The sequence below is a fragment of the Pseudophryne corroboree genome, chromosome 11 (assembly GCF_028390025.1).
Source record: "Pseudophryne corroboree isolate aPseCor3 chromosome 11, aPseCor3.hap2, whole genome shotgun sequence".
Taxonomy (NCBI): Eukaryota; Metazoa; Chordata; class Amphibia; order Anura; family Myobatrachidae; genus Pseudophryne; species Pseudophryne corroboree.
Window position 1 is genome coordinate 182,807,426 of NC_086454.1, and position 144,179 is coordinate 182,951,604.

The following is a 144,179-nucleotide window of genomic DNA, read 5'->3' on the forward strand; positions in this document are numbered from 1 at the left end:
TACTCGCCGATTGGCCGTTATCCGCCTGGGGGTGGGTCGAATTCGTTTTATATTGCATATGGTGAATTCAGGGTCCCGGCGACAGGGCTGCGGCTGGCGAGTGCGGGCGAATTTTACAGGGGCGGATTAAATTACGCGATTCGCCCGCTATTGCATATACCCAGCATACGTTCCTACAAGGTGTCCTTACAGTTCAACCTCCGTTTATGCCACCTATAGTACCATGGGTCTTCAATCTAGTTTAGATTTTTTGTAGTCCTCGCTTTTGAACCTTTACAACCAGTCGATGTTACGTTTCTCACTTACAAAGCAATTTTTCCCCTAGCCTTATCTTCGGCAAGGTGTGTTTTACAGGTGCGTTGTCAGGTAATCACCGTCTCTGGTGTTTCATGATAACACAGCGGAACTTCGGACGAATTCCGTTTTTCTACCAAAGGTGGTATTCTCTTATCTACCAAAGGTAGTATCCTCTTTTCACATAACTTAATCGTAGTTCCTGGTTTCTTGCTACATTCAGTAACTCCAGATACTTTAAATGTGGTTTGTGCGCTTCGTAGTTATGTAGCACGAACATCAACAGTTCGTAAAACAGATACATTGTTCTCTATAATGCGGTCAAAGCAGATTGGCCAATTTTCAGACCGAGGTTGGCAACAGGAATTAAGCTGACCATTCGTCAGGCTGACTTTCATACTAGTTTATATACACCTGCATCTATTTCAGCAGTTCCACGCATTCTGTGGGAACGTCATGGACAGCAGGTCGTGGGGCGACCACGCCATAACTTTGCAGTGCGGTTACATGGTTGTCAGTGCACACATTGGTGCGTTTTTACAAGTTTGATACGTTTTCGGCATCAGCATCTAGCTTTGGCCGTCAAGTGTTACAGGTGCCAAACAGCTCTCCCCGCCCAAGGGGAAACTTTGGTACGTCCCAGGAGTACTCCAGTGACCCCTAGTGGATGAAAAAGAAAATAGGATTTTGGTACTTACCAGATAAATCCTTTTCTTTGAATCCATAGGGGGCACTGGACGCCCACCCAGAGCAGTTTCACCTGTCTTGTGCAGGTTTGGTTTATACTTATAGTACACATTATCATCTGCTTGTTAGAAGGTTAAGGTGATTGTTATCTGTTGTCGATTCAACTTTCTAGTTGTTCTTATATGTAATTCTTCATTGTTCATCCTCTCTTTCGCTCATGTTCGGCTCAGTAAAAAACACTGAGGCACTTGGGAGTATGTAGGGGGGAGTAGAGTTACACATAATGTGCCTATCCCTGCTAACGCACCGTCCATATCCCAAGAGTACTCCAGTGCCCCCTATGGATTCAAAGAAAAAGATTTATCTGGTAAGTACCAAAATCCTATTATTCCAGAATATCGGAATTCTCTTATTGCATATATAAGGCACGTTTATTTAAAGCAATATAGCATTAAGACATACTGTATGCCCATGATGGTGGGAAAGTGCACAACAAACGTAAGTTTACTCACACCGAGAAGCTGAGTGCAGAAGGAAACCTTTTGCTCTGTGTGTGACTGCAACTATTTGCATACAAAATGCTCTACAGTGCTTTCCTGGAAAACACGAACGTGGCATTTCGGATACAGATACATCCGCAATTACACACAATATAGGAATGCTGCATATCATTTTAATCAGCAGAAGCTGCTTGTTTGTCCTTTGCGACTGATGCATTTTTGTGGAAAAAGAGGCTCGTCAATACCGAGTCCCGCAACGGCATGGCACGACTTGAAGGGCTGTTATGCGTGACTGCAGCAAGGATGTAAGAGGACACATCTGTAGGGGACGAATCAGGCCAGCAAGGCTGCACAAAGAACCATCCGCCCAAAAATGGCATCCCCCATGCCAAAGGTATGGAAACTAGAATTTTGTGAAGGACCAGGCCGCTGGTCTGCACAATTTCTCCACAGGGACCCCATGCCACACTGCCCAATAGGCCCCAGCTGTATGCATCGAATGATCCCGGAAGATGTTCACATCCAAAGATACATTAGCCTGCCAAATAGTAGCAGTGACCCACTGAGAAATAGAGCCCTTAGTGACAGGCCAACCCCACTTCAGTGCAGCAGCCAACACAAAGAGTGAATCAGTACGACAGATAGCAGACATACGATACCAAATAGATCTGGAGAGCCTGAACTACATCCAATAAGTTTAGAGAGGAAAATACGGTCAAAGATGAATCCTGAGTAAAAGTCAGAAGAACTATATCCTGATTGAGATGGAACTTCGATACCACCTTAGGAAGAAAGGAGGGCTTTGTGCACAAATCCACCCCATCCAAATGGAAGGTGACCAAAGGAGGCTTGCAAGATAGAGCAGCCAATTCAGAAAGACATCTGGCTGCCAGATCACTAGAAGAAACACCACCTACTGTAAGTGAGGTAACGAAGTTCCACAGATTCAAGGGGCTTGAAAGAAGCCTTTTGATAAAAAAAAAAAACCTCTAACACCAATTCAAAAAACCAGGGAGGAACAGAAGGCACATACACTATATGGGCAAAACCATTTGGCCACACCTATCAATTATTGAAATCAGCTGTTTCAATCAGACCCGTTGTCATAGGTGTATAAAATCAAGCACCTAGCCATGCAGACTCCCTTTGCAAACACTTGTGATACAAAATGGGTCATTCTGAAGAGCTCAGTGACTTCAAGCGTGGTACTGTGATAGGATGCCACCTTTGCAATTAAACGGATTGTGAAATTTCATCCCTGCTTTATACTCCATGGTCAACTGCAAGTGATATTATTAGAAAGTAGATGCATTTAGGAACAACAGCGGAAGACCACGTAAAATTACAGAGCGGGGTAAACTACTGCTAAGGCGCATGGTACGTAAAGTCACCAACACTCTGCTGATTCCAAAGTTGAAGGGTTCCGAACTTCCAGTGGCATTACTGTAGGCACAAAAACTATGCAGCGGGAGCTTAATGGAATGGCAGCTGCATGCAAGCCTCACATCACCAAGCCAATGCCAAGCATCGGATGAAGTGGTGTAAAGCACACTGACGCTGGACTATTGAGCAGTGGAAATGTGTACGTTATGGTAAGAACTTACCGTTGATAACTGTATTTCTCCTAAGTCCACAGGATAACAATGGGATATGATAAAGCGACAGCGGATTTGCACCAATCGGTCAAAGCTTTTCCGGCCTCCCAGCATGCAATGGGCCCGTCCATATATCCCCGCCTCCTTGCTCAGGCAAATCAGTTTTTTGTTTGGTGCGGCAGGAGCCAGACCATGGTTAGAGGGCTGCTGGTTCTTAGCAGCCCTAAGCTTTCTTATTTTATTTTTGTAGTCTTACTATTTTTTGAGTAATCTTTCTAAACAGCGTCTTATGCGTACTTTAGAAAGAGTCGCTCCAATAATTCTCCGCCGGGTCGCGACAATGCTTCCCCACAAGTACAGTGCTGTTTCGGTGGGCATCGGATACACCAGCAGGTCCAGCAGACGTTACCAGGCTGTGGCCGGAGCACGGGGAGAAGGTAAGGCATCGATTCCACTTAGAAGGGGAATACGGACACAGCCACACTGTTTTGGGCAGGAGACCACCAGTCGATGACGTGGCTGCCACCTCGGGTGCACCAGCACTATGCCTTCGGGATCAGAGGCTCCAGGATTAGAATGAGGACGCGTTCCCTAGGGTTGATGTCAGCAGTGGGGAGTCGGACCCTCTCCTGGTCGCCCCTCCCACCGGTTCATGACCAGTTTCCTCCAAGTCTCCCGCCATGAACTGTTTCCCGCTTCCGTCTCAGGCGCTGTATACGTAGGGGACCCAGTCGCAGCATAGGCAGCTGTGTGACTGGTGCGTCTGTGTTCACTATAGGTTCATGGAGCGGCAGTGTACACTAGTAGCGTCTGGATCCACCCAGCGTTCGCTAACGTATTGATCGGTGGTGAGTCTCCCTGTATCCCACTCTACTGAGTATGGGTTATACAGCACTAAGTCTCTATCTACCTTTTGAGTACGAATAGTTAGATAAGTGCCTATTGCATATGAGTCTGTATACATTTACTCTTGTTTCTTTCGCATTTGCATCTGAATACGTTAGATCTGTTTAAACATGATTCAGTAATAAATTCTCCTACATACTTAAAATGTAGTTGTAGTTGATGATGTGCTCATATTGCTTAATATACTAATGCATAATATGTGACTGACTGCTAGTGTGATTGCTGACTTTACTATATTTCTGTCATTTGTTTATTCCAATCCTCATTGCCGATGCATGAGTAGGGTCGGATTGTATATCACTTTAAGAAATTTAAAGCGATTACAGGCCCAAATTGTGTAGTACACTGTGGAAGTGTTGATTATTTATCATGTCTAAGAGCAGCAAAGGTGAGGAAGGTACACTCACAGCAACACCAACATTCATATCATGTTTGTCTTGCAAAAATGTGTTATCCTCTCAGGATCTGGTTCAGGATGGTTTGTGTGTAAATTGTTTTAGCTTTCATCAGGGGTTAATGAAAAATACAAGACAGATTCAGGTACAGGTGGATCCACCTTGGGCTATGTTTGCACAGACTTTATCCAGTATAGCTGCTGTGGACCCTACCGGAGAAATCACCCTTTTCTGACTGGCAGTTAGGTTGAAGAATTTGGGTTTTGTATATGCCTGGAAAACGTTGGCTGACTGCATTATTCCAACTGTGAAGTTTGGTGGAGAATGGATAATGGCATGGGGCTGTTTATCACGGTTTGGGCTAGACCCCTTATCTCCAGTAAAGGGCAACCTTAATGATTCGGCATCGGCTGGAAACACAATAGGCAAGAGTATATGTCATACATGTGTGGGAGTTGATAATCATACAGTACTCTCTACTTCCTAGCATACGATAAAGATGTAACCTGTATATGACATGGGGTAGAAAGGGAGTCTTTCAAGTTGCCAGCTGCCTGGATCCAGACACCCGGTGAAATACCAGTGGTCGCAATCCCGACCGGAATCCCCACTCGGGTGGTAGTCCACACCACCACCCAAAGGGGGAATATCGCCACCGGGGCCGAAGTGTGGCATGCCTGCAAGGGGACATGCTGCACTTGTTGCCAGTATCCGGCTGTCAGGATCCCAGCGTCAGTCTCCAGACCGCCGGTATATCATACTGAATCTGGTAGAAGGTATGAATCGGTCATCTGACAAGATGTGCCTTCTACTAAGTACTATGGGGGCGATGTATGAAGCAGTGAAAAGAGTGGAGAAGTTGCCCATGGCAACCAACCTGCTTTGAAGTAACAATGACCAAGTGCATTCTATAAAACTATAGGTAGTAGCTGATTGGTTGCCATCGGCAACTACTTCACTGGCATACTTTTTCACTCTTTTCACCTCTTCATGATTATTATTATTATTATTATGATAAATGTTTATATGGCACCACAAGGGTTTTGCAGTGCCTAACAAAGTACAAGAAAACAATGACTTAAAGTACAAGACAATGTAGTACAAGTATATGGTACAGTAGTTGCAGACAATGTCTAATCACTTTGGTCTACATATAGTGTATATAAACATTGCTGCATCAGGGGACAAAAAGTTAAATTTGCTAAAAGGAATTTAAAATATCCAACTACTGCAAAAGTAAAACCAAAAGGCTAAGCTCTCTTTGTATGGTTGTACTGGTGAGGCCGCCAGAAGTGCTCTTTTGAACTGTAATCTATCAAAGCATTAATCTCTCCCTTTTTTCTTCTTTAAACAGTTAAGTACCAATGAACCATGCTTCATTTAATAGGCATCTTCCTACAAATCATTATCTCCCCATAGCAGCTGGATTCAGACACTGGCTCAGAGAACTCTCAGCATGTCATTTGATGGCAAGGATTAATAAAGAGGGTGAGAATGTCACAGTACAGACAGATGGGCATTGCAAAGCCTGTCTGCACACTACTGTACATCATGTACCATGTGACTTAACTGCAATTGCCTTTGATATTGCGCCAATGTTACACATCTTTTGCATCATGTTCACAGAAGATACATTTCTCTACAGCACTGGCGTGCGCAGCACATTTTATTAGGGTGTGCACCGTCGGAGGGGTGTGTCTAGCCCGCCTTTTGGGCGTGTCTAGCACCATCTATTGATGATCAACGCATATAAAATATCCACCTTTGTACCAATCCTAATAAAGCAGATACATTGTCAGATGTTGTGGTGTGCACCAAAAAAACACCCCTGATGGCACTCATGCAATTACACTGCTCCTCCTCAGCCTGGTCTGGCTCCCCCTCTCTTTCCCCTGCAAGCTGCAGCAGCTTACTTACAAGTCAGTAACTAAACTGACACTGACAGTCACAGACCAGTTACTGCTGCTGCTGGAAAAACGAGTGACCTTTCAGTGCTGCTGCCGGCCGTCTGCCAGTATTGAATTTGTCTTCCTAAGAGGAACGCCGGCTGCATGCTGCTCCTCATCAGTGGCTGACGTTGGCATAGCACAGAAGGAGCGAGGTGTGTATGTGGCGGGTGGGCATGTGAGCAGCATGACGTAATCACGTCACATCACACTGTTTTTGTACATGGAGGTGGAGCTGGGAATTTGAAAGCCGGTGGCAGTGGCACCCTTGATTAACCCAGGCGTCCGGTCAGTAATGCAGTCCTGCAGGGTGCAGCCTGCTCGGCGATCCCTGCATCAGGCATGTGAGATCGGGGTGCCAGACATTAGGGGGTGCCTGTGCGCACCAGGCACCTCCCCTGCGCACACCTATGCTCTACAGTGAATACACCAGAGGTTCTCAAACGCAGCCCTCAATGCATCCCGACGGTCCAAGTTTTAAGTATATCCATGGCTCAGCACAGATTATTAAATCAAATTGACTGAGGTACTAATTAAGTCACCTGTGATCAAGCATGGATAAACTTAAAAGCTGGACAGTTGGGGTGGTTTGAGAACCTCTGGAATACAATGAGAAAAGGACATGAAAAATGACCCTAGAGAAAGAAAATGTAACCTTGAGTATAGGTCATAACCCTTTTTTCCAAATGACCATATCACAATTTAAAAAAAAACACCAGCAAAACATTAGGCCACTATTTATGTGTGTGTGTGGAGGAGAACACAAGTAGCATTAAGGCTGTTCATCAATAAACAAGTGAATACAGATACAATCTGTTCTCACTAAAGGTCCATTTAGACCCATGCTCTTGAAGTGGACGTTTGGTCTGCACGGTTTTTCAGCCCCATGATAGAGCCCACCATGAGATCTGTATGGCATTCTCTGCTCTTGTAACCTTCAAATCACATGAATGCAAGTAGACACAGTAGAAGGACTGTATGGATAGATTTCACATTATTAGAATTAAATACCGCAGGTCTTCCCAAAAAAAAAAAAAAAAATTCTAATAAACATATAAAAAAAATGTTGTGTTGTTTTTTTAATTATGCCTCTCTCAAGTGCCAATACTTTGTTATCTTAAGGTGTGTACAAAAGGTGAGATCCTTGCTATGCCCGATTTTCACTTGCGATTTCCCTTGAACTCCCCGGAGCCCAGATAGTACAGATTTTGACTAACTTTTCTTGAGATATGGACTATGTGTGCATACGATTTTGGCTTATGTGAGATTTTGGCTTATGTGAGATGTCATTGACATGTGAGATGAACTAGATAGTACACCGATCTAGCAAGGATTGACTTGCCTGCACAGTCTATCTTTTCTTGCGATGCCAACCTGGCGGGACCGCGCATCGGGATCGAAACGGGATCGCAAGGTGACTTTCACCTTACGATCTGCACTAACTTTTCTTGAGATTTTGACTATATAGTCAAAATCGAAAGAAAATATCTCACCGTGTGTACACACCTTTAGTCTCCAGATGTAGCTCAAATGAACTACCTGCACTCAATCGAAAGTACAAGCATTAAGTTCTTCAACAGTTTGGGAATGCATAAAGACAATGTCCAAGACTTCAGGATGGAAACGCATCATAATTAAATCAACACTGGCCTCGTCGAAAGTCAATTAAAGGTCTGCTGGAACCATAGAAGATATTCCACCCTAGATATTGATTCAGCACAAAACAACTCAGTCTTGTCCTGTTTTAGGCATCAATATGTCAGATGCTGATTTCTAAAAATGTTCCTCTATATTTATTATAACATCACTCTTTCTCTTCTTCCTCGCTTTCTTCTTCACTGTCTGATTCCTCTTCACTGTCCTCACAGTAAACACGATTGGTGTTGACAAATAGGTCACTATCATCTTCTGAGTCCGTGTCATTATTATCCTCCTGAGACTTCTCGCCAGTTGAGCTTTTTGCATCTGCCCCTTTGATGCTGTAGTAAATTGAAAATAAATAGAATTGACAAACATGACTACAAATTATACTTGTCCGCTCACTATACTAGAACTACGACATAAATCATAATAGTTTTGACCAACCTAACAGTAAAAAAAACAAAAAAAAAAAACAATGTAGACTGCTGCTATTTGCAAATAGGCAGCCATTGTTATTTTAGCTATACATGACATTAGATACTTTGCTTATTTTTTCAAACACTTAAGGTTTACTGTGAAAACGGTTTGTTTAATAAATGCAATATACTACAGATGTAAATGAGTAAATCATAAATGATAGCTTAATAAAAGTCAATGTTATTTCTCCTATGTAGTAAATAACATTTTATATTTATTTTTCTTCCATGGAAGGGGTGGCGGGGACACTGGAACCACAGGTATAGGTGGCACTAAAGAAACCTGGGCACCAAAGTGTTAATGTCTGAAACAGCACAGGCTCCTCCTCCCCAATAACCCACCCCTTCCTATACAGCTAGTTTAATTTTGGTGCCCAGTGGAGCTGGGTAGTTTTTAGAGCTGTACTGCAGCTAGTTAAAGTTTTTACTTTTATATATTTTACTTTCTGTTCCAGGACCCGGGTCTCGCTGGCAGTCACTTGTCCAGCTCGGTCTGGTTGGCTTTTGAATCACTCCTCATAATACTTAGGGGTTTGACGGATATAATGTGTGCACCTAATTCGTAACCAGGAAGCCAGTGTCCCCATGCTTTTAATATGGGATTTGGTGTACATACGTTGATTGGTGCTCGGTATGTTATTTCAGACAGGATCCTCTAGCTCCACCTATACATATGGTTCCAGTGTCGCCTGCATCCGAGATGTTAATACATTTCTGTGTTGCCTCGGTAAAGAGGCGAAGCAGGAAGCGGTATACCCGCACAATAAGTGCAGCTGTAATACATTCACCCCTCAATTTCAAACTTGCATTTCTGTTTTATAGTAAACTAGCTGAATACCCGTGCTTTGCTATGGAATTTAAAAGAATAATGCCAATCTTTGTCAGGTGGCATCTCTGGACTTCCCCGGATTGATGCTGTCAAAAAGAGAATTTTAATTACCTACCAGTATATCCTCTTCTCTTAGTCCATAAGGGATACTGGGAACACTGAATTACGATGCGATATAGATGGGGTCTAAAGGAGCCAGTGCACTTGAAGAAATTTAAACAGGGTGTGCTGGCTCCTCCCCTCTATGCCTTTCCTCACAGCTCAGTCTAGGAAAACTGTGCCCGAAGGAGAAGACATACTTGAGAGGAGGAAACATAACAAGACATGAGTGGTGAGAGTAACGAAACAGCACACAGAAACAACAAAACTAGCAACCGCTAGTGAAACCAGAAAATAGCAACAGCTGTAAAATAACTTCACACAAGAACAATAACTTGCAGGAAGGTGAAGCACAGAGGCAGATGCCCAGTATCCCTTATGGACTACAAGAAAAGGATTTACCGGTAGGTAATTAAAATCCTTTTTTCGCTATCATCCATAAGGGATACTGGGAACAATGAATGACGATGGGGGCGTCCCAAAGCTGCCAGAATTAGGTGGGAATGTGCTGAGACGCCTGCAACACCGTATGTCCAAACTGGACATCCTCAGTGGCCAGTGTATCAAACCTGTAGAACCTGACAAAACGGCCCGGCATAGTTACAAAGCCGAGACACCATGGGCAGCCGCCCAGGAAGAACCCACAGACCTGGTAGAGTGGGCCTTGACAGACCTAGGAGCAGGTAAGGCCGCCGAAGCATAAGCCTGTTGAATATTGAACCTAATCCAACGGGCGATGGATTGCTTGGAAGCAAGAAGACCTTTCTTGCGAGCATCATAGAGGACAAACAAGGAATCCGATTTTCGGACTTTCACAGTCCTCTTGATGTAAATCCTCAGGGCTCGCACCACATCCAAGGACTCAGGAAGAGAGGAAGTGGCCAAAGACGCCAGAACCACAATAGGCTGATTCAGGTGGAATGCAGAGACCACCTTCGGCAGAAACTGTTGACGAGTCCGGAGCTCTGCCCTGTCCGCATGAAAGGCCAGGTAGGGACTCCTACAGGATAAAGCACACAGCTCAAGGCTAAGAGCATCACCATCTTCCACGTAAAGAATTTGTCTTCCACTGACAGAGGCTCAAACCAAGACGACTGTAGGAATGTCAGAACCACGTTGAGATCCCAAGGAGCCGTTGGCGGCACAAAGGAAGGTTGAATATGCAGGACACTTTGCAGGAATGTCTGTAACCTAGGCAGAGCAGCCAATATCTTCTGGAAGAAGATGGACAAGGCCGAGATATGAACCTTGATGGAGACTAAGCGTAGGCCCGTATCTACGCCAGCTTGCAGGAAGCGCAAACAATGCCCCAGATTGAATTCCGCCACTGGACATACTTGGCCCTCACGACAAGAGATGTATTGTTTCCAGATATGGTGTTAAATGCTTCAACGTGACAGGCTTCCTGGCCTGAACCATGGTGGTAATCACCTTATCCGCAATACCCTTCTTAGCTAGAATGTTCCGCCATGCCGCTAAATGAAGCAGTCGTAAGTCCGGGTAGATGAACGGCCCTTGCTGAAGATCTTCCCGCAGTGGGAAGGCCCAGGGTTTTTCTACTGCCATGGCCAGAAGATCCATGTACCAGACTCTTCGAGGCCAGTCGGGGGAAATGAGAATTGCCTGTACCCACTCTCTTCAGATTCTTTTTAGGAACCGGGGAAGTAAGGGAATCAGAGGAAACAGGGACACTAGCTGGTAATCCCATGGTGCTGTCAGCGTGTCCACGGCTGCTGCTAGTGGGTCCCTCGTCCTGGAACAATAGCACGGACGCGTGTTGCTGAGACGGGAAGCCATCAGATCGATCTGTGGACGTCCCCACAGATCTGTTATCATCCAGAACACCTGCGGATGCAGGCCCCACTCTCCTGGGTGGAGGTCGTGGCGGCTTAGGAAGTCCGCCTCCCAGTTGTCCCCTCCTGGAATTAAAATGGCTGACACCGCCCTTGCATTCCTTTTGACTCAAAAAGAGAATCTTGAATACTTCCCTCATGCAGGCCCTGCTCCTTGTTCCTCCCTGTCGACTGACGTATGCCACCGCCGTGGCATTGTCCGAATGAACTTGAATGGTTTGACCTCGGAGCAGATGAGCTCCGTGCAGCAGAGCATCGTATATCGCTCTGAGTTCCAGTATGTTTATCGGAAGGCAAGCCTTGAGTTCTGACCTCCTGTCCTGGAACTGTGCCCCTTGGGTAACAGCACCCCAGCCCTGAAGGCTGGTGTCCGTGGTCACGAGAATCCAATCCTGGATCCCAAAGCTCCTCCCCGCCAAGAGGCTGGCTGTAACCACCACAGAAGAGAGATCCTGGCCTGTGGTGACAGACAAATGACTTGGCGCATCGGCAGATGCAAACCCAACCACTTCTTCAGGAGGTCCAGTTGGAAGGTCCTTGCATGAAATTGAAACCTGCCAAACGCAATGGCCTCAAAGGAGGCCACCATCTTGACCAGCAGCCGGGTGCAAAGATGTACCAAGACCTTGCATGGTTGTAGAACCGCTCGAACCAACTCCTGAAGAGCCTCCGCCTTGTCTGGAGGGAGGAAAACCTTTTGAGCCACCGTGTCCAGGATCTTTCTGAGGAACTGGAGGCATTGGGTTGGCTTCAGGTGGGATTTCTGAAAGTTTAGAATCCAACTGTGGCGTGACAACAGGGATGTTGTGCGGCAGATGCTGTCCAGCAGGATTTCCTTTGACCTTGCTTTTATCAGCAGATCGTCCAAGTAGGGGACAATGTTCACTCCCTGAATCCTGAGTTGTAACATCATCTCCGCCATTACCTTGGTGAAAACACTTGGGGCTGTGGATAGGCCGAAGGGTGGCGTCTGTAACTGGTAATGTTCCTCCTTCAGAGCAAACCTGAGAGTTGGGGTACGCTCCTCACCCACAAACCTACCTTTCTCCTTTCCGTCTGGTTTATAGAGAAGGGGTTATTTGAATTTAAAGAAATATTCCATGAAACAATATTACACATTGTATTCTTCACTTGTTCTCCTTTCCACATAATTTCCGAGATTGCACCATCCAGATTGAAGTTGTGGACAAAGAGAAATTGAAGGAAAGACATTCCCACAAGGAACGTAACGTGACTGTCGCGCTCATACCAATAGAGATTACCTTTTTCTTGTATTTTTTGGTTATTTACGTGGGGTGTGGTGACATCCCTACAGGTATTCTAATTGGTTAGAGCTGCATTGCGCAAATTTTAAGTACCTGATTTTTTCCTATTTTCAAAACGGAGGTACGTCTGATGAGGCAGCCATATTGGGACATGGAGGTAGGCATCCTTTATGTCCAGAGAGACCAAGAATTCCCCTGAATCACCGCTCTCAGAGACTCCATTTTTGAACCGGAAAACACTCAAAAATGGGTTTAACGATTTTAGGTTCAAAATGGGTTTCACTGAACCATCTGGCTGTGGTACCACAAAAAGGCTGGAATAGTATCCTTCGCCCCGTTGCTGAAGTGGTACAGAGATAATGACCTGGGTCTGGACTAACTTTTGAATGGCCTCCCCGTAGGGTGAAGCACATGGTTTCTGAAGCCGGTAAACCCGACTTGAAAAACCTTTGCGGTGGAGGACTGTTGAACTCCAGTTTGTAGCCCTGGGAGATCAGGTCTTTTACCCAGGAGTCCTGGAAGGAGCTGGTCGAAATGGGGCTAAAGAATCTCAGACGAGCTCCCCCTCTGAGATCCCCCTGGAGCAGAGGGACACAGTCATGCTGAGAGTTTTGAGGAGCCAGAGCTGACACTCTGGTACTGAGATCCTGTGGTAGACGGTTTGCGAGACTTACCTGTTGAACCTTGTGCCACATCTAAGGCACCCCTGGCTTTACCCTTAAAGTGCGCTTTCTGAAAGGACTGCAGAGAAGGTCCAGTGTAAGAGCACCTAGGTGGCAGAGCAGCAGAGGGGAGGAACGTGGAATTTCCAGCGGTCACCTTCGAAAATAGGATTTTAATTGCCTAATGGTAAATCCTTTTCTCGTAGTCCGTAGAGGATGCTGGGGTCCACATTAGTACCATGGGGTATAGACGGGTCCACCAGGAGCCATTGGCACTTTAAGAGTTTGAGTGTGTGGGCTGGCTCCTCCCTCTATGCCCCCCCCTACCAGACTCGGTCTAGAAACTGTGCCCGAGGAGACGACATACTTCGAGAGAAGGATTATACACAGATAGTGGTGAGATTCATACCAGCTCACACAGACAAGGCACGTCAAGACAACTAGCTTGAACTACTCAGCAACAGCTGAAACATTACTTACCAAGTAACAATGCAGTACTCAACTAAAACGAAGTTGTACTGAACCAAATAACAATTGCAGGAAAACGAAGCGCTGGACGGGCGCCCAGCATCCTCTACGGACTACGAGAAAAGGATTTACCAGTAGGTACCAAAATCCTATTTTCTCTTACGTCCTAGAGGATGCTGGGGTCCACATTAGTACCATGGGGATGTACCAAAGCTCCCAGAACGGGAGGGTGAGCGCGGAGGCTCCTGCAGAACTGATTGACTGAACTTCAGATCATCAAAGTATCGAACTTGTAAAACTTTGCAAACGTGTTCGACCTAGACCAAGTTGCAGCTCGGCAAAATTGCACTGTCGAGACACCCCAGGCAGCCGCCCAGGAAGACCCCACCTTACGAGTAGAGTGGACCTTAACAGATTTTGGACACAGCAGTCCTACCGTAGAATAAGCGTGCTGGATAGTGAACCTGATCCAGCGAGAGATCGTCCGCTTAGAAGCAGGGCACCCAATTTTCTTGGGATCATATAGGACAGAGAGTTCGACTTTCTGTGACGAGAAGTTCTCTTCACATATATCTTCAGAGCCCTTACGACATCCAAGGACTTTGATGTGATTGAGGAGTCAGTAGCCACTGGCACCACAATAGGTTGGTTGATATGAAATGCCGACACAACCTTCGGAAGAAACTGCTGACGTGTCCGGAGCTCAGCTCTATCTTCGTGGAGATCAAGTAAGGGCTTTTACAGGATAAAGCCCCCAGCTCGGACACACGTCTTTGCAGAAGCTAAGGCCAACAACGTGACCGCCTTCCATGTAAGAAATTCGACCTCTACCTCCTGTAGAGGTTCAAACCAATCCGACTGGAGGAACTGCAACACCACGTTAAGGTCCCAAGGCGCCATAGGCGGTACAAAGGGAGGTTGGATATGCAGAACTCCCTTCAAAAAGGTCTGAACCTCAGGGAGGGCAGCCAATTGTTTCTGAAAGAAAATGAATCGGGCCGCAATCTGGACCTTCACAGATCCCAACCTCAGGCCCATATCCACACCTGCTTGAAACTCCACCGTAGGAAACTTCTTGGACTCACACCAAGAGACATATTTCTTGCAAATACGATGGTAATGTGTAGACGTTACCCCTTTCCTAGCCTGTATGAGGGTAGGAATAACCTTCTTCGGAATGCCTTTCCGCGCAAGAATCAGGCACTCAACTTCCATGCCGTCCAACGTAGCCACGGTAATTCTCGATTGGTGAACGGCCCCTGCTGCAACGGGTCCTCCCGAAGAGGCCTCGGCTCTTCTTGCAGTAGATTCAGAAGGTTCGTGTACCAGTCTGGAGCAATGAGGATCGCTTGAACCCTTGTTCTCCTTATGAGCTTTAGGATTCTTGGGATGAGTGGGAGTGGTGGAAACACGTACACTGACTGGAACACCCACGGAGACACCAGGGCATCCACTGCCACTGCCTGTGGGTCCCTCGACCAGGAATAATAACGCTGAAGCTTCTTGTTGAGACGAGAGGCCATCATATCTATTTGGGGTAACCCCCAAAGATCTGTTATTTCCTTGAACGCCTCCGGATGGAGATCCCACTCCCCTGAATGGAGATCGTGTCTGCTGAGGAAGTCTGCTTCCCAGTTGTCTACTCCCCGAATGAAGATAGCTGACAGCGCCAACGCGTGCTTTTCTGTCCAGAGGAGTATTCTTGTCACCTGCTCTTCATTCCGCCTTGTCGGTTTATGTAAGCCACTGTTACATTGTCCGACTGCACTTGAATGGCCCGATTTCTCAGAAGAGGGGCCGCCTGAAGAAGACCGTTGTAGACGGCTCTTAGTTCCAGGATGTTGATGGGCAGGCCCGCTTCCAGGCTTGACCACCGTCCTTGGAAGGTTACTCCTTGAGTGACTGCTCCCCAGCCCCGAAGGCTCGCATCCGTGGTTAGAAGGACCCAGTCCTGAATCCCGAACCTGCGGCCCTCCAGGAGGTGAGGCAATTGGAGCCACCAGAGGAGTGAAATCCTGGCCTTTGGCGACAGACGAATTCTCTGGTGGATGTGGAGGTGAGATCCTGACCACTTGTCCAGGAGATCCAGTTGGAAGGTCCGAGCGTGGAACCTCCCGTACTGGAGAGCCTCGTAAGAGGCCACTATCTCTCCCAATAGGCGAATGCATTGATGAACAGACACCCGGGGTGGCTTCAGGACATCCCGGACCATAGCTTGCATCACCAACGCCTTTTCCTGCGGAAGAAACACCCTCTGCACTTCCGTATCTAGGATCATTCCCAGAAATGACAACCTCTGGGTTGGTTCCAAATGTGACTTTGGTAGGATCACAATCCAACCGTGACTATGGAGCAGTCGAATTGTGAGAACAATGGATTGCAGCAACTTCTCCTTGGACGATGCCTTTATCAGCAGATCGTCCAGAAATGGAATGATGTTCACACCCTGCTTGCGGAGAATCATCATTTCCGCCATCACCTTGGTAAACACCCTCGGTGCTGTGGAGAGGCCAAATGGCAGGGCCTGGAACTGGAAATGACAGTCCAGCAATGCGAAACGGAGATAAGCCTGATGCGGCAGCCAGATCGGAATGTGGAGGTAAACATCCTTGACATCCAGGGATACCAGGAATTCCCCCTCTTCCAGACCTGATATCACTGCCCTCAGACTCCATCTTGAACTCCTTTAGAAAGGGGTTCAATGATTTTAGGTTCAGAATGGGCCTGACCGCACCATCCGGTTTCGGTACCACGAAAAGGTTTGAATAGTAACCATTGTTCAGCATGTGAGGTGGTACTGGCACAATGACCTGTGCCTCCACCAGCTTTTGGACAGCGTCTTGTAGTACAGTGCTGTCCTCCAACAGAGTTGGTAAGCCTGACTTGAAAAAGCGATGAGGAGGGAGACTTTGAAATTCCAGCCTGTATCCCTGTGACACAATATCTACCACCCATTGTTCCAGGCCGGACGATACCCAGACATGACTGAAGTGTCTGAGTCACGCTCCCACTGGCCCCACCTCCGGGGGGCGTGCAGCCCACCGTCATGCGGAGGACTTTGGCGTACCCAAAGCAGGCTTTTGTTCCTGGGAACCTGCAGCGCAAGGTTTCTTGGACTTAACCCGACCTCCCCTAAAGAAGGTATTGGATGTTCTGGCCTCTCTTTCAAACATGTTTTTATTGCAAATCGTACAAGTACTATCAACAATAAGAAATACAATGAACCATTGTACACATTTTCTAACATTTTCTTCCTTCTGATATTACATCGCAGATGTACATAGCGAGTTTTATATTATATAAGGATATTATTAACACTGGGTATCAATAAAATGACAAATCGTGTCGTAGAACATACAGTCTCTTGATTGTTTTTGTTACGATCAGTTGGTGTACAATAAATAATAGCAAGTTAGAGTTGCAATAAGCTAAGAGTTGGAAAAAGCAAAGAGAGAAAGAAAGAGAGAGGGGGAAAAGGTAAAGGGAATATAGGAGAAAGAAAAGGAGGAGGGGGGGGGGGGGGGAATTAGAGCCATGCGCATCCGAGTCATACCTCATGTCTCAACCCAAGGCAACCGGTGGGTCCTGTATGAATATTCTAGTTTCATACCAAAGAGTCATACGAAATCATTTATGTATTTGCTGTCTAGTTTCAATAGGTAAGGTGTCTATGTAACTTTCCCACACTGAAAAGAAGTTTTCAATTTGAGAGTCTTTGTGAAGTGTAGTTTCAGTCCATTCAAGTTTAAAGATTTGAAATAATTTTTCTTTAAACATAGTCAGTGATGGGGGTGTGGCAGAAATCCATTGTTGTAATATGCATTTTCTGGCTACTGAAGAGACAAACAGCAATAATTTTTTACATCCAACTGAAATTTTTGCATTGCCCACTCTGGGGTCAGTGATAGAAAGTTTACTAGATGATCACCTGTAAATTGTCTTATCGTCAGCCAGAAACGCTGAATCCTGGGACATTCCCATAAACAATGATATAATGTTGCGTCAGGGCACGCACATTTGTGGCATAAGGATGTGTCTGTCATACCAATTATATTACAACGGTGAGGAGATAGGTATCCTCTATAGAATATTTTAAAAAACATGTCTTTGTAAGATGTGGCAGCAATTGTTTTATTAGAATATAAGAAAGTTTTCAAAAGACCCTCTTCCTGTAAATTGGGGAAATATGTTAGCCATTTAGCGATACCCGTTTGAAACTGACCAATATGATAGGGAATTCTTAATATTTTGTAAAAATAAGTTATGGCTTTCGTGGAATAGCTCACATTTAGAAGGGCGTCGTTGAGAGGATTACTCCAGTCCTCCTTGCTTAAAAAGGTTGTTACTTTATTAGTGTAATGCTGAGCTTGCAGAAAGGCCAGATTGCACACTGGTAAAAAATCATAGTGAGATTTTGCTTGTACATAAGTAAGAGGCTTTTTTGTCTCCAAATTTATTCCCTGTTCGTGCCACGATCTAAATGGTTGTGTTGCTAAGACGTGTTGGAAGCTGTTATTGCCCAAAAAGGGAAGGTGCAAGGAAAATAGAGTGTGAAGTTAGCTTTATTGCGTATTGTGTGCCATGTTGACCATGTTGACATTAGATGGGGATTTTCCAATAAATGTGTAGGAATCTCATGTTTGGGTAGATGTAAAAAAGCAGGTCAAATCTAGATTAGAGAGAAATTGCTTTTCAAGTGTATAATTTGCATATTAATCTCTCCTATGGAGCCAGTCTTTAATATATCTACACGTGGCTGCTTGGTTATATAATTTAATATTAGGGAAGTTAATTCCACCTTCCTCTCTAGTCTTTTGTAATATTTTTAGGCTAATTCTTAGTCTTTTCTTTGACCAGATAAATTTTCGGAATAGGCCCATGATTTTTTTTTCTCATCAGATAGAGTAAGTACAATTGGGAGAACTTGCAGTAAGTATAATAACTTTGGAAAAGTAATGAGTTTAATTAGGTTGGCTCTTCCCAGATACAACAATTGTAGGTGTTGCCACCCCTCTAGCTCTGCTTCAATTTTTGCAATAAGTGGGGTTATGTTAGCATAGTATAAGTCATGGATATTTTTGGTTAGGTATATCCCCAAGTATTGTATCTGGGAAGAAGTCCACTGCAATCCTCCCAAGGAGTTAGGTGGTGTATAGGGACGACTGCCTAAAGCCATTGCCTTAGATAGGTTAATTCGAAATCCTGAAATTGAGCCAAAAAAATTAAGTTTCTGAAACAAAAGGTCCAAGCTCGCCTCAGGGTTAGAGATAAAAAATATTAAATCATCGGCAAAGGCTTGCAGTTTTAATTCCTGAACCCTAATTTTCGCCCCATTAAGGGTCGACCAATTTTGCAAATGGCGTAACAGAGGGTCCAGTGCCAGGTTGAACAGCAGAGGTGATAGTGGACAGCCCTGCCGTGTCCCACGCTGCATCGGGAAGGGCTTGCCCAGAAGGCCATTGATCAATAATCTAGTGTTGGGATCGAAGTAAAAATATTTAATCATCTCCACAAAGATATTTCCAAAGCCTCTGTACTCCAGCACTTTGAACAGGTATTCCCATAAGACATTGTCAAAGGCCTTCTCAGCATCTAAACTCAACATTATAGTGGATGAGGCCTTGTTTGCTGGCGAAGCAGCCAACACCGCTATAGCCGAGCGAATTCCCAAGACAGGATGACGACCCGTTGTGAAACCCAGTTGATGTGGAGTTAGAAGAGATGGCATTAAATCTTGTAGTCTAGTAGATAATATTCTAGCTAGAATCTTATAGTCCTGGTTCAACAGTGCGACTGGTCTGTAAGATTCCATGAGAGTGGCATCTTTACCTGGTTTAGGTAATAATAAAGTAATGGCCTCGTTAAATGACGGGTAGGGAACCTTATTATCGAAAATCTGTTGGAATAAAGTGGTAAGTGTTGGGACTATATCAGTTTTTAACATTTTATAATAATTTGCATTTAATCCATCTGGGCCCGGTGCTTTATTTAATTTGAGAGAATCGATGGCTGCAAGAATTTCCTGTTCCGTAACTTATTAAGGCCTTCCCTCTGTTCTGTCGTTCGTTTAGGTAGCCCTACGTTCTCTAGAAAATCAGCTATGTACTTTTGATTGGGCTCACTAGATTTGTATAAGTTAGTAAAATACGACTCTAGAAGTTTTAGTATGTTGGGGTGAGAAGTCAGGGTCGCCCCAGAGCCCCGGTCAAATAATTTAGTTATATAACATTTTTTCTTTTGTTGTTTAGCCATATAGGCCAGGAGCCGACCAGACTTACCACCCCACCGATGATATTGATTTTTCATGTATTCAGTCTTAAGCTTTGCCTCCTGTAAAATAAAGGCTTCTAGTAAACCCTTCTCCCGTAGGTATATGGATTTATTTTCCTCAGTGGTGGAAAGTAAGTATTGCTGATGTGAATGACGTAACCTGTTAGATAAGGAGTTTAGTTGTTCTTTCTTGTCTTTGTTGCGTTTAGCTACATAGGATATGATATGTCCTCGCATTACTGCTTTTGAAGCTTCGCAGAATAGGACTATATTGTCCCAATGTTGTATGTTGTCATCTACATATGCCTGCCAATTAGCTTTAAGATATTTTTGGAAATCCTCGTTTTGTGACAGGTACATCGGAAAGCGCCATAGGTTAGAGGTATATAAGGGATTTCTCCTCTCTATATCACACATTATCGGGGCATGGTCTGAAATTATGTTATCTATGAAAGTGTGGGTAACGCGTGTAAACAAGGATTCTTCCAATAGAATATAATCCAGCCTTGTAAAAGTGTCATGCACTCGCGAGTGGTATGTGTATTCTCTACTAGAGCCATTTTGAAGTCTCCAAACATCCAACATAGCATGTTGAGAGCATAAAAGGGAAATACCTTCTATATTGTGGGGAGACGGATATATTGGAGATTTAGAATGAGCTAGGTAAGCGTCATGTAATGTGTTCATGTCACCACCAATAATTAAGTTAGGTGTGGTATGTTGCATTAGCAAATTAGAAATTGTTTGAAAGAAAGTGAAATTAGGTGAATTTGGTGCATAGATGTTAAGTAACGTAAATTGTTCACCGTGTATTATTACATTTAGCACGAGGTATCTGCCTTCTGGGTCAGCGATAGTTTTGGTCACCTCATAATTGAGATTCCTTGCAAATAAGATTGCCACTCCTCTTTTTTTCCTACGGTAAGAAGCTGAAATACAATCCCCCAACCAAGGACTCTTTAAAGTGGGATTTGAGTTTTTCAGCCAGTGAGTTTCCTGTAGGAATATTATATCTGGGTGAGCGCGTTTTAAGTGCGTAAAAATTTTACGCCTTTTTATAGCTGAATTCAAGCCTGCTACATTCCATGATAACAGACGGAAGGAGTTTGAGGTGACTTGCGGAATTTGTAGATTAGGTGTCTGTGTTTGTGTCATCCTATACCAATTCTAACGAAAATTGTTTGAAAGTTGACTTGAAAGTACCTAACATCCGCTCCGTCCCAGCTAGCAGAGCGCATAAGAGTCATCACACTGGATTGAAACAGAGACTCGGACACGCATGGCCTATCAGAACGAAACAAAGACTCGGGAACGCATGGCCCAATGAGAAAGGGTAAAGCAGGGAAGAAAGAGAAGAATGAGTGAAAAAGCGAACAAAACAGTAAAATTATTACATTAAAATTAGGTATCACACCCATTACAGTGGGGTGGAGCAATTGGAACTACACCAATACTACTATTGCGGCATCACTAACCTTATCAACCTATAGCTTTATAAGCTATCAACCATTTGGGGGCGGAATGTTGGTTGGAATGGGTGAGGCAATTTTAAGGCATTTTCTGGCCTGTGTGGGGTCATCAAACATATGTGTTTTACCATCAGTTGTCACTCTAAGTTTAGCAGGATACAAGAGAGCAAATTTGATGTTGTTATCAAAAAGATGTTAACATATAGGTGTGGATTCTCTACGTTTCTGAGTAACTGCATTAGAAAAATCTTGAAAAATCAGAATTTGGAAATCGCGTACTAAGAGTGCGTCGCTTGCGATAAGCCATTAGGACATTTTATTTATCCCTGTAATTTAAAAATTTTGCTATGACCGGCCTTGGCCTTGCATCTCTACTCTCTCTCTCTGGCCCTATACGGTGTGCTCTTTCAATCATGACTGTGCCTGATGAGGTGGGAACATTCAATATAGATATGATGTCAGTGCCAAGGAGATCCATTAGGTCTGTTCTCTTTATGGATTCGGGAATACCCAAGAATCTCAGATTGCTTCGCATAGATCTATATTCTAAATCTTCTAATTTAGATTCTAGTTTAATGTTAAGTTGAACTTGTGCCTCAGCAAATTGTTTGAGTTCAGAAATGGCATCCTCATTGGTGCTTGTGCGTTGTTCCACCTCAACCAGACGCTTGGTGTTTGTCTCCAGATGCGTTAAGATAGTGTTAATAGAGGCCTGAATGGCGTCTAGCTTCTGTTCAATTTGTGATGTTTGTGCTGGATTCAGCAAGCTAGAGACATCACCTGTGCCTCCCAAAGAGGGGCTTTCTGGGGGCGTAATAGAGGGAGAAGAGTTAACCGAGCAGCGAGTGGTGGAACTGAGGTGTTGGGTGTTCTTGACCTTATTCTTGTTTCTCATGGTTGGTGTTTGAGACCTGTCTAGAAATTTGTCCATACTATTAGCCTGTAGACTAGGCCAGAAATTGAATGTGCCCCCAAAGAAGGGTCAGAAAGTGTCACATTATACGATAACTAGATTAGTGATCCTAGGAGCTTTGAAATCACATTATTATGTGAATTGAGTAACACCCTCTTTCAAAGTATACCGTGTTGAGAAGAGAAAAAAATATATATAAAAAATAAATAAAAAAAAACAATAAATAAAATATTGTTTAAACTATGCGAAGTTCCAGAAATGCAGTGCCCAAATAGGAGCTTTAGGTGGCACTATTGTAGAGGAAAAGAGAGGGAAAAAAAAAAAAAAAAAAAGGGGTTACGTCTGGGTATTTAATACTCAGTTTGAGCACCAACTGTACAAGTATCAAATGTTTAAGCTATATGAATTTCTAGAAACGTATTATCTAGTTAGGAGCAGTAGTTGGTACCGCCGTGTGAGAAAAATGTGTCAAGATTTACAATTCCAGAAAGGCAGTACCTAGATAGAGACTTTAGATAGCATTACATTACTTAACTTGAACAGCATCAATGTAGGTAACAAATGTTTAGTCTATAGGATTTCCTAGAAGATAGCACTCAGGTAGGAACTCTAGATGGCACCATTACATATAACAAAAAAAAAAAAAAAAAAAACAGGTTTGTGGATAACAAGTATTTAGACGATAGGATTGGGTATACAATACTCACCGGTAAATCTATTTCTCGTAGTCCGTAGTGGATGCTGGGAACTCCGTAAGGACCATGGGGAATAGCGGGCTCCGAAGGAGGCTGGGCACTCTAGAAAGATTTATGACTACCTGGTGTGCACTGGCTCCTCCCACTATGACCCTCCTCCAAGCCTCAGTTAGGACACTGTGCCCGGACGAGCTGACATAATAAGGAAGGATTTTGAATCCCGGGTAAGACTCATACCAGCCACACCAATCACACCGTACAACTCGTGATACTATATCCAGTTTGACAGTATGAAAACAACTGAGCCTCTCAACAGATGGCTCAACAATAACCCTTTAGATAGCAATAACTATTTACAAGTATTGCAGACAATCCGCACTTGGGATGGGCGCCCAGCATCCACTACGGACTACGAGAAATAGATTTACCGGTGAGTAAAATCTTATTTTCTCTGACGTCCTAGTGGATGCTGGGAACTCCGTAAGGACCATGGGGATTATACCAAAGCTCCCAAACGGGCGGGAGAGTGCGGATGACTCTGCAGCACCGAATGAGAGAACTCAAGGTCCTCCTCAGCCAGGGTATCAATTTTGTAGAATTTTGCAAACGTGTTTGCCCCTGACCAAGTAACAGCTCGGCAAAGTTGTAAAGCCGAGACCCCTCGGGCAGCCGCCCAAGATGAGCCCCCCTTCCCTGTGGAATGGGCTTTCACTGATTTAGGATGCGGCAGTCCAGCCGCAGAATGCTCCTGCTGAATCGTGTCACAGATCCAGCGAGCGATAGTCTGCTTAGAAGCAGGAGCACCCAGCCTGTTGGGTGCATACAGGATAAATAGCGAGTCAATTTTCCTGACTCTAGCCGTCCTGGAAACATAATTTTTCAAGGCCCTGACTACGTCCAGTAACTTGGAATCCTCCAAGTCCCTAGCAGCCGCAGGCACCACAATAGGTTGGTTCAAGTGAAAAACTGATACCACCTTATGGAGAAACTGGGGACGAGTCCCCAATTCTGCCCTATCCATATGGAAAATCAGATAAGGACTTTTATATGACAAAGCCGCCAATTCTGATACACGCCTGGCCGAAACCAAGGCCAATAACATGACCACTTTCAACGTGAGATATTTTAGATCCACGGTTTTCAGTGGTTCAAACCAATGTGATTTTAAGAAAACTCAACACCACGTTGAGATCCCAAGGTGCCACTGGAGGCACAACTGGGGGCTGAATATGCAGCACTCCTTTTACAATGTCTGAACTTCAGGTACTGAAGCTAATTTTTTCTGGAAGAAAATCGACAGAGCCGAGATCTGTATCTTAATGGAGCCTAATTTTAGGCCCATAGACACTCCTGCTTGTAGGAAATGCAGAAATCGACCTAGTTGAAATTCCTCTGTTGGGGCCTTTTTGGCCTCACACCAAGCAACATATTTCCGCCATATGCGGTGATAATGTTTTGCAGTAACATCTTTCCTGGCTTGAATCAGCGTAGGAATGACTTCCTCCGGAATGCCCTTTTCCTTTAGGATCCGGCGTTCAACCGCCATGCCATCAAAACGTAGCCGCGGTAAGTCTTGGAACAGACAGGGCCCCTGCTGCAGCAGGTCCTGTCTGAGCGGCAGAGGCCATGGGTCCTCTGATATATAGTTTCTTGAAGTTCTGGGTACCAGGCTCTTCTTGGCCAATCCGGACCCACGAGTATCGTTCTTACTCCTCGCCTTCTTATTATTCCCAGTACCTTTGGTATGAGAGGCAGAGGGGGGAACACATAAACCGACTGGTACACCCACGGTGTTACCAGAGCGTCCACAGCTATCGCCTGAAGGTCCCTTGACCTGGCGCAATATCTTTTATAGCTTTTTGTTGAGGCGGGACACCTTCATGTCCACCTGTGGCCTTTCCCAATGGTGTACAATCCTTTGGAAGACTTCTGGATGAAGTCCCCACACTCTCGGGTGGAAGTCGTGTCTGCTGAGAAGATCTGCTTCCCAGTTGTCCACTCTGGGAATGAACACTGCTGACAGTGTTAACACATGATTTTTCGCCCATCGGAGAATCCTTGTGGCTTCTGCCATCGCCATCCTGCTTCTTGTGCCGCCCTGTTGGTTTACATGGGCGACTGCCGTGATGTTGCCTGATTGGATCAGGACCGGCTGGTTTTGAAGCAGAGGCCTTGCCTGACTCAGGGCATTGTAAATGTCCCTCTGTTCCAGAATATTTATGTAGGGAAGTCACCTGACTTGACCAAAGTCCCTGGAAGGTTCTTCCCTGTGTGACTGCCCCCCAGCCTCAAAGGCTGGCATCCATGGTCACTAGGACCTAGTCCTGTATGTCGAACCTGCGGCCCTCTTAAAGATGGGCACTCTGCAGCCACTACAGTAGAGATACCCTGGTCCTTGGAGACAGGGTTATCAGCCTAATGCATCTGAAGATGCGACCCGGACCACTTATCTAACAGGTCCCCCTGAAAAGTTCTTGCATGGAACCTGCCGAATGGGATTGCTTCGTAGGAAGCTATCATTTTTCCCAGGACTCGCGTGCAATGATGCACCGATAACTGTTTTGGCTTCAGGAGGTCTCTGACTAGAGATGACAGCTCCTTGGCTTTCTCCTCCTGGAGAAACACTTATTTCTGGTCTGTGTCCAGAACCATCCCCAGGAACAGTAGACGTGTCGTAGGAACCAGCTGTGACTCTGGACTGTTTAGAATCCAACCGTGCTGTTGTAGCACTTTCCAAAATAGTGCTACCCCGACTAGCAACTGCTCCTTGGACCTCGCCCTTATAAGGAGATTGTCCAAATACGGGATAATTAAAAACTCCCCTTTTCGAAGGAGTATCCTCATTCCGGCCATTACCATGGTAACACCCTCGGTGCCCTGTACAGTCCAAACGGCAGAGTCTGGACTTGGTAATGGTAATCCTGTACCACAATCTGAGGTACTCCTGGCGAGGATAGTAAATAGGGACATGCAGGTAAGCATCCTTGATGTCCCGGGATACCATGTAATCCCCCTCGTCCAGGCTTGCAATAACCGCCCTGAGCGATTCCATCTTGAACTTGAATTTTTTATGTATGTGTTCAAGGATTTTAAATATAAAAGGGTCACCCCGAACCATGCGGTTTCGGTACCCTAAAACCGTGTGGAATAGTAACCCCGTCCTTGTTGGAGTAGGGGCACCTTAAGTATTACCTGCTGGGAATACAGCTTATTAATTGCCTCTAGCACAGCCTCCCTGCCTGAGGGAGTTGTTGGCAAGGCATATTTGAGGAAACGGCGGGGGGGAAGACATATCGAATTCCAGCATGTACCCCTGAAATACTACTTGAATGAAACAGGGATCACCTGCGAGCGAGCCCACTGATCGCTGACATTTTTGAGACAGCCCCCCACCGTACCTGGCTACACCTGTGGAGCCCCCGCGTCATGCTGTGGACTCAGAGGAAGCGAGAGAAGAATTATGATTCTGGGAACAGGCTGACTGGTGCAGCTTTTTCCCTCTTCCCTTGTCTCTGTACAGAAAGGAAGCGCCATTGACCCGCTTGCTTTTCTGAAGCCGAAAGGACAGTACCAGATAATACAGTGCTTTCTTAGTCTGTGAGGAAACTTGAGGTAAAATATTTCTTCCCAGCTGTTGCTGCGGATACGAGGTCCCAGAGACCATCCCCAAATAATTCCTCACCCTTATAAGGCAGAATCTCTATGCGCCTTTTAAGGGCAGCATCACCTGTCCAATGGCAGGTCTCTAATACCCTCCTGACAGAATGGACATTACATTCATTTTGGATGCCAGCCGGCAAAATATCCCTCTGTGCATCCCTCATATATAAGACGACGTCTTTAATATGTTCTCATGTTTGACAGGGTCACCGACCACGCTGCAGCAGCACGCTCTGCAGGTTTCAGTCTAGTACCTGAGTGTGTAAATACAGACTTCAGGATAGCCTCCTGCTTTTTATCAACAGGTACCTTCAAAGTGGCCGTTCCTAAAACGGCAGTGCCAAACCTATTTTGACAACCGTGTGAGCGCCTTATCCACCCTAGGGGATATCTCCCAGCGTAACTTATCCCCTGGCGGGAAAAGGTACGCCATCAGTAACTTTTTAGAAATTACCAGTTTCTTATCAGGGGGAACCCACGCTTTTCACACACTTCATTCATTCATCTGATGGGGGAACAAAACACTGCCTGCTTTTTCTCCCCAAACATAAAAACCCATTTTTAGAGGTTAATGTCATAAATGTGTAACACATTTTTTATTGCCGGGATCAAGTCACGGATGTTCCTAGTGGATTGTGTATATGTCTCAACCTAGTCGACACTGGAGTCAGACTCCGTGTCGACATCTGTGTCTGCCATCTGAATGAGCGGGCGTTTTTGAGCCCCTTATGGCCTTTGAGACGCCTGGGCAGGCACGGGCTGAGAAGCCGGCTGTCCCACAGCTGTTACGTCATCCACCCTTTTATGTAAGGAGTTGACACTGTCGGTTAATACCTTTTACCTAACCATCCACTCTGGTGTCGGCCCCACAGGGGGCGACATCACATTTATCGGCATCTGCTCCGTCACTATATAAGCCTCCTCCTCAAACCTGTCGACACAGCTGTACCGACACACCGCACACACACAGGGAATGCTCTGACTGAGGACAGGACCCACAAAGCCCTTTGGGGAGACAGAGAGAGAGTATGCCAGCACACACCAGAGCGCTATATAATGTGGGGATTAACACTATAACTGAGTTAATTTTCCCCCATAGCTGCTTGTATATACAATATTGCGCCTAAATTTAGTGCCCCCCCTCTCTTTTTAACCCTTTGAGCCTGAAAACTACAGGGGAGAGCCTGGGGAGCTTTCTTCCAGTTGCACTGTGAAGAGAAAATGGCGCCAGTGTGTCTGAGGGAGATAGCTCCGCCCCTTTTCCGCGGCCTATTCTCCCGCTTTTTCCTGGATTCTGGCAGGGGTATTTACCACATATATAGCCTCTGGGGCTATATATTGTGGTATTTTTGCCAGCCAAGGTGTTTTTATTGCTGCTCAGGGCGCCCCCCCCCCCCCCCAGCGCCCTGCACCCTCAGTGACCGGAGTGTGAAGTGTGCATGAGGAGCAATGGCGCACAGCTGCAGTGCTGTGCGCTACCTTGGTGAAGACTGATGTCTTCTGCCGCCGATTTTCCGGACCTCTTCTTGCTTCTGGCTCTGTAAGGGGGACGGCGGCGCGGCTCCGGGACCGAGCACCAAGGACTGGGCCTGCGATCGATCCCTCTGGAGCTAATGGTGTCCAGTAGCCTAAGAAGCCCAATCCGGCTGCAAGCAGGCGAGTTCGCTTCTTCTCCCCTTAGTCCCTCGCTGCAGTGAGTCTGTTGCCAGCAGGTCTCACTGAAAATAAAAAACCTAATTCTATACTTTCTTTCTAGAGGCTCAGGAGAGCCCCTAGTGTGCATCCAACCTCGGCCGGGCACAAGATCTAACTGAGGCTTGGAGGAGGGTCATAGTGGGAGGAGCCAGTGCACACCAGGTAGTCATAAATCTTTCTAGAGTGCCCAGCCTCCTTCGGAGCCCGCTATTCCCCATGGTCCTTACGGAGTTCCCAGCATCCACTAGGACGTCAGAGAAATTTAGGTTACATATATTTAGGCTATATGATTTACTAGAGAGGCAGTACCTAGATAAGAGCTGTAGGTGACAATGTTGTATAAGAAAAGTACGTCTGGATAGTCAATGCTTAAATTAAGCGGCAGCACTATATGCAACAAGTATTTCGGCTATTTGATTTTTTAGAAAGGTAGTACCCAGCTAGAAGCCCTAGGTGGCACTGTGGCACAAGTGAAATGTGTCTGAATAAACAATATCCAACCTGAATGCAAAGTTACGAAATAAAATATTATATCGCTGTGTAAATACCCCAACACAATACCTGTCAGAGGTTATCAGCAAAGGATCTTGGCCAGAGAGAAGCAGAAATTAAAACATGAAAACAAAAATAAACATAGATAAGTTTAAAGAAAAGTCTGGCATCTGATCAGTGACAACTGAATCCCTGGGCAGCAACACTGGTTCAGCTAAGGGAGACAGTCACTGTTGAAAGAATGGCTGCTGGTCTGGGAGCCCTGGGATGCGAGTCAGAAAGTGCACTGCCCTGCACTATATTTCAGCACGCTGGTAACTTAGTAGAAAGGCAGCTCAGGTCTACCACAGGGTCCCAACCAACTCTCCTCAAAAGCAGGTACCACTAGTCCCCAAATATTGTCCAGTGCCCAAAGGAAGTTTCAGTATGAGTCTGAGAGTCGCTGGGTTTGTGTTGAAACCAAGTTAGGGGTACCACTGGACCCGGGTGCAGCGGGGACCAGCAGTGAGAGCGGCAATCCCCTCCCCGATCGTCTAGGCAGCGTCAGCTACTGTTGAGATGGTCAAGGTTCCCGCTATCCCTCAGCTTCCCCAGGGCCAGCGGGGCAGACACAGGCACCACACAGCAGCTCACCTATGTTCGATGGAACAGGGCCCGGCGTCCAAGTGTGCAGCCAAGTTCAGGGGCGGGTGAAGCAGACGCCACACGGGGCTGTCACCGTGACCAACCTCAGAGACTCAATGCAGGGAAGCAGGGCGCAGCGTAGGATGCGGTCTACGGTCGTTTAGTCCCGGCGACACACGGGCGCGAGCTGCCAGCAGCACCGATCCCCGAGGTCTCGGCAGGGGAGACAGACACGTCGTCGCGCGCAGGCCGGGTGAGGTTGTAGTGGCATGCAATACCGTCAAGGCTTCCAGCGACAGCGTCGCTGGGGGACGTAGGGGCCTCAATCCTTCGGCTCGCCGGCAGCCCTCTCGCTCAGGCACAGCTCCGGTTCTCTCTCCGTCTCACCGTGGCCAGGGACGACGCGGCTCCCGCACCCACAGACCGCCCAGGATATCAGCAGTCCGTTCCAGCCACCATCAGCTCAAGTGCGTCGTTCCGCACAGGCACTGCACCAGCTCCCTCTTCTCCTATCTTCGCCGTCAGGTATGAAGTGGCGCCCATATTCACAGGCCGTCCAAGGTCCCGGCCATCCCTTCAGCCGCCACCAGTCGCAGGGCATCCAGCAGTAGTGGACCCGTGGTAGCCTCCAATCCTGATCTCCGGCAATGGACCCTCTCTAAACAGTGCGCAGGTGAGCCAGATTAGTTAGGCAGTCAACCTTGACCAGGCTAGTTGTTGTCCAAGTGGGGAAGGCAGGTAAAGGGAACGGCCTCGTGACAATGGCGGCTCAGCTCCGCACGCCAGTAGGCCCCAGCACAATCAGGCAAGACTCCGGTGGGAACAGAGCTCCGTCCAGTGTAATAATAAGAATTTATTTACCGATAATTCTATTTCTCGTAGTCCGTAGTGGATGCTGGGAACTCCGTAAGGACCATGGGGAATAGCGGCTCCGCAGGAGACTGGGCACAAAAGTAAAGCTTTAGGACTACCTGGTGTGCACTGGCTCCTCCCCCTACGACCCTCCTCCAAGCCTCAGTTAGGATACTGTGCCCGGACGAGCGTACACAATAAGGAAGGATTTTGAATCCCGGGTAAGACTCATACCAGCCACACCAATCACACCGTATAACTTGTGATCTAAACCCAGTTAACAGTATGATAACAGAGGAGCCTCTAGAAAAGATGGCTCACTACAACAATAACCCGATTTAGTTAACAATAACTATGTACAAGTATTGCAGACAATCCGCACTTGGGATGGGCGCCCAGCATCCACTACGGACTACAAGAAATAGAATTATCGGTAAGTAAATTCTTATTTTCTCTGACGTCCTAGTGGATGCTGGGAACTCCGTAAGGACCATGGGGATTATACCAAAGCTCCCAAACGGGCGGGAGAGTGCGGATGACTCTGCAGCACCGAATGAGAGAACTCCAGGTCCTCCTCAGCCAGGGTATCAAATTTGTAGAATTTAGCAAAACGTGTTTGCCCCTGACCAAGTAGCTGCTCGGCAAAGTTGTAAAGCCGAGACCCCTCGGGCAGCCGCCCAAGATGAGCCCACTTTCCGTGTGGAATGGGCTTTTACAGATTTTGGCTGTGGCAGGCTGTGTGTAATGTGCAAGCTGAATTGTACTACAAATCCAACGAGCAATAGTCTGCTTAGAAGCAGGAGCACCCAGCTTGTTGGGTGCATACAGGATAAACAGCGAGTCAGATTTTCTGACTCCAGCCGTCCTGGAAACATATATTTTCAGGGCCCTGACAACGTCTAGCAACTTGGAGTCCTCCAAGTCCCTAGTAGCCGCAGGCACCACAATAGGTTGGTTCAGGTGAAACGCTGAAACCACCTTAGGGAGAAACCGAGGACGAGTCCTCAATTCCGCCCTGTCCGTATGGAAAATCAGATAAGGGCTTTTACAGAATAAAGCCGCCAATTCTGACACGCGCCTGGCCCAGGCCAGGGCCAACATCTTTAAGTGGTTCAAACCAATGTGACTTTTGGAACCCAAAAACTACATTGAGATCCCAAGGTGCCACTGGAGGCACAAAAGGAGGCTGTATATGCAGTACCCCTTTTACAAACGTCTGCACTTCAGGGACTGAAGCTAGTTCTTTCTGGAAGAAAATTGACAGGGCCGAAATTTTAACCTTAATGGACCCCAATTTCAGGCCCATAGACACTCCTGTTTGCAGGAAATGTAGGAATCGACCCAGTTGAAATTCCTCCGTCGGGCCTTACTGGCCTCGCACCACGCAACATATTTTCGCCAAATGCGGTGATAATGTTTTGCGGTTACATCCTTCCTGGCTTTGATCAGGATAGGGATGACTTCATCCGGAATGCCTTTTTCCTTCAGGATCCGGCGTTCAACCGCCATGCCGTCAAACGCAGCCGCGGTAAGTCTTGGAACAGACAGGGTCCTTGCTGGAGCAGGTCCCTTCTTAGAGGTAGAGGCCACGGATCCTCCGTGAGCCTCTCTTGAAGTTCCGGGTACCAAGTCTTTCTTGGCCAATCCGGAGCCACGAATATAGTGCTTACTCCTCTCCATCTTATAATTCTCAGTACCTTGGGTATGAGAGGCAGAGGAGGAAAAACATACACCGACTGGTACACCCACGGTGTTACCAGAGCATCTACAGCTATTGCCTGAGGGTCCCTTGACCTGGCGCAATACCTGTCGAGTTTTTTGTTGAGGCGGGACGCCATCATGTCCACCTTTGGTTTTACCCAACGGTTTATAATCATGTGGAAGACTTCTGGGTGAAGTCCCCATTCTCCCGGGTGGAGGTCGTGTCTGCTGAGGAAGTCTGCTTCCCAGTTGTCCACTCCCGGAATGAATACTGCTGACAGTGCTATCACATGATTTTCCGCCCAGCGAAGAATCCTTGCAGCTTCTGCCATTGACTGCTTCTTGTGCCACCCTGTCTGTTTACGTGGGTGACTGCCGTGATGTTGTCCGACTGGATCAACCCGGCTGACCTTGAAGCAGAGGTCTTGCTAAGCTTAGAGCATTGTAAATGGCTCTTAGCACCAGGATATTCATGTGAAGTGATGTCTCCAGGCTTGACCATAAGCCCTGGAAATTTCTTCCCTGTGTGACTGCTCCCCAGCCTCGCAGGCTGGCATCCGTGGTCACCAGGACCCAGTCCTGAATGCCGAATCTGCGGCCCTCTAGAAGATGAGCACTCTGCAACCACCACAGGAGGGACACCCTTGTCCTTGGTGACCGGGTTATCCGCTGATGCATCTGAAGATGCAACCCCGACCATTTGTCCAGCAGGTCCCACTGGAAAGTTCTTGCGTGGAATCTGCCGAATGGGCTTGCTTCGTAGGAAGCCACCATTTTTCCCAGAACCCTTGTGCATTGATGCACTGAGACTTGGCTCGGTTTTAGGAGGTTCCTGACTAGCTCGGATAACTCCCTGGCTTTCTCCTCCGGGAGAAACACCTTTTTCTGGACTATGTCCAGAATCATCCCTAGGAACAGAAAACGAGTCGTCGGAACCAGCTGCGATTTTGGAATATTGAGAATCCAACCGTGCTGTCGCAACACTACCTGAGATAGTGCTACACCGACCTCCAACTGTTCCCTGGATCTTACCCTTATCAGGAGATCGTCCAAGTAAGGGATAACTAAAACTCCCTTCCTTCGAAGGAGTATCATCATTTCGGCCATTACCTTGGTAAAGACCCGAGGTGCCGTGGACCATCCAACGGCAGCGTCTGAAACGGATAGTGACAGTTCTGTACCACAAACCTGAGGTACCCTTGGTGAGAAGGGTAAATTGGGACATGAAGGTAAGCATCCTTGATGTCCAGAGACACCATGTAGTCCCCTTCTCTTGAATTTGAACCTCTGTATGTAAGTGTTCAAAGATTTTAGATTTAAAATCGGTCTCACCAAGCCGTCCGGCTTCGGTACCACAACAGTGTGGAATAATACCCCTTTCCCTGTTGCAGGAGGGGTACCTTGATTATCACCTGCTGGGAATACAGCTTGTGAATGGCTTCCAAAACTGCCTTCCTGTCTGCTTGTAAAGCCCCAGCGTCATGCTGAGGGCTTGGCAGAAGCGGGAGAGGGCTTCTGTTCCTGGGAACTGGCTGATTTCTGCAGCCTTTTTCCTCTCCCTCTGTCACGGGGCAGAAATGAGGAACCTTTTGCCCACTTGCCCTTATGGGAACGAAAGGACTGCGCCTGATAATACGGCGTCTTCTTATGTTGAGAGGCGACCTGGGGTAAAAACGTGGATTTCCCAGCTGTTGCCGTGGCCACCAGGTCTGAAAGACCGACCCCAAATAACTCCTCCCCTTTATAAGGCAATACTTCCATATGCCATTTGGAATCCGCATCACCTGACCACTGTCGTGTCCATAACCCTCTTCTGGCAGAAATGGACAGCGCACTTACTCTTGATGCCAGTCGACAAATATCCCGCTATGCATCACACATATATAGAAATGCATCTTTTAAATGCTCTATAGGCAATAATATACTGTCCCTATCTAGGGTATCAATATTTTCAGTCAGGGAATCCGACCACGCCAACCCAGCACTGCACATCCAGGCTGAGGCGATTGCTGGTCGCAGTATAACACCAGTATGTTGTGTAAATACATTTTAGGATACCCTCCTGCTTTCTATCAGCAGGATCCTTAAGGGCGGCCATCTCAGGAGAGGTTAGAGCCCCTGTTTTGACAAGCGTGTGAGCGCTTTATCCACCCTAGGGGGTGTTTCCCAACGCACCCTAACCTCTGGCGGGAAAGGATATAATGCCAATAACTGTTTAGAAATTATCAGTTTTTTTATCGGGGGAAACCCACGCTTCATCACACACCTCATTTAATTTCTCAGATTCAGGAAAACTACAGGTAGTTTTTCCTCACCGAACATAATACCCCTATTGGTGGTACTCGTATTATCAGAAATGTGTAAAACATTTTTCATTGCCTCAATCATGTAACGTGTGGCCCTACTGGAAGTCATATTTGTCTCTTCACCGTCGACACTGGAGTCAGTATCCGTGTCGGCGTCTGTATTTGCCATCTGAGGTAACGGGCGCTTTAGAGCCCCTGACGGCCTATGAGACGTCTGGACAGGCACAAGCTGAGTAGCCGGCTGTCTCATGTCAATCACTGTCTTTTGTAAAGAGCTGACACTGTCATGTAATTCCTTCCAACAGTTCATCCACTCAGGTGTCGACCCCCTAGGGGGTGACATCCCTATTACAGGCAATTTGCTCCGCCTCCACATCATTTTCCTCCTCATACATGTCGACACAAACGTACCGACACACAGCACACACACAGGGAATGCTCTGATAGAGGACAGGACCCCACTAGCCCTTTGGGGAGACAGAGGGAGAGTTTGCCAGCACACACCAGAGCGCTATATATATACAGGGATAACCTTATATAAGTGTTTTTCCCCTTATAGCTGCTGTATTGTTTATACTGCGCCTAATTAGTGCCCCCCTCTCTTTTTTAACCCTTTCTGTAGTGTAGTGACTGCAGGGGAGAGCCAGGGAGCTTCCCTCCAACGGAGCTGTGAGGGAAAATGGCGCCAGTGTGCTGAGGAGATAGGCTCCGCCCCTTTCTCGGCGGCCTTTTCTCCCGTTTTTCAGTGTAATCTGGCAGGGGTTAAAATTCATCCATATAGCCCTGGGGGCTATATGTGATGTATTTTCGCCAGCCAAGGTGTTTTTATTGCTGCTCAGGGCGCCCCCCCCTAGCGCCCTGCACCCTCAGTGACCGAAGTGTGAAGTGTGCTGAGGAGCAATGGCGCACAGCTGCAGTGCTGTGCGCTACCTTGGTGAAGACAGGATGTCTTCTGCCGCCGATTTTCCGGACCTCTTCTTGCTTCTGGCTCTGTAAGGGGGCCGGCGGCGCGGCTCTGGGACCGGACTCCATGGCTGGGCCTGTGTTCGATCCCTCTGGAGCTAATGGTGTCCAGTAGCCTAAGAAGCCCAATCCACTCTGCACGCAGGTGAGTTTGCTTCTTCTCCCCTTAGTCCCTCGATGCAGTGAGCCTGTTACCAGCAGGTCTCACTGAAAATAAAAAACCTAAAACTAAACTTTTCACTAAGCAGCTCAGGAGAGCCCCTAGTGTGCACCCTTCTCGTTCGGGCACAAAAATCTAACTGAGGCTTGGAGGAGGGTCATAGGGGGAGGAGCCAGTGCACACCAGGTAGTCCTAAAGCTTTACTTTTGTGCCCAGTCTCCTGCGGAGCCGCTATTCCCCATGGTCCTTACGGAGTTCCCAGCATCCACTAGGACGTCAGAGAAATAGAGTTTCCTTGGTTGGTCCAGTCATCCAGCACTCGAGCTTCATCAAGCTAACATAGGTTGGACCCTGGAAACCAGCCGATGGCTTTAGATTAAAGCAAGCAGACAGAGCCTTCGGTAAAATGCGGCCATCGCAATGCTCCGCCCACCGGAAGTCCGTTCTGGTCTTTCTAGGCTTCTAATGCCGAAAGGACTGCGTTGCAGATGAAGAGAAAGATTTCTTCGGAGCAGGTGCTGCTGAGGAAAGAAAGGGAGACTTACCCGCTGTAACCATGGATATCCACGCGTCTAGAGCTTCCGCAAAGAGAGTCTGACCTGTATAGGGTAGGGACTCCACACTTTTTTCTGGATTCTGCGTCGGCCGACCACTGGCACAGCCACCGTCCCTGACAAGCAGAAACAGACATGGAAGATATTCCCGCAGCCATGGAACACAGGTCTTTCATGGATTCTACCATAAAACCTGCTGAATCATGAATGTTGCGTCACCCCTATCCATCGTATCTAAATCCTCAGGTAAGGTAGCCGACCACTTTACTATTGCCTTTGCAATCCATGCAGTAGCAATAGTGGGACGTAATATGGCCCCAGAAGCAGTGTACATTGATTTAAGCGTGTTATCGATTTTCCTATCAGCCGCATCCTTTAAGGCGGTAGATCCTGGAACAGGCAAAACCACCTTCTTTGAGAGTCTGGACACAGATGCGTCAACAATCGTCGGGTTTTCACATTTTTTCCTATCCTCCTCAGGGAAAGGAAATGCCACCTGGACCCTTTTAGGAACCTGGAATCTTTTCTCAGGGTTTTCCCATGCTTTTTCAAATATAGCATTCAATTTCTTTGACGCAGGGAAGGTTAGCGAGGCTTTTTTATTTTCAGTGAAAAAAGCCTCCTCAACCTGCTCAGGTGTGGTATCATTAACATTTAACACATCCCTGATAGCCTTTATCAACAACTGCACCCCCTCTGCAAGAGATGCGGACTCCCGCAACACATCTCCATCACCGCCTGTAGTGTCAGAATCGGTATCCGTGTTGTCTTGTGTGACATGCACAAGCGCACGTTTGTAGGGGTATATAGCGGGGCGTCCTGAGGTACCAAAAACCGTCCATACTGCCATAGAGCTCTGTAATACCTGGGTTGCAGATTCATTACTTGCAACCGTCAGAAATTTGAGAAATCCAAGATTTGATAGAGGAAAACCACTCCGGCTCCCTTGCTGTTATCTGTGCTAAACCAGTGCGATCCTGATTACATGGAATGGGATCATCCTGGGAGGATAAATCCCCTGCAGCATATGACACAGTGTCCCTGGACATAGCTAAAGGAGACCACCAAACACTCCACACACACACACACACACACACACACACACACACACACACACACACACACACACACACACACACACGTGGGGGCAGACAGTGTTTCCCCCCCAAGAATGGCAAGAGAGACACAGAGATTGGAGACCACACAGTGCTTTCAGCAAAGGGAGACCCCTTGTCAGCGCTGTGTACCTTAATAGGATACACAGTAGTTTTACAGCCTCCCCTCCCTTCTACAACCCCCTGGTACCGTGTACAGATAGCTGGAGTTGCTGTGGAGGGACCTGTTCTTCCTCCCAGCGCTGTGCAGGCAGGAAAATGGCGCTGGAACGATGCTGGGTCCGCTCTGAGAAGCTCTGCCCCCTTAATGGCACAGTCTTCCCGCTCTTCAAGGATTATACTGGCCTGAGGAAAATGTGCTAGCTGAGATCTGCGGACCCAGACAGACTTCTGCAACAGTGTGGGGGTAAGCGCTGGCCCAGGGCGCCCCTCATAGCGCTGCACCATGTGCCTCTGAGCCTTCCCAGTTAATCCTGCACTCCCTCCCCATTGTCACCTTCTTCACACCGGCCCCCCGCTAGCTAAGGGGGGGTCTGTGTCTCACTCACCACATCTTCGGCTCTGTAAGGGGTTGGCGGCATGATGCTGGGGCGACCAGGTCCCCTGTGGCAGAGAACGATCCAACCCCTCTGGAGCTCAGTGTCCAGTCAGCGGAGACAGTGGCACAGACCCCGCAGGGCGGACACTGCTCCCCCCCTTAGTCCCTCGCTGCAGGAAGGCTGTTGCCAGCAGCCTCCTGTAAAAAAAATAAAACTCTAAAAACAAACTAAAACTTTACCAGAAAAGCTCTGTAGATCTCCCCTAGCTGTGACCGGCTCCTCCGGGCACATTTTCTAAACTGAGTCTGGTAGGAGGGGCATAGAGGGAAGAGCCAGCCCACACTCCCAAACTCTTTTTGGTTTTTTGATTTTGGTACCTACAGGTAAATCCTTTTCTCGTAGTCCGTAGAGGATGCTGGGCGCCCGCCCAGCGCTTCGTTTTCCTGCATTTATTTGGTTCAGTACAACTTTGTTTTAGTTGAGTACTGCATTGTTACTTGGTAAGTAATGTTTCAGCTGTTGCTGAGTTGTTCAAGCTAGTTGTCTTTACGTGCATTGTATGTGTGAGCTGGTATGAATCTCACCCCTATCTGTGTAAAATCCTTCTCTCGAAGTATGTCGTCTCCTCAGGCACAGTTTCTAGACTGAGGCTGGTAGGAGGGGCATAGAGGGAAGAACCAGCCCACACTCTCAAACTCTTAAAGTGCCAATGGCTCCTGGTGAACCCGTCAACACCCCATGGTACTAATGTAAACCCCAGCATCCTCTAGGACGTAAGAGAAAAACAAATTTGCCTGAGCCAGGAGGCAGGGGATATATGGCTGGGCCCACTGCATGCTGGGAGGCCAGAAAGCTTTGACCGTTTGGTGCAGATCCGCTGTCGCTCCACCATATCCCAATGTATCCTGTTGATACCCTGTGGACCCTGCAGGAGAAACATCTCTTATTACAATAATAAGTGAGTCTACACCCTGTGCAGCAGAGGAATCATCTAACTCAGCATTTGATTCTAGCTCCTCCCCCTCTTCCACCTCTGGCACCTCCTCCTCAGATTCCGAAAGGATATCGGGTAAAACCCCTTTTTTGGGGTAAAGGATTGGAGAGAGGAGAAACACGTCTGCTATCTGCCCTGTCCTTTGTCAGAGCAGCCATAGACTGTTGTAACTGTTGCCTTTCTTGTCTTGCATTAGTTAACTCAGACATGTCAGCCATCATAGTTTTAATTGAACCGAGCCAAGGAGACTCTTGCAATTCACCCCCAGAAGCCCCACTAGTTTGTGAGGGCTGACTGCATTGTTCACACATGAGGGAATCTGCAGGAGAGGGTGAAAACCTGGTGTGACACACAACTTTTTTCACCATGCTGACAGAGGACATTTACATACACAGAGACACAGGGTACAAGCAAGCCTGCCCAGCCTAGTATGTGTGGAGATACACAGAGATGAGGAACCAGCACACAACCGGATACTAACAATTGAGCTGCTAGGAGAAGGCAATTTAGTGTATAGTGCGTGAGGAGCCGGATACAAGGGTCCCACAGCTGGCTCTTCTCCTTAATTACACCCTTGTACCAGTGTCTGGCCGTGAAGTATTCTGTGGAGGAGCTGGCAGTCCTGCAGCAGCGATGTGAGTGCATGAAATGGCGCCAGAAAGACGCTGGTCCTGCTCTGATGAAGCTCTGTAATGGCGCCGGAGCTAAACTGTTATTTAAACTGGCAAAGTCCCCAAATAGTGTAAAAATGCAAGTACAAGTACTCCATTCCACTATCGCTGGAGAGTCTGCGCAGGGGGGCTATGGGATCACTCCAAGGGGAGTCCATATGCCCACCCTGCGATCGTGCCGCATAATGAACCGGGTCCCCGGTTATCACTCACCACTCTGACGACCTTCAGGCTCTGTACTGGGGGTGTGCAACGCGCTGCTGGTATGTGCGCGAGAGCGCAATGCCTGCGGTACACTGACCCTCAGGGCGGTGGTCCCGTCAGTGGGATCCGACTCAGCACCTCCAGGAGGCCGGTGTCTGTCCTCCCCAAGTGTCCCTCGGTGCAGGTAAGCTGTTGCCAAGCTCCGCCCGCTGTATGTTAAATATGTAAGGTTTGCAGGCTGACTTTTTTCAAAGGGCCCTAGGTCTCTTTGCTTAGCTTCTCGCTCTTCGTAGGGCTCCTCTGAGGTAAAAATGTAAAGATTTTTGCACAACACTTAAGGTCACTGGGAGAGCTGTTGGTACCCTTTACACAGCAGATAAGCAGTTACTGACTATCAAGCTTTCCAGGAACAAAGCATCATGTTCTCCCCCCTCCGTGACTTGGTATCGCCGGCACCATGACTCTCCTCTGTGAGGGGGGAATTTCCAATAATCATCTCACCCTTTTTAACCCCTACGTGGGTGGAATTTTTTTAAATCCCTTCTTAGCGGATGCCTGCGTCACAAAGGCAAGCCACTGTCCAAATTATTTATATATATATATATATATATATATATATATATATATATATATATACACACATATACATACACACACACTGCTCAAAAAAATAAAGGGAACACTTAAACAACACAATGTAACTCCAAGTCAATCACACTTCTGTGAAATCAAACTGTCCACTTAGGAAGCAGCACTGATTGACAATCAATTTCACATGCTGTTGTGCAAATGGAATAGACAACAGGTGGAAATTATAGGCAATTAGCAAGACACCCCCAATAAAGGAGTTGTTCTGCAGGTGGTGACCACAGACCACTTCTCAGCTCCTATGCTTTCTGGCTGATGTTTTGGTCACTTTTGAAAGCTGGCGGTGCTTTCACTCTAGTGGTAGCATGAGACGGAGTCTACAACCCACACAAGTGGCTCAGGTAGTGCAGCTCATCCAGGATGGCACATCAATGCGAGCTGTGGCAAGGTGGTTTGCTGTGTCTGTCAGCGTAGTGTCCAGAGAATGGAGGCGCTACCAGGAGACAGGCCAGTACATCAGAAGACATGGAGGAGGCCGTAGGAGGGCAACAACCCAGCAGCAGGACCGCTATCTCCGCCTTTGTGCAAGGAGGAACAGGTTGAGCACTGCCAAAGCCCTGCAAAATGACCTCCAGCAAGCCACAAATGTGCATGTGTCTACTCAAACGATCAGAAACAGACTCCATGAGGGTGGCATGAGGGCCCGACTTCCACAGGTGGGGGTTGTGCTTACAGCCCAACACCGTGCAGGACGTTTGGCATTTGCCAGAGAACACCAAGATTGGCAAATTCGCCACTGGCACCCTGTGCTCTTCACAGATGAAAGCAGGTTCTCACTGAGCACATGTGACAGACGTGACAGAGTCTGGAGACGCCAAGGAGAACGTTCTGCCTGCAACATCCTCCAGCATGACCGGTCTGGCAGTGGGTCAGTAATGGTGTGGGGTGGCATTTCTTTGGGGGGCCGCACAGCCCTCCATGTGCTCGCCAGAGGTAGCCTGACTGCCATTAGGTACCGAGATGAGATCCTCAGACCCCTTGTGAGACCATATGCTGGTGCGGTTGGCCCTGGGTTCCTCCTAATGCAAGACAATGCCAGACCTCATGTGGCTGGAGTGTGTCAGCAGTTCCTGCAAGACGAAGGCATTGATGCTATGGACTGGCCCGCCCCCAGACCTGAATCCAATTGAGCACATCTGGGACATCATGTCTCGCTCCATCCACCGCCATGTTGCACCACAGACTGTCCAGGAGTTGGCGGATGCTTTAGTCCAGGTCTGGGAGGAGATCCCTCAGGAGACCATCCGCCACCTCATCAGGAGCATGCCCAGGCGTTGTAGGGAGGTCATACAGGCACGTGGAGGCCACACACACTACTGAGCCTCATTTTGACTTGTTTTAAGGACATTACATCAAAGTTGGATCAGCCTGTAGTGTGTTTTTCCACTTTAATTTTCAGTGTGACTCCAAATCCAGACCTCCATGGGTTAATAAATTTGATTTCCATTGATAATTTTTGTGTGATTTTGTTGTCAGCACATTCAACTATGTAAAGAACAAAGTATTTAATAAGAATATTTCATTCATTCAGATCTAGGATGTGTTATTTTAGTGTTCCCTTTATTTTTTTGAGCAGTATCTATCTATCTCACACATACATATACACACACATGCACACACTACCTTTTTGCCCGTGGATTCACCCGCGTGGAAATCTAACCACAATAAGACTGTTTTCATTTCCCCCATCTTCAAGTTAAAGTTCGCTATCCCTTCTCACTTCCCCTTTCACCCCATGCTGATGAGGGCTGAACTTGCACTGAAATGGCATCAGGAGTGTCACTATTCATATCTCTGTGACCCCGAAAACTATGGATTTTTACATGTCACCCCCTTCCCACCTCCACCCCTGGGGGTGCTAGGGGTGTCTTACCCCCACAGTATGTCTTTCAGATTGTTAGTCATATGTGAACCAAGTCTGGTGTAAATTGCTTTAGGCATTCCAGAGTTACGCTGAAACATACACATACACACACATATATATATATTAGGAAACAGGGATTGATATTGCGCCACTTGTGATACAAACAGATATGTTAAAAGAGTAAAATTTGGCAATCTAGATAGACACTCCCCTTTGTACCTAATGGGGCTTCAGCTGGATCCTTCAAATAAGTGCAGGGATGGTGATTCCCTGGATGAAATTTGTTAAAAACGGGGGGGGGGAGGGTAGGGGGATGAAGGATATATAGCGACCCAGGTGTCAGTGTACTAAGTATATAATTGCCAATTGTGGTAATATAAAAAGGTATTTATTCACGTATAATTAAAAATACGTATAATTAAAAATACAAGAAACATCTAAAAAAATGGGACAATGATAAAACACAACTGAACTAAAAGCACTTAAATGAATTATATAAAACTACAATAACAGCAAGTATAAGAATTTTTTCTTATCTTAAATGAGGTAGGTGTAGGTTTCCAACGCGTTTCGTCTGAGACTTTGAAGAAGTCTCATTAGACGAAACGCGTTGGGAACCTTCACCTACCTCATTTAAGATAAGAAAAAATTCTTTTACTTGCTCTTATACTTGCTTTTATTGTAGTTTTATATAATTCATTTAAGTGCTTTTAGTTCAGTTGTGTTTTATCATTGTCCCATTTTTTTTAGATGTTTCTTGTATTTTTAATTATACGTATTTTTTAATTATACGTGAATAAATACCTTTTTATATTACCACAATTGGCAATTATATACTTATTACACTGACACCTAGGTCGCTATATATCCTTCATCCCCCCCGTTTTTAATAAATATATATATATATATATATATATATATATATGTATATGAGAGAGAGAGAGAGAGAGAGAGAGAGAGAGAGAGAGAGAGAGAGAGAGAGAGAGAGATTGATTGATTTACTTCTTTGTCCACACCCCCTGTGAATACATGCCCACCCCACCGGAGAGTATCAAGGATCTAAAGGACATAGAAGCAATCACTCCTAACCAAATAAATGTGTCTCTCTCTCCTCAGGCACTAAATAAAAAACCGAGTTGCTGGAATACAGATGCATTTTTTTGCAGGTATTGTGCTATCACACTCATGTACTGTCTAATCGCAGGTGCAACTATTCGTACCCAGGCACAGCAAGTCGCTCCCACAATGTGTGCGCACATGGTTACGCATCGTGGGATAGATGAAGGCACCAGCGGCTCACAGACATTATATTGACTATTCACACCCAGTCGCAGCAAGTCGCTCCCGTGGCACGTACAAATACATTTAATTAATACTATATCTGTAGCTGAATAATATTTTAACTTCACATATTTTCCAACTATTACTACTGCATATCCACTTTGTTTTTTATAAATATTTCACTGTATTTTGATATGTAGTATTTGTTTTTTTTAATATAGTTATATTTTAGTGACTTTTTAACTTTACTTTTTTTCCCCCCTTCCTCCTTATTTGGAGAGTTGCTGGAGGAAATGGGAGGACTTTGGGGTAGGGGTGAGTTTCAGCTCCAATAGATTAACTATTTAGTGCCTAATCCTCAGTCTCTACGCTAAACCCAAAGGGGATGTTTCTCCAGCACATTGCGCCTATTGTTGCTAACTGGATTGCCTCATATGACTTCACATTTCTTATGCTTGATAACCCGACATTCAACAAACTAATCCAAGAAATCCAACTGGGGGTTTACGGAGGAAGACCAGAATGACATCAAAATGTATAAAGACGTTAAAACTTACCTCCCTTTTTCCTTGGCAAGATTGTCTTCATCTTCTTTATTGAACCCTAGTGGCCTGAAAATGATTATGGTACATATAACAGTTATATTAGTATACAGATATACTGAGCGACATGTTACTTATTATCCAGTTATATCTCAGAGAAATGCATAGGAGTAGCATGGGTAACATTAAAGGCCCACACGTTTATTGCTAAGTACTTCAGAGACTAAAGGGGGTATTCAATTCATGTCGTATTCTTTCCGACATGTTAGTATTCAATGTCCGTAGGGTTTGGCCCGTTCCCGACAATGCCAATCCAACTTTTTTAAAGTCATATTGACACTGTCGGAAACGGGGCTAAAACCTGTCTGGTTTGGTCGAGCTTCCGACAATACACGTGAACTGATGGCTTAAGCGGCAAATCTGCGTGCTTTATGACTTGTCAGGAAAAAAAGGGGGCAGCATTGAATAGGTCGGAACCCCTCCCGACCTAAAACCGTTGGAAACTGCTGTCTTTCTGACAAGACGGCAGTTTCCGACTTCAAATCAATACCCACTAAGGCTCTGATTTAACATTAGTTGTACTTTTGCGAGAAAAATCCCCAAACTACAACTCCTCTCTCTAGCATGCGGGGGGTCCTCCCAGCACAGGGCAAGGCCGCTACCCATGCTGGTTACTCCCCCACCCGCTGAAATGCGAGCGCATCACAGCACATCTTAAGGGTAGCCCCCTGCCTTCGCAGTGGCTGCGTTTGACATCATGCAGCCCCATGGATGCGCGCATGCGCAGAAATGACCAAATAGTGATTTCCACACTTCTTCTAAGGATCCTGAATTGGGCCCTAAGTTCATTACATTCCCTTTTTTTACACTTACAGTAGAATAAACAGGATATGTAACAATAGACCCATGTACAAACGCACTGCTTGACTGTAAAAAGATGCCAGACATACATGCACGACATCTAGCTGCACGTCCTATTTATTTGTGAAGATATTATAAAGCGCACACATTACGCATCACTTAACAGAGTTTCTTAGGAATCAGATAGGATCCCAATGGACCACCACACAGATGCAATTGGAGAGCTAACCATCAGATGGTCAACAAGTAAAACACATTAAATAACGAGGATTAAGCACAATTTGGGACCACTCTTTCAACTTGCAATCCAAAACTGGGCTGTTTGCTATCCAAGCAAAGCCTACTATGACAAATGAACCAAACCAAAAAAGACTACTATTGCAGTGCCTCAATAACAATAATATGAGTTCAATTAAATGAATACAAATAAAAGTATAAAATTCCTGAGAAACTGCGCTTGCCGATAACACTATGTGGAGTGGTAAAACAAACAATATAAGAAAACAACAACAACGGCTGCGCTGTGTGTCAGGAGTTATATCAAAACGAGAGCCAACATGTGAATATATAAATATAATATTTAATAACAGTACTTCACAATAAAAAGATATAAAATAATAAATAAGGATAATATTAAAATAATAGCAGCACACCTATATCTGTCTCAGATGATTCATAGCTTATTAGCCATGTACTGGGTAATAAATGTAGCTTGAAACTGTTCGTGTTCCACAAAATGTTGAAAGGTGGAAAAAGATTCAAATAGTGCAATTCCAAATGGTTATGGCTCAGAGTCACCAGGTAAGTGATGGTTAGCTTTTATACCTCTCAAGGTGGGCTGGTTAATTAGCCGAGCGTCCTCGGCTAACAGTCCTGCGTTGCCCACTGTACTGTGCCGCGGAGAGGAGATGCAGAAGCCGCCCGATGGCTGTCACTGACCACAGCGGTAGACTGGACGGCAGCCGCCTGGAGCGGTGGGATGATCAATTGAAGTGGTAGCGAGACCAATATGGATTGCACCAAGAATTCACCTGGACCAGGTGTACATAGAGGCGGGATTTATTGTGAAGTACTGTTATTAAATATTATATTTATATATTCACACGTTGGCTCTCGTTTTGATATAACTCCTGACACAGCACAGCCGTTGTTGTTGTTTTCTTATAAAGCCTACTATGAATTCCTATCATTATCTTTATGTTGTATAATATGCATTCACAAAGGACTTTTTTTTTCTATTTTTGTGATTTATTAACAGTTATATTGAGACAATAGGTCTCATTATAACTGTGTACTACAGGTTGTGTGTCGTAATTAAACTAGAATGAATAAAAAGATATATGTCTATAATGTGCCACAAAAACTGACACAGCGGCTTCCATACCCAATACATGCCACCCCACCCCACATTAAATGGTATCTTCCGTAACTGTAGTACAATATATACTCTGAAACCTGTTGCAGAGAAGATAGCAGAGCATCCCTTTTGAAGCGACTTTGAACGAGGTTTGATTTTAGGTACCAGAGAGATGGGTTGCTCCATCTCTGAAATAAACACAAAATTTGGATTTTGACTTGCAACAATTTCAAGGGAGTACCGTGAATACTCAATATCGGATAAGATGTCCAGCGTGTCACCCCACTATGGCAGACAAAAAAAAATTCTGTTCAATTGTGAACAGCACTGTCTGGCACACATTATAATATCTGACTGGACGGGGAACATTGCTACAGATAACAGCAACATGTTATGCTGAGGTCACAAGTAACATCGGCATTCCCACAGTGCAAAGCCCATGAGGCAATAGACCTCACATGCCAACAAGGGACAGTCCAGGGCAGCGATGGGTGGCACCATTATGGTATGGGGAATTTCAGCTTGCAGGCATTAAAACCCTTGATACATCTGCAAACGTCGCTAACCAGCGGACACTACGTAACCATCTTTGTTGATCCTTTGCACCAGCTCATGTCATGCTTTCAGTCAGATTAGAGAAGGCTCTTTTAGCTTGACAACGCACCACCAAACAGGTCCTTATCCACCAGATAATGGCTGGAGGAGCATTCCTCTGAGTGTGGCATCATGAGTTGCCCACTTGTTCTATGGATTTGAACCCAAATGGCAGGGTTGTACCACCAGTGAATATAAGGGAATTGTGGACCATTGTTCAGCAGTCATGACATACACTATGGAACACAGTACTTCAGAGAACATGTGGCTGCTGCAATTCGATCGAAAGTAGGACCTACGTGTTGCTAGACTTGTTATGTCAGCATCTGACACTGTATGGCATATAGGACTCTAGGTGTAGGAGGACACATCTGTATTTCAAATATTGCACTATATTCTTTTCTATATTTCAAACCATGAATTCAGTCTGACCAAGGCCTCTCTGATTCAACAGCAGAACTGAGCCATGATTAGGAATCAAACTTCTTTCCAATAACCCTACTGCACCATTATAAGGCATGCTATTGTATGTCTTCTCTTTTCGGTTTTGTGCTGCAGGAATACCCCTTTTTCCCACGTTGCAGGAATCCTTACCCTTCCCTCTAGGCTGCGCAAAAGAATAAAAGCACATGAAAATCTAAACTCTACAAACCCAAAATAAAGTGATCTTACCAGAGACCCTCTTTCTGCAGAAGACGTTGGTTATCTTTATATATGATAAAAGTGATCTCTGCTTTCACCTTCTCGCCTTCAGCAATGGGATCAACAATAACAAAATCTCCTATTTGGAAGAAATATTAATGCAATGTTATACCAACCATGAGCAGGTGAAATAAACTTATGAAACAAATTACAATCATAGGTTCATTATAAGCCATACAAATCTCTATAGATACAGATAAACACTTCAACACACCCGCAGGTGTCATGTAAGAAGAAAAAATGGACATGATCCTAGTACTGGTAAGAAAAAGAGAAACAGATTATGGTCAGAACACTAATCAATACACTACTTGCTTTTGGCTCTTCATTCTATTTTCAAAAGGACCTGATTGCACATACATTTAATTCATTTAACACTGCAAAACTCAAAGAGCACAATTGATCAATTCATGTATGCATTGCAAATGGTCCCAGAAACCTAGATATCTGGCCCTATCCGTTTGATACATAGACAGTGTCTAGTTAGACAGTCAATAGATAGACAGCATATATTAGACAGAAATTAGGTCGACAGGGTCAACATGGAAAAGGTCGACATGTCAGAAGGTCGACATGGTCAAAAGGGCGACATGAAAAAGATAGACAAATGTTGTTGTTTTTAATGTAACATGTTTTTGGATTATTTCATACTTTCTCTATCCATGTCGGCATAGAGTTGGTTATAAACCTTGTGGCGAGCGCAGCGAGCCACCGCGCCCGAAGCGTGGTGAGCGAAGCGAGCCCTGCGAGGGTATGCCTTTCTACAATTGGGGGTCCCAGATGACAAAACTATCCACACAAACCACAAAAATGCAAAAAACATGGTGTCTACCTTTTTCATGTCGACCTTTTGACCCTGTCGACCTTTTCCATGTCGACATTTTGACCCTGTCGACCTAATGTCTGTCTAACATATGGTGTCTATCTATTGACTGTCTAACTAGACACTATCTATCTTTCATACCGGAACCGTATCTGGCATGTACAGATTTGTATTACCTCTTTTAATCCAGATGTTCTTCCTGAATTTTGTGGGCATGCTGGCTAAAAACCGCTCCCCCTCTGCAGTCTCAATCTCATGAAGATTGTTTCCAGGGCTTCCTAAAACCTAATATAGGAGAAGTTACACATTCACAAGATCAAATAGTTTTATTTATTTATGAAGCGGTGGCATTTGTTAGCAGTCGATTCCTAGTGTGTTGGAGGGGAAAATGTAAAATCGGCACTCAGAGTTCGTGTAAGGCAGACGCGGCCAAAACGTTGATCGCAATCTACCGGTAGATCACGAAGCTCTCGCCGGTAGATCGCGATCCAAGTATGACTTGCCGCCTCTGCCACCAGAGTCCAGAGCATTCCCAATGATGCATTGCGCGGCTGACGTCACCTGCGCAATGCACGATTGGGAAAGCGATGTGAGGAGCCTGTGCGCCTGCTGGATCTGGTTTGATCCAGTCAGCATCGGCGGCAGCAGGACAGCAGCAGCGGCGGGAAGTGGGAGCAGGTTCCAGCCAGCGGGGAAACAGCCAGCTAAAGTAAGTATATCTGGCACTGTGGGCACATAGCACTGTGGGGGCATATGTGGCACTGTGGGGGGATATGTGGCAGTGTGGGCACATGGCACTGTGGGGGCATATGTGTATCTGGTACTGTGGGGGCATATGTGTTTGAGGTTTCTACCTGTGGGGGCCAATGTGTGATTTCATGCGAGACAGTCATTACACCCTGTGCAGCAAGGCTACACCCTTTTTTGTTATACCATGCCCCCTTTTGGTTATGCCACGCCCCCTTTTTTGGGCGCACACAGTTATCCCGCGTAGGTAGATCACAAAAGCTTTTCAGCTTTCAAAGTAGATCACCGACTCCAAAAGTCTGGCCACCCCTGGTGTAAAGCATGCCAGTTACTACACAGACTGAGAGTGCTGCTTTACATTTCACCTCCAACATGCCAAGTTGACAAGAAATGTGCAGAAATAGCCCAGGAGGATATGTAATTTTAAGTGATGTATACAGGGCATCCTGAAAGTATTCACAGCGCTTCACTTTTTCCACATTTTGTTATATTACAGCCTTATTCCAAAATGGAATAAATTCATTTTTTACCCTCAAAATTCTATATACACACACACACACACACACACACACACACACCATAATGACAACGTGAAATTTTGCAAATTTAATAAAGATTGAAAAAAACTAAGAAATCACATGTACATAAGTATTCACAGCCTTTGCCATGAAGCTCAAGATTGAGCTCAGGTGCATCCTGTTTCCACTGATCATCCTTGAGATGTTCCTACAGCTTAATTGGAGTCCACCTGTGGTAAAATAAGAATTTACTTACCGATAATTCTATTTCTCGTAGTCCGTAGTGGATGCTGGGAACTCCGTTAGGACCATGGGGAATAGCGGCTCCGCAGGAGACTGGGCACAAAAGTAAAAGCTTTAGGACTACCTGGTGTGCACTGGCTCCTCCCCCTATGACCCTCCTCCAAGCCTCAGTTAGGATACTGTGCCCGGACGAGCGTACACAATAAGGAAGGATATTGAATCCCGGGTAAGACTCATACCAGCCACACCAATCACACCGTACAACCTGTGATCTGAACCCAGTTAACAGCATGATAACAGAGGAGCCTCTGGATAGATGGCTCACAACAACAATAACCCGATTTGTTAACAATAACTATGTACAAGTATTGCAGATAATCCGCACTAGGGATGGGCGCCCAGCATCCACTACGGACTACGAGAAATAGAATTATCGGTAAGTAAATTCTTATTTTCTCTGACGTCCTAGTGGATGCTGGGAACTCCGTAAGGACCATGGGGATTATACCAAAGCTCCCAAACGGGCGGGAGAGTGCGGATGACTCTGCAGCACCGAGTGAGAAAACTCCAGGTCCTCCTCAGCCAGAGTGTCAAATTTGTAAAATTTCACAAAAGTATTTGACCCTGACCAAGTAGCAGCTCGGCAAAGTTGTAAAGCCGAGACCCCTCGGGCAGCCGCCCAAGATGAGCCCACCTTCCTTGTGGAGTGGGCTTTTACAGATTTTGGCTGTGGCAGGCCAGCCACAGAATGCGCAAGCTGAATTGTACTACAAATCCAGCGAGCAATAGTCTGCTTAGAAGCAGGAGCACCCAGCTTGTTGGGTGCGTACAGGATAAATAGCGAGTCAGATTTTCTGACTCCAGTCGTCCTGGAAACATATATTTTTAGGGCCCTGACAACGTCCAGCAACTTGGAGTCCTCCAAGTCTTTAGTAGCCGCAGGTACCACAATAGGCTGGTTCAGATGAAACGCTGAAACCACCTTTTGGAGAAATTGAGGACGAGTCCTCAATTCTGCCCTGTCCGTATGAAAAATCAGGTAAGGGCTTTTACAGGATAAAGCCGCCAATTCTGACACACGCCTGGCTGAAGCCAGGGCCAACAGCATGACCATTTTCCATGTGAGATATTTTAAGTCCACAGTGTTGAGTGGTTCAAACCAATGTGATTTTAGGAAACCCAAAACAACATTCAGATCCCAGGGTGCCACTGGAGGCACAAAAGGAGGCTGTATATGTAGCACTCCCTTAACAAACGTCTGGACTTCAGGCACTGAAGCCAGTTCTCTCTGAAAGAAAATCGACAGGGCCGAAATCTGGACCTTAATGGATCCTAATTTTAGGCCCATAGACACTCCTGCTTGCAGGAAATGCAGGAATCGACCCAGTTGAAATTCCTCCGTTGGGGCCTTTTTGGCCTCGCACCACGCAACATATTTCCGCCAGATGCGGTGATAATGCTTTGCGGTTACATCCTTTCTGGCTTTTATCAAAGTAGGGATGACTTCGTCTGGAATGCCTTTTTCCTTTAGGATCCGGCGTTCAACCGCCATGCCGTCAAACGCAGCCGCGGTAAGTCTTGGAACAGACAGGGTCCCTGCTGGAGCAGGTCCCTTCTCAGAGGTAGAGGCCACGGGTCCTCTGTGAGCATTTCTTGAAGTTCCGGGTACCAAGTCCTTCTTGGCCAATCCGGAGCCACGAGAATAGTTCTTACTCCTCCCCGCCGTATAATCCTCAGCACCTTGGGTATGAGAGGCAGAGGAGGGAACACATACACTGACTGGTACACCCACGGTGTTACCAGAGCGTCCACAGCTATTGCTTGAGGGTCCCTTGACCTGGCGCAATACCTGTCCAGTTTTTTGTTGAGGCGGGACGCCATCATGTCCACCTTTGGTTTTTCCCAACGGTTTACAATCATGTGGAAGACTTCTGGGTGAAGTCCCCACTCTCCCGGGTGGAGGTCGTGTCTGCTGAGGAAGTCTGCTTCCCAGTTGTCCACTCCCGGAATGAACACTGCTGACAGTGCTATCACATGATTTTCTGCCCAGCGAAGAATCCTTGCAGCTTCTGCCATTGCCCTCCTGCTTCTTGTGCCGCCCTGTCTGTTTACGTGGGCGACTGCCGTGATGTTGTCCGACTGGATCAGCACCGGCTGACCTTGAAGCAGAGGTCTTGCTTGGCTTAGAGCATTGTAAATGGCTCTTAACTCCAGGATATTTATGTGAAGTGATGTCTCCAGGCTTGACCACAAGCCCTGGAAGTTTCTTCCCTGTGTGACTGCTCCCCAGCCTCGCAGGCTGGCATCTGTGGTCACCAGGACCCAGTCCTGAATGCCGAATCTGCGGCCCTCTAGAAGATGAGCACTCTGCAACCACCACAGGAGAGACACCCTTGTCCTTGGGGACAGGGTTATCCGCCGATGCATCTGAAGATGCGATCCGGACCATTTGTCCAGCAGGTCCCACTGGAATGTTCTTGCGTGGAATCTGCCGGATGGGATTGCTTCGTAGGAAGCCACCATTTTTCCCAGGACCCTTGTGCATTGATGCACTGATACTTGGCCTGGTTTTAGGAGGTTTCTGACTAGCTCGGATAACTCTCTGGCTTTCTCTTCCGGGAGAAACACCTTTTTCTGGACTGTGTCCAGGATCATGCCTAGGAATAGAAGACGTGTCGTTGGGATCAGCTGCGATTTTGGGATATTGAGAATCCAACCGTGCTGCCGCAGCACTACTTGAGATAGTGCTACTCCGACTACCAACTGTTCCTTGGATCTTGCCCTTATCAGGAGATCGTCCAAGTAAGGGATAATTAAAACTCCTTTCCTTCGAAGGAGTATCATCATTTCGGCCATTACTTTGGTAAAGACCCGGGGCGCCGTGGACAATCCAAACGGCAGCGTCTGAAACTGATAGTGGCAGTTCTGTACCACAAACCTGAGGTACCCTTGGTGAGAAGGGTAAATTGGGACATGGAGGTAAGCATCCTTGATGTCCAGAGACACCATATAATCCCCTTCTTCCAGGTTCGCGATCACCGCTCTGAGTGACTCCATCTTGAATTTGAACCTCTGTATGTAAGCGTTCAAAGATTTTAGATTTAAAATAGGTCTCACCGAGCCATCCGGCTTCGGTACCACAAACAGCGTGGAATAATACCCCTTTCCCTGTTGCAGGAGGGGTACCTTGATTATCACCTGCTGAGAATACAGCTTGTGAATGGCTTCCAATACCGCCTCCCTGTCGGAGGGAGACGTCAGTAAGGCAGACTTTAGGAAATGGCGGGGGGGAGACGTCTCGAATTCCAATTTGTACCCCTGAGATACCACCTGAAGGATCCAGGGGTCCACTTGTGAGTGAGCCCACTGCGCGCTGAAATTCTTGAGACGGGCCCCCACCGTGCCTGAGTTCGCTTGTAGAGCCCCAGCGTCATGCTGAGGACTTGGCAGAAGCGGGAGAGGGCTTCTGTTCCTGGGAACTGGCTGTTTGCTGCAGCCTTTTTCCTCTCCCTCTGCCACGGGGCAGAAATGAGGAGCCTTTTGCCCGCTTGCCCTTATGGGGCCGAAAGGACTGCGCCTGATAATACGGCGTCTTCTTATGTTGAGAGGCTACCTGGGGTAAAAATGTGGATTTCCCAGCATGTTGCCGTGGACACCAGGTCCGATAGACCTACCCCAAATAACTCCTCCCCTTTATAAGGCAATACTTCCATATGCCTTTTGGAATCAGCATCACCTGACCCCTGCCGCGTCCATAACCCTCTTCTGGCAGATATGGACAGCGCACTTACTCTTGATGCCAGTCGGCAAATATCCCTCTGTGCATCACGCATATATAAAAAAGCATCTTTTAAATGCTCTATAGTCAGTAATATACTGTCCCTATCCAGGGTATCAATATTTTCGATCAGGGAATCCGACCAAGCCACCCCAGCACTGCACATCCAGGCTGAGGTGATTGCTGGTCGCAGTATAACACCCGTGTGAGTGTATATACATTTTAGGATATTCTCCTGCTTTCTGTCAGCAGGTTCCTTAAGGGCGGCCGTATCAGGAGACGGTAGTGCCACCTGTTTAGACAAGCGTGTGAGTGCTTTATCCACCCTAGGGGGTGTTTCCCAACGTGCCCTATCCTCTGGCGGGAAGGGGTATGATGCCAATAACCTTTTAGGAATTATCAGTTTTTTATCGGGAGAAACCCACGCTTCATCACACACTTCATTTAATTCCTCAGATGCAGGAAAAACTACAGGTAGTTTTTTCTCACCAAACATAATACCCTTTTTAGTGGTACTTGTACTATCAGAAATGTGTAAAACATTTTTCATTGCCTCAATCATGTAACGTGTGGCCCTACTGGAAGTCACATTCGTCTCTTCATCGTCGACACTGGAGTCAGTATCCGTGTCGGTGTCTGTATCTGCCATCTGAGGTAGCGGGCGTTTTAGAGCCCCTGATGGTCTTTGAGACGCCTGGACAGGCACAAGCTGAGTAGCCGGCTGTCTCATGTCATCAACCGTCTTTTGTAAAGAGCGGACACTTTCACGTAAATCCTTCCATAAGCCCATCCACTCAGGTGTCGACTCCCTAGGGGGTGACATCTCCATTATAGGCAATTGCTCCGCCTCCACATCATTTTCCTCCTCATACATGTCGACACAGTCGTACCGACACACAGCACACACACAGGGAATGCTCTGATAGAGGACAGGACCCCACTAGCCCTTTGGGGAGACAGAGGGAGAGTATGCCAGCACACACCAGAGCGCTATATGTATGTTGGGATAACACTATACAGAGTGTTTTTCCCCCTTATAGCTGCTGTTTATATTATACTGCGCCTAATTAGTGCCCCCCCCTCTTGTTTTACCCTTTCCTGTAGTGCAGGACTGCAGGGGAGAGTCAGGGAGACGTCCTTCCAGCGGAGCTGTGAGGGAAAATGGCGCCAGTGTGCTGAGGAGATAGGCTCCGCCCCCTTCTCGGCTGACTTTTCTCCCGCTTTTTTCAGGAATCTGGCAGGGGTTAATATACATCCATATAGCCCTGGAGGTTATATGTGATGTATTTTAGCCAGCCAAGGTGTTCATATTGCTGCATGGGCGCCCCCCCCCCCCAGCGCCCTGCACCCATCAGTGACCGGAGCGTGTGGTGTGCATGAGGAGCAATGGCGCACAGCTGCAGTGCTGTGCGCTACCTTGGTGAAGACTGATGTCTTCTGCCGCCGATTTTCCGGACTTCTTCTTGCTTCTGGCTCTGTAAGGGGGCCGGCGGTGCGGCTCTGGGACCGGACTCCGAGGCTGGGCCTGTGTTCGGTCCCTCTGGAGCTAATGGTGTCCAGTAGCCTAAGAAGCCCAAGCTGGCTGCAAGCAGGCAGGTTCGCTTCTTCTCCCCTTAGTCCCTCGATGCAGTGAGCCTGTTGCCAGCAGGTCTCACTGAAAATAAAAAACCTAAAACTAACTTTTCCTAAGAAGCTCAGGAGAGCCCCCTAGATTGCACCCAGCTCAGTCGGGCACAAAAATCTAACTGAGGCTTGGAGGGGGCTCATAGGGGGAGGAGCCAGTGCACACCAGGTAGTCCTAAAGCTTTTCTTTTGTGCCCAGTCTCCTGCGGAGCCGCTATTCCCCATGGTCCTTACGGAGTTCCCAGCATCCACTAGGACGTCAGAGAAATTCAGTTGATTGGACATGATTTGGCAAGGCACACACCTGTCTATGGGGGTAACTAAGATCTGATCGGAGCAGCAAACATGTTAGCTAATGGGCAAAACCATGTACACTGCAGGGGGGCAGACATAACATTTGCAGTTAGATTTGGGTGGGGTTTTAGCGTTTCTATGCAGGGTAAATACTGGCTGCTTTATTTTTACACCGCAATTTAGATTTCAGTTTAAACACACCACACCCAAATCTAACTCTTTCTGCATGTTATATCTGCCCCTCCTGCAATGAACATGGGGGGGTCATTCAGAGTTGTTCGCTCGCTAGCAGTTTTTAGCAGCCGTGCAAACGCTATGCCGCCTCCCACTGGGAGTGTATTTTAGCTTAGCAGAAATGCAAACGAAAGGATCGCAGAGCGGCTACAAAATAATTTTGTGCAGTTTCAGAGTAGCTTCAGACCTACTCAGCGCATGCGATCACTTCAGACTATTCAGTTCCTGTTTTGATGTCACAAACACACCCTGCGTTCGCTCAGCCACGCCTGCGTTTTTCCTGGCACGCCTGCATTTTTTTTGGACACTCCCTGAAAACGGTCAGTTGACACCCAGAAACGCCCTCTTCCTGTCAATCACTCTGCGGCCAGCAGTGCGACTGAAAAGCTTCGCTAGTCCTTGTGTGAAACTTCATCGTTTGTTGTAACAGTACGACGCGCGTGCGCATTGCGCCGCATACGCAAGCGCAGAAGTGCCAATTTTTTGCCTGATCACTGCGCAGCGACTGAAAACAGCTAGCGATCAACTCGGAATGACCCCCATGGTTTTGCCCATTAGAGAAATTTGCTGCTGTGATCAGATCTGAATTAACCCTATATAAAATGTCCCACACTTGACAGTGCATGTCTGAGCACAAACCAAGCATGAAGTCAAAAGGAATTGTCTGTAGACCTCCGAGACGGGATTGTCTCGAGGCACAAATCTGGGGAAGGGTACAGAAAAATATCTGCTGCTTTGAAGGTCCCAATGAGCACAGTGGCCTCCATTATCCATAAATGGAAGAAGTTTGGAACCACCAGGACTCTTCCTAGAGCTGACCGGCCGTCTAAACTGAGCAATCAGGGGAGAAGGGCCCTTGTCAGGGAGGTGACCAAGAACCAGCTGGTCACTCTGTCCGAGCTACAGCATTCCTCTGTGGAGAGAGGAGAACCTTCCCGAAGGACAACCATCTCTGCAGCAATCCACCAATCAGGCCTATATGGTAGAGTGGCCAGACGGAAGCCACTCCTTAGTAAAAAGCACATGGCAGCCCGCCTGGAGTTTGCCAAAATGCACCTGAAGGACTCTCAGACCATGAGAAACAAAATTCTTTGGTCTGATGAGACAAAGATTGAACTCTTTGGCGTGAATGCCAGGCGTCATGTTTGGAGAAAACCAGGCACCGCTCTTCACCAGACCAATACCATCTCTATAGTGAGGCATGGTGGTGGCAGCATCATGGTGTGGGGATGTTTTTCAGTGGCAGGAACCGGGAAACTAGTCAGATAGAGGGAAAGATGAATGCAGCAATGTACAGAGACATCCTGGATGAAAACCTACTCCAGAGCGCTCTTGACCTCAGACTGGGGCGACGGTTCATATTTTAGCAGGAGAATGACCCTAAGCACACAGCCAAGATATAAAATGAGTGGCTTCAGGACAACTCTGTGAATGTCCCTGAGTGGCCCAGCCAGAGCCCAAACTTGAATCCGATTGAATATCTCTCGAAAGATCTGAAAATGGCTGTGCACCGACGCTTCCCATCCAACTTGATGGAGCTTGAGAGGTGCTGCAGAGAGGAATGGGCGAAACTGCCCAAAGATAGGTGTGCCAAGGTTGTGGCACCATACTCAAAAAGACTTGAGGCTGTAATTACTGCCAAAGGCTGTGAGTACTTATGTACATGTGATTTCTTGTTTTTTTTATTTTTAATAAATTTGCAAAAATCTCAAGAAAAAAAACAAAAACAAAAAACTTTTCACGTTGTCATTATGGGGTATTGTGTGTAGAATTTTGAGGGGGGGGGGGGGGAGGGAAAGGAGGATTTTGGTATTTCCCGAGTGGATTCAGAGAAATGGATTTATTGGTGACACTGGAGTTAGACAGCTGGGGTGTGAAGTATGCAGAGCGGATGTAGCACAATCTAATTTACAAAAAACCTATGTACAGATGGCTCCTCCCCCTTCACGCCCCCCCATCCCTCCAGTTCGAAAAACTGACCGAGAGAAGAGGGAACATGAAAGAACAAACCCATTCAGGAAGGACCCAACCATACCACAACGTCAAACATCAACCAAGAAATAACAGACAGTAATCAAACATATTTGAGCCAATTTTAACCAGAACACGCAGGCTGGCAGCACAAAGGTGGGCGTCCAGTGTCCCCAAGTGGATTCATAGAAGAGGATTTTGGAACTTACCGATAAATCCATTTCTCTGAATCCACTAGGGGACACTGGAGATCTATACAGCTGGGGTGTGAAGACTGCAGACCGGAGGTGGCACAATTAATTAAATTAAAACATTATTCACAGCTGGATCCTCCCCTTTCACAACCCCCTATCCCTCCAGTTTGACGGAGAGAAGAGGGAACAGGAAAGACTCACGCCTTGCAAGAAGGAACCAACATATCACAACATCAAAACAGCAACCAAGAACTGTCAAAACAGTGAAATAATACAAACTTGTTTGACCAAATTTAACAAGAACACGAAGGCTGACAGCACAGAGGCAGGCATCCAGTGTCCCCGAGAAATGGATTTATCGGTAAGTACCAAAGTGACATTGTCCAATTGCACCTTCACATGTCGAGCTCTTAGTAGACTCTCGGTTTGAAAGAGTGCATTGTAGATGGCTCGTAGTTCCAGTACGTTTATCGGTAAGCTGCTCTCGTACGGAGACCATCTCCCTTGAAATTGATGGTTGCCTAGTACTGCACCCCATCCTCTGCAACTGTCATCCGTTGTCAAAATTATCCTGACCACCAAACCAACAAAGTCCTGGCTTGAGGTGACAAGCAAATTCTTCTGTGAAAAAGTAGATGCTTGCCAGCCCCTTGAGCAATCAGATTTAATTGAAAGGGTCTGGAATGTAGTCTGTTGTACTGGATCACATCAAAGGATGCCACCATCTTTCTCAGAAGCCGCACACAGAGATGAAACGATACCATCTGATTTTGTAAGACTAGTCGAACCATCTCCCTGATGTCTCGATCTTGTCCTCCGGAAGGAAAACTCTCAATTGTATTGTGTCCAAGATGAGACCCAGGAATTGAATTCTCTGCGTCGGTTGTAAATTAGATTTTTTGAAATTCACAATCCAACCATGTTGAATTAGAACTTGATGAGTGACCAGAGCATCCTTGATCAACGGGTCCTGGGACGGAGCCTTGATCAGGAGGTCGTCCAGATACTGTATTATCATTACTCCTGACTATCTCAATTTCGCTATCATGACTGCCATGATCTTTGTGAAGATTTTCGGGGCTGATGACAGGCCGAAACAGCAGAGCTCTGAATTGGTAAGGATTCTTGCCCACAGCAAACCGTAAGTACGCTTGGTGTGGATTCCAAATTGGGACATGGAGTTATGCATCCTTTATGTCCATCTACACCATGAACTCACGTTGCTCCAGACTAGCAATAACGGACTATCGATTCCATTTTGAATCTGTAAACTGTCAGGAATTGATTTAACACCTTTAAATTGAGGATTGGTCTTACTGACCTGTCTGGTTTTGGTACTACTAAAAAGATCCTGAAGAAAAGCCCGTTCCTCTCTGAGGAACCGGAACCGATGCAATTATCTCTGCTTGAAGTAATTTTTGAATAGCCATGTCTAATGCTCTCGCTGTTTGAGGGCACCGAGGAAGGCCTGTAGTAAAGAATTGACTGTGAGGTCATGTTTGAAAATCCATTCAGTAACCCTGGGAAATATTGTTGATCCAGACTTCCGGGGAGGTTTCGGACCAGGCTTCCTGAAACCCCATCAACCATGCACCCACCTTGGGAGACCCAAGGTGAGCTAGGAGACAGTCATGCCACGGTCTTGTCGGCAGGCTTAGAGTCTTGCTTTCGGGTTGTGGTCTGGGAATGGCCTCTGTTTCCACAAGCTTGTCCAGCAAAGCCTCTTCCTCTGGCACGAAAGAACTGAGACCTAAAAGAATTAAACACCGGACCAGAGTAGCCGGTTGTGTGGTTCTAGAATATGTAGTTGGCAAAAATGTGGATTTTCCCGCCGTGGCTTGCGAAATCCACTTGTCTAATTCTGGACCAAATAACGCTTCCCCCACAAAAGGGATCGCTTCCACTGCCTTTTTTGAATCCGAATCCACTTGCCAATCTCTGAGCCAGAGAATCCGCCTGGCTGATATTGCCGAAGCTGAAATGCATGACCCTATCCTACTAGCATCTTTTGTGGATTGACAAATGTAAGTAGCCGACTCCCGGATATGTTCCGGTAGTCTAACTATTTCTTCCTGATTATTGTCCTCCGCAACAGCTTGAACTATTTGTCCTGCCCAAGCGACAATAGCCTTATTGATCCATGCACCTATAATGGTAGGTATCTGTGATGCACCTGCAGCCACGAAGATGGATTTAAGGGCCGTATCCAACTTGCGATTTGACACATCTTTAAGTGTAGTCACATTCGGTATAGGTAAGATTATCTTTTTAGACAATCTAGCTAGAGAAGCATCCACTATCAGTGGTACTTCCCATTCGGATATCAATCCCTTAGGCAAGGGGTGATTAATTTTTCGGGCAATTGGAAGAGTCTATCCAGCTGCTTCCATGCTTCTCCCATCTGATCTTGAAGTGTCTGAGGAATCGGAAACACTGCCGCTGGAGGCTTCTGTGATTCAAACAGATCAAATAATTCAGGCTCCTTTATCTCCTCACCGTTGAAATTAAGTACCTGTTTAAGAGCCTCAATAAGAGATTCTAACACTTTACCTCGGAATCCTCCTCCGGAGGACTACCATCCAATATCTCCTCAACAGATTCTCTCTCCTCCTCATCTACCAAGAGACCCTTCTCCTCCTCTGACTCTTCTTGGAGGTTAAGGAAAAGGTCTCTTTACAGATTTTCGTACAGGCTTTTCCACCTGGTCTGGTGGAGTAAGCCTAATGAGGAATTCCTCCATAGTATTCGAGAAACCGGCAGCCCATTCTAAATGTTGCTTACGGGATTCCACCATCTCTTTAGAGATATCTGCCAGGGCATTTTCCCATGACCCTGATGGACCATTGCTCGCCGGTTGAGCTTCCATTCCCAAACATGTGTCGCACACCCCGGAGCTGCCAACACTTGTGCTCTTTTTTCACATTTTGAACATACATAACATATTTTTGTGGTCTTGGTTGGCGCTTTAGAGACGCCATGTCCAACCCTCACACACACTCCAAACAGCAGTGCTTTCACTCTATTAGAATAGCTGGAGAAAGACCGCAGGGATAAGGGGAGCAATGAAATTAGGTCTTTTTAGCCACAATGCTGAAATAGATTAAAATATTAGCAAAATAAAATCTTAAAAACCAGCCAGACGTTTACAAAGCCCACACCAACTACTGTTGAGACAGGTTGATCTGTGACAGGGTTGATACTTCTGATGCTCCCTCCTCCGTGGGACCTGTAAGCAGTGTCCCTAGGAGGGAAGAAAATTTTTTTTATATATATATATATATATATATATATATATATATATATATATATATATATATATATATATATATATATATAAAAATTCCCCTTCTCAAACACATATGCCCGGCACTCCAATGACCTACCTAGGTCGTGCTGTTCTCCGGTGCCCTCCTTAAGGGTATTGCACCACTAAATATGCAGTATTTGGAGGGAGGCGGCACACTGGAGACTGTTAGAGGCAAATCTCACCAAACAACAGTGTTTATTCTGTCTGACAGGGATCATTAACATCATATTTTTAAATTACAAAAGATCCTCAAACAGCCTGCTTTTAATTATAAGCCAGCGCTAAATGAAAACTTTTAAGTGATTTCCACAACCTGCAATTCAGACTGTAACATAACATGGCCGCTGCTCTGAATAGATAACAAGGAAAGGAGTGCTTTACAACTCCGCCTCCCCGCGCAGTGAAGAACCCGCTCTGTTTATATAAACAAGATGGCCGCAACTGAAGGTTTTTTTTTTCTTCACCTCGCTGCTATGCTTCCCTGCAGCGAGGAACAACTATCCCTGCGCTTGTCTGCACTCAACAGGGGATCCGAATGCACTTCAGATCTCCCCTCCGATTCTATGTACCCACTGGAGTCTCCGGCTGCGTTACCTCCTAATGTCCATGCTGCTACTGCGGTGACGATTGAGGAAGCCACTAAGTGGCTCCGCGCTGCACCCCCGCCTCCCAGCTGCTGCATGTGCTCGCCCGCCACCTGAGCCGTGCTGCACCCCGCCGCTCCGCTCTGGAGCTGGCGCTCCTCAACCCAGCGGGGGAAACCTATATTTAGGAGCTGCGCTGCCGCATGTACTACTCACTGTTAGAGGAAGGCCCTTCTGTAAGAGATGCTGATCACTTCCACCGGAATCGTAGTCTCAAATGTACTCCTAAAGTACACCTCAACTCAGCCTGCACCCTCCTTTCTGTCAGGTGGGATTGGGCTACAGATAAAAGGATCATAAAAAGCTTTTGTGGAGCAAGAGCTCCGTTCTGTGCTTCCACCTAGCACAATTTTTTAAACTGGAGGGATAGGAGTGTGTGAAAAGGGAGGAGCCAGCTGTGAATAATGTTTTAATGAATTCATTGTGCCACCTCCGGTCTGCAGTCTTCACACCCCAGCTGTATAGATCTCCAGTGTCCCCTAGTGGATGATAGAGAAATGAATTTATCGGTAAGTACCAAAATCCTCTTTTCTCTATCATCCACTAGGGGACACTAGAGTTAGACAGCTGGGGACATCCCAAAGATACTCCCATCGGCGGGAGTGCTGTCCAAAGCCTGCAGAACCAAACGGCCAAACTTGGATTCTTCAGCCGCAAAGCATCAAATTTGTAGAAGCGAGTGAAGGCGTGTATGGAGGACCACGTTGCTGCTCTACAAAGTTAGGCAGCCGCCCAAGAAGCTCCTACCGACCCGTGGTATGAGCACCCGCCCGAAACGGAACTGGAGACATACGCATGTCTGAAGGAGAGTTTCTTCCATCTGGACAAGGTTTGTTTTGTAGCCGGCCAATCCCTCTTGGGTCCATTATACAGCACAAACAAAACATCTGACTCACTAAAGAGAACTCGTAGCCTGTACGTAAACCTTTAATGCCCTGACCACATCCAGGGAACAGTCCCCCTCTGATATCTGGAAGGATGGGACCACAATTGGTTGGTTTATGTGAAAAGCCGACACCGCCTTAGGCAAGAACTCAGCCCTAGCACGGAGTTCCGCCCTATCCTCGCAGAAAACAAGAAAGGGGATCTTACAGGAAGGGCTCCTAATTACAATACTCTCCTTGCTGAAGCCAATGCAAGGAGCAAGACTGTCTTCCAAGAAACATATTTAAGATCTGCCCCTTCCAAAGGCTCGAAAAGGTCAGATCTCAAAGTTTAAAACCAAGTTTAGGTCCCATGGAGCTGTGGGAGGGCGAAAAGGTGGTTGTAGTCACAACACTCTCTGTAGAAATGTCTGTACCTCCTGTAAGGACGCCAGACGTTGCTGGAAAAAGATTGAAAGAGCAGATACCTGTACCTTCAGGGATCAGTTTGGAGAAAACTCAGCAACAATCTGGTAAGGTGGAATTCCCTGGGGTTCCAACCCTTAGGCTGACACCAGTCCATGTATTTTTTCCAGATCCTATAACAGTGTGCTGCAGTAACCAGCTTTCTTGCCGCTATCATGGTAGGAATAGCCGCTTTCGGAATACCCTTTTCTTTTATTATCCTGGTTTCAAGAACCACGCCATCAAATGTAAGTGGTTCAGATCTGGGTTTAGAACAGGGATCTGGGACAACAGATCCTCCCTCTGCGCAACCTCCAAGGTTCTTCCGCCAAGAGAGTTCCTCCAGATCAGAGTACCAACTTCTACGAGGCCAGTCCGGCGCTATCAGAGTCACCCACGCTCCTGTTTCACCTTTTTTAACACTTTCGGCAATTGGGGAAACGGTGGGAATATGTATACCAAACTGTATGGCCAGTGAATTGCCAGCGCGTCCACTGCCTCTGCTGCTGGATCCCATGTCCTGGCCACATATCTCGGAAGTTGATGGTTGTTTCGAGAGGCCATTAGATCTACCTTTGGTAACCCCCACCGTCTTACAAATGCAACGAAGATTTAGGATGTAGACTCCACTCTCCCGGATGCATATCCTGATGGCCAAGGTAATCTGCCTCCCAACTGTCCACTCCTGGGATAAAGACTGCCGACAGGATTACTTTGTGCTTTTCTGTCCAAGACAGAATTCTTGTAGCCTCCTTTAATGCCATGCGGCTTTTTGTTCCTCCCTGACGGTTTATGTAAGCCGCTGCTGTTACATTGTCCGCCTGCGCTCTCACGCGCCGAGCTCGTACTAGATTCTCCGCCTGAAGAAGTGCATTGTAGATGGCTTGTATTTCCAACACATTTATTAGTAAGCTGCTCTCGTACAGTGACCATCTCCCCTGAAACTGATGGTTGCCCAGTACTGCACCTCAATGATCCCAGTCCCAGATTCCGAATAGGTTTCCCAATGATAGGTTCTTGTGGACTGACCACCAAATCAACAAAGTCCTGGCCTGAGTAGATAGGCAAATTCTTTGGTGAAGAAACAGGTGCATGCCTGCCCCTTGAGCAATCGGATTCAGCTGAAAAGGTCTGGAATGTAGTCTGCCATATTGGATCGCTTCAAAAGGATGCCACCATCTTTCCTAGACGTTGTATACAAAGATGCAGCGACACCGTCTGGTTCTGTAAATCCTGGTGTACCATTCTCGTGATGTCTCGAATCTTGTCTTCTGGAAGGCACACTCTCAACCGTATTGTATCCAAGATGAGACCCAAGAATAGAATTGTGTTGGTTGCAAATTGGGTTTTTTGAAGTTCACAATCCAACCGTGTTGAATCAGAATCTGGTGAGTAATCTGAGCATCCCGGATCAATAATTCCTGGGATGGTGCTTTGATAAGAAGGTCATCCAAATATCGTATTATTGTTACCCCTAATGACCTCAATTTCGCCACCATAACTGCCATGATCTTTGTGAAGATCCTCGAGGTCGATTACAGACCAAACGGCAGTGCAGTGAATTGGTAGTGGGGGGTTTTCCACCGCAAACCTTAAATAAGCTTGGTGTGGTGACCAAATTGAGACGCGTAGGTACGTGTCCTTTATGTCCATTGACACCATGAATTCCTGCTGCTCCAACCCGGCAATGACCGACTATCGATTCCATCTTGAACTTGTAAACAGTCAGGAATTGATTTAACACTTTTAAATTTAAAATGGGTCTGACTGACCCATCTGGATTGGGTACAACAAAAATTTTTTTATAAAACCCTGTCCCTCTTACAGGTATCGGAATTGGTATTATTACCTCTGTTAGAAGTAATTTTTGGATAGCCGTGTGTAATGCCCCTGCCTTTTGAGGGAATAGAGGTAGGCCAGCAGTAAAGAACTGGTTGCGAGGTCAGGTTAGAAATTCTATTTTGTATCCCTGGGAGATTATATTGTTGATCCGGGCGCTCACCTTGGGAGACCCAAGATGAGCTGGGAGACCATCATGACACGGTCTTGTCAGTGGGCTTAGAGTCCTGCTTTCGGGCCATTGACTGGGAACGGCCTCTACCTCTGCCCTCCAAAACCTCTACCTCTGGCACGAAAGAACTGTGCCCTAAACAAAGTGAAAGCCGGGCCAGAGTAGTTTCTGCTCACTGGTTCTAGAATATATGTAGTAGGCAGAAACTTAGACTTTTTCGCTGTGGCTTGGGAGATCCACTTGTCCAATTCTGGACCAAATAAGGTCTCGCCAACAAAAGGGATTGCTTCTACTGCGTTTTTTTAAATCTGAGTCCATCTGCCAATCTCTGAGCCACAGAATCCTTCTGGCCGATACTGCTGAAGCAGAGATTCGGGATGCTAACCTGCTAGCATCCTTTGCAGCTTGGCAAAGATAAGTGGCCAACTCACTAATTTGCTCAAACTATCTGTCCAGCCCAAGCAACGATAGCTTTATTAATCCAGGCGCTAACTAGCATAGGTCTGTGGCATGTACCCGCAGCCACAAAGATGGATTTAAGAGCTGCAACCAACTCACGATCAGAAACATCTTTCAGTGTAGTCACATTTGGTATCGGTAAGATTGTTTTTTTTTTACAATCTAGCTAAGGATGCATCCACAATAGGTGGTACTTCCCATTTAGCCATAAATGGAGTCCTGCGAACATAAATGTCAGCGCCATCGACTACTCGCACCCGAATAAAGCAACAATTAAATTGCTCCATCGGGCGCCATCTACTGGCTGCCGGCGCGAACAATTGAATTTCCCTCAATGAGTTCTTAATGTATTTCCTAGATTGCTACTCTTGTCACGCACAGAGGAAGAATTGCAGTCTTAACGCAGTCGTACAAATTAACAGAGTCTGTTAGTGCTTTATAAATAAAACATACACAGATGCCTTGGTTCATAAAGTGCATGTGACTTAGCAAGCAAATGCAGCAAAGCACCATCCTCCCATAACTGGAATAACTAAGTGTAAACGCACGAAACGTGCAAAACCTATTTTTTGCACTGCGCAGGCTTGTATCCGAGCACAAGCGTCAACAGGTTATTCAGGTTTGTGTGCATCTCCACTTGTGGCTCAATGGACATAACTGGTTGGTAACTTGCCATGGGCTCATGGGCTACGTTGAGTGAGTGCAAGACATTGGCATATAGGAATGGCAGAATATGCCAAATTGTGCGTACACAGATCCGGCTGACTTCAGATTAATAAAAATAAAACTTAGTAAATTAGTGTTCCCAAACATTTTACAATATGCCACAATGCAAAACTACTATCATATATTCCCATCAAGTAGGTAAACCATCCATGGAAAGGCTATCCCTTGAGGAATTCCATTGATAAACCAGTTAAGTACAATAACATCTAAATGACTATCAATTGTGGACTTAATAGCTTCCTGAAACTCGGGAGGGCATACAGTGTGGGTTCCCCCATGGCCTTCTCACTGGTAGGGTCATTAATGCAACCGTACCATTCTAGTTACACTGAAACCTGTGCGAGCTTGTGCGCATTAGAGGGGTTGGTAAGTACTGGGGTGGCAGCTCTCACAGGAACACCAGGCATTGCAAAACCACCACCACCCTCCAACCATCTCTAAGGAGTATTACAATTATCACCGATTAAGAAAATAGCAGAAACCAGGGTATGATTAATAGTTTTACTGATTGCAGTCAACCATGAATGACAACAGTAATTTAAAAAAAAGCAACAACTCTGTATTAATGAGCATCAAATAGTCACAGAATCAAAACATGTAGAGCTCATGGACCTGGAGAGTATGACTAGTGTCTCAGTTATATTCCTCAATGATAACTTATGTCCGCAAATTCATGGAGCCATTAAAGAGTAGCGGTAGAGAACCGGACAATGGGCCCGATTCAGTTAGTATTGCAAAACGCGATCCAACCGCAAAAGTTACGAAAAGAAAGTGGGCGCATGCGTAGTACCCATCCTGCGCCCGCAATTTCTGCAGGGGGGGGGGGGGGTTTTGCAGAAAACGCAAACTCCTCAGGCAGAGGCGTTTGTGAGGCTGGGGGGAGGAGCGGCAACGCTGTTTCCTAGGCGGAGATGGAGCGTTGCAGGGGCGGGCCTTCTACACGGGGGCAGTGCGGCGCAAACGGGGGCATGATCAGGGTGGCTGCGTGACATCACACGCAGCCGCCGCCATCTTTCTGATTGCGGCGGATGCCGTAATTTCTACAATGAAGCAGAAATTGCGATGTAGTCGCAATTTCTGCTTCATCAAGGGATGGGGGGGGGGGGGGGGAGCAGCGGTCAACCTGAATCAGGCCCAATGTTCAGAACATCTGGCCCTTCTTGATATGATGAAAAATGTCTATGTGCACCCTTTGCCTAATGCCCCTTAAATTTTAACCTTGTACCGTCTTGAATATAATTTTAACTAAAGGTTATATGCGAGATATCTATCTATCTATTGAGAAAGACAGACAGACCACAAAAACTTCTAGATCAGTATCTGGTTTCTGTGCTAGGAAGAGGTTGGAGTATAAACCAAAACTTGCTAAAATTTTGGAACCAGAACAATGACCACTAAACTTAGGGTAGATGCTAGATTCAAGTGGCCTAAGGGACCTTTTACATCAGGGGGAGGAGCGACGACACAAGGGGGAGGAGCTAGGCCAGTGGGATAGTTCCTCTACTATCCATGCCACCAACTATTACCTTTAGTAACCCGGTGGCGAGCAAAGCGGAGCGAGCCACCGAGCCTGAAGCGTGGCGAGCAAACTTTTCGGGTACCCTGTTCGGCCGCAACTCCTCCCCCTGGTGACGTGTCTCCTCCCCTAGTGACGTCAGAAGGTCCCTTCTCCCACTCCGATTTAGAACCAACCCTAAACTTAGACTGAATTGCATGTTATGAGGTGATTTTATATACATATATAGAAAATAAAGAGGTAAATCGGTTTGTCTATGTGAATAGCAGCATCTAAGAGAAAGAAAAAAATAAGATTTTACTCACCGGTAAATCTATTTCTCGTAGTCCGTAGTGGATGCTGGGAACTCCGTAAGGACCAAGGGGAATAGACGGGCTCCGCAGGAGACTGGGCACTCTAAAAGAAAGATTAGGTACTATCTGGTGTGCACTGGCTCCTCCATCTATGCCCCTCCTCCAGACCTCAGGATACTGTGCCCGGAAGAGCTGACACAATAAGGAAGGATTTTGAATCCCGGGTAAGACTCATACCAGCCACACCAATCACACCGTATAACTTGTGATACTATACCCAGTTAACAGTATGAAATATAACTGAGCCTCTCAACAGATGGCTCAACAATAACCCTTTAGTTAGGCAATAACTATATACAAGTATTGCAGACAATCCGCACTTGGGATGGGCGCCCAGCATCCACTACGGACTACGAGAAATAGATTTACCGGTGAGTAAAATCTTATTTTCTCTGACGTCCCAGTGGATGCTGGGAACTCCGTAAGGACCATGGGGATTATACAAAAGCTCCCAAACGGGCGGGAGAGTGCGGATGACTCTGCAGCACCGAATGAGAGAACTCAAGGTCCTCCTCAGCCAGGGTATCAAATTTGTAGAATTTAGCAAACGTGTTTGCCCCTGACTAAGTTACAGCTCGGCAAAGTTGTAAAGCCGAGACCCCTCGGGCAGCCGCCCCAAGATGAGCCCACTTTCCTTGTGGAATGGGCTTTTACTGATTTAGGATGCGGCAATCCATCCTCAGAATGCGCCAGCTGAATTGTGCTACAAATCCAGCGAGCAATAGTCTGCTCAGAAGCAGGAGCACCTAGTTTGTTGGGTGCATACAGGATAAAAAGCGAGTCAGTTTTCCTGACTCCAGCCGTCCTGGAAACATAATTTTTCAAGGCCCTGACTACGTCCAGTAACTTGGAATCTTCCAAGCCCCTAGTAGCCGCAGGCACTACAATAGGTTGGTTCAAGTGAAAAGCTGATACCACCTTAGGGAGAAACTGGGGACGAGTCCTCAATTCTGCCCTATCCATATGGAAAATCAGATAAGGGCTTTTACATGACAAAGCCGCCAATTCTGACACACGCCTGGCCGAAGCCAAGGCCAATAACATGACCACTTTTCACGTGAGATATTTTAGATCCACAGTTTTAAGTGGCTCAAACCAATGTGATTTCAGGAAACGCAACACCACCTTGAGATCCCAAGGTGCCACAGGAGGCACAAAAGGGGCTGAATATGTAGCACTCCCTTTACAAATGTCTGAACTTCAGGCAGTGAAGCCAGTTCTTTCTGGAAGAAAATCGACAGAGCCGAAATCTGGACCTTAATGGAACCCAATTTTAGGCCCATAGTTACTCCCGACTGTAGGAAGTGCAGAAAACGACCCAGCTGAAATTCCTCTGTAGGGGCCTTCCTGGCCTCCCACCACGCAACATATTTTCGCCAAATACGGTGATAATGGTTTGCGGTTACTTCTTTCCTGGCTTTTATCAGCGTAGGAATGACTTCCTCCGGAATGCCCTTTTCCTTTAGGATCCGGAATTCAACCGCCATGCCGTCAAACGCAGCCGCGGTAAGTCTTGGAACAGACAGGGCCCCTGCTGTAGCAGATCCTGTCTGAGCGGTAGAGGCCATGGGTCCTCTGATATCATTTCTTGAAGTTCTGGGTATCAAGCTCTTCTTGGCCAATCCGGAACCACGAGTATCGTTCTTACTACTCGCCTTCTTATTATTCTCAGTACCTTTGGTATGAGAGGCAGAGGAGGGAACACATAAACCGACTGGTACACCCACGGTGTCACTAGAGCGTCCACAGCTATCGCCTGAGGGTCCCTTGACCTGGCGCAGTATCTCTTTTTGTTGAGGCGGGACGCCATCATGTCCACCTGTGGCCTTTCCCAACGGTTTACCAACAGTTTGAAGACTTCTGGATGAAGTCCCCACTCTCCCGGGTGTAGGTCGTGTCTGCTGAGGAAGTCTGCTTCCCAGTTGTCCACTCCCGGAATGAACACTGCTGACAGTGCTAAGACGTGATTTTCCGCCCATCGGAGAATCCTTGTGGCTTCTGTCACGCCATCCTGCTTCTTGTGCCGCCCTGTCGGTTTACATGGGCGACTGCCGTGATGTTGTCTGATTGGATCAGTACCGGCTGGTTTTGAAGCAGGGGTCTTGCCTGACTTAGGGCATTGTAAATGGCCCTCAGTTCCAGAATATTTATGTGTAGGGACGACTCCTGACTTGACCAAAGTCCTTGGAATTTTCTTCCCTGTGTGACTGCCCCCCAGCCTCGAAGGCTGGCATCCGTGGTCACCAGGACCCAGTCCTGTATGCCGAATCTGCGGCCCTCTAGAAGATGAGCACTCTGCAGCCACCACAGCAGAGACACCCTGGTCCTTGGAGACAGGGTTATCAGCCGATGCATCTGAAGATGCGATCCCGACCACTTGTCCAAGAGGTCCCACTGAAAAGTTCTTGCATGGAACCTGCCGAATGGAATTGCTTCGTAGGAAGCTACCATTTTTCCCAGGACTCGCGTGCAGTGATGCACCGACACCTGTTTTGGTTTCAGGAGGCCTCTGACTAGAGATGACAGCTCCTTGGCTTTCTCCTGCGGGAGAAAGGCTTTTTTCTGTTCTGTGTCCAGAACCATCCCCAGGAACAGTAGGTGCGTCGTAGGAACCAGCTGTGACTTTGGAATATTCAGAATCCAGCCGTGCTGTTGTAGCACTTCCCGAGATAGTGCTACTCTGACAAACAACTGCTCCCTGGACCTCGCCTTTATAAGGAGATTGTCCAAGTACTGGATAATTCTTTCGGCCATTACCTTGGTAAATACCCTCGGTGCCGGGGACAGACCAACGGCAACGTCTGGAATTGGTAATGACAATCCTGTACCACAATTTTGAGGTACTCCTGGTGAGGAGGGTAAATAGGGACATGCAGGTAAGCATCCTTGATGTCCAGTGATACCCTGAAATTCTCCAGGCTTGCAATAATCGCCCTGAGCGATTCCATTTTGAACTTGAACCTTCGTATATAAGTGTTCAAGGATTTCAATTTTAGAATGGGTCTCACCGAACCGTCTGGTTTCGGTACCACAACATTTTTGGAATAGTAACCCCGGCCTTGTTGAAGGAGGGGTACCTTGATTTCACCTGCTGGAAGTACAGCTTGTGAATTGCCGCCATTACTAACTCCCTATCTCCGAGGGCAGCAAGCAAGGCTGATGTGAAGTAACGGCGAGGGGGAGTCGCCTCGAACTCCAGCTTGTATCCCTGTGATACTACTTGCAGAACCCAGTGATTCACCTGTGGGCAAGCCAACTGGTCACTGAAGTTCCCGAGACGCGCCCCCACCGCACCTGTCTGTGGAGCCCCAGCGTCATGCTGTGGACTCAGAGGAAGCGGGGGAAGATTTTTGATCCTGGGAACTGGCTGTCTGTGCAGCTTTTTCCTTCTTCCCTTGTGCAGAAAGGAAGCGCCTTTGGCCCCCTTGCTTTTCTGAAGCCGAAAGGACTGTACCTGATAATACAGTGCTTTCTTAGGGTGTGAGGAAACCTGAGGTAGAAATTTTTCTTCCCAGCTGTTGCTGTGGATACGAGGTCCCAGAGACCATCCCCAAACAATTCCTCACCCTTATAAGACAAAATCTCCATGTGCCTTTTAAAGTCAGCATCACCTGTCCACTGCCGGGTCTCTAATACCCTCCTGGCAGAATGGACCTTGCATTAATTCTGGACGCCAGCCGGCAAATATCCCTCTGTGCATCCCTCATATATAAGACTACGTCTTTAATATGCTCTATGTTAGCACAATATACTCCCTGTCTAGGGTATTAATATTATCTGACAGGGTATCAGACCCTGCTGCAGCAGCACTATTCATGCTGAGGCAATTGCAGATCTCAGTATAATACCTGAGTGTGTATATACAGACTTCAGGATAGCCTCCTGCTTTTTATCAGCAGGCTCCTTCAAAGTGGCCGTATCCTAAGACGGCAGTGCCACCTTTTATGACAAACGTGTGAGCGCCTTATCCACCCTAGGGGATATCTCCCAACGTGACCTATCCTCTGGCGGGAAAGGGTACGCCAGCAGTAATTTTTTAGAAATTACCAGTTTCTTATCGGGGGAACCCACGCTTCTTCACACACTTCATTCACTCATCTGATTGGGGAACAAAACACCGGCTGCTTTTTCTCCCCAAACATAAAACCCCTTTTATGTGGTACTTGGGTTAATGTCAGAAATGTGTAACACATTTTTCATTGCCGAGATCATGCAACGGATGTTCCTAATGGATTGTGTATACGTCTCAACCTCGTCGACACTGGAGTCAGACTCCGTGTCGACATCTGTGTCTGCCATCTGAGGTAACGGGCGTTTTTTGAGCCCCTGATGGCCTTTGAGACGCCTGGGCAGGCGCGGGCTGAGAAGCCGGCTGTCCCACAGCTGTTACGTCATCCAGCCTTTTATGTAAGGAGTTGACACTGTCGGTTAATACCTTCCACCTATCCATCCACTCTGGTGTCGGCCCCACAGGGGGCGACATCACATTTATCGGCATCTGCTCCGCCTCCACATAAGCCTCCTCATCAAACATGTCGACACAGCCGTACCGACACACCGCACACACACAGGGAATGCTCTGACTGAGGACAGGACCCCACAAAAGCCCTTTGGGGAGACAGAGAGAAAGTATGCCAGCACACACCAGAGCGCTATATAATGTAGGGATTAACACTATCACTGAGTGAATTTTCCCCAATAGCTGCTTGTATAAACAATATTGCGCCTAAATTTAGTGCCCCCCCTCTCTTTTTAACACTTTGAGCCTGAAAACTACAGGGGAGAGCCTGGGGAGCTGTCTTCCAGCTGCACTGTGAAGAGAAAATGGCGCCAGTGTGCTGAGGGAGATAGCTCCGCCCCTTTTTCGCTGACTTTTCTCCCGCTTTTTTATGGATTCTGGCAGGGGTATTTATCACATATATAGCCTCTGGGGCTATATATTGTGATATATTTGCCAGCCAAGGTGTTTTTATTGCTGCTCAGAGCGCCCCCCCCCCCCCCCTGCACCCTCAGTGACCGGAGTGTGAAGTGTGTATGAGGAGCAATGGCGCACAGCTGCAGTGCTGTGCGCTACCTTGGTGAAGACTGATGTCTTCTGCCGCCAATTTTCCGGAACACTTCTTGCTTCTGGCTCTGTAAGGGGGACGGCGGCGCGGCTCCGGGAACGAACACCAAGGTCGGGTCCTGCGGTCGATCCCTCTGGAGCTAATGGTGTCCAGTAGCCTAAGAAGCCCAAGCTAGCTGCAAGCAGGTAGGTTTGCTTCTTCTCCCCTTAGTCCCTCGATGCAGTGAGCCTGTTGCCAGCAGGTCTCACTGTAAAATAAAAAACCTAAAATAAACTTTCTTTCTAGGAGCTCAGGAGAGCCCCTAGTGTGCATCCAGCTCGGCCGGGCACAGAAATCTAACTGAGGTCTGGAGGAGGGGCATAGAGGGAGGAGCCAGTGCACACCAGATAGTACCTAATCTTTCTTTTAGAGTGCCCAGTCTCCTGCGGAGCCCGTCTATTCCCCATGGTCCTTTACGGAGTTCCCAGCATCCACTAGGACGTCAGAGAAACAACACTCACTGATTAAAGCTAAGAACCATGTACACTACACTTACCCTCACAATGCGCTGATTTTCAGTAGGCTGAACGTAATCTAGAAGAACTTCTTTCACCACATGTTTTCTTTTGGTTGCTTTCGACATTGTACATTCCAAACAAATTATTTTTTTCTGGAATCTAAAAACATTGCAGTCCTTGACACATCAATGGGTTTGCACCGAAATAAAAACATCAAAATTATTTGTGACAGTTCCATTTATTAAAAGTAATCGCCAGAAACCTTCCAATCAGATATGAGATAATTAATGGACTAGTACATTGTAAGGCCTCACGGGCAGTACCATCTTCTGCCCTTGTTCTTTCCTTGTCACCAGGGTTTTCCCCACCAGCAACTCAGATTTGCTTATTTGCTCTCTCAGTGGGTAAACACACACTAAGTTTTGGGGAGTTTTTGTATCCAGGGTCTTAATAACACAAATTTTGGCAAATCATGGCCCGGCACCTTCTGCACAATGTCACACATCCCTTGCCCCCCCCTTCAGGATCTCCCAGAAGGGACCATGGAAAAGTCACAAGTATGACAAAGAGAATAAGTGCAAGTCAAGTGAACTGTGTGTAAGAGTGCTAATAAGGAAGCCCTAGGGACGGCCATTAATGGTTTGCAACAATCAATGGTTTTGCCAGAGTTGGTTGGTTTTGCCATCAATGGCAAAGAAGCAGCAGTGGTTGTTTTTTTTTCCTCCCGGTACACGGCTCATGGAGCACAGCACTGCCCCCATTGAGCCCCACACCCTCCCAATGGCCAGCCACAGTCAATTGTCCAACAGCAGTGATGCATCTATTGTTCAACCGATCTATTAGTTTATATTGCAGGTTCATTGTATTGATTGAAAGAACAGATAGCGAACCTGCCAATGACCACCCCCAGGAGGCACAGCTACCCTAACGAAAGTAAGCCTGCGGTTTGAGAATTGGGGCCCAGATTTATCAAGCTTTGGAGAGTGATAAATAGCACGGTGATAAATTACCAACCAACCAGCTCCTGTCATTTTTCAAACACAGCCTGTAACACGGAAGTTAGGAGCTGATTGGCTGGTACATTTTCACTGTGCTATCTATCACTCTCCAAGGTTTGATAAATGGGGGCCTTGATATGTTGGTATGAATATTCAAGGCACTCTTGAAGATTTGGGGGCTAGGTGACAAGGTTTGTATATACACTAGTTACCAGCCAGTCTGAACAACAGAACAGTAATGTCAGCGCTGGCGGCTGTGCGCACGAAACAAAGCAACACCTGAATTGCTCCATCAGGCGCCATCTAATGACCGCCAGCATGCATAACACTTGAATCCCTCCCCAGAAGTGAGAAGCAGCGTTAGCCTTTTATTATATAGGATGTACAAGGGAGCAAACATCAGACTTCGTGCAGCACCAGTAAAGTCCTGTAAATGCTGAAGGCAGTGGAGCAGGGCCCTAAACCCTCACATGCTTATCCTTCTCTTACTTAAACCATCCTCAACGGCACCTAATCCTGCGGTTTTCTGCCACTCTGATACTTATGTCAGTGTTATTTACCTTGTACTTGTCCTATATTGTCTTCAACTGTAAGTCACTACTGCCCTGTTTTGCTTTTTCATTTATGTACTCTTTAAATGGGCGCTGCGGATCCCTTGTGGCGCGATATAAATAAAGGCTAATATTTATAATAACGCGTTCACTCTCTCTGTCTAAAGTGATTGTTTAACCCGTAATAACACAAAGCTACTGTGGGGCTGATGAGAGGAACTAACAACCTGGCATGGGCTTCTCTTACCTGTCACTTCCTAGTTACAGCACCGGACACATTGCGCCCAGAGAACAACATGGTCGTGTCGCTCTCTAATGACGTCACTTTACCGCAGCGTCGGAGAGCGATGGGCGTGGCACCTATAGGAGTCTTCCGGTGGCTTCAACTAAATTTATAAACTGTGGAGTACAAACATGGCTGCGCACACCTTTCAAGACGGGACGGGTTTCCGGTTCCTTTGTGTCACCGGAACTAAGAAAGGGTGTTCCCGTATAGTATAGCCGATCAGTCAGTTGGCGGGAAGAGAGGTGCGCTGCTGCCCAGGTCAGTCAGTGGCAGTGCCCATAGTGTCTGTTTACACAGGAACATGTATGTCCGGTGTATTCTGCGGGTTTTGTCTGGCCCGTCTAGGTTCCAGGTCAGTAAACTCTGTCCTCAGACCCCACACAGGTCACGTTTTCTAGGTCACCTGTGGATTTCTAAAATGTGACCGTGATACACAGTGCACCTGCCGCGTGCACTGGAAACGTGGCCTGTGTGGGGTCACAGAACAGAGTTTACGAACTTGGTTGTTCGCCAACCATCAAAGATGGCAACAGGACCTGGGGATGTATGTACTAAGTTTAGAAGTGAGATGAAGTTGATGGAAAATACTATCCAGCTCCTAACTGCTATGTTACAGGCTGTGATTGAGAAATGACATGAGCTGATTGGCTTCTTCTTTCCACGGCTTGGTACATAAACCCCCTGCTCCTGTAATTTATTTGATGTAGCCTAATGGGCCCTACAGACAGCGTGATCCGCCGCCTAGCTGCCCGACTGTGGACACGGGCGGCGGGGGGGCAGTGACGGGGTGAGTGAAGTGTCTTCACTTCCCCCATCACCTGGCTCCATAGCAGTGCAGGCAAATGTAGACAAGATCGTCCATATTGGCCTGTATGCACAAGCGATGGGGCACCAGCGATGAATGAGCGCGGGTCCGTGCATTGTTCATCGCTGGTGCCTCCACACTGAAAGATATGAACGAGTTCTCATTCATTAATGAATGAGATCGTTCCTATCTTTCAGTATTATCGCACAGTGTGTAGGGCCCATTACTGTATCCAAGTTGGATCTAGCATCTACCATAGGTAGCGTCTAGTTTACCGTCGTTAAGAGGACCTTTCTCATAACCCCCTGGGTCCATGTCACAATCTATTTGGAATAGTAAAGTGTGGCGAGCGAAGCGAAACTCCAATGCTGCATAGAATTTTTTTTACCCCAAACGAATGGAGAATGAAGAAAACATTTAGGAGCTGTAAGGGCGGAAGTTCTCTCCTGCCCTCTCGTTTTGTCACTTCCATGTCCTGAGCAGGAAGGTAACACATACCCCTTTTCCACTAGCTCAAACAACACGGGTAAATGCATGGGGGCGCACATTTACCTGTGTCTTTTGCTAGTAGAAAAGGGTCCCCCCGCAAAAATCCGGGTCAAGTGACCCGTGAATCCTACCCGGGTAGCTACCTGGGTAGGACACGGGAAAATAATAAACGTGACACGTGTAACGTGCTGCATGCTGCATGGTTACCTACAGAATGCAGCGTGTAACGCGTTGCCTGCCCCTGGTTACCTACAGAATGCAGCTTGTAACGGCTTGCGTGCCCCTAGTTACCTACAGAATGAGGCATGTGACGTGCTGCGTTCCCCATGGTTTCCTACAGAATACAGCAGCGTGTAACGTGCTGCATGCCGCATGGTTACCTACAGAATGCAGCGTGTAATGCTCTGCATGCCTCTGGTTATCTACAGAATGCAGTGTGTAATGATCTGCATGCCTCTGGTTACCTACAGAATGCAGCGTGTAATGCTCTGCATGCCCCTGGTTACCTACAGAATGAAGCCTGTAACGCACTGCATGCCCCTAGTTAATTACAGAATGAGGCGTGTAACGTGCTGCCTGCCCATGGTTACCTACAGAATGCAGCATGTAATGCTCTGCATGCCCCTGGTTACCTACAGAATGCAGCGTGTAACGTGCTGCATGCCGCATGGTTAGCTACAGAATGCAGCAGCGTGTAACGTGCTACATGCCCATGGTTAGCTACAGAATACAGCGTGTAACATGCTACATGCCCATGGTTAGCTACAGAATACAGCGTGTAACGTGCTACATGCCCATGGTTAGCTACAGAATACAGCGTGTAACATGCCCATGGTTAGCTACAGAATGCAGCGTGTAACATGCTGCATGCCCCTGGTTAGCTACAGAATGCAGCGTGTAATGCGCTGCATGCCCCTGGTTACCTACTAATGCAGCGTGTAAGTTTGTGGGGGGGTTTTGTCACATGTTGATAAATGGGCCTTTTTCTAAGTTAGGATTAGTTGTCCTTTAAAACAAAATCTTTGAAATTTCCAGACATGTAACATGCTAATGATTCTGATGAGAGATTATGTATATAATATCTTCTCACTTCTTTTATTTGTGCTTTACTTCAATGTGAAATATTGAGCTTACTACTGTTTTTTGTTTTTTTTTATTGGGGGGCGGTTGTTTTTTTTATTTTATTTTTTATTTTAGTCATTTGATATTTTGGGCACACAGCTCACTGCCCATCAGACTTTTAATTGTGATTGTTTTGTGTCTGGTGGAATATGTAAAATATCTGAACGTGTTCATTTAAAATAACAAAATCTATCTGTGCTAATATTTTAAAATCAGTAAAAAAGCTACGGAAAGCAAATGATTTCTATATAATTATTGAAAGTAACAGCACAGATGGTGTAATGGTTAGCATTACTGCCTCACAGCACTGAGGTCATGGGTTCGATTCCCACCATGGCTCTAACTGTGTGGAGTTTGTATATTCTCCCCGTACTTGCGTGGGTTTCCTCCGAGTACTCCTGTTTCCTCCCACAACCCAAAAATATACTGGTAGGGTAATTAGCTCCCAACAAAATTAACCCTAGTGTGAATGTGTCTGCGTGGGACTGATGTGAATGGCCAAATATTCTCTGTAAAGCGCTGCGGAATATGTGTGTGCTATAAAAATATAACTGGTAATATTAATGTATCTTATGTATTGCTAACTTTTAAAGTTTTGTTTACTTTTATATGAAGACTCTGAACAACCAGCAAACATGTCGTCTACATCACAGAAACATCGGGATTTCGTGGCTGAACCCATGGGAGAGAAGCCTGTCCAAAGTGTTGCTGGTATTGGTGATGTACTGGGGGAAAGACTTGCCTGCAAAGGCTTTGACAAGGTGATACAATCTAAAGTGGTATATATTCACTGGCACTACCTCCCTCCCTCCCCCCCAATCCCATTGAATGTTTGACGCATTGTTTAATATAGTGATATAATTACTGTCTTCTCATAAAACCTCATTAACATTTTTGAATGTTATACCTTAGGTTGGTTACATTTGTATTCCTGTAATATAATTGAAAGAAATTCGACGCTTTTAAAATATACTTTAACCCCTTCTTACTCTAACATTCTGAATGACTTAAATAATAATGACTTTATACAAGAGTAATTAGAATCAAGGGTTATCTGCAATCTTCACACATCTTCATGAATGCCACACACAGAGATGTCACATACATTGGTTTTTAGCAAAAGACTAAAGCCTGGAGGCACTGAAGATCAGCAGCTAAATATTGAATAGATAGGGCGTCCAGCCTACAAAGTGCTTTGGTGTAAATTGATCCAAGTTGCTGCAGTGCACATCTGTTCTTTGGAGGCTGCTAATTTTTCACCCCTGGTTGTTGATACAGGATGTTCAATAGTGTTCTCGCTAGGATGCAGGTGGGGGCAGGCTGGGAGCATTTTCGGGGCGGCAGCGGACTGCCTGACAGCGCAGTCAGTGGTCAACCTCAGTTCGATACGATTGCGGGCGCATCGGCAGGTGGCCCGTCACACATGATGGGCAACCCCCAGCATGTGTTGAGATGGACGCAGATCTGGCTGCGCATGCAGCGATTTACGTCTATCTCTGAATAAGGTCCTATGTTTGGTGCAATGCCACAACCTCACCTCTATGGAAGTCTGAGACCACTTGAAAAAAATTACTCCAGTCTTAAAAATTGCATTGTGGGGCCACCTCTTTAAACCCGCCTCCAGGCTCTGTAAGCTCAGTTTTGAGTTGGTGCCTGTAGAAGCGGTCACTAACAGGAGGGCTGCACAGGGAAGCCCTGAAAAAGCTTTTTCTGACAGAAAATTTCTTCAAAACTGGGCTGTCTGCGCTGTATGTCATGGTGACACTTCAGCGCTGCAGCTCTATCACCTCCCAAGCAGAGTTGCATACTCCTGCTGCCTATTCCCGGGTATTTGCGGCAGAGATGCTCCGGCTCTAGGCACACGGTCGATGATGCTCTCCTGGTTCGCGTGGCTGCTACGGGGAGGAGGTAATATGGTCCCCCAGATGGGACCCGCCACTAAATTGCGTTCCTGTCGCAGTCTAGGGAGACGGACTGCGACGCTGGTGTGGACACTGTAACCGAGCAGGGACCCCACTATATCCACCAGGGCATAGAAGTACAGGTCGGATATACTAATATCCTTTTTAATAAGACTCCATAGTACCAGGTGAGGAAGTCCAGCATAGAGGAACCGGCGCTTGACCTGTAGCTTCTCCCCCAGCCCAGGGTGCCATCTACTGCTGGTGTTCCCACCCTGGAGCTACCTCACACTCTTCCTCACTCCCTGACTGAGATGCTGGGCGCCATTTTTTAAAATAGATGCGACTGGTCTCCGGGACTGCAGGGCAAGGTCTCCTTTGTAAACCCGCCTGTACATCAGTGCCGTGGTTTTACAAGCACTTAAGTATTCTACATGTCGATATTAAGACAGCGTAAGTTAAGAACAAGTGTACCTGTGCCAGAATATATTGTCCGAGTATTCTGATATATACGTCCGGTCTCAGACCGTGCATTGTTATATACAGGTTGAGTATCCCTTATCCAAAATGCTTGGGACCAGAGGTATTTTGGATATGGGATTTTTCCGTATTTTGGAATAATTGCATACCATAATGAGATATCATGGTGATAGGACCCAAGTCTAAGCACAGAATGCATTTATGTTACATATACACCTTATACACACAGCCTGAAGGTAATTTTAGCCAATATTTTTTATAACTTTGTGCATTAAACAAAGTGTGTCTACAGTCACACAATTCATTTAAGTTTCATATACACCTTATACATACAGCCTTAAGGTAATTTAATACAATATTTTTAATAACTTTGTGTATTAAACAAAGTTTGTGTACATTGAGCCATCAAAAAACAAAGGTTTCACTATCCCACTCTCACTCAAAAAAGTCCGTATTTCGGAATATTTGGATATGGGATACTCAACCTGTATAATATATATATATATATACTAGTCCAGTGCAGTTTTATTGTATTACTAAAATAATTATCTGCATTGTGACTGTGAGTGCCTGTATCTGCTGTGTGGATTTCACTTTCAGTGTATCCCAGCTATATCTATCACTGTATTCTGTACCCTAAGGGACTAGGTGCGTCAGGGTCCATACATAGTGCTTCACAGTATTAACCAATTACAGTGTACTCTACTGTGTACTCAGTCACCTAATACCGGATTTGTTTGCTGGTGTTTGTGTACTGTGTACGCAGTGGCATACTAGAGAATTTATTCGCAGGTATTGTACTCTGTCTGGCTGTATCGTACTAATACGTTCTGCGGTTGGATTCCCTAATAATGTCTAACACAAAGGGTGGGAAATCCAAGAACGCTCCTGCATCCTGCAGGTCATGCGCCAAAGATTTGCCTGAGGGGGAAGTTTTGTATGACGGTCTGTACTATGTGCCATACATCTCCCAGTCAATCCGTGACTCCTGTAACCAATCAGGAGCCACCTTGGGCGACGTACTCAACTATGCTCAATATGCTTGTCCCCTATGGGACCTCCTGTGCAATTACAGCCACATATTGTCCCTGTGGTAAATCCACCTTGGGTGGATAATTTGTCTACCCAGTTGCAGCAATGCACTCCTTGATTAGACATAAAACTGCCCAAAGTCACTCTCGCGTCATGGTGTCATCTAAGTGGGCTACTTCCTCCTCACAATCCACTAATCTCTCAGAAGATTCTTCTGATAAGGATGGGGAGTATACTGACCTGTCAGACACTGATACAGCTGCTTCTGACAAGGAATCCACTACTCAGGTTGATGTCCCTAACTTAGTGGTTGCTATTAAGCAGATCCTACAAATCACTGATGATGACGAGGATTCCACTACGGTGTCTAAGAAACCTGATAGGTTTGAACGTCAGAAGGTAACTAAAACGTTATTACTTCTGACCATCTAGTGGACATATGACAAGAACCCTGGTCTTTTCCAGGAATGAAATTCTCCCTGTCTAAAAGGATGGTAGCTCGCTATCCTCTCCCTACAGAGTTGTGTAACATGTGGGAAAATTCACCACTGGTGGATTCCCATGTCAGTCACCACTGTGTCACTGAAGAAACCGACAGATAAGCGCGTGGAAGGATGCCTGAAGTCTATTTAATCCCTTGCAAGTGCTGTACATAGACCCACTATAGCAGCCTCTTGGGCTGCAAAAAGGAATTGAAGCTTGGGTTCAGGCACTAGAGGAAGAGCTGCCTCAGGATATATCTGACATTGCCAGACAGTACCTGTCTCACATGACCACCACCGCCTATTACATTCAGGAGGCGTCCTCTGAGGCAAATGTGTTGGCGGCCAAGGCATCGGCTACGTCCATCCTGGCTCGCTGTACTCTGTGGTTGAGGTCATGGAAGGTGGACCTGGACTCCAAAAAGACCTTGTAGGTACTTAACACTAATCCTTCTGCACAGAAGGCAAAATGTTCCACTTTTCGCTCCTTTCGGCTTCAAGGGAAAGCAAAAGGTTAGGCATACCCGAGACGATCTCGTGCTTTCAAAACCACAAAGCCCAACGCTAAACAATCCTGGGCATCCTGTCAGCCTGCTTCTGAACACGACAAGCCTGCTGCATGACTGGACAAGCCTCTCCTAGAAGATCCCAGGGTGGGATGCAGACTTCTGCGATTCACCCAGGTCTGGTTAAAGACCACTTCAGACGCACAGGTGCGAGAAGTTGTCTCTCACGGGTACGCAGTCTCTTTCAAGAAATGTCCTCCTCGCCAGTTCTGCACAGCGGTTGGCCCTTCGGATCCGTTACAGGCGCAAGCTCTACAAATGGTTGTGAGTTCCCTCCTGGATACAGGTGTGGTGGTGCCGGAACCTCTATCCCAGAGAGGCCGAGGATACTACTCGACTAGGTTTCTAGTAACAAAACACAATGGGTCTTTCCGGCCTATACTCAACCTCAAATCACTGAACAAGTTTGTGAGAGTATCCAAGTTCCATATGGAAACACTGCGCTCAATTGTACTGGCCGTGGCACCTGGAGATTATATGGTATCCCTGGATATACAAAATGCTTACCTGCATATACCTATTGCCATATCACATCAGCAATATCTGCGGATTGCTATTGGCAACCTTCACTATCATTTCCAGGCTTTGCCATTTGGACTGGCCACGGCCCCTCGGATCTTCGCCAAGGTTATGGCCGTGATGACAGCTCATCTCTGTCACCATAGGGAGTAAGGATCCTGCCATATCTGGACGACTTGCTGATCCTGGCAAACTCCCACGATGTCCTCCTCAGTCATCTGCAACTGACGGTAAACTTCCTACAAGCCCACAGATGGCTCTTCAACTGTAAGAAGTCCTCGCTGGTCCCTGCTTGGAGCATGGTGCATCTGGGGGGCACTACTGGACACACAGTCAATGACTGTTTCTGTCTCCAGTGAAGGTCCTGAAGCTTCAGGACAGGATAAAATACTTCCACTCTCGCCCAAGAGTGTCGATACACTCGGCGATGCAAGTACTAGGCCTGATGGTGTCGGCTTTCGACATGGTAGACTACGCTCAATTTCATTCCCGCCCTCTGCAGAGATTAATCTTTTCCAAGTGGGACGGCCTACCTCATCGGATCAGGTCTCACATGATCTCCTTGACTCCGGAGGTTCGTCTATCGCTGACCTGGTGGCTACAGGACCAGCAGTTCAACAGGGGCCATCCCTTCTAAATCCCCAACTGGGTCTTACTGGCTGCGGATGCCAGTCTGAGGGGCTGGGGCACGGTGTTGGAGCAACACCCTTTCCAGGGTCGGTGGACCAGGAGGAATCGCTCCTCCTGATAAACATTCTAGAATTGTGGGCAGTGTTCAATGCTTTGTCTCTCGCCATGCCTCTGTTAAAGAACTGGCCTGTTCAAGTACGCTCAGACAACGCCACCACGGTGGCATACATAAACCATCAAGGATGCACTTGAAGCCGCATGGCAATGTTGTAAGTGTCAAAAATCCTTAGTTGGGCAGAACGCCATCTGCCAGCAATATCGGCAGTGTTCATTCCGGGAGTCCTCAACTGGGAAGCGGATTTTCTCAGTCAGGACGTGCATGCCGTAGAGTGGAGTCTTCATCAGGAATTCTTTCAACTCCTAGTGGACAAATGGGGCCTACCAGATGTAGACCTGATGGTGTCTCGACACAATCACAAAGTTCCGGTCTTGGGATCAAGAACCAGGGATCCTCAAGCAGCGTCCGTGGACGCAATGGCAATTCCGTGGAACTTTCAGCTGCCCTATGTGTTCCCTTCAGTGTCACTCCTGCCCGGGGTACTACGGAAGTTCAAACAAAAAGGAGGAATACTACTTCTAGTCGCTTAAGCGTGGCCCAGACGGCATTGGTTCTCAGATCTGCAGGGTCTATCGATAGAGCGTCCTCTTCTATTTCCTCAACGTCCAGACCTCCTTGTTCAGGGCCCTTGTGTCTACCCGGACATGGCTTTGACGGCATGGCTCTTGAAGCATCACTCCTGAGGGCCAAAGGATTCTCCGAGGCGGTTATCCAAACTATGCTAAAAGCCCGAAAAATGGCATTTGCACGGATATATTACAGGGTCTGGAATTTTTACTTCACCTGATGTGCTGCTAAGAATTACGATGAATACAAATTCGGAACTTCCAGACTTCTGGCTTTTCTGCAAGAAGGCCTGGACTTTGGTTTTCATCTGGCCTCCCTCAAGGTTCATATGTCTGCCTTGTTGGTGTGGTTTCAGAGAAAAATTGCGTCTATTCCTGATGTTCATACTTTCACTCGGGGCATTTTATGGATTCAGCCTCCCTATGTCCCTCCTGTGGCTCCATGGGATCTGTCTGTTGTCCTGAATGCCCTGCAAGAGTCTCCATTCGAACCTTTTGAGTCAATGGACCTTAAATGGCTCACGGTCAAGGTACTGTTCCTACTTGGCTATTGCCTCTGCTAGGAGGGTGTCAGACCTAGGTTCTCTATCCTGTTATCCACCCTTCCTGATATTTCACCGTGATCAGGCAGTTCTAAAAACTCAACCTGGTTATTTACCTATGGTGGTGTCATCTTTTCACCTTAACCAAGAGATTGTGGTTCCGACCTTCATCTCTTCTGGTTTGTCCTCCAAAGAGCGTTCTTTGGATGTGATACGGGCTCTCCATATATATGTGGAGAGGACTGCCTCTATCTGGAGGTCAGATTCCCTTTTTGTACAGTTTGGTTTTCACAAACGTGGCTGGCCTGCGAATAAGCAATTCTTGGCCAGATGGATTCGAATGGTGAATGCACAAGTTTAATCACCGGCTGGACTCCCAGTTCCTGCTGCTATTATTGCCCATTCTACTCTGTCTGTTGGACCTTCTCGAGTGGCCCGCCGTGGCGTTTCCGCTGAACAGTTGTGCAATGCGGCTACGTGGTCCTCAGTGAACACGTTCATTAGGTTCTATGCCTTTTATACTTCCCCCTCCCAGGATGCTTCCTTTGGACGTCGGGTTCTCGTACCCGCTAAGACGTCCCCTCCCTTGAAGAGTTAATGCTCCCGTTCCCCGCTGACAGGACACTAGCTCCTGAGGGAACTATTTGCAAGCCCCACCACGGCGAGCGTACATTCCCGCAGCATGCCGCCACCCCTAACAGAGCTAGAAGAAAGAAGAGTAGTGAGTACTAAGCCGGCGTCCCGGTTAGCAGGTCGCCGGCCATTATGGCGGCATGAGGGTACGGAGACGCACGGCTTCTACATGGGGCGGCTGAGTCTCCAGACTCAGTACACAGTGCAGATGCACGGCTTCTGAGGGGGCGAACTTAGTCTCAGTACACTAAATGTGTACACAGTACCAGTGATCGCGCTGAGCCAAAAAAAAAGTGGGTCCCAGGGACCCCACAGTTTTAAAAATTGGGGTCCTACCGGTTTTTTTCTGGGTCCCATCGGAATGAAGGTTCTTTTTTAAACGTAATCTTGCTTGGACACTACAAAAGTGTTGCAAGGTGGGGGGATGGGGTGACAATGCTGCTGGGCTGTGTAGCATGCAGAACACCCTGCACCAGAGCTGTAACTAGACATTTTGGTGCCCTTAGGCAGAAAGTGAATTGGTGTCCCACCTCACAGACCGTAAAATATAGGCAAGGCGCGCTCCAAAATTTTAGGGGCGTGGCTTCATGGGGAAGGGGCGTGACCACATAATAGTGCCAATTCACATTACACCACACAGTAGTGCCGCTTATACACATTGCACCAGGTAGAACCTCCTATGCACACTGCACCAGGTAGAGCACTTTATACACATTGCGCCAGGCACAGCACGTTATACACATTGCGCCAGTTAGAGCACGTTATACACATTGCGCCAGGTAAGAGCACTGAGGCACACTGCACCAGGTAAGAGCGCTGAGGCACACTGCACCAGGTAAGAGCGCTGAGGCACATTGCAGTAACCGCCTTGTCCCCCCACCCCCCGGGCCGTAGCGGGCACAGACAGGGAACGCACCACACGTGCAGGGATCGGCGACCTCCATGATCTAGTGGGTAAAGCTGGGCTTTGTGACTGGGGCTTCCCGCGGTGCCGTCTGAGGCGGTGGCCACGCTGCCGCTCTTGCTTCGAGGGGTTGAACACCAGGCAATCATACCAGCATCAGGCAATCATACAAAAATCCCCCTTAGGGATTGGCCTAATGAGGAGCGCGTCCCCGGGGTCCCTCCCTCTTTAGATACTTGAGTCGCAGGTCTTAAAAAAACTGGTAAAAAAACGCGCCATAGCGCGTTTTTGCTATCACTGAGTACCCAGACTGGCATTACAGACTTAAAAGGGGACTGACTCCATTTTAGGCACAAAATTACTTCAGCCAGTATAAAAAAGTGTGTGAAGACCGCGTGCCATTAAAGGGGCGGGGCTTCACTATGAGCGGATCCAACAGTACACCAGCGCCATTTTCCCTCTGCAGTAGGCACAGATGCTGACTGACAGGGACGTACAGCTCCTCCGGAGAGACTCCAGAAAGTAGTGGAAGGCCTACCCTTCACAGGAGAGGCCTTATTTGGAGATGAACTAGACTAATGGATCTCCAAACCTACTTGCGGGTAAGTCCACATATCTTCCTTCTGCAGCTCCCCCTGCCAGGAAGGCTTACTCAGGTTCCAATTTACAGTCCTTTCGGACAGCCAAGTTTAGGGGCAAAACCAGAGGTTCTTCTACAGCCATCAGAGGCGCTAGAGGTAAACCATGCAAACCTACATCTGCCGGTTCTCAGGAACAGAGCTCAAGCTCTGCGCTCTCAAAGCCTTCAGCATGATGGTGGACCGCAATGCCTGGAAGACTGGAGGGTGGGAGCCTGACTAAAATTCTTCAGTCACATCTGGACAAGTTCGTGCCAGGATCCCTGGGTCATAGATCTTATTTCCCAGGGCTACTGAGTGGAGCTCCCATCTCACAGATTCTTCAAATCAGGCTTACCAGTTTCGCAAGAGGCAAGTATAACTACAGGACGCCATTCAAAAACTGGTACAGACTCAGGTCATTGTTCCAGTTCCACCTCATCCGCAAAACAAGGGTTATTATTACAACTTGTTTGTAGTACCGAAACCGGACGGTTTGGTAAGAACGATTTTTGAACCTCAAGTCGTTGAACTTGTACTTACAAGTGTTCAAATTCAAGATGGAGTCTCTCAGAGCGGTGGTCTCAGGTCTGGAGGAGGGGGAATTCCTAGTGTCTCTGGATATCAAGCATGCGGACCTTCACATTCCGATCTGGCTGCCTCATCAGGCTTATCTACGGTTTACATTGCAGGACTGTCACTACCAGTTCCAGGCCCTGCCATTTGGTCTCTCCACAGCACATAGAGTGTTTACCAAGGTGATGGCAGAGATGTTTCTACTCTGCAAACAGAGAGATTGTTGGACAGCATTGGCCTTTCAACCAGACTACTCCTGGATCACGGGTGGATTCTGAACTTAACAACATCTCACCTGGAACCGACGCAGAGGCTTCCTTTCCTGGGAATGATACTCGACACAGAGTCTCAGGCAGTGTTCCTTCCCTTCTGAGAAGGCTATGGTAATCCAGTCTATGGTTCGGGCTGTCCTGAAGCCAACTTGGATCTCGGTGCATCTGTACACTCGCCTTCTGGGGAAAATGGTACAGAAGGTTTCATGCGAGGCCCTTCTAGCTGGATCTGTTGGACAAATGGTCCGGATCGCATTTTCACATGCACCAGAGGATCAGTCTTTTGCCAAAAGCCTGGATCTCCCTTCTGTGGTGGCTACAGACTTCTCACCTAGTCGAGGGTCGGAAGTTCGGGATTCAGAATTGGATTCTGCTAACCACAGACGCAAGCCTCAGAGGTTGGGGAGCAGTCACCCAGGTGGTGCAGTTTCAAGGTATATGGTCAAGTCGGGAAGTCGTCCTTCCAGTAAACATCCTGGAACTCAGGGCAATCTACAATGCCCTTCTGCAGGCCTCATCTCTACTTCGGTATCAGAACATTCAAGTCCAGTCGGACAATGTGACGGCTGTAACGTACATAAACAGACAGGGCGGAACGAAAAACAGAGCAGTAGTGTCAGAGGTGTCAAGAATTCTCCTCTGGACGGAAAAACAGGGCCCATTCGTCTATCAAGACTTACCGCGGCTACGTTTAACGTCATGGAAGTTGAACGGCTACTCCTAGGCTCCATTAAAGTTCAGATTTCGGCCTTGTGTATTTACTTTCAGAAACAAGTGGCTTCTCTCCATGAGGTCCAGACGTTCTTGAAGGGTGTTTTGCACATCCAACCTCCCTTTGTGCCTCCCACGGCACCTTGGGATCTCAATTTGGTTCTACACTTCCTACAATCGGACTGGTTTGAACCATTACAGGAGGTGGATGTAAGAGTCCCTACTTAATTTTCTATGAGGACAGAGCTGAGCCCAGGACTCGTCAGCAATTTCTTCCTAAGGTGGTATCCACATTTCACATCAACCAACCTATTGTGGTTCCGGTTGTTACGGACACCTCTGCTACGTCAGATGTTGTGAGGGCCTTGAAGGTGTATGTAAAGAGGACAGCTCGTCACAGGAAATCGGACTCACTGTTCGTTCTTTATGATCCCAATAAAATTGGGTGCCCTGCTTCAAAGCAGTCAATTGCACGCTGGATCAGGCTCACTATCCAGCATGCTTATTCCACGGCAGGATTGCCAGTTCCAAAATCTGTACAGGCCCACTCTACTAGGTCGGTGGGTTCTTCTTGGGCGGCTGCCCAGTGTGTCTCTGCTTTACAGCTCTGCCGAGCAGATACTTGGTCAGTTTCGAACACGTTTGCAAAGTTTTACGAGTTCGATACTTTGATCTCTGAGGACCTTTTAGTTTGGTCAATCAGTTCTGCAGAAACCTCGTCACTCTCCCTCCCAGTTTGGGAGCTTTGGTACTTCCCCATGGTACTAAATGGATTCCCAGTATCCCTAGGACGTAAGAGAAAATAGGATTTTAATTACCTACCAGGTAAATCCTTTTCTCGTAGTCCGTAGGGGATACTGGCCACCTGCCTGGTGCTTCGTTCTTCCTGCACAGTTACTTAGTTCAGTAATGTTGTTTAGTTCATTTGTTGCTGTTCCTGGTTTCAAGTTTGGTTAGCATGGCTTTCCTCTTGTTTTGTGTGTGCTTCTTCAAAATCTCGCCACTTTCCTTTTCTATATCCTTCTCTCAAAGTATGTGCGTCTCCTCGGGCACAGTTTCCTAGACTGAGTCTGGTAGGAGGGGCATAGAGGGAGGAGCCAACGCACACTATAAAATTCTTAGTGCCCAAGGCTCCTAGTGGACCCGTCTATACCCCATGGTACTAAATGGATTCCCAGTATCCCCTACGGACTACGAGAAAAGGGTATACCGGTAGGTAATTAAAATCCTATTTTTGGTGACTTCTTATAGCAGATGGTAAGATGGTTAACTCTATATTTCTCTGACGTCCTAGTGGATGCTGGGAACTCCGTAAGGACCATGGGGAATAGACGGGCTCCGCAGGAGACTGGGCACTCTAAGAAAGAATTAGGACTACTGGTGTGCACTGGCTCCTCCCTCTATGCCCCTCCTCCAGACCTCAGTTAGAATCTGTGCCCGGCTCGAGCTGGTTGCACACTAGGGGCTCTCCTGAGCTTCTAGTAAAGAAAGTATTTATTAGGTTTTTTATTTTCAGTGAGATCTGCTGGCAACAGACTCACTGCTACGAGGGACTTAGGGGAGAGAAGCGAACCTACCTGCTTGCAGCTAGCTTGGGCTTCTAGGCTACTGGACACCATTAGCTCCAGAGGGATCGAACACAGGCCCAGCCTCGTCGTCCGGTCCCGGAGCCGTGCCGCCGTCCCCCTTGCAGAGCCAGAAGCAAGAAGAACGTCCTGGAAATCGGCGGCTGAAGACTCCGGTCTTCATTAATGTAGCGCACAGCACTGCAGCTGTGCGCCATTGCTCCCTATGCACACCACATACTCCGGTCACTGATGGGTGCAGGGCGCTTGGGGGGGGCGCCCTGGGCTGCAATTAGAGTACCTTAAATTGGCAAAACAGCACATAATATAGTCTAATAAACTATATATGTGTAAAAATCCCCTGCCATAATATTAATAAAAGAGCGGGAGAAGCCCGCCGAGAAGGGGGCGGGGCTATCTCCCTCAGCACACTGGCGCCATTTCCTCTTCACAGCTCTGCTGGAAGACAGCTCCCCAGGCTCTCCCCTGCAGTTTCCAGGCTAAAAGGGTAAAAAAGAGAGGGGGGGCACTAAATTTAGGCGCAAACTGTATTGTATAGCTGCTATAGGGAAAATCACTTTGTGTAGTGTAAATCCCTGTTTATATAGCGCTGTGGTGTGTGCTGGCATACTCTCTCTCTGTCTCCCCAAAGGACTTTGTGGGGTCCTGTCCTCAGTCAGAGCATTCCCTGTGTGTGTGCGGTGTGTCGGTACGGCTGTGTCGACATGTTTGATGAGGAGGCTTATGTGGAGGCGGAGCAGGTGCCGATAAATGTGATGTCACCCCCTGCGGGGTCGACACCTGAGTGGATGGTTCTGTGGAAGGAATTACGCGACAGTGTCAACTCCTTACATGAAAGGCTGGATGACGTAACAGCCGTGGGACAGCCGGCTTCTCAGCCCGTGCCTGCCCAGGCGTCTCAAAGACCATCAGGGGCTCAAAAACGCCCGCTACCGCAGATGGCAGACACAGATGTCGACACGGAGTCTGACTCCAGTGTCGACGACGACGAGACAAATGTACATTCCACTAGGGCCATCCGTTGCATGATTACGGCAATGAAAAATGTGTTGCACATTTCTGACATTAACCCAGGTACCACTAAAAAGTGTATTATGTTTGGGGAGAAAAAGCAACCAGTGGTTTTTCCCCCATCAGATGAGTTGAATGAAGTGTGTGAAGAAGCGTGGGCTTCCCCTGATAAAAAACTAGTGATTTCTAAAAAGTTACTGATGGCGTACCCTTTCCCGCCAGAGGACAGGGTACGTTGGGAGACATCCCCGAGGGTGGATAAAGCGCTCACACGCTTGTCAAAAAAGGTGGCACTACCGTCTCAGGATACGGCCGCCTTAAAGGAGCCTGCGGATAGAAAGCAGGAGGCTATCCTGAAGTCTGTATATACACACTCAGGTACTATACTGAGACCTGCTATTGCTTCAGCATGGATGTGCAGTGCTGCAGCAGCGTGGTCTGATTCGACAGGGACACTATATTGCTAACCATAGAGCATATTAAAGGCGTAGTCTTATATATGAGAGATGCACAGAGGGATATTTGCCGGCTGGCATCTAGAATTAATGCAATGTCCATTTCTGCCAGGAGAGTATTATGGACTCGGCAGTGGACAGGTGATGCGGATTCTAAAAGGCACATGGAGGTTTTGCCTTACAATGGTGAGGAATTGTTTGTGGATGGTCTCTCGGACCTCGTTTCCACAGCAACAGCTGGGAAGTAGACATTTTTACCTCAGGTTCCCTCACAGCCTAAGAAAGCACCGTATTATCAGGTACAGTCCTTTCGGCCCCAGAAAGGCAAGCGGGTTAAAGGCGCGTCCTTTCTGCCCAGAGGCAGGGGTAGAGGGAAAAAGCTGCACCATACAGCCAGTTCCCAAGAACAAAAATCCTCCCCTGCTTCCACTAAATCCACCGCATGACGCTGGGGCTCCACTGGTGGAGCCAGGTGCGGTGGGGGCCCGTCTCCGGAACTTCAGCGACCGGTGGGTTCGCTCACAGGTGGATCCCTGGGTTCTACAAGTGGTATCTCAGGGATACAAGCTGGAATTCGAGACGTCTCCCCCTCGCCGTTACCTCAAATCAGCCTTGCCAGCTACTCCCCCGGACAGGGAGGTAGTGCTGGCGGCAATTCACAAGCTTTACCTCCAGCAGGTGATAATAAAAGTTCCCCTCCTTCAACAGGGACGGGGTTACTATTCCACAATGTTTGTGGTACCGAAACCAGACGGTTCGGTGAGACCCATTCTAAATTTGAAATCCTTGAACACTTATATAAGGAAGTTCAAGTTCAAAATGGAATCGCTCAGGGCGGTTATTGCAAGCCTGGAAGAAGGGGATTACATGGTATCACTGGACATCAAGGATGCTTACCTGCATGTCCCCATTTACCCACCTCACCAGGTGTACCTCCGTTTTGTGGTACAGGACTGCCATTACCAATTCCAGACGTTGCCGTTTGGTCTGTCCACGGCACCGAGGGTATTTACCAAGGTAATGGCCGAAATGATGATACTCCTTCGAAAGAAGGGAGTTATAATTATCCCATACTTGGACGATCTCCTTATAAAGGCGAGGTCCAGGGAGCAGTTGTTGGTCGGAGTAGCACTATCTCAGGAAGTGCTACATCAGCACGGCTGGATTCTGAATATTCCAAAGTCGCAGCTGGTTCCTACGACGCGTCTGCTGTTCCTGGGTATGATTCTGGACACAGAACAGAAGAAGGTGTTTCTCCCGGAGGAGAAGGCCAAGGAGTTGTCATCTCTGGTCAGAGACCTCCTGAAACCAAAACAGGTGTCGGTGCATCACTGCACGCGAGTCCTGGGAAAGATGGTAGCTTCTTACGAGGCAATTCCATTCGGCAGGTTCCATGCAAGGATCTTTTATTTATTTATTTATTTATTTACAGTTTCTTATATAGCGCAGCAAATTCCGTTGCGCTTTACAATTTGAAATAACAACAACAAACTGGGTGATAACAGTCATAGAGGTAGGAAGGCCCTGCTCGCAAGCTTACAATCTATAGGGAAATAGGCATATGTACACAAGGAAAGGTGCTATCTATTGCATAGAATGAAAAGACATGTGAGGATATGTGTGGACTGTACAGAGTGGATGTAATTTGATAGGTAGGTTTATGAAAGTTATGTGGGCGGTTCAGGAATTTGATACGCTTGCCTAAAGAGGTGAGTTTTGAGGGAACGCTTGAAGGTTTGGAGACTAGAGGAGAGTCTTATTGTGCGTGGTAGGGCATTCCACAGGGTGGGTGCAGCCCGATGAAAGTCCTGCAGTCGTGAGTGGGAGCGAGTAATGAGTGTGGATGAGAGACGCAGGTCTTGTGAAGAGCGCAGAGGTCGGGTTGGGAGATATTTTGTGATAAGCGAAGTGCTGTACGTTGGTGTAGTTTGGTTAATGGCCTTGTGTGTGAGTAAAAGTATTTTATATTGAATGCGGTAGAGTACAGGTAACCAATGGAGGGACTGACAGAGTGGATCTGCAGACGATGAACGTCTAGCGAGGAAGATAAGCCTCGCCGCTGCATTCAGAATGGATTGTAGTGGTGAGAGTCTTGTTTTGGGAAGACCAGTTAGGAGACTATTGCAATAATCAATGCGGGAGATAATGAGAGCGTGGATTAGAGTTTTAGCAGTGTCTTGTGTAAGGTATGGTCGTATTTTGGATATGTTTTTTAGATGCATGTAACATGATCTTGAGACAGATTGAATGTGGGGAACAAAGGACAGATCAGAGTCAAGGATGACACCTAGGCAGCGAGCTTGTGGGGTAGGGTAGATAGTCGAGTTTTCAACAGTGATAGAGATATCAGGTTGGTACCTACTATTGGCCGGTGGAAATATAATTAACTCTGTCTTTGAAATATTAAGTTTGAGGTGGCGAGATGTCATCCAGGATGAGATGGCAGAAAGGCATTCAGTAACACGGTCCAGTACAGATAGGGACAAGTCAGGGGAGGATAGGTAGATTTGAGTATCATCTGCGTACAGATGATACTGAAAACCAAAAGCGCTGATTAGTTTACCAAGAGATGAGGTATAGATAGAGAAAAGCAGAGGACCCAAGACTGAGCCTTGCGGTACTCCAACTGAAAGAGGTAGCGAAGAGGAGGTAGATTCAGAGAAGCGAACACTGAAGGAGCGATTAGATAGGTATGATAGGAACCAAGAAAGGGCTGTGTCTTTAAGACCTAGGGATTGTAGTGTCTGTATGAGAAGAGAGTGGTCTACAGTGTCAAATGCAGCAGATAGATCTAGAAGAATAAGTAGTGAGTAGTGGCCTTTAGACTTCGTAGTGACCAAATCATTAACCACTTTAGTCAGTGCCGTCTCTGTGGAATGTTGGGAACGGAAGCCTGACTGAAGTGGGTCCAACAAAGTGTATGAGTTAAGAAAGTGTGTGAGTCGAGTGTAGGCAAGTCTCTCAAGTAGCTTAGAGAGACAAGGGAGCTGAGAGATAGGGCGGTAGTTTGAGAGAGCATTAGGGTCAGAATTTTGTTTTCTCTAACGTCGTAAGTGGATGCTGGGGACTCCGTCAGGACCATGGGGAATAGCGGCTCCGCAGGAGACAGGGCACAAAAATAAAGCTTTAGGATTAGGTGGTGTGTACTGGCTCCTCCCCCTATGACCCTCCTCCAAGCCTCAGTTAGGTTTTTGTGCCCGTCCGAGCAGGGTGCAATCTAGGTGGCTCTCCTAAAGAGCTGCTTAGAAAAAGTTTTTTAGGTTTTTTATTTTCAGTGAGTCCTGCTGGCAACAGGCTCACTGCATCGAGGGACTTAGGGGAGAGAATTTCAACTCACCTGCGTGCAGGATGGATTGGATTCTTAGGCTACTGGACACCATTAGCTCCAGAGGGAGTCGGAACACAGGTCTCACCCTGGGGTTCGTCCCGGAGCCGCGCCGCCGACCCCCCTTACAGATGCTGAAGATTGAAGGTCCGGAAACAGGCGGCAGAAGGCTCTTCAGTCTTCATGAAGGTAGCGCACAGCACTGCAGCTGTGCGCCATTGTTGTCACACACTTCACACCAGACGGTCACGGAGGGTGCAGGGCGCTGCTGGGGGCGCCCTGGGCAGCAATATTTTAATACCTTATGGCAAAAGAATACATCACATATAGCCATTGAGGCTATATGTATGTATTTAACACATGCCAGTTATCTAAAACTACGGGAGAAAGCCCGCCGAAATAGGGGGCGGGGCTTATTCTCCTCAGCACACAGCGCCATTTTCCTGCTCAGCTCCGCTGTGAGGAAGGCTCCCAGGACTCTCCCCTGCACTGCACTACAGAAACAGGGTAAAACAGAGAGGGGGGGCATTTTTTGGCGATATATTGGATATATTTAAGCTGCTATAAGGAACAACACTTATATAAGGTTGTTCCCATATATATTATAGCGCTTGGGTGTGTGCTGGCAAACTCTCCCTCTGTCTCCCCAAAGGGCTAGTGGGGTCCTGTCTTCGATAAGAGCATTCCCTGTGTGTCTGCTGTGTGTCGGTACGTGTGTGTCGACATGTATGAGGACGATGTTGGCGTGGAGGCAGAGCAATTGCCGATAATGGTGATGTCACCCCCCAGGGAGTCGACACCGGAATGGATGGCTTTGTTTATGGAATTACGTGATAATGTCAGCACATTACAAAAATCAGTTGACGACATGAGACGGCCGGAAAACCAGTTAGTACCTGCCCAGGCGTCTCAGACACCGTCAGGGGCTGTAAAGCGCCCTTTACCTCAGTCGGTCGACACAGACACAGACACTGAATCTAGTGTCGACGGTGATGAAACAAACGTATTTTCAAGTAGGGCCACACGTTATATGATCACGGCAATGAAGGAGGCTTTGCATATCTCTGATACTGCAAGTACCACAAAAAGGGGTATTATGTGGGGGGTGAAAAAACTACCTGTAGTTTTTCCTGAATCAGAGGAATTAAATGATGTATGTGATGAAGCGTGGGTTAACCCAGATAGAAAAATGCTAATTTCAAAAAAGTTATTAGCATTATACCCTTTCCCGCCAGAGGTTAGGGCGCGCTGGGAAACACCCCCTAGGGTGGATAAGGCGCTCACACGCTTATCAAAACAAGTGGCGTTACCGTCTCCTGATACGGCCGCCCTCAGGGATCCAGCGGATAGGAGACTGGAAACTACCCTAAAAAGTATATACACACATACTGGTGTTATACTGCGACCAGCCATCGCCTCAGCCTGGATGTGCAGTGCTGGGGTCGTCTGGTTGGATTCCCTGACTGAAAATATTGATACCCTGGATAGGGACAGTATTTTATTGACTATAGAGCAATTAAAGGATGCTTTCCTTTATATGCGAGATGCGCAGAGAGATATTTGCACTCTGGCATCGAGAGTAAATGCGATGTCCATATCTGCCAGAAGGAGTTTATGGACGCGACAGTGGTCAGGTGATGCGGATTCCAAACGACATATGGAAGTATTGCCGTATAAAGGGGAGGAATTATTTGGCGTCGGTCTATCGGATCTGGTGGCCACGGCAACTGCCGGAAAATCCACTTTTTTACCTCAGACCCCCTCCCAACAGAAAAAGACACCGTCTTTTCAGCCGCAGTCCTTTCGGTCCTATAAGAACAAGCGGACAAAAGGACAGTCATATCTGCCTCGGGGCAGAGGAAGGGGTAAGAGAGGGCAGCAAGCAGCCCCTGCCCAGGAACAGAAGCCCTCCCAGGGTTCTGCAAAGCCCTCAGCATGACGCTGGGGCCTTACAAGCGGACTCAGGAGCGGTGGGGGGTCGACTCAAGAATTTCAGCGCACAGTGGGCTTGCTCACAGGTGGACCCCTGGATTCTGCAGGTAGTATCTCAGGGTTACAGGTTGGAATTCGAGAAGTCTCCCCCTCGCCGGTTCCTAAAGTCTGCTTTGCCAACGTCTCCCTCAGACAGGGCGACGGTTTTGGAAGCCATTCACAAGCTGTTTTCTCAGCAGGTGATAGTCAAGGTACCCCTCCTACAACAGGGAAAGGGGTATTACTCCACGCTATTTGTGGTACCGAAGCCGGACGGCTCGGTAAGACCTATTCTAAATCTGAAATCTTTGAACCTGTACATACAAAAATTCAAGTTCAAGATGGAGTCACTCAGAGCAGTGATAGTGAATCTGGAAGAAGGGGACTTTATGGTGTCCCTGGACATAAAGGATGCTTACCTGCATGTCCCAATTTGCCCTTCACATCAAGGGTACCTCAGGTTCGTGGTGCAAAACTGTCATTATCAGTTTCAGACGCTGCCGTTTGGATTGTCCACGGCACCTCGGGTCTTTACCAAGGTAATGGCCGAAATGATGATCCTTCTACGAAGAAGAGGCGTATTAATTATCCCTTACTTGGACGATCTCCTGATAAGGGCAAGGTCCAGAGAACAGCTGGAAGACGGAGTAGCACTAACCCAACTAGTGCTGCAACAACACGGGTGGATTCTGAATTTTCCAAAATCTCAGTTGACCTCGACGACACGTCTGCTGTTCCTGGGAATGATTCTGGACACGGTTCAGAAAAAGGTGTTTCTTCCGGAGGAGAAAGCCAGGGAGTTATCCGAACTTGTCAGGAACCTCCTAAAACCAGGGACAGTGTCTGTGCATCAATGCACAAGAGTCCTGGGAAAGATGGTGGCTTCTTACGAAGCGATTCCATTCGGCAGATTCCACGCACGAACTTTTCAGTGGGATCTGCTGGACAAATGGTCCGGATCGCATCTGCAGATGCATCAGCGGATAACCTTATCGCCACGGACAAGGGTGTCTCTTCTGTGGTGGTTGCAGAGTGCTCATCTGTTAGAGGGCCGCAGATTCGGGCATACAGGACTGGGTCCTGGTGACCACGGATGCCAGTCTGAGAGGCTGGGGAGCGGTCACACAGGGAAGAAACTTCCAGGGAGTATGGTCAAGCCTGGAGATGTCTCTTCACATAAATATACTGGAGCTAAGAGCGATTTACAATGCTCTAAGTCTGGCAAAACCCCTGCTTCAGGGTCAGCCGGTGTTGATCCAGTCGGACAACATCACGGCAGTCGCCCACGTAAACAGACAGGGCGGCACAAGAAGCAGGACAGCAATGGCAGAAGCTGCAAGGATTCTTCGCTGGGCGGAAGATCATGTGATAGCACTGTCAGCAGTATTCATTCCGGGAGTGGACAACTGGGAAGCAGACTTCCTCAGCAGACACGATCTACACCCGGGAGAGTGGGGACTTCATCCAGAAGTCTTCCACATGATTGTGAACCGTTGGGAAAAACCAATGGTGTATATGATGGCGTCCCGCCTCAACAAAAAACTGGACAGGTATTGCGCCAGGTCAAGAGACCCTCAGGCAATAGCTGTGGACGCTCTGGTAACACCGTGGGTGTTCCAGTCAGTGTATGTGTTCCCTCCTCTGCCTCTCATACCAAAAGTACTGAGAATTATACGGCAAAAGGGAGTAAGAACGATACTAGTGGCTCCGGATTGGCCAAGAAGAACTTGGTACCCGGAACTTCAAGAGATGCTCACGGAGGATCCGTGGCCTCTACCTCTAAGACGGGACCTGCTTCAGCAGGGACCGTGTCTATTCCAAGACTTACCGCGGCTGCGTTTGACGGCATGGCGGTTGAACGCCGAATTCTAAGGGAAAAAGGCATTCCGGAAGAGGTCATTCCTACACTGGTAAAAGCCAGGAAGGAGGTGACTGCACAACATTATCACCGCATTTGGAGAAAATATGTTGCGTGGTGTGAGGCCAGGAAGGCCCCCACGGAGGAATTTCAACTGGGTCGATTCCTACATTTCCTGCAAACAGGATTGTCTGTGGGCCTCAAATTGGGGTCCATTAAGGTTCAAATTTCGGCCCTGTCGATTTTCTTCCAGAAAGAATTGGCTTCAGTTCCTGAAGTCCAGACTTTTGTAAAAGGAGTACTACATATACAGCCCCCGGTTGTGCCCCCAGTGGCACCGTGGGATCTTAATGTAGTCTTGGATTTTCTCAAATCCCATTGGTTTGAGCCGCTCAAATCGGTGGAGTTGAAGTATCTTACATGGAAAGTAACCATGCTACTGGCCCTGGCTTCAGCCAGGAGAGTATCAGAATTGGCGGCTTTATCATATAAGAGCCCATATCTGATTTTCCATACGGACAGGGCAGAACTGCGGACGCGTCCTCATTTTCTGCCTAAGGTGGTGTCAGCGTTTCACCTGAACCAGCCTATTGTGGTGCCTGCGGCTACTAACGATTTGGAGGATTCCAAGTTGTTGGACGTGGTCCGGGCATTGAAAATATATATTTCAAGAACGGCGGGAGTCAGAAAGTCTGACTCACTGTTTATATTGTATGCACCCAACAAGATGGGTGCTCCTGCTTCTAAGCAGACGATTGCTCGTTGGATTTGTAGCACAATTCAACTTGCACATTCTGTGGCAGGCTTGCCACAACCTAAATCTGTCAAGGCCCATTCCACAAGGAAAGTGGGCTCATCCTGGGCGGCTTCCCGGGGGGTCTCGGCATTACAACTCTGCCGAGCTGCTACTTGGTCAGGGGCAAACACGTTTGCAAAATTCTACAAATTTGATACCCTGGCTGAGGAGGACCTTGAGTTCTCTCATTCGGTGCTGCAGAGTCATCCGCACTCTCCCGCCCGTTTGGGAGCTTTGGTATAATCCCCATGGTCCTGACGGAGTCCCCAGCATCCACTTAGGACGTTAGAGAAAATAAGAATTTACTTACCGATAATTCTATTTCTCGTAGTCCGTAGTGGATGCTGGGCGCCCATCCCAAGTGCGGATTGTCTGCAATACTTGTACATAGTTATTGTTACAAACAAATTCGGGTTGTTATTGTTGTGAGCCGTCTGTTTAGAGGCTCCTACGTTTGTCATACTGTTAACTGGGTTCAGATCACAAGTTATACGGTGTGATTGGTGTGGCTGGTATGAGTCTTACCCGGGATTCAATATCCTTCCTTATTGTGTACGCTCGTCCGGGCACAGTATCCTAACTGAGGCTTGGAGGAGGGTCATAGGGGGAGGAGCCAGTACACACCACCTAATCCTAAAGCTTTATTTTTGTGCCCTGTCTCCTGCGGAGCCGCTATTCCCCATGGTCCTGACGGAGTCCCCAGCATCCACTACGGACTACGAGAAATAGAATTATCGGTAAGTAAATTCTTATTTTTTTAAAATGGGAGTAATCACTGCATGCTTGAAGAGTGAAGGAAAAATACCAGTAGAGAGAGAGAGATTACAGATGTTAGTTAAGGTAGGGATGAGCACCACAGACAGAGCTTTACTTATTTGTGAGGGTAAAGGATCAAGAGGAGAGGTAGTAGAGAAGCAGGATGAGAAGAGTGATGATACTTCATCTTCATTTGTGGGATCAAATGAAGAAAGAGTGCCAGAGGGTTCAGGTAAAGAACGGAGCAGGTCACTGGCTGCCGAAGAGCATACCATTTCATCTCGGATCTTATCAATCTTCTCCTTGAAGTAGGAAGCAAGATCCTGTGCCTTGATAGTGGCTGGTGGGGTAGGTGCGGGAGGATTCAGAAGTGATTTAAATGTATTAAAGAGTCGTTTGGGGTTAGAGGCTTGAGCAGAGATAAGAGTTTGGAAATATGTTTGTTTGGCAGTGTCCAGGGCATTTTTATAAGAATGGTAGACTGTCTTATATGTGAGGAAGTCACTTGAAATGCGAGATTTACGCCACTGACGTTCAAGTTTTCGTGTGAGTTTTTGTAGTTGTCTTGTTGATTTGGAGTGCCATGGTTGACATCTAGGCCTACGTGGAGTGTGATGGGTAGCTGGAGCCACTTCATCAAGGGCTAGTTCTAGAGTCTTATTAAGGTGTGATACAGCCATCTCAGGAGAGGTGAATGCAGAAATAGGTGAAAGGAATTGTTGGAGTGAAGTGGAAAGTTCTTGAAGATTAATTGTGTTAATATTTCTGCGAGTTTGAGGAAGATTGGAGAACTTCCGCAACACAGGGTTTGAATTAACAGAGGAAAGCATGCAGGTGATAAGGTTGTGATCTGATAGGGGGAAAGGAGTGTTAGTGAGTTCAGAGATGGAGCATAGTCTGGTGAATACTAGATCAAGGCAGTGGCCCGCCTGATGAGTAGAGAGAGTAGTTTGGAGGCATGTGCAGCAGATTTTGGACAATCAATAGCAATATTGAAATCACCCATGATAATGGTGGAGATGTCAGAGGATAGAAAGTGAGGGAGCCAGGCAGAAAAATCTTCCAAACATTGTTTTGGATGCCCAGGTGGGCGGTAGATAGCTGCAACACGCAGAGAGAAAGGAGAGTAAACCCTAATGGAATGTACTTCAAATGATGTAAATGTGAGTGATGGAACCTGTGGTAGAACAGTATATGCAAAAGATTGGGAAAGTAAAAGTCCAACTCCTCCTCCTTTATGGTTATCGGGTCTGGAGGTGTGTGTAAAGTGGAGACCACCATGTGCCAGTGCTGCAGGGGAGGCTGTGTCAGATTGTGTGAGCCAGGTTTCTGTTATAGCCACAGATTGATGTTGTTAGATATGAAGAGGTCATGGATAGATGTTAATTTGTTACAAACAGAGCGTGCATTCCATAAGGCACATTTTAGTGATCTGGAGGGTGATGGAAGACATGTGATGTTTATGAGGTTAGCTGGATTTCTATGTTGCTGTGAATCAGGTGAATGCGAGTGCTGCAAGTGGCTGGGTCCTGGATTTGGTGAAATGTCACCAGCTATCAGAAGCAGAAGAGAGAGATAAATGTGGGTGTCAGAGGTTTGTGAAAGTTTTTTATGGTGAGCGGTTGTAGATGTTATTGTCAATGAGTATAGGGAAGTAAAAAGCTCATGAGTGCTAATAAGAGGGGAGTGTAGAATTGAGGGGGCAATATGTACAGAGGGGTGAGTTGCTGGGAGACTGAATGATGCAATGGCCTTTATGAATACTCCATGAAGAGCAATGCAGAAAATCAATTTGTGGAACATAGTTAGTTTGAGCTGAAACCAGTGTTTTCTAGGCTGAGAGTGTAAGGTTTTACCTGTTCAAGTTAAAAGTTCAGGTGCCTATTTACTGGTGGTGTTCTGCTGTATGTTAACTGTGCATTATAGAGCAAAGTGACAAACAGGTATGTACAATCACATGTAAATCACAATGTATATAGTTGTCTACCAAATTGGTTGCATTTTGTTCTTAGAGGTCATGAGGATTTTAGTTGGTAAAATATTTACATACGCTGAAATACACAGATGATTGGGAATGTAAGGAAGGGACGATGTTTTCGGTTTTGTCGGTGGGTTGTTTCCGTCTGTTTTCGTCCTGGTAAGTCCTGGGTAAGTCTATATTGTAATATTTTCATAACCCTTTTAAAAAAAGCCCTTATAATAAAGCCCTGTTCAGCTGGCTGTTGTTCAGCCAAGCATCTTTCCTTATGAATGGTAAGTATCCATGTGTCTCTAGTAATTGCAATCAAGGCCTAACATCCCACCCCCGTTTACAGAGCATGCCATAAAACTCAACTAAAACAAATACTAAGATAGCAGTTACCAACTATATAAAGCTGCAAGACAGTTTCATCCTAGAATACAATATAGCTTATAATATACAAATTGACAGTGTAGATTACCTAGTTATAATAACACTATCACTGATGCATATATATTCTGAGCAGATCCAAAATGCAAATGAGTGTAGATTACCTAGTTATAATAACACTATCACTGATGCATATATATTCTGAGCAGATCCAAAATGCAAATGAGTGTAGATTACCTAGTTATAATAACACTATCACTGATGCATATATATTCTGAGCAGATCCAAAATGCAAATGAGTGTAGATTACCTAGTTATAATAACACTATCACTGATGCATATATATTCTGAGCAGATCCATCTTTCAGTGGGATCTGTTAGACAAGTGGTCCGGATCGCAACTTCAGATGCATCGGCTGATCACCCTGTCCCCGAGGGCCAGGGTGTCTCTACTGTGGTGGCTGCAGAGTGCTCACCTTCTAGAGAGCCGCAGATTCGGCATACAGGACTGGATCCTGGTGACCACGGATGCAAGCCTCCGAGGTTGGGGGGCAGTCACTCAAGGAAGAAACTTCCAAGGACAATGGTCGAGTCAGGAGGCTTCCCTACACATAAATATTCTGGAACTAAGGGCCATTTACAATGCCCTAAGTCAGGCAAGACCCCTGCTTCAAAACCAGCCGGTGCTGATTCAGTCAGACAACATCACGGCGGTCGCCCATGTAAACCGACAGGGCGGCACAAGAAGCAGGATGGCGATGGCAGAAGCCACAAGGATTCTCCGATGGGCGGAAAATCACGTGATAGCACTGTCAGCAGTGTTCATTCCGGGAGTGGACAACTGGGAAGCAGACTTCCTCAGCAGGCACGACCTCCACCCGGGAGAGTGGGGACTTCATCCAGAAGTCTTCCAACTGATTGTAAATCGTTGGGAAAGGCCACAGGTGGACATGATGGCGTCCCGCCTCAACAAAAAGATATTGCGCCAGGTCAAGGGACCCTCAGGCAATAGCTGTGGACGCTCTAGTGACACCATGGGTGTACCGGTCGGTTTATGTGTTCCCTCCTCTTCCTCTCATACCAAAGGTGCTGAGGATAATAAGAAAGAGAGGAGTAAGAACTATACTCATCGTTCCGGATTGGCCAAGAAGGACTTGGTACCCGGAACTACAAGAAATGATCTCAGAGGACCCTTGGCCTCTGCCTCTCAGACAGGACCTGCTACAGCAGGGGCCCTGTCTGTTCCAAGACTTACCGCGGCTGCGTTTGACGGCATGGCGGTTGAACGCCGGATCCTGATGGAAAAGGGCATTCCGGTTGAAGTCATTCCTACGCTGATAAAAGCTAGGAAAGATGTGACAGCAAAACATTATCACCGCATATGGCGAAAATATGTTGCTTGGTGTGAGGCTATGAAGGCCCCCACAGAAGAATTTCAGCTGGGTCGATTTCTGCACTTCCTACAGTCAGGAGTGACTATGGGCCTAAAATTGGGATCCATTAAAGTCCAGATTTCGGCCCTGTCTATTTTCTTTCAAAAAGAACTGGCTTCACTGCCTGAAGTTCAGACGTTTGTTAAGGGAGTGCTGCATATTCAGCCCCCTTTTGTACCCCCAGTGGCACCTTGGGATCTCAACATTGTGTTGGATTTCCTAAAATCACATTGGTTTGAGCCACTTCAGACCGTGGAATTAAAATATCTCACGTGGAAAGTGGTCATGCTTTTGGCCTTGGCTTCGGCTAGGCGGGTATCAGAATTGGCGGCTTTGTCCTATCAAAGCCCCTATCTGATCTTCCATATGGACAGAGCAGAATTGAGGACTCGTCCTCAATTCCTCCCTAAGGTGGTGTCAGCGTTTCATTTGAACCAACCTATTGTGGTGCCTGCGGCTACTCGGGACTTGGAGGCTTCCAAGTTGCTGGACGTAGTCCGGGCCCTGAAAATCTATGTTTCTAGGACGGCTAGAGTCAGAAAGACTGACTCGCTGTTTATCCTGCATGCACCCAACAAGCTGGGTGCTCCTGCTTCTAAGCAGACTATTGCTCGCTGGATCTGCTCCACGATTCAACTTGCACATTCTGCGGCTGGACTGCCGCATCCTAAATCAGTAAAAGCCCATTCCACGAGGAAGGTGGGCTCTTCTTGGGCGGCTGCCCGAGGGGTCTCGGCTTTACAACTTTGCCGAGCTGCTACCTGGTCGGGATCAAACACGTTTGCAAAATTCTACAAGTTTGATACCCTGGCTGAGGAGGACCTTGAGTTTGCTCATTCGGTGCTGCAGAGTCATCCGCACTCTCCCGCCCGTTTGGGAGCTTTGGTATAATCCCCATGGTCCTTACGGAGTTCCCAGCATCCACTAGGACGTCAGAGAAAATAAGAATTTACTCACCGGTAATTCTATTTCTCGTAGTCCGTAGTGGATGCTGGGCGCCCATCCCAAGTGCTGATTTTCTGCAATACTTGTATATAGTTATTGCCTAACTAAAGGGTTATTGTTATGAGCCATCTGTTTAGTGAGGCTCAGTAGTTATTCATACTGTTAACTGGGTATAGTATCACGAGTTGTACGGTGTGATTGGTGTGGCTGGTATGAGTCTTACCCGGGATTCCAAATCCTTTCCTTGTTGTGTCAGCTCTTCCGGGCACAGTTTCCCTAACTGAGGTCTGGAGGAGGGGCATAGAGGGAGGAGCCAGTGCACACCAGTAGTCCTAATTCTTTCTTAAAGTGCCCAGTCTCCTACGGAGCCCGTCTATTCCCCATGGTCCTTACGGAGTTCCCAGCATCCACTACGGACTACGAGAAATAGAATTACCGGTGAGTAAATTCTTATTTTTTTTATTATAGCACAAGGGACACTATAATAGTCCTTTAATAGTCCTTAAGCATAAGATTGTCTAAAGAGATTGCTGGTTATTGCCACCTAGTTGCTAACTATGTGGCTGCAGGTGCATGAAATCTATTAACGTTCTACCCTGCCCCCTCCTATTCTCTGTCGTCCATATCCTGATTGAAATGTCCTCCTAAAACCCTGGATTCATTTTTTTTTCTGTATGTCTGCACAGATGACTAAATTAGTACCTCCATTTAATTTAAACATAATGACACAAGCATGGATATTTTTACATCTTAGACTGTAGTGGTGGAGTTTTGAAAACTATGCACTAACCTTTGTTTTGAAGATTGTGTATAAAGATCATGGGGTTTATTTACTAATGGTCAGTTTTCATTAATTTTAAATAGATGAAAATCGTTCTCAATCAATATTGGGTTTCAGGTGCTGAAACACATTTTATTAAAAGATTATTTCTCCTGCAGGGTCCACAGAGTATCCACAGGATACATTGGGCTATGATTGAGCGACAGCGGATTTGCACCAAACGGTCAAAGCTTTTCAACCTCCCAGCATGCAACGGGCCCGTCCATATATCCCCACCTCCTGGCTTAGGCAAATCAGTTTTTTGTTTGGTGCGGCAGGAGCCGGACCATGGTCAGAGGCCTGCTGGTTTTTAGCAGCCATAAGCTTTTTGATTTTATGTTTATAGTCTTACTATGTTTTTTTTTTTGAGCGATCTTGTCTAAAAAGCGTCTTATACGTACCTTAGAGTCGCTCCAACAACTCCCCTCCGGATGGCGACAACGCTTATCTACGTGTACAGTGCTGTTTCGGTGGGCGTTTGTGTAGGATGTACTAGCAAGTCCAGCAGACGTTACCAGGCTGTGGCCGGAGCACGGGGAGAAGGTAAGGCATTGGTTCCGCTTAGAGGGGGAACGCAGACACAGCTGCAGTGTTTCGGGAGGAGACTACCAAACAGTCGCTGATGCGGCTGCCACCTAGAGTGCACCAGCACTAGGCCTTAGGGATCATAGGCTCCAGGGGGTAGTATGAGTCTGCGATCCCTAGGGTTGATATCAGCAGTGGGGAGTCTGACGCTTCCCTGGTCACCTCTCCTCCCGGTTCATGACCAGTTTCCTCCAAGTCTCCAGCCATCAACTGTTTTCCCGCTTCCGTCTGATACGCTGTGTGCGAAGGGGACCCAGTCGCAGCACAGGCGGCAGAAGACTTCAGATCTTCTCTGAGGTAACGATGCGCGCCACTGCTCCCACACACAACACACACAGCGGGCACTGATGGGCGCAGGGGGGGGGCGCCCTGGGCAGCAATATTAAACCTCTAGGGACTGGCTATATAGATATATAGGCTGCGGAGGCAGTATATATAATAATCCCCCGCCAATATTGGGAAAATTGAGCGGGACCGAAGCCCGCCGCTGAGGGGGCGGAGCTTGATCCTCCAGCACTAACCAGTGCCATTTTCTCCACAGCACACTGCAGAGAAGCTGGCTCCCTGGACTCTCCCCTGCTGAACACGGTGACAGAGGGCAAAAAAGAGGGGGGGGGGGGCACTTTTAATTTGCGCAGTGAGTGTATAGATATATGTTTATATAAAAGCGCTGTTTATCTGGGAAGTTTGTTTCCAGTGTCAGTTGGCGCTGGGTGTGTGCTGGCATACTCTCTCTCTATCTCTCCAAGGGGCCTTATTGGGGAACTGTCTCCATATAGATATATCCCTGAGTGTGTGGGGGTGTCGGTACGCGTGTGTCGGCATGTCTGAAGTGGAAGGCTTATCTAAGGAGGAGGTGGAGCAGATGATTGTGGTGTCTCCGTCGGCAACGCCGACACCTGAATTGTTGGACATGTGGAATGTTTTAAATTCAAATGTGGCTTTATTACATAAGAGATTAGACAAAGCAGAGTCTAGGGATAATACAGGGAGTCAATCAATGGCTTTGACGGTGTCACAGGGCCCTTCAGGGTCTCAAAAACGTCCCCTGTCCCAAATAGCAGACACTGATACCGACATGGATTCTGACTCCAGTGTCGACTACGATGATGCGAGGTTACACCCAAGGGTGGCCAAAAGTATTCATTATATGATTATTGCAATAAAAGATGTTTTGCATATCACGGATGACCCCTCTGTCCCTGACAAGAGGGTACACATGTTTAAGGAAAAGAAACCTGAGGTAACCTTTCCCCCATCTCATGAGCTGAACGAGTTATTTGAAAAGGCTTGGGAAACTCCAGACAAGAAACTGCAGATTCCCAAAAGAATTATTATGGCGTATCCTTTCCCTGCGCAGGACAGGTTACGGTGGGAATCCTCACCCAGGGTGGACAAGGCGTTAACGCGCTTGTCCAAAAAGGTGGCGCTACCGTCTCCAGACACGGCAGCCCTCAAGGATCCTGCTGATCGCAGACAGGAAACTACCTTAAAATCAATTTATACACATACGGGGGCCTTGCTCAGACCGGCAATAGCGTCGGCTTGGGTTTGTAGCGCTGTAGCAGCTTGGACTGATACCTTCTCAGTTGACATTGATACTCTAGATAGGGATACCATTTTATTGACCTTAGGTCACATTAAAGACGCAGTCTTATATATGAGATGCCGACTCAAAGAAACATATGGAAGTTTTACCTTACAAAGGTGAGGATTTATTTGGGGAAGGTCTCGCAGACCTGGTTTCCACAGCTACCGCGGGTAAATCTACCTTTTTACCTTATGTTTCTCCACAGCAAAAGAAAACGCTGCAATATCAGATGCAGTCCTTTCGGTCGCATAAGTCCAGAAGAGGTCGGGGCTCTTCCTTCCTCGCCAGAGGTAAGGGTAGAGGGAAAAAACTGCCAGCTACGGCTAGTTCCCAGGAGCAGAAGTCCTCCCCGGCTTCTACTAAATCCACCGCATGACGCTGGGGCTCCACTGAGGGAGTCCGCGCCGGCGGGGGCACGTCTTCGACTCTTCAGCCACGTCTGGGTTCAGTCAGACGTGGATCCTTGGGCAATGGAAATTGTATCCCAGGGTTACAAGCTGGAATTCGAAGACGTGCCTCCTCGCCTGTTTTTCAAATCGGCCTTACCGGCTTCGTCCCCAGACAGGGGGATAGTTTTAGCTGCAATTCAAAAACTGTGTCAACAACAAGTGGTTGTCGAGGTTCCCCTAGTTCAACAGGGGAAGAGGTACTATTCAACTCTATTTGTGGTCCCGAAATCGGATGGCTCGGTCAGACCCATTCTAAATTTAAAATCCCTAAACCTGTACTTAAAAAAGTTCAAATTCAAGATGGAATCGCTCAGGGCGGTTATCTCCAGCTTGGAAGGGGGGGATTTTATGGTGTCACTAGACATAAAGGATGCATACCTTCATGTCCCCATATATCCCCCTCATCAGGCGTACCTGAGATTCGCTGTACAGGACTGTCATTACCAGTTTCAGACGTTGCCGTTTGGGCTTTCCACGGCCCCGAGGATTTTCACCAAGGTAATGGCGGAAATTATGGTGCTCCTGCGCCGGCAGGGAGTCACAATTATCCCGTACTTGGACGATCTCCTGATAAAAGCGAGATCGAGAGATCAGTTGCTAAAAAGCGTGTCGCTCTCCCTGAGAGTGCTGCAGCAACATGGCTGGATTCTAAATCTATCAAAGTCACAGTTGGTTCCAACGACTCTGCTATCTTTCTTAGGCATGATTCTGGACACGGAACAAAAGAGGGTTTTTCTCCCAATGGAAAAAGCCCAGGAACTCCAGAACATGGTCAGAGACCTGTTAAAACCGAAAAGAGTGTCAGTCCATCAATGCACTCGAGTACTGGGGAAAATGGTGGCGACCTACGAGGCCATCCCCTTCGGCAGGTTTCATGCGAGGACGTTTCAGTGGGACCTTCTGGACAAGTGGTCCGGGTCCCATCTTCAAATTCATCAGAAAATAAGCCTGTCCCCCAGGGCCAGGGTGTCTCTCCTGTGGTGGCTGCAGAGTGCTCACCTTCTAGAGGGTCGCAGGTTCGGCATTCAAGACTGGGTTCTGGTGACCACGGACGCGAGCCTCCGAGGATGGGGAGCAGTCACACAAGGAAGAAACTTTCAGGGGATATGGTCAAGCCAGGAGGCTTGTCTACACATCAACGTACTGGAATTGAGGGCCATATACAACGGCCTACGACAAGCGGAGAATCTTCTTCGCGAACTACCGGTTTGGATTCAATCAGACAACGTCACAGCCGTGGCTCATGTAAACCGCCAAGGCGGAACAAGGAGCAGAGAGTGGCAATGGCGGAAGCCACCAGGATTCTGCGCTGGGCGGAAAATCACATGGCAGCAGTCTTCATTCCGGAAGTGGACAACTGGGAAGCAGACTTCCTCAGCAGACATGATCTCCATTCAGGAGAGTGGGGACTTCATCAAGAAGTTTTTGCAGAGATAACAAGGCGTTGGGGACTTCCTCAAATAGACATGATGGCGTCACGCCTCAACAAGAAGCTTCGGAGGTATTGTGCCAGGTCAAGGGACCCTCAGGCAGTAGCAGTGGACGCCCTGGTGACACCGTGGGTGTTTCAGTCGGTCTATGTGTTCCCTCCTCTTCCACTCATCTCAAAAATATTGAGAATCATAAGACGAAAAAGAGTGCAGACAATACTCATTGTTCCAGATTGGCCTCGAAGGGCCTGGTATTCAGATCTTCAGGAAATGCTCACAGAAGATCCGTGGCCTCTTCCTCTCAGAGAGGACCTGTTGCAACAGGGGCCCTGCTTGTTCCAAGACTTACCGCAGTTACGTTTGACGGCATGGCGGTTGATCACCGAATCCTAGCTGGGAAAGGCATTCCGGAAGACGTCATCCCTACTCTGATAAAGGCTAGGAAGGAGGTGACGGCGAAACATTATCACCGTATCTGGAGAAAGTATGTATCTTGGTGTGAATCTAAGAATGTTCCTACGGAAGATTTCCATCTGGGCCGTTTTCTCCACTTTCTGCAGACAGGAGTGGATATGGGCCTTAAATTAGGCTACATTAAGGTACAGATTTCGGCCCTATCAATTTTCTTTCAGAAGGAATTGGCTTCTCTCCCAGAAGTCCAGACTTTTGTAAAGGGAGTGCTGCACATACAGCCTCCTTTTGTGCCTCCAGTGGCACCATGGGACCTTAACGTGGTGTTACAGTTTCTAAAATCTCACTGGTTTGAGCCCCTTCAAACAGTGGAATTAAAATTTCTCACTTGGAAGGTGGTCATGTTGTTGGTTGGCCTTGGCATCTGCAAGGCGGGTGTCTGAATTGGCGGCTTTGTCTCACAAAAGCCCCTATCTGATTTTCCATGTAGATAGAGCAGAATTGAGGACTCGCCCTCAATTTTTGCCTAAGGTGGTTTCACCGTTTCATATGAACCAACCTATTGTGGTGCCGGTGGCTACGAGTGACTTGGAGGATTCCAAGTAGCTGGGTGTAGTCAGGGCCTTAAAAATGTACGTAGCCAGGACGGCTCGGGTTAGGAAAACAGAGGCACTGTTTGTCCTGTATGCAGCCAACAAGGTTGGCGCTCCTGCTTCTAAGCAGACTATTGCTCGCTGGATATGTAACACGATTCAGCAGGCTCATTCTACGGCTGGATTGCCGTTACCAAATTCGGTAAAGGCCCATTCCACTAGGAAGGTGGGTTGTTCTTGGGCGGCTGCCCGAGGCGTCTCGGCATTACAGCTTTGCCGAGTGGCGACTTGGTCGGGTTCAAACACTTTTGCAAATTTCTACAAGTTTGATACCCTGGCTGATGAGGATCTCATGTTTGCTCAATCGGTGCTGCAGAGTCATCCGCACTCTCCCGCCCGGTCTGGAGCTTTGGTATAATCCCCATGGTCCTTACGGAGTCCCCAGCATCCTCTAGGACGTAAGAGAAAATAAGATTTTAAACCTACCGGTAAATCTTTTTCTCCTAGTCCGTAGAGGATGCTGGGCGCCCGTCCCAGTGCGGACATATTTCTGCAAGACTTGTATATAGTTATTGCTTACATAAGGGTTATGTTACAGTTTTGATCAGTCTCTGGCTGATGCTGTTTTGTTTCATACTGTTAACTGGTTGCGTATATTTCAGGTTATACGGTGTGGATGGTGTGGGCTGGTATGAATCTTGCCCTTAGATTAACAAAAATCCTTTCCTCGTACTGTCCGTCTCCTCTGGGCACAGTTTCTCTAACTGAGGTCTGGAGGAAGGGCATAGAGGGAGGAGCCAGTGCACACCCATCTAAAGTTCTTTATAGTGCCCATGTCTCCTGCGGAGCCCGTCTATACACCATGGTCCTTACGGAGTCCCCAGCATCCTCTATGGACTAGGAGAAAAAGATTTACCGGTAGGTTCAAAATTTTATTTATCCTCTTCCGGCTGTGGACTGTTTAGAGGGAGGTGGCTCCCAAAGTAGATATGCATGTTATTCGATTAGTGTGAAAATCTACATTACTTATGCCTTCAACATCATTAAATGATGTCACGGATAGGAGAGTGGATGGTTTTCTAAGAACCTTTTTTTACCTGTCTAGGGCAGTCATAAGACCAGCCATGGCTTCAGCCTGGATGGCTAAAGTAGTGGCTGCCTGGACAGATGCAATGGAAGGGGAAATTTCAAGGCCATCTAGAGAGCAAAAATCCCATGTAGCCTTGGATATGGGTAAAATTGCCTCTCAAGCTTCAGCCTCAGCAGTAACTGCTCGCAGAGCAGTTTGGCTACGTACATTGAAAGCTGATTCAGAATCCAAGAAGGTTTTGGAGTCTACTTTTTACTGGAGATATTCTTTTTGGTAAAGAGTTAACCAGTATTTTGGAGTCAGAAGTAGACTCCATGAAAGTAAAGTTTCCTTCCACATACAAATTCAAGCCTAAAATTCCAGCTTTTTGGTCTCAAGGAAAAGGTGATGGCAAACAGTCCCAATACAACAGGTCTGGTAAGACTAAAAAGCATTGGACTACCAGGGGACCGGCTTCTAAAACAGATGATAAGCCATCAGCCTGGTGCGGGCCTCCACCCAGGGTGGGAGGCCGACTTCTTCATTTTGCACAGATCTGGCAGCAGTCTACCACAGATGCCTGGGTACAAGAAATGGTATCTCACGGTTATGTGTTTGCTTTAAAAAAAAAAACCCCTCCTCAAAGTTTTTTTTTTGTGTGTTTTTTTTTTGTACCAGCCCATCTTTGGTAGAGTTGAAGACCAGGGATTTGCAAGGGGCAGTTCAGAAATTGCTTCAGTCAGGAGTTATCATTCCAGTTCCTCATGCACAACAAGGACAGGGTTTCTACTCCAACCTGTTTCTAGTCCAGAAGCCATATGGTTCGTTACGACCCATGCTCAATCTCAAAGTGCTGAACAAGTACATTTGGGTGCCTCATTTTGATATGGAGACTTTACGTTCCATCATTTTGTCCATGGAGCCAGGGGATTTTATGGTATCCCTGGATATCCAGGATGCTTACCTACATGTTCCTATAGCCCTGTCCCATCAGCGCTATCTCAGGTTTGCTATCCTCCAGCATTTTCAGTTCCAGGCCATGCCATTTGGATTGGCCACAGCCCCCAGAGTATTTACCAAAATTATGGTGGTAATGGCAGCGTATCTCCACCAGCAGGGAATAAGAATTTTTCCAGCCCTCGACGTTCTGTTAATCCTGGCACAGTCTCAGGAATTGCTTCTGTGTCATCTGCAACAGACAATAGAGTGTCTGCAGAAGCACGGTTGGCTCATAAATTGGGCAAAATAGTGTCTGGTCCCGTCACAGGATGACTCATTTGGGGGCTGTATTGGATTCGAGTCTGCAGAGAGTAACTTTACCTCTGGACAAAATATCCAAAGTTCAGTTAAGGATTCCGGAGCTGCTACAGTCGAAAGGTATCCATTCACGCAGCAATGTGTATGAAAGGTTCCATTCAACTCCGCTGCAACATCTGATCCTTACCAAATGGAATGGTTTTCATCAGACCATAAAAACGCAGACTATGGTCCTTACTCTGGAAGTAAGGAGGTCATTAGCCTTGTGGCTACAGACATCCCATCTGGACAAAGGGAGACACTTTTGGATATCCGATTGGAAAATTCTGACAACGGATGCCAGCCTTCAGTGCGGGGGAGCAGTGTCGGGAAGGAAATGCTTCCAGGGGCAGTGGACCAAGGAAGAAAGTTGCATGCCAATAAATATATTGGAACTCCGAGCAATATACATGGCACTGAATCATGCAAAGGACATCCTTCAAGGAAAACCAGTTCAGATCCGCTCGGATAATGCAACAGCAGTAGTGTACCTCAACCATCAGGGAGGAACTCGCAGCCGGAAAACAATGAAAGAGGTAAGTCACACGTTAAAGTGGGCAGAACTTCATCTTCCAGCCTTGTCCGCAGTATTCGTTCCAGGAGTCCTAAACTGGGAAGCGGATTTTCTCAGTCTGCACACCATTCATGCAAACGATTGGGCTCTACACCCGTAAGTCTTCCTGACCCTGGTCGACAGATGTGGGTGGCCAGAGAGAGACCTCATGGCATCTGTCAGAACAATAAGGTTCCTGCATACGGATCAAGAACGAAGAATCCCAAAGCGATCTTTGTGGATGCCCTGTCGGTGAGATGGGACTTTCTTCTGGCATATGTGTTTCCTCCCATCGCCCTGTTACCCTGTCTGGTGAGAAAGGTAAAACAAGGAAAGGGTGCCATGATACTAATAGCTCCGGCTTGGTCCAGAAGACATTGGTACACAGATCTGCAGAGGATGTCGATGGATGCTCCATTCCTGCTCCCTCAACATCCAGATCTACTGACTCAAGGGCCTTGTTATCACAGACATCTGGATCGACTGTCTTTGACAGCGTGGCTCTTGAGACCTCTATCCTGAAGTCGAGGAGTGTCTCAACAGGTAATTTAAACAATGCTCATAGCAAGGAAACCTTCCTCATCTCACATTTATCACCGAATATGGCAAGCCTACAGATGGGTCCATGTTTATCTTTACCTTTTAATAGGATTAACTGAGACTGGGCAGTTGGACTTAATCCCCTGCTGTAATGACTTAATCCCCTGCTGTATAGTTCTCTGTATTGTATTGCATCTTGGAGTTACATTGTGTTGTTTAAGTGTTCCCTTTATTTTCTATGAGCAGTGTATTTTGAAGCCCACTCCAAGTGTCCATTTACGAGTTACCTTTAAACTGCGATTCTTCACGGCAGGACTCCCTTCCCCCTCCAAGCCCCCCTCCCCAGCGGCTGTAGACAATAGCAGCCGCCGGAAAAGTGTAGACCAAGCCACCACCTCCACCCAAATCCCCCCCCCCCCCCGGGCAACTGTCTGGGGTGTAAAAAGCAATGGTTGCGATGTTCCGATATTACCAATATTCTTGACCGATGTTTGAGAGATCTTAAATTTAAAAAAAAAAATACACTTTTTTTTTCTTAACTAAAATCATTCTGGATAAGGTTAAATTTGTGTTCTTCACCTAACTCGCTCATATAAAAAACCCTGATAATTTCTTAGCGGTTTATGGGGGGGGGAAATTGTCAGTTAAGTGGTTTAAACTCTGCTTTTTGATTGTACTGTCTAGATTAGTATTAAAGATTAAGTTGGATGAACTTTTCATGCACTTATAGGCAAAGGCCACCAAATTAATTGTGCCTGTAAATGCAAGTTAGATTGCATAGAAGAGAAAGTTTATTACAAAGTTTTAGTGAAAATGTGTGTGTGTTATTTAGGGGGACATGTACTAAGCAGTGATAAGAGTGGAGAAGTGATCCAGTGGAGAAGCTTCCCATGGCAACCAATCAGCCTTGACGTAACATTTACAATTTGCATACTATAAAAGTATACAGAGCAGCTGACTGATTGCCATGGGCAGCTTCTCCACTGGCTCACTTCTCCACTTGTATCACTGCTTAGTACATGTCCCCCTTAGTGCGTAGCTTAAGGTTGAATGCTACACTGCTTTTTTTTTTTGTTTTGTCTTTAATTGGGTACCCAATAATAATAATAATTTCCCTTTGTCTGTCTTTTTTTTTTTTTTTTTTTTTTAGGCCTACATTCTCTTAGGACAGTTTCTTGTGCTGAAGAAGGACGAAGTGCTTTTTAAGGAATGGTTGAAGGACACCTGTGGGGCCAACGCAAAACAAGCACGCGATTGTTCCGGCTGTCTGAAAGAATGGTGTGATGCTTTCTTGTAAAACTGGCACTCAGTGCCTTCCCAAACCAAGCCTAGCCTGCTAAGTCCACCTGCCGGCCACATAATACTGTCACCAAGTTCCTGAGTAGGGTATCTAAATCTAAGCTTTTGGTTGAGACACTTGGATACATTGGATTACTACTTGAAAAAGACAATTTTATCCAGTTGGCCCACATCTTATGCAATAGCTCCATGTTTCCATGAACATGCTCACCATCTTTCAAGACAGAATTTTTTTCCCTGCATATTATGCACTAAAAAATGGCATGGTGTTTTTTCTTTAAGAATATTGTTAATTCGTTAAACTTAACAATGTTTACAGAAAGTAGAACACTGCTGTTTGTTATCATTTAAACAAACAAAAAAAAATGTTTTTCTCATACTGTCACGGTCCATGCATCTGTAAGTTTAGAAAAAACGTAACCAACAACTGACAGCTGGCTTTGAGTCTCCTAAGTGCTCTTACGGTGTTCTGAAGCTGCTCCTTTTGCTGTGCCATACACATTAAGAAATATTATGTGCACATAGGGTAAAAAGAGCTCATTGCATTCATGTTTAGTCCTAAAAAGTGCACTGTAACTCACAGTTTTAAGGGTAAATAATCTAATTAGTTTTATGGGTAATGTATATGCAGTTGTGACATGGAAGCTGTACATTCTTGTTTGATAAATGTTTTTATCAATTGCTTTATGACATGCACCATTATGATTTCCAATTACATGTTAAGGCCGGAATACAATTACCCGCGGTAAATTACCTTGGGTGAAAAAGGGAGGACAGTGGCGTGTTAACCCCTGGAGGATCAGTTAGCCCGCGGTAATGTACTGCAACTGATTGATTTCCAGCCTAAATCTCCTTTATGAAGTTTTTACCTTCTATAATTGAACTGCCAGAAAATTCCAACTTAAGCATTTGAGAACTCAGTTTACAATATGTACACTAATCTCTGTTAATGTGCTGTATGAAATATCACACATTTCAAGCATCGTCTCTGAATGCAGGTATTCCCAGCAACAGTTTTACCACTTGTGTTGTCAGTTACACAACTTCCTTTTTCTTTTTTTAGAATTGTCCCATTTTAATTATGGATATGATACATGTCACTTTTTAATGTTCAGTAGGGAAGTTAATGTTCCAAAGTACTCTTAAGATTTAAAATGGCATCGAGCTGAAAGCGTTCACCTTAGCACCACCCAAACACCTTGGTGAAATGTAAACTATATGTATTTGAAAATTTTTGTTTTTTCTCTTTTAATTTTAAAGCTTGGTCATGTCTATTAAGTTTTAGATGCAGAGTTTGGACTTATAGTTAGGTCTTGGAATAAGGGAAGTCAGAATGCTAATCATAATTCAAGAAAGATTCTAGAGCAAGCGCTTGATCTTCAGACTTATGACCGTGGAGATGTAGACTACTAGAATATCTCTGTAAATTAAAGTTTTACATTTGGTTTAAGAGCATGCTTTAATTTGTTGTGTCAAGTGGAGGAATGCATGAAAACTGTTTGGAAAATTGCCGTTAGCCCAATGCATATACACCAAACAGACCATTTCCAATAGTATGCATGTCAAAGAGAATCTTTCTTATTGCTATGGTCACCACCTTTTCCAAGCAGTTTTTATGTAGTTACCTGCTTCAAACCATAAAGTGGAAACGCGACCTTAAGATGTATCTTTCTGATATTCAAGATTGAGTGCAATCGCCTCAATTTTACCTCCTATTATGTTTGGTTTTAAAATTAAAGAATTTAAAAAAAAAAAAAAAAAATCATTGTCTTTCTGCTTTATTTTTTATCTGAAATATGCCTTAGGGAAGAATATTTTTTTTTAGTATATTTTTCGAATACACACTGAAATACGCTGTCCTTACTTTATACTGATCCACACGCTTTACTCACTGCACCTCTGCTGCCAGCAGATAACAGGAACCAAAATTGTTCATTTCTTTGATTTACAACAATACAATTCACTGGTATTGGTAATTATTGGAGGGAATTCAACTGTTTTTACTCCGGCCACCACTAGATGGCGCCCAACGGCAGCACTTCAGTTGTTCTGCCGTTCGGGCGCCCAGCAGCCATGGAGGTCATATTTTTTTCTAGCCTCCTGAGGTGCGAGAAATTTGTGCTAACTCTGCACATTGGGCGTACAAACATTAGTTTTACACAGCTAAACCCTGTATGTTTGGGAGCAACATGCACCCTGACAACAATTGAAAAGACAGGAATAAATACATTTAATTAGATTGACCCATATATGCTGATCGCACTTATAAAAACATTACAGCTCCCAAACAGTAATCTGGAAAGGTACTAGTCAATGTAGCTTAACACAATATATAACAGAGCGCTCACTGTATTGTACAGTGTTCATTTTCACATTACAGCTGTTTTGGATAAACCACCCTAACTAGCGCCATGTTGGTTATATTGGATAACTTCATAGGCTGGTAAAGCATCATGTTTACAAAGTTTTAATGGAGACACTGTTAAAATACTATATATATACATATATATATATATATATATATATATACATACGAGAATGGTAGGTGGCACTCATGGACTTTACAAGAAAAAGAACAGAGATCACTCCATCTTGAGCCTTAACGTTTCAGTTTATTGAACCGTCGTCAGAAGAACTTTTTTTTTTTGGGTTACTTTCTTTTCTTCAGGGGTCAGACGGTTCCACAGGGAAAACATTGGGGTTGCAGGTGGTGGATGAGAGTCCGGGCAGCGAACATTTAAGTTTTCCGGCTTTCGAGAATGCTTGGCTCCTCTCCCTTATAACCCCACCTCCATGCTCAGGCAGGTCAGTTTTTTGTTGGTGGAAGCTGGGATGCACCTTTAAGCAGCCCTATGCTTTCAATTTTAAAAGTATTTCTCTAACGTCCTAAGTGGATGCTGGGACTCCGTAAGGACCATGGGGATTAGCGGCTCCGCAGGAGACTGGGCACAACTATAAAGAAAGCTTTAGACTACTGGTGTGCACTGGCTCCTCCCACTATGACCCTCCTCCAGACTTCAGTTAGATTCTTGTGCCCGGCTGAGCTGGATGCACACTAGGGGCTCTCCTGAGCTTCTAGAAAGAAAGTATATTTAGGTTTTTTATTTTACAGTGAGATCTGCTGGCAACAGACTCACTGCAGCGAGGGACTAAGGGGAGAAGAAGCGAACCTACCTAACAGGTGGTAGTTTGGGCTTCTTAGGCTACTGGACACCATTAGCTCCAGAGGGATCGACCGCAGGACCCGATCTTGATGTTCGGTCCCGGAGCCGCGCCGCCGTCCCCCTTACAGAGCCAGAAGCATGAAGAGGTCCGGAAAATCGGCGGCAGAAGACTTCGGTCTTCACCAAGGTAGCGCACAGCACTGCAGCTGTGCGCCATTGCTCCTCATGTACACCTCACACTCCGGTCACTGATGGGTGCAGGGCGCTGGGGGGGGGGGGGGCGCCCTGAGGGCAATATTACACACCTTGGCTGGCAAATATACACCATATATAGTCCCAGAGGCTATATAGGTGTAAATTAATACCCCTGCCAGAGTTTCAAAAACTCGGGAGAAGTCCGCCGAATAAGGGGCGGGGCTAACTCCCTCAGCACACTGGCGCCATTTTTCCCTCACAGCTCCGCTGGAAGGAAGCTCCCTGGCTCTCCCCTGCAGTCTACAACTACAGAAGGGTAAAAAAGAGAGGGGGGGCACTAAATTTATGCGCAGTATATATATATATATATATATATATATATATATATATATATACATATAGCAGCTATAAGGGGATATAATTCAGTTAGTCCCTGTATTATATAGCGCTCTGGTGTGTGCTGGCATACTCTCTCTCTGTCTCCCCAAAGGGCTTTGTGGGGTCCTGTCCTCTGTCAGAGCATTCCCTGTGTGTATGCGGTGTGTCGGTACGGCTGTGTCGACATGTTTGATGAGGAAGCTTATGTGGAGGCGGAGCAAATGCCTGTAAATGTGATGTCACCCCCTGCGGGGTCGACACCTGAGTGGATGGTTCTGTGGAAGGAATTACGCGACAGTGTCGACTCCTTGCATAAAAGGTTTGACGACATACCTACTATGGAACAGCCGGCTTCTCAGCCTGTGCCTGCCCAGGCGTCTCAAAAGCCATCAGGGGCTCTAAAACGCCCGCTACCTCAGATGGCAGACACAGATGTCGACACGGATACTGACTCCAGTGTCGACGACGATGAGACTAATGTAACTTCCAATAGGGCCACACGTTACATGATTGAGGCAATGAAAAATGTGTTGCACATTTCTGATGTTACCCCCGGTACCACAAAAAAGGGTATTATGTTTGGAGAGAAAAAACTACCAGTAGCTTTTCCTCCATCTGAGGAGTTAAATGACGTGTGTGAAGAAGCGTGGGCTTCTCCTGATAAGAAACTGGTAATTTCTAAGAGGTTACTAATGGCGTACCCTTTCCCGCCAGAGGATAGGTCACGCTGGGAAACATCCCCGAGGGTGGATAAAGCACTCACACGCTTGTCAAAGAAGGTGGCACTACCGTCTCTGGATACGGCCGCCCTGAAGGAATCTGCTGATAGAAAGCAGGAGGCTATCCTGAAGTCTATATATACACACACAGGTGTTATACTGAGACCAGCTATTGCGTCAGCATGGATGTGCAGTGCTGCAGCTGCGTGGTCAGATTCCCTTTCGGAAAATATTGATACCCTAGACAGGGACACTATATTGCTAACCGTAGAGCATATTAAAGACGCACTTTTATACATGAGGGATGCACAGAGGGATATTTGCCGGCTGGCATCCAAAATTAGTGCAATGTCCATTTCTGCCAGGAGAGGGTTATGGACTCGGCAGTGGACAGGAGATGCAGATTCCAAAAGGCACATGGAAGTTCTGCCTTATAAGGGTGAGGAGTTCGGGGATGGTCTCTCGGACCTCGTTTCCACAGCAACAGCTGGGAAGTCTACATTTTTACCCCATGTTCCCTCACAAAGAAAGAAACCGTATTATCAGGTACAGTCCTTTCGGCCCAATAGGGGCAAGCGGGTTAAGGGCGCGTCCTTTCTGCCCAGAGGTAGGGGGGAAAAGCTGCAGCATACAGCCAGTTCCCAGGAGCAAAAGTCCTCCCCCGCTTCCTCTAAGTCCACAGCATGACGCTGAGGCTCCACAGTCGGAGCCAGGTACGGTGGGGGCCCGTCTCAAATATTTCAGCAATCAGTGGGCTCGCTCACGGGTGGATCCCTGGATCTTTCAAATAGTATCTCAGGGGTACAAGCTGGAATTCGAAACGTCTCCCCCCCGCCGTTTCCTCAAATCTGCCTTACCAACCACTCCCTCAGGCAGGGAGGCAGTGTTACAGGCAATTCACAAGCTGTATTCACAACAGGTGATAGTAAAGGTGCCCCTACTTCAACAAGGACGGGGTTACTATTCCACAATGTTTGTGGTACCGAAACCGGACGGTTCGGTGAGACCCATTTTAAATTTGAAATCCTTGAACACATATATAAAAAAAATCAAGTTCAAGATGGAATCGCTCAGGGCGATTATTGCAAGCCTGGACGAGGGGGATTACATGGTATCACTGGACATCAAGGATGCTTACCTGCATGTCCCCATTTACCATCCTCACCAGGAGTACCTCAGATTTGTGGTACAGGATTGTCATTACCAATTCCAGACGTTGCCGTTCGGTCTATCCACGGCTCCGAGGGTCTTTACCAAGGTAATGGCCGAAATGATGATACTCCTTCGAAAGAAGGGAGTTTTAATTATCCCGTACTTGGACGATCTCCTGATAAAGGCGAGGTCCAGGGAGCAGTTGTTGGTCGGGGTAGCACTATCTCGGGAGGTGCTACAACAGCACGGCTGGGTTCTAAATATTCCAAAGTCACAGCTGATCCCTACGACACGTCTACTGTTCCTGGGGATGGTTCTGGACACAGAACAGAAAAAAGTGTTTCTCCCGGAGGAGAAGGCCAAGGAGCTGTCATCTCTAGTCAGAGGCCTCCTAAAACCAAAACAGGTGTCGGTGCATCACTGCACGCGGATCCTGGGAAAGATGGTAGCTTCCTACGAAGCAATTCCATTCGGCAGGTTCCATGTAAGAACCTTTCAGTGGGACCTATTGGACAAGTGGTCCGGATCGCATCTTCAGATGCATCGGCTGATAACCCTGTCTCCAAGGACCAGGGTGTCTCTGCTGTGGTGGCTGCAGAGTGCTCATCTTCAAGAGGGCCGCAGATTCGGCATACAGGACTGGGTCCTGGTGACCACGGATGCCAGCCTTCGAGGCTGGGGGGCAGTCACACAGGGAAGAAACTTCCAAGGACTATGGTCAAGTCAGGAGACTTCCCTGCACATAAATATTCTGGAACTGAGGGCCATTTACAATGACCTAAGTCAGGCAAAACCCCTGCTTCAAAACCAGCCGGTACTGATCCAGTCAGACAACATCACGGCGGTCGCCCATGTAAACCGGCATGGCGGCACGAGAAGCAGGACGGCGATGGCAGAAGCCACAAGGATTCTCCGATGGGCGGAAAATCACGTGTCAGCAGTGTTCATTCCGGGAGTGGACAACTGGGAAGCAGACTTCCTCAGCAGGCACGACCTCCACCCAGGAGAGTGGGGACTTCATCCAGAAGTCTTCCAAATGATTGTAAACCGTTGGGAAAGGCCACAGGTGGACATGATGGCGTCCCGCCTAAACAAAAAGCTAGAAAGATATTGCGCCAGGTCGAGAGACCCTCAGGCGATAGCTGTGGACGCTCTAGTGACACCGTGGGTGTACCGGTCGGTTTATGTGTTCCCTCCTCTTCCTCTCATACCAAAGGTACTGAGGATAATAAGGAGAAGAGTAAGGACTATACTCATTGTTCCGGATTGGCCAAGAAGAGCTTGGTACCCGGAACTTCAAGAAATGATCTCAGAGGACCCATGGCCTCTGCTGCAGCAGGGGCCCTGTCTGTTCCAAGACTTACCGCGGCTGCGTTTGACGGCATGGTGGTTGAACACCGGATCCTGAAGGAAAAGGGCATTCCGGAGGAAGTCATTCCTACGCTGATTAAAGCTAGAAAAGAAGTAACCGCAAACCATTCTCATCGCATATGGCGAAAATATGTTGCGTGGTGTGAGGCCAGGAAGGCCCCAACGGAGGAATTTCAGCTGGGCCGTTTCCTGCACTTCCTACAGTCAGGGGTGACTATGGGTCTAAAATTGGGTTCCATTAAGGTCCAGATTTCGGCTCTATCTATTTTCTTCCATAGAGAACTGGCTTCTCTACCTGAAGTTCAAACTTTTGTTAAGGGAGTGCTGCATGTTCAGCCCCCTTTTGTGCCTCCAGTGGCACCTTGGGATCTCAACGTGGTGTTGAATTTCCTAAAATCACATTGGTTTGAGCCACTGAAAACCGTGGAATTGAAATATCTCACGTGGAAAGTGGTCATGTTGTTGGCCTTGGCTTCGGCCAGGCGTGTATCAGAATTGGCGGCTTTGTCTTGTAAAAGCCCTTATCTGATTTTCCATATGGATAGGGCAGAATTGAGGACGCGTCCCCAATTTCTCCCTAAGGTGGTATCAGCCTTTCATCTGAACCAACCTATCGTGGTGCCTGCGGCTACTAATGACTTGGAGGCTTCCAAGTTGGTGGACGTAGTCAGGGCCCTGAAAATTTATGTTTCCAGGACGGCGGGAGTCAGAAAGACTGACTCGCTGTTTATCCTGTATGCGCCCAACAAGTTGGGTGCACCTGCTTCAAAGCAGACTATTGCTCGCTGGATCTGTAGTACGATTCAGCTTGCACATTCTGCGGCTGGACTGCCGCATCCTAAATCAGTAAAAGCCCATTCCACGAGGAAGGTGGGCTCTTCTTGGGCGGCTGCCCGAGGGGTCTCTGCTCTACAACTTTGCCGAGCAGCTACTTGGTCGGGGTCAAACACATTTGCTAAATTCTACAAGTTTGACACCCTGGCTGAGGAGGACCTAGAGTTTGCCCATTCGGTGCTGCAGAGTCATCCGCACTCTCCCGCCCGTTTGGGAGCTTTGGTATAATCCCCATGGTCGTTACGGAGTCCCAGCATCCACTTAGGACGTTAGAGAAAATAAGAATTTACTCACCGGTAATTCTATTTCTCGTAGTCCGTAGTGGATGCTGGGCGCCCATCCCAAGTGCGGATTGTCTGCAATACTTGTATATAGTTATTGCCTAACTAAAGGGTTATTGTTGAGCCATCTGTTGAGAGGCTCAGTTGTTATCATACTGTTAACTGGGTATTGTATCACGAGTTATACGGTGTGATTGGTGTGGCTGGTATGAGTCTTACCCGAGATTCAAAATCCTTCCTTCTTGTGTCAGCTCTTCCGGGCACAGTATCCTAACTGAAGTCTGGAGGAGGGTCATAGTGGGAGGAGCCAGTGCACACCAGTAGTCTAAAGCTTTCTTTATAGTTGTGCCCAGTCTCCTGCGGAGCCGCTAATCCCCATGGTCCTTACGGAGTCCCAGCATCCACTACGGACTACGAGAAATAGAATTACCGGTGAGTTAATTCTTATTTTATTTTTTCTCTGAACTTGTCAGCGCTGTAAGCTCCATCACCCCCTGCTGGCTCCAAAATTCCCACACTGCCAATGCCAAGATGGGCACTTGCGGCAGGGGCCACACACCGCATCTACCACAGCTCACTGTGGGGACCCCAGGACTGCATGGCTGGCATATGGGGGCAGGTAAAGAGGGTCCCATCTTAAAAGGACCAGCATTTAAATTGTGGTCTGCCGCGTGTCCTGGGAGATGGACCGCGGCGCTGGCGTGGACACTGGCTCTGGTCAGGTTTTAGTGTATACGTTACATTTATAAAGGTTTTTAGTACCTGGGGTGGAAGACCAGCAATGGGAGTGGTGCTTAACCTGTAGCCCCTCCCCCAAGTTTGGGTGTCAGTCTACTGCATATTTCCCACCCTTGAGCTGTCAACAACACTCCCTCCTTCCCTCAGAGACCAGGGCAGCTGTCTTCAGCATGCAGCAAGCAAGGTCTCCGGGAACACGGCTCAGTCTCCCTGTGAAAACGTCTCCAAGGAGCCAGGTTTTAAAAACACTTATATCCTACCTGCTTTCTCTATCATCCATAAGGGATACTGGGGAAACTTAGTACAATGGGGTATAGAAGGGGGTCCAAAAAAGCCGCTGCACTTTAAATTTCTTCCACAAGGTGTGCTGGCTCCTCCCCTCTATGCCCTCCCTCACCCCCATAGACTGGCCAGCGGTTGTGAAAATAGGTGATGGTACAGGCCCATATAGAGGCTCACCTTCAATCCATTAAACAGTTCCTCTTTGGAGTTACAAATAGCACTAGCAGTGTGCTTAAACATCCTATATTGGAGCTCCTTTTTATCTATTGTCTGGACTTTTTGCACACATTTGGTGGCATCATGGACTCTTATTTGTGCAAGTGATGAATATTGGTGTAATATTTATTTTTTATATCGATTTATTTTAGATATTCTTAATATCAAAAGATTTATATAATAAATTGTTTTTTGAATAATCAAATGATACTTGGCGCTCCCTTGTGATATTGTATATCTCATTTCTGTGGGGATTTGCAGGAGCCTGCGTGGCTCAGCTCTATAAAATCTATGATGGCTGACATGTCAATCTACTGGTAGACAAGAAAGGAAGCAGTTACAACAGTCTATGGCTGCTCTGGCAAAGGACAGGGCAGATAGCAGACGTGATCCTTTCCTCTCAACTACGTTACCTCAAAAAAGGGAGTTACCTGATATCCTCTCAGAATCTGAGCAGGAGGTACCAGAGGTAGAGGAGGAGGAAGAGCTAGAATCTAATCCTGAATTAGATGATTCCTCTGCTGCACAGGGTATAGACTCCCTTATCATTGCTATAAGGGATGTCCTCAATATTCCTGGGAATGAGACAGATGTGCAGCAATCCTTGTTCTCAGGAAAAGTTACAGATCACATTTCCTGACTCTAAGGAACTGGATGATCTTTTTAGGGAGCCATGGGCAAATCCTGATAATAAATTCCAGGTGTCAAAGAAATGGATGGCCACCTTCCCTTTTGCACAAGTGGGGCACAAGGTCTGGGAAACTCCCCCTGCTGTCAATGCATCAGTATCGCGTCTGTCAAAAAAGACGGTACTGCCGGTCCCAGAGGCTACAGCCTTAAAGGAACCGCAGACCGAAAAATAGAAACAACTCTGAAATCTATTTGTGTTGCAGCAGGGGCCTCCCAGAGGCCTATTATTGCAGGATGTTGGGTGAGGGCCTTACTGGAGACAAATCCCTGGCTGATATGGTGACGCAAATTCAGCACATCCAGGAGTCTGCCCGCTTCCTCTGTGATACCATCAAGGTATTGGTGTTATAAATGCCCATACTTCTACTATGGCGGTTTCTGCATGCAGAGCGTTGTGGTTATGTCAATGGGTGGCAGACGCGGAGTCTAAAAAGAGTGTGGATGCCTTACCCTTCACAGGAAATTGGCTGTTCGGGGGTGATTTGGGTACCTGGATCTCGACGGCTACTGCTGGTAAGTCCTTGTACTTTCCCTTGGTTACTACATGTCACAACTGAGGGCTGGTGTTGGTCTGAGACAGCCTCAGTTGTAGGGGCTGGTGTAAAGGTGAATCTAGGTGGCTGAATGGACTCCTAGACATAGAGGACTTCTACCACCAATGCCCGAAGATGTGACCACGACAAAGATAAAATGAATGTAGCTTGAGAGATTAGGAGATGGACAGTCCTTACCAACAACTAGGTGCTGTAGAATAGATGAAAGCTGGAACTGGTCAGCAGATGTAATACAGAGGCTGAGCGTACTGCAGAATGAATGATACTTGTAAACTGCCGGTTTTGCCGGATAAAATGGATAATGAAGAACGTTGAATGAAGTGCAGATGATCCAGTGGAGATGCTAGAGATCGATGAATTGAGAAAAACAGATGACTTGAATACTGTAGATATCAGGAACACCGATGGCGGAGCACCAATGACAGTAGGTAGCTGAACACCACTGGAAGCCCAATGCTGGAAGCTGGTGTTTTTGGAGCACTGCCAATAGCAGAAAGCATTGAGGATACTATGAAGTCAGGCAGGCACCGCAGGTTGGTGATTGGTGCAGGTCTCTATGGAACTGGAAACTTCAGGAGCTGGAATACCTGGAACACAGTTAGAATCACAGAGAGCTGAGACAGGATACACTGGTGATGACAACCAAAGCACTGACAACTTCTGGTCTAGGATCAGTCCATTTATACCCAGGGATTGGATCAGCAATCAGGCAGAGCTCAGCGGGACTGTAGATTGGTGGAAATAGCATCACATGATCAGAACCAACATGGCTGCGCCCATACTGGTTCTTGGAGGGAAACCTGGTTTGTAATTCCATGTGGAGCTTTCACAGTAATGGCGGCCGCAGGACACCGTGAATGTCAAAACTGTACAGCAACCTTCCAGCGGCGGAAGCTACAGCGGGTGAGAGGCGCCACACAGACCTGTAGTGCTTTACTGTAGTAATCGTGGCAAAGGCCGCAGCTGAAAAGAGACGCCACACAGATCCGTCTACGCGCTGAAAGTGCAGCAATGGCGGCATAGGCCGCAACTGACAGGAGATGCTATGCAGAGCCGTCCAAGTGCTGAGAGTACGGTAATGGCGGTGGAGGCCGCGATGAGCTAGAAACGCCATTCCATTTAAGAGTTCCTTGTGACAGCACCTGCAGACTGGTAGAGAGGAAATATGAAGTAAGGACATTTAGCAACATGATTGAGACCCGGCCCTGGAACGCTGAGCCAGCCTCAGAAGACACCTGAAAGGTAAAAAATGATGTACAGTAGTCCGGATCGTGCCACAACACCAGTTAGACGTTCATACACTGGGCCATCTCTGCAGTCCTTTCGGGCAACGCGCTTTAAAGGTAAGGTGCGAGATGCCTCAAATGTGCCACGAGGTTCAAGTGGTAAGTCTTGTAAACCCACCACCTCTGCTTTCCAGGAACAGAGCATCAGTTCTGTCTCCTCTAAACCCTCAGCATGATGGTGTCCCACCACTCCAGGGAGACCTCAGGGTGAGAGCTCGTCTCAGATTCGTCAGCTCTATCTGGAACAGCTCCGGCCAGGATGCCTGTGTAAAAGACTTGATCTCCCAAGGCTACAAGCTGGAATTCGAAAGTCTTCCACCTCTCAGGTTTTTCAAGTCGAGTTTACCGGCTTCAGAAACCATGCACCTCACGTTAAAGGAGGCCATTCAAAAGTTACATCAGACCCAGGTCATTGTTCCTGTGCCACCTCAACAACAAGGTGAGGGATACATTCCAGACGGTTCAGTGAGGTCCATTTTGAACCTCAAATCGTTAAACCCATATCTGAAGGTTTTCCGGTTCAAAATGGAGTCTCTGAGAGCAGTGATCTCAGGTCTGGACGAGGGAGAGTTCTGGGTCTCCCCGGCCATAAAGGATGCTTACCTCCATATACTGATATAGCCGCCTCATCAGGCTTACCTCAGGTCTGCTCTGCTGCAGGAACACTACCAGTTCTAGGCGCTACCCTTCGGCCTATCTGCGGCAACAAGGGTCTTCACCAAAGTGATGGCGGAAATGATGTTCCAACTCAGGATTCAAGGTGTGAACATTGTCCCCTATCAAGACGATCTGCTGATCAAAGGAATTACTGCTGGACAGTATCTCCCGCACAACTTCCCTGCTATCACGTCATGGGTGGATTCTGAATTTTCAATAGTTCCACCTGGAGCCAACACAGTGTCTCCAGTTTCTCGGGATGATCCTGGACACAGTGGCTCAGAAAGTCTTCCTTCCCACAGACAAGGTGAAAGCACGTCAGGAGTTGGTTCGAGCTGTTCTGCAGAAGAACAGTGTCTCAGTGCATCCTTGCACCCGTCTGTTGGGGAAGATGGTGGCCTCCTGCGAGGCCATTCCATTGGACAGATTAAATACGAGGATATCACAACTGGACCTCCTGAAGAAATGGTCGGGTTCACATCTGCAGATGCACCAGTTCATACGTCTCTCCCTCCTGTGGTGGTTGCAATCCTCCAACCTCTTGGAGGGGCAGAGCTTTGGGATCCAGGATTGGATTCTCTTGACCACGGACGCCAGCCTTCGGGGCTGGGGAACGGTGACCCAAGGAATACAATTCCAGGGCCGGTGGTCACACCTCGAAGCCCGTCTTCCTATAAACATATGGAACTCAGAGCGATATACAATGCTCTACTACAGGCAGCCCCTCTGCTCCAAGGCCGAGCCATTCAGGTACAGTCGGACAACGCCACGGCTGTGGCTTCCGTCACTTGGCAAGGTGGGACAAAGAGCAGGGCCTGCATGAGGAAGGTAACCAAAATCCTCCTCTGGGTCGAAAGGTATGCAAGGCCAGTGTCGGCCATATTCATTCCAGGAGTCGACAACTGGGAAGCAAACTTCCTCAGCCGTCACAACCTCCACCCAGGAGAGTGGGTTATCCACCCTCAGGTGTTTCGACAAATAACAAATCTGTGAGGCTGCCCACAGATAGATCTGATGGCCTCTTGACTAAGCAACAAGCTTCAGTGATGTTGTTCCAGGACAAGGGACCCAATGGCAACGTCAGTAGACGCACTGACAACTCCATGGGATAACCAGCTGGTGTACCTGTCCCCTCTGATTCTGTTGCTCCCCAAGGGTCTAAAACTAATCAGAAGAGAGGGCACTCAGGCGATCCTTATCGCCCCCGACTGGCCTCGGAGAGTTTGGTATGCGGATCTTCTGGACATGGCCATAGAAGACCCCTGGCCCCTGCCGCTAAGGGAAGATCTTCTTCAGCAAGGACCGTTCGTCTACCCGGTCTTATGGTGGTTTGTTGATGGCATGGTGGTTGAGCGGAACCTTCTGGCTAAGAAGGGCATTCCGGAAAAGGTTGTTACCACCATGATTCAAGCCTGGAAATCGGTCACGTCGAAGCATTACCATCATATCTGGAAACAATATGTCTCCTGATGTGAGGGCCGAAAATATCCTCCTGCGGATTTCAACCTGGGGCGCTTTTTGCGCTTTTTACAGGCTGGTGTGGATATGGGCCTAAGGTGGGGCTCAGATCTCAGCCTTGTCCATTTCTTTCAGAAGAAACTGGCTGCTTTGCCTGAAGATTGAAAACACTCAGGAAAGGGGGTATGGGGAATAAAGATTGATTGCCCTAAAGTGGTGCACAAATAAACATCAAGTAAAATATAACTTTTATTGTATAATATACATTTCAAAAGAATTCGTGTAAAGAAAAAGAAATGTGATTAAAAAATATGTGCTGCACACTGAAGGTCTCCGTGTTATTCAGTTTTTATAATAAATTCATAAAAATTGATGTTCGTGTCTCATTCATAAAGTGTGTATATAATTATCATTCAAACAGATTCACTTCTCTATTCCAGAGTTGACAACACGTGTGTGTGTGTGTGTGTGTGTGTGTGTGTGTGTGTGTGTGTGTGTGTGTGTGTGTGTGTGTGTGTATCGATTTGTTACATTAGTTTCAATTTCACAGTGATTCTAAACAGTTTCCTTTTTTAGAAACATTGGGTTAAATGTATGAAGCAGTGATATGAGTGGAGAAGTGAGCCTGTGGAGTTGGTTATGACTACCAATCAGCTCCTCCATACAACTGTATAGTATGCAAATTATAAATATTATTTCAATGCTGATTGGTTGCCAATGACAACTTCTCCACTGGCTCACATCTCCACTCTTATCACTGCTTCATACATTTACCCCATTGTATCATCATTGTATGTCCCTCATCGTCTCACACTGTCAATGTGAATGCAGTTATAATAAAGAGTTGGATTACTCTGCAGTTTTTCTGTGTGTAGATATGTTTTCTTAGACGTGAATCTAATTCTCACTTATAAATGCTCATACCTTACACTGGATAATATTAAATGATGCTGAGTTTGATATTATTGATGCATCTATCAGCTTTTTATCCAAATTATCAGGTGTGCATTATGCAACCCACAATGTTAGTTAATAGTGTTACTGACCAGCTTGTAGCATAACAATATCAATATATATACATCAGTATTTTATGCAATAATTAATTGATACACATGGAATTATATGTCCTCTCGGAATTGAAGCATGTGTTATTGTTTGTATCACGTAACAATAATTAATTGATACATAAGGGATTCTGTGTCCTCTCGCAGTTGAAACACATGCTACTATTTATATCACACTGGATGTGTGTCATATATTATCTCTATTATAATAGAAGATTAGAGACATAAACACATGCACATAGTGATACTATTGATTTTAATTATCATGAGAAATTGTGTTCCTCCAATATTGATCAGTATTATAAGATCACTAATCAACTCAAAACATAAAGATACTAATGTGTATTTCAATTTCTCTAACGTCCTAGTGGATGCTGGGGACTCCGTCAGGACCATGGGGATTAGCGGCTCCGCAGGAGACAGGGCACAAAAAGTAAGCTTTTAGGATCACATGGTGTGTACTGGCTCCTCCCCCTATGACCCTCCTCCAAGCCTCAGTTAGGTTTTTGTGCCCGTCCGAGCAGGGTGCAATCTAGGTGGCTCTCTTAAAGAGTTGCTTAGAAAAAGTTTTTAGGTTCTTTATTTTCAGTGAGTCCTGCTGGCAACAGGCTCACTGCTACGAGGGACTTAGGGGAGAGAAGTGAACTCACCTGCGTGCAGGATGGATTGGCTTCTTAGGCTACTGGACACCATTAGCTCCAGAGGGAGTCGGAACACAGGTCTCGCCCTGGGGTTCGTCCCGGAGCCGCGCCGCCGACCCCCCTTGCAGATGCTGAAGATTGAAGAGGTCCGGAACCAGGCGGCAGAAGACTTTCAGTCTTCATCAGGTAGCGCACAGCACTGCAGCTGTGCGCCATTGTTGTCAGCACACTTCACACAGCGGTCACGGAGGGTGCAGGGCGCGGGGGGGGGGGGGGCGCCCTGGGCAGCAATGTATAATACCTGTATGGCGAAAAATACATCACATATAGCCCTTGAGGCTATATGGATGTATTTAACCCCTGCCAGATATCACAAACTCCGGAGAAGAAGCCCGCCGAAAAGGGGGCGGGGCCTATTCTCCTCAGCACACAGCGCCATTTTCCCTCACAGAAATGCTGGTGGGAAGGCTCCCATGCTCTCCCCTGCACTGCACTACAGAAACAGGGTTAAAACAGAGAGGGGGGGCACTGATTTGGCGATATGAATATATATTAAATGCTATAAGGGAGGAACACTTATATAAAGGTTGTCCCTGTATAATTATAGAGTTTTGGTGTGTGCTGGCAAACTCTCCCTCTGTCTCCCCAAAGGGCTAGTGGGTCCTGTCCTCTATTAGAGCATTCCCTATGTGTGTGCTGTATGTCGGTACGTGTGTGTCGACATGTATGAGGAAAATGTTGGTGAGGAGGCGGAGCAAATTGCCTGTAATGGTGATGTCACTCTCTAGGGAGTCGACACCGGAATGGATGGCTTATTTATGGAATTACGTGATAATGTCAACACGCTGCAAGCCGGTTGACGACATGAGACGGCCGGCGATCAAATTAGTACCTGTCCAGGCGTCTCAAACACCGTCAGGGGCTGTAAAACCCCCCATTTACCTCAGTCGGTCGACACAGACCCAGACACGGACACTGATTTCAGTGTCGACGGTGAAGAAACAAACGTATTTTCCTTTAGGGCCACACGTTAAGGGCAATGAAGGAGGTGTTACATATTTCTGATACTACAAGTACCACAAAAAAGGGTATTATGTGGGATGTGAAAAAACTACCTGTAGTTTTTCCTGAATCAGATAAATTAAATGAAGTGTGTGATGATGCGTGGGTTTCCCCCGATAGAAAATTATTGGCGGTATACCCTTTCCCGCCAGAAGTTAGGGCGCGTTGGGAAACACCCCTTAGGGTGGATAAGGCGCTCACATGCTTATCAGAACAAGTGGCGGTACCATCTACAGATAGGGCCGTACTTAAGGAGCCAGCTGATAGGAGGCTGGAAAATATCCTAAAAAGTATACACACACATGCTGGTGTTATACTGCGACCAGCGATCGCCTCAGCCTGGATGTGCAGAGCTGAGGTGGCTTGGTCGGATTCCCTGACTAAAAATATTGATACCCTTGACAGGGACAGTATTTTATTGACTATAGAGCATTTAAAGGATGCATTTCTATATATGCGAGATGCGCAGAGGGATATTTGCACTCTGGCATCAAGAGTAAATGCGATGTCCATATCTGCAAGAAGATGTTTATGGACACGACAGTGGTCAGGTGATGCAGATTCCAAACGGCACAAAGATGTATTGCCGTATTAAGGGGAGGAGTTATTTGGGGTCGGTCCATGGGACCTGGTGGCCACGGCAACTGCTGGAAAATCCACCGTTTTTTACCCTAAGTCACATCTCTGCAGAAAAAGACACCGTCTTTTCAGCCTCAGTCCTTTCGTCCCTATAAGAGTCATATCTGCCCAGGGATAGAGGAAAGGGAAGAAGACTGCAGCAGGCAGCCCATTCCCAGGAACAGAAGCCCTCCACCGCTTCTACCAAGTTCTCAGCATGACGCTAGGACCGTACAGGACCCCTGGATCCTACAAGTAGTATCCAAGGGGTACAGATTGGAATGTCGAGACGTTTCCCCCTCGCAGGTTCCTGTAGTCTGCTGTACCAATGTCTTCCTCCGACAGGGAGGCAGTATTGAAAACAATTCACAAGCTGTATTCCCAGCAGGTGATAATAAAATTACCCCTCCTACAACAGGGAAAGGGGTATTATTCCACACTATATTGTGGTACTGAAGCCAGAAGGCTAGGTGAGACCTATTCTAAATCTGAAATATTTGAACACTTACAAAGGTTCAAATCCAGATGGAGTCACTCAGAGCAGTGATAGCGAACCGGGAAGAAGGGGACTATATGGTGTCCCGGGACATCAGGGATGCTTACCTCCATGTCCCAAAATTTGCCTTTCTCACCAAGGGTATCTCAGGTTCGTGGTACAGAACTGTCACTATCAGTTTCAGACGATGCCGTTGGATTGTCCAAGGCACCCCGGGTCCTTACCAAGGTAATGACCGAAATGAGGATTCGTCTTCAAAGAAAATGGACGACCTCCTGATAAGAACAAGGTCCAGAGAACAGTTGGAGGTCGGAGTAGCACTATCTCAAGTAGTTCTACGACAACACGGGTGGATTCTAAATATTCCAAAACCGCAGTTGTTCCGACGACACGTCTGCTGGTCCTAGGGATGATTCTGGACACAGTCCAGAAAAAGGTGTTTCTCCCAGAGGAGAAAGCCAGGGAGTTATCCGAGCTAATCGGGATCCTCCTAAAACCAGGAAAAGTGTCAGTGCATCATTGCACAAGAGTCCTGGTAAAAATGGTGGCTTATTACGAAGCGATTCCATTAGGCAGATTTCACGCAAGAACTCTTCAGTGGGATCTGCTGGACAAATGGTCCGGATCGCATCTTCAGATGCATCAGCGGATAACCCTATCTCCAAGGACAAGGGTGTCTCTCCTGTGGTGATTACAGAGTGCTCATCTTCTAGAGGGCCGTAGATTCGGCATTCAGGATTGGATGCTGGTGACCACGGAGGCCAGCCTGAGAGGCTGGGGAGCAGTCACACAGGGAAAAAATTTCCAGGGAGTGTGATCAAGTCTGGAGAATTCTCTCCACATAAATATACTGGAGCTAAGAGCAAATTTATAATGCTCTAAACTTAGCAAGACCTCTGCTTCAAGGTCAGCCGGTATTGATCCAGTGGGATAACATCACGGCAGTCGCCCACGTAAACAGAAAGGGCGGCACAAGAAGCAGGAGGGCAGTGGCAAAACTGCAAGGATTTTTCGCTAGGCGGAAAATCATGTGATAGCACTGTCAGCAGTGTTCATTCCGGGAGTGGACGACTGGGAAGCAGACTTCCTCAGCAGGCACGACCTCCACCCGGGAGAGTGGGAACTTCATAGGGAAGTTTTCCGCATGATTGTGAACCGTTGGGAAAGACCAAAGGTGGACATGATGGCGTCCCGCCCGAACAAAAAACGGGACAGGTATTGCGCCAGGTCACGAGACCTTCAGGCGATAGCTGTGGATGTCCTGGTAACACCGTGGGTGTAACAGTCGGTGTATGTGTTCCCTCCTCTGCTTCTCATAACCAAGGTATTGAGAATTATAAGACGTAGAGGAGTAAGAACTATACTCGTGGCTCCGGATTGGCCAAGAGGGACTTGGTACCCGGAACTTCAAGAGATGCTCATAGAGGACTAATGGCCTCAGGAGCTAAGAAGGGACTTGCTTCAGCAAGTACCATGTCTGTTCCAAGACTTACCGCGGCTGCGTTTGACGGCATGGCGGTTGAACGCCGGATTCTAAGGGAAAAGGCATTCCGGAAGAGGTCATACCTACCCTGGTCAAAGCCAGGAAGGAGGTGACCGCACAACGTTATCACCACATGTGGTGAAAATATGTTGCGTGGGTGAGGCCAGGAAGGCCCCACGAAGAAATTTCAACTAGGTCGATTTCTGCACTTCCTGCAAACAGGAGTGTCTATGAGCCTCAAATTGGGGTCCATTAAGGTTCAAGTTTCGGCCCTGTAGATTTTCTTCCAGAAAGAATTGGCTTCAGTTCCTGAAGTCCAGACATTTGTCAAGGGAGTATTGCATATACAGCCCCTTTTGTGCCTCCAGTGGCACCGTGGGATCTCAAAGTAGTGTTGGGATTCCTCAAATCATATTGGTTTGAACCGCTCAAATCTGTGGATTTGAAATATCTCACATGGAAAGTGACCATGCTGTTGGCCCTGGCCTCGGCCAGGCGATTGTCAGAATTGGCGGCTTTGTCTTACAAAAGCCCATATTTGATGTTCCATTCGGACGGGGCAGAACTGGGACTCGTCCCCAGTTTCTTCCTAAGGTGGTGTCAGCGTTTCACCTGAAACAACCTATTGTGGTGCCTGCGGCTACTAGGGACTTGGAGGACTCCAAGTTTCTAGACGTTGTCAGGGCCCTGAAAATATATATATATATATATATATATATAATTCCAGGACGGCTGGAGTCAGAAAGTCTGACTTGCTGTTTATATTGTATGCACCCAAAAAGCTGGGTGCTCCTGCTTCTAAGCAGACTATTGCTCGTTGGATTTGTAGTACAATTCAACTTGCACATTCTGTGGCAGGCCTGCCACAGCCAAAATCTGTAAATGCCCATTCCACAAGGAAGGTGGGCTCATCTTGGGCGGCTGCCCGAGGGGTCTCGGCTTTACAACTTTGCCGAGCAGCTACGTGGTCAGGCGGGAACACGTTTGTAAAATTCTACAAATTTGATACCCTGGCTGAGGAGGACCTGGAGTTCTCTCATTCGGTGCTGCAGAGTCATCCGCACTCTCCCGCCCGTTTGGGAGCTTTGGTATAATCCCCATGGTCCTGACGGAGTCCCCAGCATCCACTAGGACGTTAGAGAAAATAAGATTTTACTTACCGATAAATCTATTTCTCATAGTCCGTAGTGGATGCTGGGCGCCCATCCCAAGTGCGGATTGTCTGCATTACTTGTACATAATTATTGTTACAAAAATCGGGTTATTATTGTTGTGGGCCATCTTTTCAGAGGCTCCTTCGTTGTTATCATACTGTTAACTGGGTTCAAATCACAGGTTGTACGGTGAGATTGGTGTGGCTGGTATGAGTCTTACCCGGGATTCAAGATCCTTCCTTATTGTGTACGCTCGTCCGGGCACAGTACCTAACTGAGTCTTGGAGGAGGGTCATAGGGGGAGGAGCCAGTACACACCATGTGATCCTAAAAGCTTACTTTTTGTGCCCTGTCTCCTGCGGAGCCGCTAATCCCCATGGTCCTGACGGAGTCCCCAGCATCCACTACGGACTATGAGAAATAGATTTATCGGTAAGTAAAATCTTATTATCTCCCATAATACTTAGACAACACACTGGGAAATTATATATCCCCTCACAAATATAACGTATATTGATGTTTGTGTTATCTTGAGTATATCACATTCACAATGATTGCAATAGAGTTTAAAATAAATAAATTTTATATATATATATATATATATATATATATATATACATGCACAGAGAGGCGGCACTCACGGCTGGCAGTTTTCAAAGACAAAAGACGCCACGCAGGGGGCTTGTTTCAACGTTTCAATGCAATAGAATTTTCGTCAGGATACACATACACCATCAAAAAAGCTTACCTTATATCCCCTCACCAAATGTGTACAGGTGTGTTCGCCGCCGGGACCCGGCTCCCCGGCCGCGTCATTCACAGATGACGTCATCGCGCCAAATGGCGCACGTCAGTATCACCATCACCATGGACACCCGAGGTGTATATACAACAAAGGGGACGGGAATACAGCAGCTACAAAGATAAAATCATTCAAAAGCATATATAATATATATACGATGTATGTAAATAAATAGTACACATACTATCCCATTACTTAAACTAATTAAGATTAGTAGCGTCAAAAGCAGAAACACATAATTAGTCACAATCATTAGGAGACCATAGGCTAGTTAAAGCAAGATAACAATATCATTTCATTTAAACCTCTAGGATACACCGTCTCGTACCGTGTGCTATAATGTGAATTTCGTCTCATTCAGTGTGCTACAATGTGAATTTCGGCTCATTCAGTGTGCTACAATGTGAATTTCGGCTCATTCAGTGTTCTACAATGTGAATTTCGGCTCATTCAGTGTGCTACAATGTGAATTTCGGCTCATTCAGTGTGCTACAATGTGAATTTTGGCTCAGTCATTGTGCTACAATGTGAATTTCGGCTCATTCAGTGTGCTACAATGTGAATTTCGCCTCGTACCGTGTGCTATAATGTGAATTTCGTCTCATTCAGTGTGCTACAATGTGAATTTTCGGATCATTCAGTGTGCTACAATGTGAATTTCGGCTCATTCAATGTGCTACAATGTGAATTTCGGCTCATTCAGTGTGCTACAAGGTGAATTCCGGCTCATTCAGTGTGCTACAATGTGAATTTTGGCTCATTCAGTGTGCTACAATGTGAAATTCGGCTCATTCAGTGTGCTACAATGTGAATTTTGGCTCATTCAGTGTGCTACAATGTGAATTTTGGCTCATTCAGTGTGCTACAATGTGAATTTTGGCTCATTCAGTGTGCTACAATGTGAATTTTGGCTCATTCAGTGTGCTACAATGTGAATTTCGGCTCATTCAGTGTTCTACAATGTGAATTTCGGCTCATTCAGTGTGCTACAATGTGAATTTCGTCTCGTACCGTGTGCTATAATGTGAATTTCGTCTCATTCAGTGTGCTACAATGTGAATTTCGGCTCATTCAGTGTGCTACAATGTGAATTTCGGCTCATTCAGTGTTCTACAATGTGAATTTAGGCTCATTCAGTGTGCTACAATGTGAATTTTGGCTCATTCATTGTGCTACAATGTGAATTTAGGCTTATTCAGTGTGCTACAATGTGAATTTCGGCTCATTCAGTGTGCTATAATGTGAATTTCGGCTCATTCAGTGTGCTACAATGTGAATTTCGGCTCGTACCATGTGCTATAATGTGAATTTCAGCTCGTACCGTGTGCTATAAAGTGAAAGGGGCACCAGTACTAGATAGTATAAGGGGTTCTACTACACTGGACATGCCCCTTTTGGGTGACCACGCCCACTTTTCTGGAGCGCACGCACGCCTACGGCACGCACATAATTGCCTCCTTGACTTTTGCATACCCCCACTTCAAATTTTCCACTTTGACCACTGTATATATGTATGTATATATATATATATATATATATATACATATATATATATATATAAAACAGAAAAACTTAAGACCCCTTAATTGCGCTATAGTCTAATAGCTCAAACCACTGAGAGGTACCCCCTGTCAGAAAGAGTACTGCACATAGAATGGACAAAAACAAAAGTTCTCTTGTGGAGCTTTACCACCACAGATATACTTATATAATTATAAAATCATTTATTAAAAAACATGTATACTTTTATAACATGAATCACAAGATCACATATGTCATATGAGCAATACATTCATTTCTGATTGTCTGTTATACATGATGTTTTCAATCATTAGATGAAATACTTATTCCTCAGCATGAGAAAGTATGAATGATCAGTTCACTGTTTTTACGGAAAACGCACAGTCGTTGAAATCCAACGCGTTTCGTCCCTTAGGACTTCATCAGGGGTGCAAATCTGGGTGGTTCAATAAAAAATATATATATCAAACAGTGTCCCTTCACATATATTTCAACTTCATGAAACCACTTCATTATTTAATAAAATTTTACCTGCTTTATATACAAAACAAATCACATAGAAATGCAAAGAAGGGAGGATATACTGAAAAAAAGTAAGGAGAACATCGGAGGAGGAGGAAAAACATATGGAGTGTAAAGTAAGGATTGGATCCCTACTGAATGGTTCAAATTTAAATACCAAATATATACCATATAACTATATAGTTCAGTACACATCAATTAATGAACAGTTTACATAATGACCAAGGATGGCATCTAGTGCACGTGATACTTAATTGATTAAATTAAGTAATTGTACATACCAAAGAATGGGTTCACCAAAGGGAATACAAACAGAGCATGAATTCACTGAGAGTGTATTCCTACAAATTAGAATTGTACTTCTACTAGAATACAAAAACATCTTAGAAATGAGGCATCATTCTATTAGTAATGATTCTTAAATGCAATAGTTGGCACCAATCACTCAATTAATATTATGGTGCTCATCAGGAGTTAGGTATAGTCGTTAAACATTTATTAAACATACCACTGGTCAGTTTTCAATAGATTCTCCCACTAATATTGAAATGTGCCTCTTATTAACAAAATGATATACGATGAATTTGTTAAAACAAAACATCAATGTCCATGTTGTATCTACATACATACATATGGTGGTTAATGAGGGACCATACTGAAATAGGTAGATTGTAACCGATGGGAATTCTACTAAAACGATTCATATGTAGCCGAAATAGGATATAGTCTTTTCTACATACTAAACGTGATTAAGGTGTGTGCTCATTTATGAGAGTATATGCTCACCTGTGGAAACTTAACAAACCATCAAATTATGGGTGTTGGCTGAAGTACATCAATAGTACATCCATGTATTTCCTATAGGGTTATGGAGTGTTTGATTAGAAAGGGGTACTAGCAATAGATCACCTCCAATGCAGCAACAACTTAAAATATAAAATGTGACAATCAAAATTATTTAGAAAGAGATCCTAATGACACTATTGATTAATTAGATGTCAAGCTCACCTACCAGAAACTTCTATTTAGAAGTCACAAACTGGCAATTCGGATGAGATCAGGAGATATTATCCGATCAGACCCTATAAAGATGGGATGTCTTAGTTGGAAATATGACAAGTCTAAATCAATAAAAAAGACAATGGAATAAGGTATTTACCTGGCGTGTTGTCTCAAGGTCCACCTCACAGCTATAAGTGAGAGTGAACTCTTTAGTCCTATATATACCCCCTGTGTAATTGACATCATTTCCTGTCAAGCTAATTATGTCCCTCAATTAAGTTAATTGACTACTAGACTACTAGTGGATATCATAGCTAGTGGATTAACCTGTTAAGGACTTGTATCATTTAGAGGAGTCACAATAGACATTGTATAAATTGTGTTTACTATATACGCCGCTCTAAATAAATTGAGAAATGTATAATTGCGTTCCACTCCTATCGAGCGATATGCGCTCCACAGCCGTGACTTCCGGTTCCGGCGGAAATACCGGCGGTCCCGGCGGAATTGCATCTTTCATTTAATAAAATTGCCTGAAAAGATCCCAATGGATCCTACAGCTTGTAAAACAATCCTTTGGGGACATGCATCATACAGAAAAAATCCCTAACGATGTCCTGCACACTATGTCACCTGTGCATTCCGCTACAGACAGGCCACGGAATGCAACATTGCGTTCCATTCCTGTCGGGCGGTGTGCGTTCCAAAGCTGTACCTTCTGGTTCCGGCGGAAGCGCGTCATGCGTTCCACGGACGCCGATAATGCGTCTCATGGTACCTGATGCGATGTTCTAGTAAAGCGATAACATTATGCTTTCCATGGACATTAATTCTGCGTTCCACGGATATTGGGCTCCGTGTATCAATGTCCCTAATAGATTCTACTAACATCATAACTTCAAATAACTCCAACAGAACCACTGGTATTGATGGGTATTACCTTATACAAAGCCTTGTCAATTTACATATTTTAACTATGTCAGTGATTTTTCAAAAGGGCTACATAATATGTGTATTATGTAGCCCTTTTGAAAAATCACTGACATAGTTAATAGAAAATCACAACCTTCAATATAAGGGTAGTAAATCTCCTATAGTGGCTCCTAATAGGGGCTTGTTAGAGATGAAGATTTCTACAGGCTGCCTTAAAAATAATTAAAAGAACTCTATTTAAGGAATTCCTTATAAAAACTATTGATTGAAGCTCTTTTTAGAGGTACTGGCAGTTATACATCCATATTTTGGTGAACTATGAAGAATATCCAGATCTTATAATCAGAATTATTTCAGATTTGGGTATTTACACATAAAAAATATAATTCAAAAAGTAAATAGCTGATTGGACAATCACAATGCAATGCAACTTCCTCAGTAAAGCTCACAGAACGGATCCTGGAGAGTTTTGGCTGTGCATGGAAGTGGAAGTGCTGCGATCGCTTGTGCAGCCCTGCTATGCTAAAAAAGTTTCCTGCAAACAAGACAAGGGTCAGACTTACTTACGCTGTGTGACGGATCCAGCGACGAAGGTCCAGGAATTGACGTCAGACATCCGCCCTCCAAACACCTGGACATGCTTGCATTCACCTCACCACGCCTGGAAAATGGTCAGTTGATGCCCCGGAATGCCTGCCGCCTGTTAGTCTTCTTGCGATCGCCACTGCAATCACTTTTCCCGCTGGTGGCGTCGCAATGCGACCACCGCGCATGCACAGTTCCGACCCATTCGCACCTCTGCAACAAACTGCAGCGTGCGAACGGGTCGGAATGACACCGCCCCCCCCCCATTGATCAGCGTCTCCTGCACTGTTCTAATACACAACATACACAGTGAATTTCTGAAATATTTGGACAGTGTACGGGGAAATTATGTCCCCTCACAAATAAGACGTATATTGATATTTGTGTGATGCTGAGTATGTCACATTCACAATGATTGCATTAGAGGGTTCAAGGCACAAGAAGATACATATATATAATGCTGAGCATTTTCTTCAATAAGTCTGACACATGCTGTGAGCTTCACAGTGTGAGCCGGTGGGATGAGTCATGCATTCTGAGTGCAGCGGCGCTGGTATATTGGTCAGCGTCTTCTGCACTGTTTTAATTATACACCCAATTAATTTCTATTCCTTCTCGGGTTTGAGACCTATATCTAATGTATTACAATCTGGACATTAACACGGCGATCATGTCATGTGCACAGCTAGCCTGACGCACGTTTTGCAAATCGCTTTCTCAGAGGCAAAAGTTTTGCCTGAAGTCCAGACTTTCCTGCAGGGTGTCCTGCACATCCAACCTCCTTTTGTGCCACCCACGGCACCTTGGGATCTAAACGTGGTCTTGTCCTTTCTACAGTCCTCTTGGTTTGAACCTCTGATGTCGGTGGAGAACAAATACCTTACATGGAAAATGGTTATGCTCCTAGACTTGGCTTCCACTAGGCGTGTCTCCAAACTTGGTGCTTTGTACTGTACAAATCCCTACTAGTAGAGAAAGACCACCTTTCTGTCAAAGTGACAGGTACAACACCCCCTTTCTCCTGGGTAACGCCTCCTTTAATATTAAATTATAGTGTTTGATATCGCTTTTATATAATTTTTAATATAAAATTTATAGAGTTTGATATTAAACTGTATTAAAAGATAATGGCTTTGAAAAGAGTGTCACGTAACACCAGTTGCAGAATACGCCATAAAGCTGTATCACAAAACAGCTTGTAATGAAAAAATTCACTATTTTGACTTTACCAGCCTGTACCCTTTTGTTAACTAAACATTACACAGTGTTATAGTTCTCACATTCCAGCAGTTGAAACTTCATGCATGGCACATATGGTACTATTTAAAAATTATACTATGTCACACATGGTACTGGTTTAAAAAGCATATTGATTTTAATGACCGTGTCCATTTTCTTAGATGCACGGAAGCGTCACACATGGCACTGATTTAAAAAGCATATTGATTTTAATGACCATGCATGATTAATGATGACAGCGCAAATTTCAAAATTTGACATTCTCACACGTTATTGTTAGGTCCCTGGTGCTCAGAACAAGGGAGATGTTGCGTAGTGAGTCCTGAGCACCAGAACGTGATGCTGAAATAAGGTGTGGTGTGGAAATAGCCCCTAGCACCCTACCTCCATTGTTTCACCCATGTGGTCAGTTCACGCCTGAGTGACTATGGTTTCTTGGGCCCACGGCAGCCGCGTTTGAAGGGCGGATTAGGTCTGCCCAACTCCGATGCCCCCAGGTCTTAGATTGAGACAAGGCGTGAACCGAGACAGGATAATAACAAGGGGACCTCTAGCTAAAGTAAACAGAAGGCTAGGGGCTACTAACAACCCTAAAACTAAATATATGTGCGGCACGCCGCCAAAGAAAAGGAACAACCAAGGAAATGCTGTCCACTCGCCAACACAATACTGTTGTGTACCGGCGGTGACAGCATAAGCAGAACCCTCTGCAAAACACCAGTAACAAATTATAACCAAAGAATACTGCGGCCTAGGCCGACGGATGCGGCAAAGCCGCTACTCACGGAACCGGTACAAATACTGGCAAATGGACTGGAACCCCCAAAGTAGCCGTCACAGACTCTCAGAACTGGAGGACAGGCAGAATCGCAAACGACAGACCGGTGGACACCAAGAAGCCAGACACTTGCCCAGGCACAGACAAAGCCACAGGACTTCTGGACAGGAACGCTTCACGACAGGACACAGGATCAGACACTGGAATCGACACAGGAACCGACACTCAGGAACCGACACTCAGGAACCGACACTGGAAGCAGCTAGACAGATACTGCTAGACAGGAGCTCAGTAACTGGCAGAGACTAGCTCAGAACTCAAGAACTCTGGAACCCAGGAAATATCACCAGCGTCTGTGAATTGCACCGAGCCAGAATATAACAGAGAGTCTTAATTAATTATGTCGTGCAGCTGCCCTGCTGCACAACTGAGAGGTGCAATCAACAGACAGGTGGGGCTGAACACATGGGAACAAGCTGCAATCACACAGACTCACCACCGGCAGCAAACAAGAGTCTTCTCAAACCAGAGCAACAGGAAATCCTGGCCTGCAAGACAACTATAAACATAGAATAGGAATGAACCACTACCTGTGGTTCATAACAGTACCCTCTCCTTAAGGGTGAGCTCCGAACACCCCATGACACCCACGGGGAACATAAACAGAAGTATAACATAAAAATACATAACCAAAATGCAAAACAGGAA

General features: G+C 46.7%; 2 protein-coding genes and 1 long non-coding RNA gene across 3 annotated transcripts; 1 reads left to right on the forward strand and 2 right to left on the reverse strand.

The window, feature by feature from the left end:
• Positions 1–7,044: 7,044 nt before the first annotated feature.
• Positions 7,045–75,577, reverse strand: EIF1AD (eukaryotic translation initiation factor 1A domain containing). Its single transcript, XM_063945140.1, has 6 exons — positions 75,471–75,577; positions 73,713–73,833; positions 48,342–48,450; positions 47,313–47,421; positions 43,844–43,897; positions 7,045–8,302 (listed from the first exon to the last, which is right to left on the reverse strand). The coding sequence occupies exons 2-6, from the start codon at positions 73,797–73,799 to the stop codon at positions 8,128–8,130; spliced, it is 534 nt and encodes a 177-aa protein (XP_063801210.1). The 5' UTR covers positions 73,800–73,833; positions 75,471–75,577; the 3' UTR covers positions 7,045–8,127.
• Positions 75,578–75,660: 83 nt separating this feature from the next.
• On the forward strand, positions 75,661–117,046 carry BANF1 (BAF nuclear assembly factor 1). The gene is made up of 3 exons (XM_063945141.1): positions 75,661–75,767; positions 78,541–78,686; positions 115,448–117,046. Exons 2-3 carry the CDS (start codon positions 78,561–78,563, stop codon positions 115,592–115,594), a joined length of 273 nt encoding a protein of 90 aa, XP_063801211.1. The 5' UTR covers positions 75,661–75,767; positions 78,541–78,560; the 3' UTR covers positions 115,595–117,046.
• A 21,542-nt stretch (positions 117,047–138,588) lies between these two features.
• Positions 138,589–140,162, reverse strand: LOC134970089 (uncharacterized). Its single transcript, XR_010189651.1, has 5 exons — positions 140,094–140,162; positions 139,947–140,016; positions 139,721–139,792; positions 139,216–139,275; positions 138,589–138,848 (listed from the first exon to the last, which is right to left on the reverse strand). It is a non-coding gene; the product is annotated as an uncharacterized LOC134970089 (long non-coding RNA).
• Positions 140,163–144,179: the final 4,017 nt, after the last annotated feature.

Coding starts and splice junctions, on each gene's coding strand:
- EIF1AD (XM_063945140.1), bottom strand. CDS start 73,799: ATGTCGAAAGCAACCAAAAGAAAACATGTGGTGAAAGAAGTTCTTCTA. Junction 48,451..73,712: donor AAAATCAGCGCATTGTGAGG/GTAAGTGTAGTG, acceptor CTCCTATATTAG/GTTTTAGGAAGCCCTGGAAA. Junction 47,422..48,341: donor GAACATCTGGATTAAAAGAG/GTAATACAAATC, acceptor TCTTCCAAATAG/GAGATTTTGTTATTGTTGAT.
- BANF1 (XM_063945141.1), top strand. CDS start 78,561: ATGTCGTCTACATCACAGAAACATCGGGATTTCGTGGCTGAACCCATG. Junction 78,687..115,447: donor CCTGCAAAGGCTTTGACAAG/GTGATACAATCT, acceptor TTTTTTTTTTAG/GCCTACATTCTCTTAGGACA.